Source organism: Rhinolophus sinicus, chromosome 3, assembly GCF_057876585.1.
Source record: "Rhinolophus sinicus isolate RSI-liver-muscle chromosome 3, RSI-T2T, whole genome shotgun sequence".
NCBI classification, from domain to species: domain Eukaryota; kingdom Metazoa; phylum Chordata; class Mammalia; order Chiroptera; family Rhinolophidae; genus Rhinolophus; species Rhinolophus sinicus.
The window spans coordinates 194,091,074-194,233,723 of NC_142503.1; the positions used below are offsets into that span (position 1 = coordinate 194,091,074).

Consider the following 142,650-nt stretch of genomic DNA (forward strand, 5'->3'; position numbering starts at 1 on the left):
ACAGGGCCTGCTCTGGAATGTCACCCTCAACCAGTTACCCAGCTGCTGTGGCCCGGAAGCAAAAAACAGCAGCTGAAGTTCCATGGAGAGGCCTGGATCCTATCATCCCTGGGTTCGAGTCCCAAACAGCACTCACCAACTAGCTGGTGGCTTTCAGGCCAGCTGTTAACCCTCCCTGTGCTCAGGTTTTAGCGTCTAAAAACAAGATCATGATTCCCTAGCATGGACCTTTGGAAGGGCCCAGGGACATGTTACAGGCCCTCAGTTTATGTTCCTTCTGTCCGTTTGTCATCAGAACTGGAAGGAGGGCTGTGGGCCCGTGTCCCGGTTGCTGAGCTGAGAAGTGAGCATTCCTGAAAGGAAGTCCAGGACCCTTTGAGGAAACTAAGTTCCCTCTGTGTGATTACTGTCCCCAGTCTGGACAAGGTGGTTGGGTACCAACCTGTGAGCAGCTGTGATGTTACCATGACAACCAAAAGGCCCAAGTGCTGGGGATGCTGAATCAGCTGACTATTCAGACGGCTCTGGGTACTTTGCCATAAGATCTGTTTTCAGACCTTGAGATGTTTTTTTTTGTTTGTTTCAATTGGCAATAATTGTGCCTCAGATAAACCTCATTGGCTATGATACTGCCACGGTGCAAAGCTGAGCTTTTGATTTTTAATTTTCTCTTAAAAACCAATTCCCCCTTCGTATTACTTTGACAGATAGAAGGCATTTCTCTTGTAATTGGAACCAAGGGAGGAACGATGGCTGGAGTAAGTCTTTGAAATCTGGCCCTCTGCTGGAGGCGCCATGGGTTCTCTCAACCAGAAGATGGGAGCCACCTGTGGCTATGTCCTCGAACTTTCCCTTTCAAGGCCTCAGTGGTCTGCTAGACAAAGTGGGGCCAACCTGGAAAAGCTCAGAGAGATTCTCTTTCCAGGATTTGTACCCAGGAGTTCCTCGTGTCCCAGAAGACATTTAAGCAAATATGAATTTCCTGGGCTGAATCCCAACACAAAGCAGGTGGGCCTACAAGTGTCTCAGGAATGGAAGGGACATCTGCAATTCCTTGGGAAGGGGGAGGGACTCGCAGGTCTCAGGGACCCTGTCAACTGGTGAGGCAGGTGGTGGGCAGAGGTGGAATGTCATGCTCACACTTCAGCGATGAACTCCTCCAAGTTCTGCTGACTGAGCATGAGACCAAGACATGGAGGGTCAAGATGACTGAGGCAGAGACATCTAAGGGCCACCACAATCCCCTCTACCCTTCTTTCTTACTAAAAGAACCCCATTTTGTTGGGGGGCATGTTCCCAGACTCCTTGCAGATGTAGGGGACCCATGGGACACAGTCATGGCCAATGAGATGACAACAGAAGTCCGGGTGGCACTTCTGGGAAAGCTCCTGAAAAGGAGGGCAGGCTCAGCTAGCTCATCCCCTTCTTCCTACCTGGGAATCCAGATGAAAAATCGGAGGTAGAGCTAGCATCTAGGGCCATGAGGTGACCACGAGGTAAAGGAGTGAGAGATGCAGAAATCTGGGCCCTGAGGAAACGACACCAACAACTACTAAGCTCTAGACGTCCCAGGAGAAGGGAAAACAAAGTCCCTCATTTGTTTAAGTCACAGTTGGTGGGATTCTGATATTTGTGGCTGAACCTAGGGATTTCCCCTCCAGACAGAAGCCCACCAGCATCTTCCTAGACAACCTAACATTTCAGGTCGCACAGGTGTTTCCAGGACTAATTTCTCCTTTTACCAATGGTTGGGGGGAGGGTGGCAGGGAACTCACCAAAGCTGTTAACAGCAGAGCTCCATCTCCACCCTGAGCACTGAGCAGTGTCACTCTGTCATCTGATGGGTACAGAGATCTATCCCCGCTTCTAGAACTAACTCGCTGAATCCACTGGGTGAATAGGTGCTGTTGGGACCTCAGTTTCCTCTCCTGTAAAATGGGCACAAGTTGGAACAAGGCAGTCTATAATAGCCATTTTTAACAGCCTGAAAACCCCAGTAATTTAGCATTTCCTACTCCATTTTACTTCCCCTAAAAGTCCTATCTGGTAATTCATTCCAGCGCCAGCTTTTGGGGTCAGCTTTTGGTCTCACCCAGGTACTAGACTAAGGAAAATGCTTTTGAGTTAAGAATATCATAATTTTAAAATTAAAAAAAGAACAGGCCAGAAATGAGTTTTCTGACAGTAGTAGTATCAGGTACAAGGATGTCACACAGGTTTTTCGCACATGACAAATGTGATTGATTGGCAATAACTGCCTGGAGTGGTTTTGAGAACTGTGAGGCCCATTCTGAATGGACAGAGGGAGGGGAAGAGCTCGGTGATCAGTTAGTGATGTCTGCCATGGATGCAGTCAGGTGAGTACATGTCCACATAGCTCACAGACTCACCGTCTCTCCTCTGTTGCTGACCCAGACTGGTGACAATCAGATTAGGATGAGGGGGCACGAGGAGCCCCCACTGGAGTAGCTGAGTTCCCATGAGAGAGGGAATTAGGGCATGATCCCGACTGTGCCAGGGACCCGAGAGCCGAGAGGCTAGCTCAAGGTTACTGTCCTGCAGCCAGTGAGACATTGCGATAACATACTTCAAAGTAAGCCACTGGTGTCTCAGGATTCACAGAGCAGGCAGGGACTTCAGGAACAGCCTCCCTCCAGCTCTGGGGGTCTGGGGGGGGGGGTAACAGTAGGCAGGAGATGGAGAGGGCCAAGAGGTTATGCTAATCCACGGCCAAACTAATCTCTCGAATGTACACTATCAAAGCAGAGACTCTCCAGTGGGGAAAAGTAGGTTCTCAGTTTGGTATTAAATTTCCAACCACAAATTTTTATCATGAACCATGACTGCAGACTAATAATTGTGCTAGTAATAGAAATAACAATAAACTTGTCGCATTTGAGGGCTGGCACCCAGTGTGCGGGGAGCAATACACCAGGGAGCCCTCTGTTGGCAAACACGGCTCACGTTCAGACTCTGACTGTCATTCTCCCTGTCCCCCCCCCCCCCCCAGCCGACTGCAAAGGGTCCCTAGCTTCCTTCTGCTGAAGCAGCTCAGGAATAAGCATCCTGATTCCTGCTCCCTGCTGGGAACTCTACCCAGCTGCCCCAGGCAGAGATTGCCAGGGGCGAGAGATGGAAGTGGGGTCACCCAGGACCAATTTTCTCTGTATCCAGGAGGGGAGCTAGATGTCAGCACACACACTCGCTGCATGCAATTCAACAAACCACAACTGAAGTTCCCGCCCTGTGCTAGGCACTGGGGTTACAATGCCAGCGGCGGTGACTTAGGACCTCACAGGACAGAGGGGTGCTCAACTCCCAGCTGAGCATGAGAAGTGACAGATGTGAAAATGACTGCAGCAACCCTTGGTGGTGACTCTCCAGAGCGGAGGGCCAGCCCCACGGGAAGCTGATGTGGAAGGCTTGCCGGCAGGCAGGGCTGCTTGCTCATGAAACCCATGCCCGGAGCCTGCAGCAGCTGCGCCCTGGTAGAACCCTCCTCCCAGCACGGGCTTCGGGAGGCAGACAAATGTGGGTCCAAATCCCACTTCTGCAGGGGCAAGTGTCTTTATCTTTAAGCCGCAGCTTTCTCATCTCAACAATGGAAGACAAGGAATACCAAACCATGAGAGTTGCTGTGGGCATTAAATCAAATACGACTCGCAAAGTGCCTTCCAAGGGGCCAGGCAGCCGCAGCGCCAAAGAGAAGGCATTCTTTGTTTCTGCTGTGCTCGCTCCCTCTGGCCAGGCCCTGGGAGCCTCCTGGTCTCCTCTGCCACCCACACTCGCCCATCCCACCCCTCCCATCTTTTCTTTATAAACACCCTCCGGGTCCCACGTGTGTCCTTCTGCACTCAGAGATCAGACTCAGAAAAATGGGCAGGGGAGTGGGAGACAGCTAAGCAGGGTAACCAGCCGCTTTAACCATGCTCACTTGCGTCTCTCCTCATCCTTCTCATCCTCCTGCCGCCTCCTCTTCCTACTTCCCTCCTCTCTCTGTCTCTCATGCTCTCTCAGTCTCTGTCTATGTCTGTCTCTCTGTCTTACACACACACACACACACACACACACACAGTGATATGCACATTTCTTACCACCTCTCTCACACTTGGGGACAGAGGACAAATAAACACACGCAGGTCCCACCACGGCACCTTTCTCAAATGGCACTTTAAAGCTCTTTGCGGCTCTTGTTCAGGAAGCTGGAAAGTCATGAAAATCATAATTGTCTGCACGCACTTTAAGCAAAAGAGATGACACTTGAAAAGCACCAGTAAATGGTTGTTATATCATATTACAACTGTATTTGTATGAAAGTAATGAAAATATCAGTTCTTTTTTTAAAAAAAGCTATGCAAACGGACTCTATGGCATCATTATCAAAGTTTAAAAATCTATTTAGACCTTGCCACCTGCCAGCCCACAGATTACAATTTCTCCCTTCCCACCACCTGACACAACTGCAGTCAAGGTGAACGGCTGTATCCTTTTGCAGTTACTGATGGGCTCCTGCTGTGTTCTCCAGTGAGCAGGGAAAGGTGATGACGGGATCGGCTGTGGCCTTGCCACGTCTTGCTGTGCGCTATGGGTAAGTTACTTGCCCTCTCTGGGCCTCAGCCTTCTCACCTATGAAGCGGAAGGGTAGGACAGAGACATTCGAAGGCCCCTGCCGCAGCTCTGGCTTTCTAGGGCTGGACCCACACAACCCAGTGAGCATCTCGGCCTCACTGCCTGGACCCGAGGTCTTGGTTCACGCAGTCCCTGATTTTCCAGTAATGTGGTCGCCAGCAGGGTATGGCCTTGTGGCTTGGTTTCTAAATGTCTGGGAAAAGGTGTGCTTTCTGAGTCAGTGCCAAGTGCTCTTCTCAGCAACACCATTTTCCTACCCTGTGAATGTCCAGTTCCCTTTGATTCCTGGGAGGCCTAGGTCCCCTCCTTGAGAGCTGTGCTGAGGCAGGGCCTGCACTAGAAAGGGAGGGGAGGGTGTGTGCGAGAAAAGGGGAGGGGCATGGTGCTGGGGTTAGGGTCCTCTGGGGTCAGGGCCTCTGGGGTCAGGGCCTTCCGGGGTCAGGGCCCTCTGGAGTCCTAGTTTTCTCCCTGCTTAAAGGGCCTTTCTGTGTCTATAACACTTTATGTTTCCAAAGGCCTGAGGAACGCCTCTTGGTCTTCTATTTGTAGCTGAAAAGACAAAAATCGATTTATAAAGAGTAGGCACTAAGCATTTTTTAAAAGGAAAACTTAGTGTTGATTTAGGGAAAACATGATCCAGTTATAAAGCACTATCCAGTTATCGGAACCACTCCAGAATTCCCTGGGGAGGCAGGGACGTGTTTCCAGCCTCCAGGCCCCAGCACGGAATCCGCCCGACCCTTCCAGCAGGTGCATAGAGGCCGACCGCCTATCCAGGCCGGACAGGGCCTGGCTCCCTTGTGGGGGCACGTGCAGGACATCCCTGGCCCAGAGGACCTGCCTCTGTCCAAAGTCCTCCTGGGAGGAGGAGGACGAGCCGTTTGGATGGTCCCAGCTCCAAGGCCGATCTCGTGTCTCTGTCTTGGACCCTCCCCCCTGGTCCTCGGTGTGGCAGGTGCTCCCCATCTGTCCCTTCACCTTGAGTTGAGGATGACAAACTCAGCCCAAGAGTGACAGAGGTGACGCATCTTCTCCGGCACTGTCAGGTGGGTGCTGCCCACAGAGTGTGCTCGCCACTCTGCACGGAGACCTTCACACTAAAGTCTCTCTCCTGCTTTCTCCCCGAGCAGAATGCACGGCGCTCAGTCTCACCACTTCCTGAGGACTCGGCACAGCCATGGTCACTCCTCATTGGTGTGTGCTATCGGGGGCTCCTGCACACAGTACCCCCATTCTGCTGTCCTTTTCAGTTCTTTCTGGGCCTGCTCTGTGTGGTTCTTTCCTTCCCCTGATGTCACTCTATCACTTGTCACTTTTCATTGCTGTCACTGGGCCTGCCTTTGATCATCACCATTTCTGCTTCTAACCCATAGCATCTAATCTGCTATTGTTTTAAAAACTAGACAAGCATGTTTGTTCCCACTATGCCTAAAACAAGAGTCACTAGACACTGAATGAGGACCTGGGGTGCTCTTCTGTGTTGACAACTCAAAGGCCTTTTCACTAACATCTGGGCTGGGTGTTGTCCTCTGGAGAAGAGGCTGCCGTACAAGTGACATGTTACTGTTCCCGCTTTCCAGGGCTGACTGCAGACCAAGGCCACAAAAATCCCCAACTACAAACAGACGCCATATATCAAACTTTCTATACACACTGAGCATTTTCATACAGAGCGCATAAAAATTCTATACATTACTCCCTGGTCACACATAGTACACATTTAGTATAAATAGACGAAGACAACACTGTATAAAAAGTAGTTTTGTGCTGGGAACATTGGTACAGTATTTATACTGGTGCAGCTGTGCCATCCAGCCAATCCCTGTTTCCCGTTTCCCGGGAGTCCTCAGGAGGAGCCCCGGGCTGATGGAAGGTCGGAGAAGAAAGTCACCTGTGACACCCGGTGGGCTAGGTGGGCGGGGGGCCATCGTAGCGGAGCATGAGCATGAAGGAACGGGCGAAGTTGTTGGCCAGGGTGCAGCTGCGATCTTCTTCCCCCACGGGGAGCAGGAAGAGCAGCAGCAGGAAGAGCAGCAGCAGCAGCTGCAGGGGGAGCGCCGCGCAGCACACCTTCTGGGAAAGGGAGCGAGGCCCTCGCCACCGCTGAGTCTGCGGAACCAAAGCAGAATATGAGTCGGAGGCGGGGGCGGGGCGAGTAGGGGCGGGGCGAGTAGAGTAGGGGCGGGGCGAGTAGAGTAGGGGCGGGGCGAGGAGGACGCCTGGAGCAGCCCAGGTTCTGGGCTGGTGATCTGACCTCCCAGATCTGTTTTCCCATCTGTGAAGTTTTGCCAAAAACACATATTTCTGTAGTTTACTCAAGCCATTCAAGGCATGAAAGGAAGGAAAAAATATAAAGTTCTGTACAGGCTCTGCTAGTTATTCCAGATATCTTTGCCTGGTTCTACCAGTCCTCAATGTAAATCTTGAGAAGGTCACTCAACTTCTCTACACTTGAAATTTCTCATCTGTAAATAGGGGTAGTGATGGTACTTGCCTGACAAAAGTTGTTGTGAGGAATAAATGAGACAGCGCCTGGTGCAGAGTAGGTACTCAAAACCGCTGTCATTATTATTGGGCACCATTAATACCGTCATCATCTAAATCACAGCCACCACCACCATCATCATCACCACCACCATGTTCTTCACCATCACTTTCCCCTCCTCCTGCTCCTTCATCACATTCTTCATCATGAACCCTGTCAATAATACCTGAAGGTCAGACTCACAAGTCCAAATGCCTAGTGGACTTCTTTGCTACAATGTCCATGAAACCTGAAAGTGGCAAAAGGCACTTTCTAAATTCTAGAGGGACTAACTGGGTTGCAGCTTCATGGGAGAGCAGGGCCAAGAGCTGGCTGCTCAGGAAAGTGGAGGCCCCCACAGTCACAATGCAGCATGGTGCCGGGCAGGGCCCAGCTCTTAGAAACCCGACTGACTATGCTCCAATGCAGATTCTCTCACACACTAGCTATGTGATCCTGGGCAAGTCCATAACCTCTCTGAGCCTCAGTTTCCTTCTCTGCAAAATGGGAATAAAACACCTACCTCCCATATGCCAGGTTGTGGTGAGGACTCAAACCAAAGTATATTCACACCAATTAAAAAGTAACTAAGGTCTTATTAATAGTACTATTATTGTAGAATGTTTCTGCTGGCTCCCCGCAGAACCAAAGGTTCCCCCTCCAGAGCACCAAAAGGAAGTCGTGATGATGATGATGATGATGGGAATAGGGATGATGGTGATGAGGCAACATTGCTAAATGCAGGTGTTCCTGGGAGGTTCTGACCTGGGTCCTTCAGTCTCTCTACTTCTCATTCCTGAGTCATCTCACCCATTCTCCCGCCCCAACTATCTCCTCTAGGTTGATAACACTTGCCTATGCCTCCAGCCTCAGATGTTCTCACTCAAAGTCCCTAGATATTGATTTTGTAAAAATAGACTTCTTAGAACCCACACAATGGAGAAACACCGCTGGCTACATTTATTTCAGCAGCGGCTTCAGGAGTAGGGGGGCTGAGCTGTCTGAGCATGAGTTCCCAGAGGAGGCGGCTCTTCCCACAGCCGCGAGCCTGGCGCAGACCCTCCCGCCCACCCACTCGGCTCACTAGGGCTGCCTCAGTCCATGGGGGTCTAACTTGACTCCTTGACATTTCATGTTGACTTTGTCTGATTCCAAGAGGCAGTGGGAAGAGGGTGAGACAACATGTTGCAGGCCCTCCCTCGCCTGGGTTTACACCACAAATAAAAGCCTGTAAGTAATGGTCTCCCAAGTGGAGAATCTATTTACAAGTGTTCTGTTTCTGTTTGCTCCTCCATTCTCAGAGCTAACACTCTGCTGATTGAAGTGAGGAGTTGTGTCTTGGCTATGATCCTCTGGAGAAAACAGTTTTGAAGGTCTAAAGTGTGTTTGCATTAAGAAGTGTTGACAAGGGGTGGTCTTTTTCAAAGGACTCCCCCTGCCTGCCCAGTGGCTATTTACTTAGAGGTCACATCCCCACATTGAGGGACATGAATTCTAAAATGTTCACATTTTAATATGAATCTCAAGTACTCAGAAAATACACACACACACACACACACACACACTCGCAAATAGGCATGAACTACCTTCTAAGAAGCCAACAAGGAAATTGGCACTCTCCACTCTTCCCAGATGGGGGAGAGGGGGGGGGCTTCTATGTGCCTCAGTTTCCCCACAGAAAGTACTACCTGTGTTGTACCTAGTTCGAACCACCCAAAATGAGAAGGGGCTTGCTCTAGAAGTGCTAAGCTCCCCATCCCCTAGAGTATGGAAGCAGAGGATTTATAGCACATGATGTTTGGGACAGAGCAGGAGACGCTGTGTAGGGTAAATTACAGGCTTGAAAGTCCTGCAAGCTCTCACACAAACCTGAGACGCTAGAGTTTTGAGTTCAGGAAGACGAGTGTGTATCACAGTAAATGTGACCTATCTTCTGCCACTGATGAGAGGGGATGTTGGGGGAAAGAAAAGGTTTGGAATCCTGGGTTCTAACCCTGGTTCTGTGTGACCTAGGACAGGCCTCTTAACTTCTCTGAGGCTCAGTTCCTTCCCCTGTTGGGGAGAGGGGAGAATGATGCCTGCCTACCAACGTTATAAGGACGATGAGGCAGTGCATGTGTGCTTCACATGCATAGTCAAGGCTAAATAAATGCTCAGTCCCTTCCTCCTCTAACTGATGGACACTGGGACAGACGGGCAGCTCCTATTAGCCCCACAAGCGTCCCCCTCCACCAGATGCCAGCGACCATGTACCATCAACCTCCCCGGCCTTATCAGAGAGAAAAGCTCCGCCCTCTTTAAATGCCATCGCTTGGCTTCTAAAGGACTTCCCATCCCCCAGCCACAGGACCTTTGCACAGGCGATCCCTTCTGTCTGAAATACTCACTTCCCTCCTTCTTCCAATGCACCTGCTTAGCTCCTACTGATCATTCTCATCTCAGCTGTGAGTGGCTTTCTCAGGGAGACGTCCCAGGCCTCTAGACCCAAACAAACCCCATCACACCTTCTCATGGCCCCCCAACCTTTCCTTTGGGTTCCTGATCCAAGTCTGCATCCCCCTTGACACGCTGGACGTAGGGTCCACATAAATATTCACGGAAGGACTGAAATAATGAATAAAAGCTCCTCCCCATCCTGTGCATCTGTCTGCTCCTCCTCCGGGGCCCGTGGAGTGACCATGCAGACTGACCACTGCCCGTCGACTGTTCTCAGTGCCCAGGTGGTGCCCAGGACATCTGGGCTCCACTCGTCAATGAACACACTGAACACGCCCCTCCCCCACCCAGGCCCTGCACTCAGGGCTCCTCCTCACTCATGGCTTCCTGACTCCTGCACAGCTCCATGACATGGGTCTCCCTGTCCCCATTTCACAGAGGAAGAAACTGAGCCTGCGGCAAAGCGACCAACCCAGGGGCGGCAGACAGGCTCAAATCACCAGTATCGCTCCACTGCCCAGGTTCTGTCCACCACCCCCCGCAGCGTTTCTCATAAGAAACAATTAAACAACAACAAAAGTCACCCTGGAGCTCTGCTGTCCGTCAGCCCGAACTGTTGAAGCTGGTCACATCCTGACCCGGGTCCCAGTGAGGACACGATGCTGCATCACTGCTGGGACTCTCAGGGGCTTTCCTGGGAACTGGTTGGGTATCATTCTCTACCACAAAGAAGCTTCCAGGCTGGCACCAAGAGCTCAAGGTGATGGGCAGGGACCAGCTTTTCTCTACCGATTCAAGACGGGCCAGCCCCAATGCCCCTCATTCAACTCTCACTTAGCAATTAGTTCAGTCCCTGGAGATCCCTCTGACAGACTGCTAAGCCAGGTGCTGGCCGGCTTCCTCTCCTTGGGTTTCCTCCAGACAATCTCCAGAATTGGGGCCCACTGCATTTGCCCGACTGCTCCATGGAGTCTTCTGGCATCCACAGTTGCCCAGGCCAGGCCCTGCCCACAATGCCTTTGATATCTTCTTCCTAAGTTCTCGGCGCTGAAGCTCTGAGTTACAGCCCAAGATGCACCTCCCATGAGAGCTCAGAGGCTCTGGAGAAGTCCCACCCAGGGACAGGGTGGCAGTGGCTGGGCTGGGGCCAGGTTCATTCTATCTCCTCACTGGGGTGGCTCTGCACACGATAGTCAGGCCACAGAACTGTATTTTTCCAGAGCCACAGAGATGAAACCATCTGAGCTGGCCTTTTGGAGATGGTTTAGTTAATTCGTGGGATGTACCTCTGGATGAAGGGATCGGAGTGAGGGGAGACTTTGTCATTACTCAAGGAGGAACGGAGCCTCACTGGATCAGATGTATGGGCAGAAGTTTGCCTTCCTTTCCCTTCCTCCCCTCCCCTTCCCTTCCCTCCCCTCCCCTTCCCTTCCCTTCCCTTCCCTTCCCTGTCCTTCCCTTCCCTTCCTTTCTTTTCTCTTCCTTCCTCTATCTTTCCTCATCTGAGACCATCCATGACCAGGCTCTGAGCCTGGGACCAGAACCAAGGTCAGTGAGGACCCAAGATGACCCAGAGGCATCCAGCTTGGGAAACTGGGTGGTCATGATGCTTTTCCCTGAGGTGGGGGCACTGAGGATTGACTGGGGAATGTAATGAGGTCAGCTGCTGAGTCTGAGGGGTCTGTGGGACTCCCAAGTAGACGTCCAGCAGGCTGTTGGACCTTTGGGACTGAAGTTAGAATGAGAGATGGACCAGAGACAGTGAGAGGCGTAGAGTCCGAGGACAAAGCCACGGTGGTGGAAAGAATTGCCAGGGAGAGAATGATTCGTGCGAGGACAAGAAGCCCTAGAGACCCTGAGGATACAACCATTTAAGAAAGAGGCACTGCATGTCCAGTGTCCCCGAGCAGAGCCACACAGAGCACTTATTAGTTACAAGAGAAATAAGAGCTTTACAGGGGAGAAATCTGGCAGCCACCACCTTAATCACGTGATCAGAGTAGCGTCACTCATGCTGGGGGGCATGTTGATATCGTGGGTCTCCCAATAAGATGCACTGAGAGGACACGGCATCACTTCTGGGACATTCCAGCCAGGAAGACTCAGCCCAATTCCAATCACTAGGAAACATCGGGAAAATCCAACTTGAGGAAAATCCAACTTTGGATGTTCTACAAAATGTTATGGCCTGTATTCAAGAAGGTCAAGTACAACTGGGGAATCATTTCAGCTTGGAGGAAACTAAAGAGAAGTCATAACTGAATACAATGTGTGATCCTGGACTAATGGAAAAAACAATCTATAAAAATGACTGTAGGGATCAAATATATGGTGATGGAAGGAGAACTGACTCTGGGTGATGAACACACAATGGGATTTATAGATGATGTAATACAGAATTGTACACCTGAAATCTATGTAATTTTACTAACAATTGTCACCCCAATAAATTTAATAAAAAAAAAAGGAAAAAAAAAACTATTACTGCTCTAGGAAAAAAAAAAACTGACTGTAAACGGTACATCCATACAATGGACTATTATTATTCAGTGATACAAAGAAATAAGATATCTAGCCACAAAAAGTCATGAAGGAAACTTAAACGCAAATTGCTAAGGGAAAGAAGTAACAAGACCATGGTTGCCAGGGGCTCTGGGGCAGGGGAGAGGGATGACAGGTGAAGCGCGGAGCATGCTGAGGGCAGTGAAATTCTCTGTATGATACTGTAATGGGAGACACATTATATTAGACCTTTGTCACTGCCCATAGAATGTGCACCAAGAGTGAACTCTAATGTAAACTATGGGCTCTCGTTGATAATGATGTGTCAATACTGGTTCATCAACTGTAACCCATGTACCATGCTAATGCAAGACTTTAGTAATAGGAGAACCATGGAAAAGAGGTGAGAAAAGGGGGCATGTGGGAACTTTCTGTATGACCTACTCAATTTTTTTCTAAACCTGAAACTGCTCAAAAAAATAAAGTGTATTAAAAAATAAAGTGTATTTTTTAAAAGACTACCGAGACAGTTTTAAAATTTGGAATATGGACTATGGATTAAGTAATAGTATTTTACCAACACTGAATCTTATCAACACTGATTCTGATAACTGAAAACAAAACAAAAACACACAAAAAAAAACAAAGAGATAGGCACCCATGATGGTGTCTGAGCAACCGGAGGGGCGGCCAGATGGCTCAGTTGGTTAGAGCGCGAGCTCTCAACAACAAGGTTGCTGGTTCAATTCCCACATGGGATGGTGGGCTGTGCCCCCTGCAACTAAAGATTGAAAACAGTGACTGGACTTGGAGCTGAGCTGCGCCCTCCACAACTAGATTGAAGGACAATGACTTGGAGCTGATGGGCCCTGGAGAAGCACACTGCTCCCCAATATTCCCCAATAAAAAAATAAAGATATTTTTAAAAAACAACAAAACTTGATGTCCAAGGTGTTAGCATTGACTCTTTCATAAATCGGTGATGGTCGGTGATGGCCAGTCACTTCTGGGCTTCTGGGTAGGGGGATAGACAGGGCTTCAGGGATGACGTAGCCCATGGTGGGAGGCCTGTTGCTGGCTCTCCCTTTTTGACAGTTAGAGACAGCACAGCTCCAGCAAGGCCCAGGACTTTGACCAAGGAAGAGCCAAATTGGACCAGTCCCTAAAGCTGGACCGTGACTCACAGGGGGATAAAGTCAAGTTACGTTCCTTCTGCCCCACTCTGATCTGGCCCATTGCCACATATGGAGAAAGTGCCAAGAGGCCCCTCTCCTCGCACTAAAAAGGAGAAGGTGGTTATGAGCATCAACGACCTGACACGTGAGCTTTCCAGCACTGTGCCTAGTACACAGCAGGGATTTTTTTTAAAAATCATAGTGAGTGGGAGAGAAAGTAAATATTTAACATGAAAAACTCACTAATGCTTTGAGATTTGGTATTAGAGTATTGCATCCACTCTAAGATGCTGGTTTGTAAGCTGCACCATTGTTTTACATATCACTAAGGAAGAAAAGAACCCAACAACCAAGACGGAGCGTCTGACTAGAGACCCCACATCAAGCTGAGGGCAGCAAGGGGTTGCACCTTTAGTGTCAAAGGAGAAAAGGACTAGTCCTGCCTCACAGAAAGGAGCGGCAAGGAAGTCTGACGTCCTGTCTTGGCATTGGGTGAAGGGCTGGCAACAGAACTCTTCCCTGAGAGTTTGAACCACAGGCTGGAGCTCTCAGAGGTTGGCCGTCTAAATTCCCACAATCAATGTGGTCCAAAGGAAAACAAAACAAAACATACCCCACAAGCAGAGATTTTAATGTACAGAAATCTCAGGTGGATGGTGTCCTGCGTGGTGGAAAGAAGCCAATCCATACCCTCACCGGAAGTACTCGGTTATAATAAGACACCCCAACTCCAGAGGTGTGAAAATGCGAAAAATGTGAGTCTTAAAACCTATGAAATACAGTCAAGTAAATCAAATGCCACTCTCGGCCATTCAGCATGAGAAGCTACATCCCAGAGGCCATAGTATGCAATGCATGGGACGTGTTTGCTCCCTACTCCTGCAAACCGGCACACAGGCCCTGCCCTAGCTCACCCAGGCAAACGAAAACGTTGGCAAATCTGTCTGTCAGCTGACGGTTTGTCTCAGGTAGGACGGCACCACTTCCGTGGGCCAGTGCCTGAATTTAGTTGACTCACGGCCCAACTGTAACTCTGCAAAGCAATTACAATTTCATGTGTCTGAGCACAGCAGGCAAACATATCTCGTGGTACTGAGCTGGCAAGTGTGTAGGCAGCTGCAAATTTAATAAATCTTAATTATTCCGTTTATACAAAACAAGCAGGCTGAAGCGCTTGACGTAGTTGGAGCCTTCAGTGACTTGCACGGAGAGAAAAAAAGCATGCAGAACCAACTGCTCATAAATAATTAGCTTTGAGGCAGGTTTTGTTTTGGTTTGTTTTTCCCTCTTCCCTTTGGAATAAAAATAATATATGAAATGTTTTTCAGTTGGCAAGATTACAACCTCTGAAGACGGCACCTATTTTCTACCTGTCAGGCCTGCGTGTGTGTGTGCACACACCCCTGCACACACATGTGTACACCCCAACCAGCACAAACACCAGCACCAAACCAAAGGGAGGACCCCCACAACACAAGTGTCACTGCTCCCTTTGTTCTCAGAAAGAGAAGCAGGGGCAGGGTCTGCAGAAGTCTCCAGGGTCCACATTTACATGGCAACGAAGAACCTATGGGCCGGTTGTTACCATAAGAGCTTGCCCACCAGTAGCTCGATAGACCCTCATTTATTCGTTGAAAAACTGTGCTATGTGACTCGCCCACGATCACACACACGAATGGTGGATGCCAGATTCGCACACAGAGCGTAAAGCAGTGGCTCCTCAAAGCAAGCAGCAGGAGCGTTACCTGGGAACTTGCTAGAAATGCAGATTCTTGGGCCACCCCAGACCTAAGGAATCAAAAACTCTGGGGGTGGGACACAGAAATCTGTGCTTAAACAGCTGTCATAAATGAGTCCTGTATATTGGCCCCCAGGTTGCTTCCTTCTTCACAGTGGGTTGAGACCCGTTAGCTCAAAAAGCCAGCCAGCCAGCACCAAACTCAAATTTTCACATATCCAATTGTTTTAAACATGGCCCAAATAAACAGCATTCTTAGCCATTTAGAGCCTGCCTGCATTGCATATCCCATGAAACTATGCCCACCATCTGCCAGCCACAGACAACATAAACCCTGCAACTATCAAGACCCCAAGTGGCTCTGCCTTCAGAGCTCCCTGACTCACAGCCTGGCCATCGTGCTCAGCACGACCGGCTACATGAGCGACCCTCTCTCTCACCTCCCCCACCCCCACAGCCAGGACGCAGGATCTACCAGCGCAGAACTTTGCTCCTCTGTTCACCGATGCAACCCAAGGGCCTGAAACAGAGCTTGGCACAGTCAGCGCTCATAAATATTTGTGGAATGAATGAGTGAGTGAATGAATGGGGAGACAGCAAGTAAATACAGGGCTGTGAACATTCCACATGCACCTGATCACAGGCTGATGGGCACCTGAGTCCGCCTTGCAGGGCTAGTGTCAGCCGGCCAAGTGTCCCTCTACAGAGAAATACTTCGTGAGCACTTACTACGTGCTAGGTGCCAGGAGACGCAGACGTGGCTCCCCATGGGCTCTGGCCTGGGAGCTGCACAGATGCGGCCTCCCAACCAATGAGGAGCTTAAAGTGTGGGAGCTAGAGCAGCCCAGACACCTGGCCCTGGGTCCCCCATGTCCCACTGGGTGCCACCAGACTACACTGTGTGGGCCACTCTGCCCTTCCCAATGCTTTTCCCTATTTCATGAGAAGACCCTTTATTATTTTATATTGACGGGGCAGGGGGAAAACCAGGGCTTTGAGCTCTCTGAAGAACTTCTTCTACAGAGGTTCACACGATCTTCAAAACTAGTTCATGAAGTAAATAAAGTCAGCATTAATAGCTCCATTTTATAAACGGGGAAAGTGAGCCCCAAGAGGCAAAGCAACTTGTCCCAGGCCACAAAGCTGGTTGGCAGGAGGCCCAGAGCACAGTGGTGGTCTCGTGACCGTTCCCCGCCCCCAGTCCAGGGGACACCCACTCTCCTGCATATATCAGACATGAGCACCAGCTGGAGACCAAGAAGAAACCCTGGTGTGCAAAGCAGCTGAAAACAGACTCCATGGCACGAGAGACCAGGAGGGACGCAGAGCGCTTGCAGCAGAGCACGCTGCAGGCCTGTATCACTATGGGCAATGCCTGGCGGGAAAACAAGCCCGTTCCCTTGGAAAAGGGGCCACTGGGGACATGAGTTTACATGGGGCTTTTCCAGAAGCAGGGAGACCTGCTGGGCCCTATGCGTGCTTTCTCCAAAGCTTGTGTGAAAGGTTAAGACGTGGGCTTTGGAGTCAAAGCCCGGAGACCACGCAAGAGCCTTCCCTGAACAAATCATTCCAACTTGCTACTTCTCGGTCTCCTCATTCCTAAAATGGGGGTGTCGATGGGACAGTTAAATGAAACACCCTAACCACAAATCAGCACAGTTTCTGGCACACAGTGATGGTCAGCATGTAGCATCTAATAATAGGTTTTCCTCCTTAGCATGCTGAGCAGTGCTGTGATTGCTCTGGCCTGCCACCCACGGGAGTGGCTCTGAGCGAGTCCCCGGGGCCTTCAGTGGAAACACCTGCCTGGTAGAACATGAAAGGCACAGCCGCCCCCTCCTCTTCTGCCCTCCGGAGCCCCGTGCTCCCACCGTCTACACTCGGTCTCCTGGGACTGTCCTGCTTTACTCCTGTTGTCCCAGCATAATTATTCAGAGCGTCCTTGTTCACTCTTCACCTTTCCAAATAAAAAATTCTTCCGTGTTTCCCCGAAAATAAAACCTAGCCAGGCAATCAGCTCTAATGCATCTTTTGGAGCAAAAATTATAAGACCCGGGCTTATTTTACTATAATATAAGACCGGATATAGTATAATATGATGTAATAGAATATAATACCGGGGTGTGTTTTCTTTTTATTAATTTTTGCTCCAAAAGACGCTTTAGAGCTGATGGTCCAGCTAGGTCTTATTTTCGGGGAATCACGGTAGGGTCTCCCCTCTGTCGTGGGCCTGTCACAGTCAGGTACGGTCTGCACACCCCTGGGGCTTCCTGAGAGCGAGGACCCGGGGCCCAGCACACTGCAGCCCAGAGCTGATCCCATACAACTGTTCCTCAAACCTCACAGAACCTTCCAGAACGTTCAGGAGTCCCACTCCACCGTCACAGGCCCAGCAACCCTCCAGACGCCCTGCCCTCTAGCCATGTGGAGCAGATGGCAGACACCATACCTTTTGGAATCCATTCGGCTCCCCTGGAGAATTCTGTGTCTGTTATTTTAGGGAAGGAGAGGAAAAGGGGAAAAAAAAGTTAAGTGAGTGAAACTTAAATCCCAACAGAGCCTGTAATGGAATATTCATTTTGTCAGGGGAGCGTTTCTTTAAAACTTCTGGTCATCTGGACAGGCTGAGCCAGCAGGTGATTCGATTTAATGAGCTTTTTAACGCACTTCAGGCCCAGGTGGGACTCTGTCTGGGAAAGCCTGAGCTCTGGCCGGCGGCGGGACACTTCCACCTGGCTGGGGCTGCGCTGACACCTAGTGGCCAGTATCGGTGTTGCGGGGCCTGCAAAGCGGTAGCACCAAAGCTTGGCGTCTGGGATCTGAGGGCTGCAAGGGCCCTGGAAGGCCATCTCAACCAGCCCTGTCCTCGGGCTAGCTTCTGTGCCTCAGTTTCTTCATAGGTCTTCAGGGGATAATGACAGTACCTCCTTTATAGGGTTGTTACGAAGACATAGCATTTAATAAAGGCCATTATTAGTTTAGCTATTATTGTTTGTAGGAGGAGACACGGGCCAAAGTCAGAAGACGCCTGCTCAAAAGCACCAAGTAAGTTAGTGGAGGAAGGGGACTAGATCCCAGGGCTCCCTCTAGTCTGCCTCCAACAACAGGGTGTGTTTTAGGGCTGGCTCTGCCTCTTCTTAGCTCTGGGACCTTGGGTGAGTTTCACTTCTGAGTCTCGGCCCCCCTCTGGGGACTGGAGGTACAATTACTCTGGCAGAGGCTTGCTGTAAGGACTGAATGGGGTGCCACACATAGGGTTTCAGCCTAGTAGGGAGCAAAGTGCTTCCCAAATGTTAACTAGGATAGTTCCCGTTGTCATTATTGGAGCTCTGGCCTAAGAAGGTGACAGGATGGCTGCATGACACCTTGCAAATCAAGCATCTGGGACCCAGGAGTCTCCCTCTCCTCTGTCTGAGTGGTCACTTCAGTCTGGTCAGTGCAGGCCCAGGGCAGATTGCATGCAGGCCCATCTATGTGTCCCAGGGGAGCTTGGGCTCAGCCATAATCCCATCCCCTGAGCCCGGGACCTGTGCGTCCTTATCACCTACCAGCAGCTGGCTGGAGTCCTTGAGTTTAGACTTGTATAGCATCCACCGGTAGCGCAAATCTTCCATCTCATCCGAGGTCCCACTTGCTGGCTTGAGATGAAGGAGGTTCTCGAAGAGATGCTGACCTTCTGGTACCCGAGCCTCCAGCTCCTGTGGGGAAAACGCATTGTCAAGTGCACCTTCCAAATGGCCCAGATGGCCCCACCTGCTGGTAAGGGGAAGCCAATCAAATTCCACTTGAGAGAAACTGACAGAACCTATAAAGGGAGAATCCCATCTGTGCAAATTCAAGCCAAGGCTAGGCAATTGCTCTCCGATATGTTACAGAATGGACTCCTGCAAGACTCAGCAGTGCAGCTGCTCCGTCGTCACTTCCCACTCTGGCGTTCTAGAACCAAGCCCTCCAGAGGACTTGACGTAGCGTGCTCGTCATTATAAAAGCTACCATTGTGGAACATCTTCCTGTTGGCATAAATGCAGTGAGGTTGGGACTACACAGATTTTTCTATCGAAATACAGTACTGTGTTCCCCCAGGGTGGCAGCTTTTATCCTCAGGACTCCTGAGAAGCAGGAGTCCTAAATCCTAAGCAGGGCTCTAAATCCAAGAGCCTGGGTTTAAATTCTGGCTTTGGATCCTGGCTCTGCACCATTCTACTAGCTGTGTGATAAGGCGGATGTTACTCAGCTTCTCAGAGCCCCCTAAATGTGAGATCAAGGCCAGGAGGGTTCATCTGGGGGACTGCACGTCATCTCTAATATGGCTGGAGTTGGGTGGTGGTGGCAGGAAACAGGAGGCGTGGCCGAGTATAAGGTAGGAGGTAGGCAGGAAGGACTTCCTGGTCAGGGTCAACTAGGTAACTGGACCAAACCTCTCATTGAGGACAAAATATTAAAAACATTTAAAAGGCATCAAAAAGGTAACAAGAGAGTGAGGCACATTAGGGCTAAAACCAGGGCAAGGATGAAACGCAGAGAAGTAAGCCCAGCGCTCAGGCTTGCTTTGTCTGTAGGACATTGGCCAATCTGGAAGAAACAGTTGTAAAACAGACCATGCGTTTGGCAGCCTCACAGGGCTATAGAGACAAAGGTCAAAATCTGGCCCTGCAGAGGTAGAGATTCTGAAAACCATTCCCCCTTTAGCTGAGACTCCTACGTCTCCATCATCAAGGTCAAAAATGGTAAGTGCCTAGATGAAGACAATGGTAAACAGAAACAAAATATTTTCAAGAGGTGGAATTGAGGAGGGCTCGGTGACTATTTAGATGTGGGAGTGAGGGAGAAAGATTTGTGGTCGATAGATTGTCCAGCTGAGCTCAGCCAGAATTGCCAACCTTCAGAATCATGAATTAAATAAACAGGGCAAGTTTATTTGCTGTTTGAAGCCACAAACTGTTGGGATTATTTGTTACATAGCAAGGGCTCATTGATATAACTGTCAAGATTAGTGGTGAGATTTTCTATGTTGGGGAATATAGAAGTAGGCTGAATGAATGAATGAATGATTTTTCTAAAGTTCTTCTAAAATATTTGAACCAAAAAGGTTTAAAAACCATTGTTTATACGCAAGCAAGAACAATTCACGAGCTATGTCTGTGCTCCTTTTTGAAGAACTCCCTGGTGGCAAACATCTCTGAGGCAAACCCTGTGGAAAGGGGCCTTTCCTTGGGAACAAACCTGCAGCTTCGTTTCTCTGGTCCTGAAGTCCTGGGCTGTGGCAGTTCTCATTGCGATGACTCTAACCAGCTTAGAATTTTCCACCTGCAGCCACTGCTCAAAGTCCCTCAGGAGCTGGGAGAAATCTTCATGGCTGCCTTCTGCTTCCTGGGGCAGATTTGCCTGCAGGAAAGCACAACATGACCAAAGCATCAGCAGTGATAAGAGCCTACTGGCCATGTGTCCTGGGGATTCCATCTGAGGCAGAGGGGCCGGGATGAGGTTGCCCAACAGGGGATGAGAGAGGCCTGGGGGGACGAGGAATGTCTCTACTCAAATCCTCACTGTCACATCCCGGGTCTCCAAGTGGCAGCCACCATCATCCATTAGCAAGACGGTTATGGTCATGGTTATCCTTCTGCCACTCCTGTCCCTCTCCAGCTCTGCAGCCAAAGTGATCGTTGTAGCATGCAAGTCCATTCAGCTGAGCCCTCACTTATACACGATGGTGGCTTGGTGGCTTCTCACACTCCTTGCTGTGGCCTGAGAGCCTCAGGTTCCAGCTCTGCCTGACCCCGCAGCTCATGCCATCTTCCTCCTTCTCTGAGCCCACAGACACATCTCAGGCCCTGGCACTTGTGCTCTCTCCCTCGGGTCTTTGCACACATTGTCTCCTCTGCATGGGATGTACCCATCTCCACTCCTCTCCTCACCTCCCAGCCAGCTGTGAGGCTTCCCTTGACATTTCTTTTCTCCTGGGAGGTTTTCCCTACCCCAGGAGGGACGTGACGGGGTCACGGTCACTCTGCCACAGGCTCCCCTGCCATCACATAACATGCTTTCTGTAAACCCTTATTTATTATAATTGCCTGTGTTTCCCACTTCTTTGTCCCTCAAAATGTGCTCCGAGGCCCAGCAGCAGGGGCTTGTAGAAATGCAGACTCATGGGCCCCCACCCCAGACCTACTGAATCAGAATCTGCAGTTTCAAATGATTGCTTGGCAACATGAAAGTTTCTGCACTGGATTCTAGATTCTCTGCCGGTCGGAAGTGTTTCTGTTTTCTTCACAGCTGCACCCCACCTCCAGGCTCAGTCCTCAAAACACTCCCTAAGTGCCTTTCAGATGAGGAAACGAAAGACTCAACGGGAGCATGAATGGAGTGACACGCTGTCTTTTAAGAACAAGGAAGGAATTTCTTTTCGATGTGCTTCCTTTTTTTTAAGGCAATCAGGGGACAGGATGGATGATACAATGTATTCAGGTGAGTTCTTTTTAACAAATACAACTTTTGGCGCACACACACACAAAAGAATACCCATCTCGTGTGATTTCAGTTTGCAATCTGGGGCCAGCAGGACGATTTCAACCCTGACCCTCTCCTCCCTGCTGGTGCCCAGTTTTTTGAGGGGTAAGTGCCTGTCTGCCCAGGGAATGCCCAGGACCTTCTCCGGGGATCTGGGCCTGAGGTCTCTGAGTCCCTCTGTCCAGTGGCACAAGGAATGCGTGTGCTACAGCAAGGCAGGCTCACCTGATACGGGATGTGTCCAAGCCCTGAGCTGAGCATGTGGCCTTGGGCAGGGTGGAGGGGGGCTTTGCTGGAGATTTCCCCTCCCCCAATCACTGGCCTCAGGATCTGACCCCTTCTGGAAGGCCCACGAGACAGACTCACCCTGCGGTGACGCCTGGAAACAGAATCCGTGGGGCTGATGAGGAACCCAGACTTTGGGATGTTGTTGGTGAAAATCATTCTCTTCCCTGAATCCACTTCTGTCCTCTGCAGCTGCCGGTTTCTGATGAGGCTACGAAGACAAACAGCCAGTCAATGTGGGGACATGATGGGGACTCAGCAGGTCACGAGAAGTGATGGAATTGGGGCATCTTGTGGTGGGAGGCTACTTCTGGTCTTCCCAAGTCAGTGTCTATCCTTCAGGTTTGTCAGAACGGCTCCAAGGCACATGCATTTCCGGTTTCCTACATGAGACCCACATGACTGTCGTCAAGGTACATGTCCCGACTGATGCAGGTGCGGCCCAAGCCCGAATGGACGAGAGGCTGAGCCCCAAGCTAGGACATTTCTCTGCTCCTACTGCTTCTGCCACAATGCCCCCTGAGCCAGGATGGAGATGCCCACAGGCCTCTGGTGCCAGGTCTGGCACACAGCAGAACCCCAGCCATCTGGTCCATGGCACCACTGAGCTCTCCCCTGGATGGGAAGGCATATTGTCTGAGGCGAGGCTCAGAGCCAGGAGGCCCTCTCACCTCAGCAGGCTTTCCTCCAGCAGCCGCAGGGCCCGCCACGACTCCACCAGCTTGCTCAGCTCGTCCTGGACCACAGCGGCCCCTTCCAGAGAGGACTTCTCCATCACCAACCGGCCGTGTGCTTTGATCAGGGGCAGCTGGGCCTCCTTCTCCGGGAATTCAGCCAGTAGCCTCTGAAGGACGGACACACACACACACACACACACACACACACACACACACACACACACAGTGAGGCCTGGGGAAGCGGTCTCTGCTCCCCTATGTCGATACTTCGGCCTCTCAAGCCTGCTTTGGGGGGATGCCACATCTCTGCTGGGAGAGCCATCTTACCTCGATTTCGGCCTCTCGGGACTGGGCATCCCACGGGCCTGTGTCCCTCTGGTATGACTCCAGGTTCTGAGTGACCATGGCGATCCACTGTCGCAGCTCCAGCAGCTCGTGGCTGAAGGTGCAATGTTCCCGCACGCTTCGCTCGCACCGGTCCATGAGGTCCTGCAGCACAGCCCGGGGGGCCCAGGGCACCCTGAGTGCTAGCCCAGGCTGAGACCCTGGCCACCCCACCCTGCAAGACCCCCAGACCTGCACAGGCCCCAGGGCGAGATGGCACCCAGGGCTCCCCAACAAGCGAGAACAAGAGACGCTGGTCCTCCCTTCTGCACAGTGCAAGGATTTACCCCGGAAAGACCGACTCTGGTATAAAGAGCCTCTAAGGCTATCTCACTTTTATGGAAAGTACCAAATCTGGAAGAGGGTGTGGGCAGCCAGAGCTCTCGCCCACCACGGGTGTGGGGGTCAACTGGCACAACCACGTGAGAAAACCTCAGGTCAATATGTACTAAAACTGAACACAGGCCTCCCTATGACCCAACCATTTCACCCCTGGGTATATGCCCATCAGATGCAAGCACATCTGCACCGAAAGGCAAGCGTGAGGTGTCACCTGCCATAGCCCCAAACTGGAAACTACCCAAGAGCCCATCAACTGTAGGATGGATGAATACACTGAACTATAGTCATCCAGGGGAATATTTTACAGCAGTGAGAATGAACAACCCATACCACAATTTAATACATTATGGATGGATTTATACCCATCATGAGGACCACACACAAAAACATTCTGTCTGGTTCAGCTTCAAGAACACAGAGAACCAGGCAGACCCAACTATATGCTGTTCCAAGTCAGGGTTACTTTCAGGTGTCAGGAGTGGTAGGCGGTGACTGCAGGGGATTGAGGGGCTTGGCGGGGGCAGTGCTGGTGTTCTGTGTCACGATCTGGGTGCCGCTAACATGATGTGCTCAGTTTTTTTTATTATATCAAGCTGCACACTTAGCCGGTCACTTTTCTGTATGTGATTACACTTCAGTAAAAAGGATTTTTAAATCGTCTTGCTCTTATTCCCCTCCCCTGGGTCAGTCGTTACTCAGCTCTCTGAAGCTAGGGCCTTGCTCTTCTCTGTCCCCATAAAAGGTGGGCTCGGTACCCAACAAAGTAGACATTCTCCACCCTGCTGGTCACCCTGCCTGGGACCCGCCCTCTCAGCCACCACAGGCCAGTCAGACCCTAGGGCCTGTCATCCCCTCTCATGCTCCGATCACTGGTTTAAGTCTTCGTGACTCTGCTGGGTCACCACAGGCCCTGCCTTCCTGATCCCACTGGCTGACACCGGCTGACACCACTGGATGTCAGGACCACCAGGAGCGGGACACATGAGAGGGTACACCGCATCTGTCCTCAACAAACCATTGGCGAGGGCCTGAAAAACGCTCTACTCCTCCTCTTCCCTGTGCTCTCCCTCCCACCGTCCCCTCCTGTCCCTGTACACCAGCATCAGACCCAATGGCCTGCAGTGGCCCCCATTGCTAAGTGGGGCACACGCCTGCCCCTGGGACGGGGGCGGAAGCTCACCTGGGCTGTGGGAGACGGACTTATTAGAACGCATTAGACTTAAAGAGCACTGAGTACCAAAATAATAAAAGAGGGGCAATACTTCTTCAAAGAAGTATTTAAATAATACAGAAGTATGATAGTCTTAGAATATCACCTAATGATGGTCAGTTAACGCTTCTAATTATTCTAATGATCAACTCATCATTGGATGCAGACATTGACGCTGACGTTTGCTGCTGGTACTACGGGCTCCTGAAAGGCGGGACCGTGATTCCAATTTCTCTGCTCCCCCCCCCCCCCCGCCCGCCTCACCCTTGGGACCACTAGCTGCTGATTTAGTCAATGGAAGTAAATGAATCCATCTAGACCTTATGCGTCACTCAGACCACTGGGTCTCTCTGGGTAGAGCTGTGTTTCTTGGAAACTCATGGGGGGGTTCGATTACTGCAACAATGACGGGGTGGGGGTGATGCCAGCAGACAGCGTGAGAGCCATGGGTGCTCCCATCCACTCTGGGGAAGACAGTCCACGACACAGAACTGCCCCACCCCCACACGATTTTCTCATGCCCTACCAACACCCACGCGGTGAAAAACCTGTGTATCGGGGCCTGAGCTTAGAACCTTACTCTGGTTAACATACCAACACAAAGAGGTTTTTGCAGTTTTAATAAACACGCTGCCTTTCCAGGAACACACCTATTTTGTAAACTGACAGCAGAATGCACTCTGGTTTCACTGAAACTTTACCAAGCGCTGTTAACATTGCAGGAAATCTCATCCCTAGAGGCATTTGAGGCTGTTGGGTCACATAGACGGGTGTGTTGTGACCACCTCCTTCTATCCTTAGTGCGGCCATCTCGGAGTACTTAAGTATGGGCAGACATTATTTTTCATAAATATTTTCCTTTTATTTCTCTGTTCTACTATAGAAAGGGAATTGCACTAAATTTTCAAACGGTGTGGGTACTTATACTATCTATGAACTTCAGAACTGCAAAGAGGGTGGTAGGAGTATTTGTTATTAAATAGGGCACGCAGGGTCCGGTTGGGTGGAGAACCCGGCCTTAGACTGAGTTTTCTTGAAGTATGGCTGCCTAAGAGCAGGCTTTGTGCTCCTGGGGCATTGTCACACACGCAGACCCAAGCCCCCATCTGCAGCAGGATGGGGCCTGGGGCCTGCATTTCAACTGGTCCTCAGGGGACGTTTGAAAGACCCTCAATTCCCATTCCCCCCACTCAAAAGGGAACCAATCCTTTGAGGACACCCGAAAGATCCAGGTGGCCACTAGAGGGCACTGCAGATGAGGGTCCCGGCCACCAGGACAGGCTTTTCAACCTCACATTCAAGCTGCAAACATGATGAGGCCTCCTGCCCGCTGGGCCTTTGTTAGGATCTGAGCAGTCTGTGCTGTTCTTGGGCCCCTGGCACGTGTGGAATTGTATATTTACTTGTTGGCTGCTGACTCATTGTTCATCTACCCACTAGAATGGAAGCCCAGGGAGAACAGGGATCTTGGCTGTCTTGTTCATGCCGCCTCCATCCTTAGGGCCCAGGACACTGCCTGGCACACAGGAAGCGCTCAATAATTGCCTGCTGAATGAATGAGGAAGGGAAGGAAGCAAGGGAGAAAGAAAAAGAAGAGTTGGAAGGAACAAAGTAAGAAAAGAGGGGAAAGGCTCCGGGAGTGTTCGATTCCAGGGCCTGGTATCTGTCACAGCAGACGCCCTCGGTCGGTCCCTTACCTCCAGAGATCTCTGTAACGCCTGGTAGTCGGCAGAAAGCTGGTCCATTTTATGCTGGTGGTTGGGGTTCCCCTGGACGAGCGGCCTCACGGCCTCCATCTGCACCCCCAGGTCCAACCCCTCTTCCTGCAGCCCCTGCAGCAGAGGAAGGAATGAGTGGGGGGGTCCTTTCTGCCTCTCGTCATGGACGCTGATCAGATGAGAGCTCTAAGTGGGAGAGATCGGGAGGGTCCCAGGACATGGGGCTCCCCAAATCCAGAGGCCGCACTACATGACTGTCTGATGGCCCCCTGCTCAGGGCTGGTGAGAATTCTTTAAATGAGACAAAAATATTCTGAGAAATCATGAAAATAAACTGGGGGGATAAACACATGTGGACTCTGCCTTGATGACCATCTCTCATTACGAAGAATCACATCCCAGCTTTAGTATTAAAGCCCCCAAAGCACCATTTTTAATGTCTTCTAAACAATACTCCACTGATGTAGGAGCGAGGCTGGGTTTTTAAAGAGATCAGTGTTGCATCATATGGATTTTAAAACCCAGCAAACTCCTCACCCAGCCAATAGTCACCCATGAGCTGCCTATGTCCAGTCCATCCACATGTGTTTTAAAGCATTTATTCTGGATCCCCAAATTGGTTTATTTAAGTGAAGGCCTCTGGATTCATTAGAATCACTTAGCAAAGCAACTTTAAAACAAATACCAATGTCAGACTTTGGAATCACAGGGTAAGTAAAACGACAGCTTATCATTTTATTTGGCTTGAGAATCAGCTGTTGGGAGGTGTGCCAGGAACCATCAGGTAAATCAGCAGAAATCCAGTCAAGACGAAACGTCAGTCACGGGCCAGCTGCTGCTGGGGAGGGGCGCTGCTTCCAGGTACAGCTGAGCACCAGAGCAGAAGTGACACGGACCCCACCGACTCCTTACCTGCAACCTTGAAAGCTGGGCCTGTTTCCCAGGAAGGTCCGGCTGAAGTCCGTTCTCGGCTTGGACCCTGACTTGAAGATCTGAGAGCTTCCTCTGCAGGGGCTCAAAAGCAGCCCCAAAATCTTTGTGCTGAGCAAGCAAGCTCTGTAGAGACACAGAAGAGGCAGCAGACAGATTAAGAGCTTTGCTCACAACACAGCTGCTCTTTCTCCAGCCTCTGTCTCCTCCTCCAGGAAGCCTTCCACCCCTCCTCAGTTACCATAGTGTCCCCACATAATAGTTATTCTGCCGTCTAGAACAGGGGCTGGCAAACTCCATCCTGTATGACACACCCCAAATCCCACTAGAGCTCTGTTTTTGCAAATAAAGTTTTATTGGAACGCAACCACACCCATTCATTTACAGCCGCTTTCATGCTACAGTGGCAGAGTTGAGCTACAACAGACCGTCTGTCCTGCAAACCCTAGACTGTTTCCTACTTGGATTAGTGAGATTATGGATGCGAAGCTCTCAGCAGGTGCCTGGCCCCTCCTCAGTACCCCATGGACCACAACTCTCACCATCCTCATTAGATGCTCAGCCAACATTTGTTACATAGAGATTAAATTGTCTGCAACAGGTCATGTTACATCTACGGTTTAATGTAGTCCTTTAGGAATGGGTCCCTGATATAACGGCTTCCAGCTCTCGGGTGATTAACAGCTTACATATTTTCTGTGTTTTCTCATTTGACACTCCTGCAGCTTTCCGCAGGAGACAGTTCAGTGACTACAATGTAGAGAGGGGACTTGGGGTGGACTCGGGGCAGACAGGTGGTCAGGAGACCACTTAGAAGGATACAGACGAAGAGCCAGAGATTGTGGGTGCAAATAGATGTGCTCAGGGCCACAGAGTGGCCGTGGCACGTGGCGGAGCTGAGATCAGAATGCAAGGCTGCCTGCACCCCCCTCCCGCCCCTCACCCCCAAGGGTGGCCCCCTCCTCGGCTGGGCCCCAGTGCTGGGCAGACAGCCAGTGGGGCTCACCTGTAGTTTGCTTTTCCTCTGCAGAAGGCTGTTGTGTAGCAGGTCTCTGTCCCTCACGGAACTCGCCACCTGGTCCAGGAGGGCCGTGGCTCTCTCCTGGCCAAAGATGCCACTCAACAGATCTTTCTTCAGCTGCAGCATGGTCAGCTGCTGCTTCAGGCGGGAGCTTTCTGCCAGGGCCGCCTGTGGGAGACAAGGCCTCCATTAACCGTGGAGCACGATGGGGCAAGGAGAAGCTGGGAACCAGTGCCTGGAGCACACCTGTTCTGTTGCAATTCTAGGAGGCTGAGCCTTTGTGCTGGGGTCTAAGGAAGCGACAAACATAAGAAGAAACGGGGTGGCAGGAATGTGGTGGGGAGGCCCTGAATTTCAGGGTTAACTTGATTCCTATCTCACCCCCACATCCATCTTATTAGCAAAGCCTGAGCAAGAATTCTACCATCGACGTGTCTCGGAAGTCCGTCTTCTCCCCATTTCCTCTGCCACTGACTGTCACACAGCCTCAGCCTCGCTCGCCTGGACCGCAGCAGCTCCTGACCGCCTGCTGCCCCTCAACTGCACCCCACAATCAACCATCCCCACCGCAGCTGAACCCAAACAAATAAATTTGACCTTCTACTCAACGATCTCCTTTCGCCAACAGCAGTGGGCCACCCACCAGGTGGTGTTTGGGATGTTTTGAAGGGGCTAAAAGCTTATGGAAGCACAATCAGCAGGAATTCAGGAAGGTTCCCCAGAGGAGGTGGCCCCAGAGTGGAGTCGTGATGTGTATGAGTTCACCAGGTAAAGAGGGAACCTAAAGGGCACTCAAAAGCCCCCTTGCAATGGGCAGCTGCTCCCACACAGCTAGAACTCTGCACAGCCCAGGCCCCACCTCCTCCAGGAAGCCTTCCCTGACCACAGGTCCAACCTACACTCACCCTTCCTGCCACAAAGCCCTGTGCCAAGCCTCAGGCTCCTGCTAATTAACCAGTTGTTTTGGCTAAGTACCTCTTGTTTCTCTAACAGAGGGCCCCAGGTCCTGGAGGCCAGAGGTTTTATTGTCAGCTGGCCAGAGTCCTTCCATTTCTACTTGATGATGTTACTGAGATACTGAGCTCATCACAAGACGGGGAGAGGAAGAACAAAGACCCCAACCCAGGTAACTGCAGTCCAAGGCAGAACGTGATTGTTTTCCTAAGCAAAGTTTCAATTGAGTGCTGTGGGTGTTCAAGGCAGAGGTGGACACTCCTGGCTGGGAAAATCCGAGAAGGCTCCTCAGAAGAAGCCATATTGGAAGGGCAGAGGGAGTCCCTGGAAGAAGGGCGGTATTAACATGGCTGACACAGATAGACTGGTATAACGTGTGGACGAGGGCGTGTGGTTGGTGACTGGCTACATGGAGGTCAAGCCTCTTTAGGTAGGGGGTCACCTTCACCCACTTTCTCCAAACCCAGATGCAGTATCATGGGGGTTAAGAATTCCGGCTGAGGAGCTGTGATCATGGGTTGGATTATATACTAGCTGGGAGGCCTTGGGCAGTTCTGAGCCTCAGTTTCCCCATCTGTAAAATAGGAGTACTCACACCCCAGCTCATGGTTTGTCATGAGGCTTAAGTAAGATGATACTTACGAAGCATTTAACATAGTGTGAGACTCATAGGGAACACACAACAAAAGAGCTATTCTCATTTATTTCCATTTAACCAGCTGTTACGGGTTGACCTGTGTCCTCCCCAAAAAAAGGGGTGGCAAAAATCTCTCCCCTACTACCTCAGAATGTAACGTTCTTTGGAGATTGGGTCTTTACAGAGATAATCAGTCAAAGTGAGGTCATTAGGGTGGGACCCTAATCCAGTAGGAGTAGTGACCTAGTTAAAAAGGGAAATTTGGACCATGCACAGAGGGAAGATGATGTGACGACGCCTGGAGAGAACGTGTCCATGTGATGACAGAGGCAGAGACTGGAGTGATGGGTCTATTAAGTCCAGGAACACCAACAACTGCGGCAAATACCAGAAGCTAAAAGAGGGCAGGGAGGATTCTCCCCTAGAGCCATCGGGGAGAGCAAGTCCCTCCCGACACCAGCCTCCAGAACTGTGAGAAAATGAACTTCTTTTGCTTCCGGCCACCCAGTTTTTGGTACTTTGTTTCGGTCGCCCTAGGACACTAATGTATCAGCCATGCCCAACTTTGGGGGCTCAATGTTTCAGTTCTTGAGGAAGCCTGCAGGTTCACAGACCTGAGGCTACAAGCAGGAGCTGAGTCAAGAACAGATGGGGCTGGCGGCTTGAGGTCTGGTCTGTGACATCCAACCACCCCCTTCCCCGGGCAGGCTGGTGAGAGTGATACAAGACGCTCCCAATCAGCAAATGACATCCAAACATGAACAAACCAAAGTTCTGGCCCTACTTGTTCCCCCGCTGTTCCATGAAATTCCTGCTCCGGGAGTCCAGGGTCACTCTCTGGAAAGACAGGTCCTCTCCCTCCTACATCAAAAAGGTCCCGGCTTACTTTCTGCCCCCAAGGGAAGGACAGGACAGAAAAGCAATCATGACACAGTCAAGGACAGCACTTGCTGTGGAGTCAGACAGACAAGGCTGGGTCAAAGCCAGCCTTCCCACTTAATGAGTGGGTGACCTTGAACAGGTGGCTTTTCCTCTCTGAGACTTGGTTTCTTTCCTCCACAATCAAATCAGGATAATAATAAAACTGCTCTGTTTGCCTCACAAAGCTGTGTCTAGAAACCAATGTGAAAACAGGGACAAGAACATTAGATGAAAGTCTAGAACCCACCATTCTGGCCCCAGCTCTGCCTCTCTTGAGTGGCCTGACCTTGAACAAGCACCCTAACTTCTTCCTGGCCCCAGTCCCTCAGCAAAATGAGGAGGAGAAAGGCAGAAATGGAGACAAAACTCTGTGTACATAGATATTCAACACATATTAACTATGACAAGGAACATAGGAAACAACCTAAATATCTAACTGTGGGTACATTAAATAAATTATGGCACACCCAAATGGAATACTATGCAGCCATTAAAAATTATGGCTTTTAGAACAATTTTAAATGATGGTGAGGAAAAGCGCATATATGTAGAGTGGAAATATCAGTGGATATAACAATAAATAAAATAAATAAATAAAAATTGTAATTAACTAAAGCTTCTGTCGACTGGTGACCAGATCTCACGGAAATAGCCAGACGGAGTTTCATCAGATACAAACGGTATATCTGGGATCGTCTCGCATAAAATTGAGATTTCTGGCACATGAAATTCACTTTAGGGATCCCTGAGGAGTACCTCAAAAAGATGAGCCATCAGGGCAACCGGATGGCTCAGTTGGTTAGATCCCGAGCTCTGAACAACAGGGCTGCCGGTTCGATTCCCATATGGGCCAGTGAGCTGCACCCTCCACAACTAGACTGAAGACAATGAGCTGCCGCTGAGCTTCCGGACTGGTGGTCGGATGGCTCAGTTGATTAAAGCGCAAGCTCTCAACAAGGTTGCCAGTTCAATCCCCACATGGGATGGTGGGCTGCGCCCCTGCAACTAAAGATTGAAAACGGCGACTGGACTTGGAGCTGAGCTGTGCCCTCCACAACTAGATTGAAGGACGACTTGGAGCTGATGGGCCCTCGAGAAACATGCTGTTCCCCAATATTCCCCAATAAAAAAATAAATAAAAAAGGATGAACCATCATCCTTCGGAGCATGGGGGGAAGGGAGCCCACAGGCCCTCCGGAAGGAAAGGCCATGCACTGCAGCTTAATATGGAGAGAAAACACTTGCTCCAACCTGAGCCCCAAGAGCCCCAAGTGGAGAATCACGAGGCAGACAGTCCAAAATGCAGGTGCTGGTCTATGGTCCAGGACGGTTCAGGAGTGTGCTGAAGGGTGAGTAGGGCCCAACCCTGGTTATCACCAACTCGGACAGAAAAAGTGATGGAGAAAGTGCTCCAACATGTTATCAGCGGTTCTGTGGCTTGTGGGAATGTGAGTGTTTTTTGTTTTCTTCTTCACAAATCTTTACTTTCTCCAAGTAAGCATGACTTTCATAATCAGAATGAAAATTAATATAAAACGGGGCTTACACCTGATACTCTGGTGTGTCTCTTTCACACTCTATGTGTCTAAGAATCTCTAGAACTGAAAGCACTGTATGGACTTCGGAGCTCCAAGATACCCTAAGGCAGTGTTGACAGGCAAACAGAGCTACCATGTTGACAGGCATTTGCGGCAGACACTGTTGGCTGCTCACCCAACAGCCATTCCTCCTTCTTCCTCATCAAACAACCAGGATTTTGTTTGGGTAGCAAAGATCCCAGCTCCAGGTTCCAGGGTTATGGCTATAATTGGTACAAGCCGGTCATAGCAATCCCATCACCCTCAGTCAGTGATTGGTCCGAGGATGGTCAGATGACCTGGTGTGGCCAATGAGGTGTAAGGGGAGTCTGCCAGGGCTTCTGAGAGGAGGCTTTGCCTCTCTGTTGGAAATGGCAGATGGAGAGTGCCCTTTCGCCCCCATGCTGTTCCTTCCTGCACAAGATGCTGTTCCTGTGAGGAGGCATGCTTCCAGCGGTGGCAACCATCTTGGGGCAATGAAGGGAGACACAGCTTAGAGCTGGAAAGAACCTAGGTCCTGGATGATACTGTTGAGCTATCAAGCCAGCCATGGACCTAAAGGTCTCTGTGTTTTAAGCCATCACTGGTCAGGTTTTCTGTCACTGGTCACATGCACCCTAACTAATAGATGGTAAAGGTAATGTCCTGACAGCTCTCTCAGAATTCCTCATGCATTCCCCCCACAGGAATGTCTGCAGTAGGGTCCTGAAGGGAAAGGGTATGGGAGGGTCAGAGTCCTGGGGTCACCGCAGGCACCAGGCTTTGCCTTCTACCCAAGAACTGACCATGACCTTTGTATCTGATGTGTTCACATTTCCTGGACACATAGGACTCCTAAGCCAGACACGATGCAATGAGCTCTACCCAGATATCCAGAGAAGCCAGGACCACACCTCCCCCAGCTGCATCAGCCAGCCCTCCTGGCAGGACCATGGTTACCTCCATCTGGGGCAGGAAGGTGTGAATGGAGGGCAGGTCTGGCAGGCTGGCCGTGACATCCAGGAGCCTCTGGGCCAGGGCCTTCCACAGCTGCAGATCCTGCAGAGGCCGCTGGAAACGCTGCCACAGCTCCACCCCCGTGGTGTTGCGTAGCCTGGTGCTCCTCCCCTTCATGCTGCAAGGGCCACGGGCGGGAGAAACCAAGAGAGGAGGGAGTGGGGTCAGTTCTGCAGTGAGGCCTCTGCCCAGACTCCCAGGCAGCCTGGCCTGTGTTGCCCCCTGGGTGGTCCCGCTCCCGTCCCCCAGGCTGTTGGAAGTGTCTGTGGGACCTCAGAGCGCTATGCCCTCTGGATAAAAGGGCACTGGAGGGACACCAGCCCTCACACAGACTGGCAGCCCAGCTTCATGAGCAGGGAAGTATAGAAGTATGGAGACCCTAGACAGGTACCGCCTGCCCTTAAGCACCTTGCAGAAGCAAACAAAATCCTTTTTTGAGTAAGATATCATCCTCCCAGGTCCAAATAATTTCTACAGATGATTTTTCAAAAACAATATCCAGCACCCAGCCACAGATAACCAGCGCCTGACACCTCAACAAGAGAAACTGGAGGGAAAGGAAAACGCTCGGCCACCCTGGCCCACTGCCTGCTTTGTGCACAGGTAAGGCAAGCCCACCCCAACCCGCACCTTAGCATCCCCGGGGGATCCAGGCAGCTGCTCTGAACAGGCAAAGGTGGGGCCTGAGCACACTGCGGGGTGAGAGACACACAGCAAGGAGAGAGCGCCCCGAGTTCATTCTGGAGGAACCCCCTGGATCAGGCAGAGGAAATGGGAGGTGGAAGATTGTGCTGTGTTCTGAACACCTCTGAGGCTCACGTGGTGAAAACAGGGTGGATATTTGACCTATTGGTCTTTGCTGAGCTAGGCAACTGGAGACCCGCTGTGTCTGAGCCTGTGGGCTGAGGGGGAGTAGAGGCTGGCCCCAGAGACAGGCTCAGATGCTTCTGTCAGCACCCCCAGCAGGCAGGGACATGACGGCCGTCTACTGAAAAGCCCTCCCTTTGGGTCATTACATGATGGACCGGTCCCCAGTGCTAAGCTGCCTAAAGAGACTTGATGGAAATGAGTGCATGAGCCACTAAGCATGGAGAAAAGCATTGTTCAGTCCTCTTTCTGGGAGCAAAACACAAAATACTGTCAAAAGGGACAGCACCCGAGCCGAGTGAGACCTTGCAACAGCCAGTTGTTGAGAAGTGTAAGAACTATTTACGAGTTACCAGGTTCCTAGAGAAAGCTAACCCTCCTCCTGGAGATGGCATTAGGTGGGGAAAGAAGGCGCCGAGTCCCGCCACCGTCGGCCCCCAGGTACCTCTGGTACTCCTGGATGGCAGCCACAACGCTCTCGGGGAGCAGCTGGAGGTCGTGGGGTAAGAAGATCAGCTCCTTCAGCTGGGCCTGCAGCCGGTCCACCCGTGGTTCCTCTGCAGCCAGTGCGGCCCGAGTTGCCTGCAATACACAGATGACCCCGAGGGGGCACGTGAGGTTCTGTGACAGGACAGGGGGTGTGTGCGCAGGGGGATGAGTGTGGCTGGTGGGAGGAGGCCAGCCAGGGAGAAAACTGTCACCAAGGGCAGGCGCTGGGGCCCCGTGAGCTCAGCCCCTGCTCCCCAAGCTCCTGTTCGTGCTGTGGCTCTCACCAAGCTGTTTTTTCTCTTTATATCACCTGCCTCACGGCGTCTCATGAGTACTCGCATCTAACAACACAGATAAGTACTATCTAGGGGACATGGCCACCACACTGAATGTTCTGGGTGTCCCGTTCTTTTAAGCCCCTCAACAATTCTGGAAAGCAAGTCTCTGTGTCCCCGTTTCATACACAAGGCAACTCTAGCTAAGTGTTTTCTGACGGATGCAGGGCCGGTGAACAGTAGACCTTACCTGGGAGCCCAGCCCTCTGGCTCTGGCTCTTTACCTGCCTCTTCAGCACCAATGGGAACAATGGCCCACAGGTGCTTTGCGATCCACCTATTGTTGTGGGCAGGCTGTAAAGACAGCCCCCCCTCCCCACCAGCGCTCCAAGCGGCTGCTGCCTGCATTGTGACACTTCAGATGGCCCCTTCCGGCTGTCCTGGGCAAGCTGTGGGGCCTCTCAGCGCTCAGTCCCCTCGTCTATAAAAAGGGCTTGGGGCAGTGCCCCCCGCACAGGGCTGTGCAGCACTCAGAAGGGCGTGCTGGGTAAATAACAGCCTCAGGTGACGATTCTGAAGATGAACGCACCCCTCACTCACACAGGCTTTCTTTACAAGTTGTTCTTTCAAGCGAGGCCCTGACACACCTGCTTCCCTGAAGTTTGCCTGTTTCTCAAAGATGGAAAACAGCCCACATTTCCTTGGTACAGGGTAGGCTTACGGCACTCTTCCTCCCCCCCCACCCTGCTCTGCTGGGCCAAGGGTGCTCCCAGCCCACAGCAGATCGGCCACCTTGCAGCCACACACCTGGCCTGGTCCCCAGGCACCCAGAGGGCTGGGTTGAGCATTGAGCAGGTTAGGTGTGTCTGCTCCTATAGACCTCGTCACAAGAAGTGCAAACAGTATCTGTGCAAGCACTAGTTGAAGAACAGAAGTCTGTAATAAGAAATTCTGAAATTCCCTTTCCTTGGTTTCGGGTGAGTCATGGCTTGATCAGAGTTGAGGTGACACCTGAATGGGGCGGGACAGACAGCCTCCGTAGGGATGTGGCTCGGCCCCAGGAAAGGCTTCCTGAAACACAGCCAGAACGGGCAAGTGGCTGTGGTGACAGCGGGATAGTGGCAGGGCTTTCCAAGCGTTCCCCCACTGAGAGCTGACTTTCTGGCCAGTGCTGTACTAAGCACTTTTTGTTTTCACACGATCATAAGGAATGTGGGAAGTGGGTCCTATTCGCACCACGGAGCATCTAACTGAGATGAAAGTAATTCTCCCAAAGTCATCCACTTGGGAAGAAGAGGACCCAGGCCTTGAACACAGCAGTCTGATCCAACAGCCCCTGCTCTTACCCACTGCCCACACCACCTCCGCCCCGTGCAGGCGGACAGTCCTGAAGGGAAAACGATTCCCTTTTTACGAACTTGATCATGGCAGCGGAATCAGGTCTCTTACGACGCCGCTGAGTAAGCCCTAAGGAGTCCATGTGCTTTGCTCCTACCTACACCAAAATGTCGGCATATGGGCAAAATCAGAAGGAAGAGAAAAAATAGGACAACAATACAGAGTGGAGGCAGGGTCTGGGTGGCTTGCCTTTTTCTTTTCTTTTTTTTTTTAAGGAGGGCGCAGCTCACAGTGGCCCATACGGGGATTGAAGCGGCAACCTTGGTGCTACTAGCACCACGCTCCAACCGACTGACCAACCAGCCACCCCTGGGTGGCTTTTCTTTTCACCATCTCCCCAATGGAACCGACACTGAGCTAACCCATGGAGTTAATAAATAAACATAGGAGTGGGGGGAGGGTGTTTATCCTATTTTTAAATCTCTCTGTCCACAAATCAAATGTCCTGTGAATATGCACGTGGGGAGGGTGCTGTGATTGGACATGTCTGGTAGGAACCCACCCCTTCCTCCCCAGGAGAGGCATTGTCTGCTTGGCCTCCTGAGGCCCCCACTGTGTTTTTCATCACCATCTCTACACTAAGAGCTTTCCCTCCGACCTAACACCCCCTGCTCTGTGCCTGGGAAGCCCACCCCACATCCCATCATCGGTCAAGAGAGTGGCAAACCTGTAGCCAATCTAGCTCTGGTCTTATTTACCCACCAACTCATCATGTGATCCTAGGGATGCTGAGGGAAGAAAAAAAAAAAATCTCTCTAGGCCTCAGTTTCCTCATCCATAAAATGGGTGCAAACACCCAACCTTAGTAATATCCAAAGATCCAGGAAAACCAGAGTGAGCGCGCTTAAGACTTAGCATGATTCTCCCACCATGCAGAGGAGCTCCAAGTGGCGACACTCCAGGGCACACTTGCCACCTGGACTGACGTGGCTTGGCCAAACATTGCTTACCGAGTAGAGTCTCCAGCGGGCCACCAGCTCGTCCTCAGTCCCCACTTTCGCCGTGGGTTCCAGGCCCTCCTCAGCCAGCCTCTGAAGGCCCTTCTTGAACTCTCCCACCTCGGCCTCCAGCTGCCTCTTCTGCCGCTCAAAGGCTCCCTTGGACTTGAGCAGGTCCCGCAGCCGCCCCTCCTCCTCCTCCCAGAGGACCCGCAACTTCTCCAGAACTTTCCGCATCTCCTCCAGTTCTTCAGTGATCTTCTCTGCACCCCAGGGAGAGGTATTCTGGATGACCCCCACAGCCTGTTCCTCCAGCCTCTTCAAAGACTCCTCACCCCTGGGAAAATCTTTGGCGATGTCCTAAAGAGGGCAGGGGTGATAAAAAGCATGAGGGGAAAGCGACAACACTGGCTGTGTTTTCCAGAGCCCCTGGGAACCTCATGCGAAGCACTGACTGATTCCTAGATTCCTGGGTTAGAGCCACAGGCACCTTTCCAAGGGGTGGCTTGTCTGCCTTCATAACATTGACTCACCGCAAAAGGATGCAATTCCCTGCCCACATCGCTTACTAGCCATTTCATTAAGTCAAGGAGAAAGTCGCTGCCGGGTGCTTCTCTGTCTTTCACACTCCCTGACATTTGTTCATCTTTTTTAACAAAGACAGAGGCAGCCTCGGGCATGGAGCCTTCAGCTGACAACAGCATGGAGCCCGACAGAACCTGATGACCCCATTTGGGTTCATTATATTAATTTGTATGGTTACCTACTAATTATGAATAAGTACTGATTATCCATTTCCTTCAATGATATCAAGTTTCTTCATCGGCTTTTAATTTTTAAAAACGTTTAGATAAACACCTTTAAATCTCTTTTATTTGAAAATGCCTTCAAAACATATTTTTTAATTTTTTTTATTGAAGGATCATTTACATGGAGTAAAATATGCAGATCTTAAATGTTACTGTTCAAAGACTTTCCAGAAATATGCCTGTCCATGTAGTCGACATTGTTATCAAAATACATCCCGGAAGATTCTAGAACTTATCTGAAATCATAGAACTTGTTATTTTTTGAAACTGGCTTCTTTCACTCAGCATAACGTTTTTCAGATTCTTCCATGCTGCCGTGTATATCAGTACTTCATTCCTTTTTATTGTGAGTAGTGTTCCTTTGTGTACATATTCTATTCTGCTTACCCAATAGATAAACATTCTATTGGATGTTTATCTATTTATCCAATACTCTGCTGATAACAACGTGAGTTGTTTTCGGTATGGGCCTCTCGTGAATAAGGTTGCTGTGAACATTCTTATATAAGGCATATAAGATATTGTTTGGTCATTGGTTTTTTTCAGAACGTGAGTCCATTTAAACACCAATATTAATGGCACAGGTCCTAGGTAGCTGTGGCAAAAGTGACACAGTGGTTCTTGAATTATTGAAGATAAGCTACCTACTCACTTTGCAGAGGGAGTCAGCAGCTCATTTGAGGTCACAGCACGTCAGGAAGGTGAGGTGGACCTAGCTTCTCCCCACTGCAGGCCTGACGCCCACCCGAGGGCTCCTTACCCTTGGCCCTGCTGACATTTGCAGCCGGACAGTTCTCTGTCATGAGAGCTGTCACAGGCATTGTAGGATATTTAGCAGCATCTCTGGTCCCCACCCACTAGATGCCAGTAGCACCCTCACCTCCAGTTGTGACAACCAGTAATGTCTCCAGACATTGCCAAATGTCCCCCATTTGAGACCCAGTGGTGCAGACCATGCTGCTCTGGTCTTGGGTTTCCAAATGCCCTGCTGGGAGCTCCATGAGGCAGTCGAGGCCCCAAACATTTTTCACTACATTCCATGCTTCTCCTTCCATGGGGTCTGCAGGCTGTGGATGTTTGTATCTCCTGTGGCCCCCCAGCCCCACCCTGTTAAGTAAACTCTAACACAGAACCCGCTGCATGTGAGCACTCCCTCGGCCGGCCCTGGGTGGACGCACAGAGGGGTTACCTGCAGTGCAGAGAGACGCTGCTTGGGGGGCAGCTTGCAGTTCCGCCCCACACAGCTGTCCGCCTTCTCCACCATCGCCTTCAGCCACAGCTGGAACTCATCCACATCTGCCTGGAAATGCTCATGCTCCCGGGTCACCCGCTCCAGCAGGTCCACTCTGTCCTGTGGAGGGGAGGAGGAGAGTCACGGGCCATGAGGGTCCCCAGGCCAGGCTGACCTGGCCTTTGAGGCCTGCCTCTGTGTGGGGTGTGTGTGTGTAAGGGGTGTGGGATGCAACCCTCAACCCTTTTGCTGCAGATAAGTGATCCCAGACGCTCCTCTCTAACTTATTAGTAATAAGCCAAGAGGCTCTTGGCTTTGGAGACCAAAGCATGTCAGTGCTGGGCCTATCAACTACACAGCTGGGTTTCTTTCCTGCCATGTCCTGGGACTGGCACTCAAGACAGGGGCCTGGTAAAAAACAACTGCTGCTACCTAATCTACCGTTTGAGCGCTCACCAAGTTGCCAGGACTACTCCAAGAACTTTACAAACATTATCGTCTCATTGCTCTCTCCTGGCCACCCCATCCTGCGGCACCATTGTTACCTAGTCTGACAGGCAAGGAAAGTGAGGCACAGAGGGGGTGAAATGACTTGCCCAAGGTCACCTGGGTAGGAAAACACCGAGATTCAAACCCAGGAGGTAAGACTGGACCTACGGGCTTTCTGCCTCATAACAACAGTGTCCACAAGGCATGCAAAGAAATGGCAGGCTGCCCCATCTCCTCCTCAGGGCAGCAATGCCACCTGAAGGGGTTCAAATCTTCTCTGTCTTCAGACAATCCCACTGAAGTTCTAACCACACGGGGACAAGATGGTGTCCTGAGAGAGGCTGACATTTGGGAACTAGTATCCCTGTTATGACACCTACTGTGTGCCTCAGGACTGTTTTTCAAAACACACCTCTGATCACAGCACCATCTCTTTAAACCCCTCGATGGCTCCCCACTGCCCCCAGGCTTAGGTCCAATGGCGTGCAGCCCAGAGGTCAAAGGCAGGATGCCATGATAAGCACCATGGTCCAATGGTCAAGCTGGGCTTGGGAGCCCACTGCCTGTGACTCGAACCCCGGCTTGCCTCGGGCACATAATTCAGTCCTCTTGCCCAAGTCTCCCCATCTGTATGGTGTGATTAATAACTGTACACACCTCGTTGGGCTGTAGTGGGAGTAAATGAGTCAGAGCTCGCGTCACCCAAGAACAGCGCCAGGCATGTAGTACGCGCTTACCAACTATGAGCCATGGTTTACTGGCCCCTGCTCTCCCCTGTGCTCCTGTCACACCCAACTGAGCAAGCGGGGGCGGGGGGCGCAGGTGCCCACCTGGCTGTGCTAACCTGTGCTCTCCTCCTCTGAAGCCTTGCCCACTGCTCCACGGCTGAATGAGCAACCTTCTCTCTGTGTTGTGGCTCCTGCTCGGGGAACCAAGAGCTCCCGACAGACAGGCTGCCCCTTGTTGATTTCGTCTCCCAGGTCCAGCTGGGACAGAGGGGCTTCCATTTACTCAGCATGGACATTGTGCCTGGAACTTGCCACACAACTGTTTCATCTTCACCACAATCACAAAACCCTCCCATTAGACAAATGTCCAAATCGATGTTGGGAGGTCACAAAACTCTCACAGGGCCTGAGAGACCAGATTTAAATGACAAGTGCCGAGCTCCAAAACCACCGCTCGAGACCAGAGTTTGGGGAATAGTAGATATTCCGGCTTTACCTGCTATGTGCTTTGGGTTGCAGGCCCTCAGCCTCCTCTGTGCCCCATATGTTGCAGCAGCTCAGACAAGCAGCCACAGGTAAACACACACAGAGAACAGCTATAGTCCAATAAAACTGAAATGCGGACACTGAAATTTGAATTTCCTATCATTTTCACACGTCATGAAAGACTCTGCTTTTTACTTCCCCCCAATCATTTAAAACTGTAAGAACCATATTTTAGCTCAGAGGCCATGCAAAATCAGGAAGTGGGCTGGATGGAGCCCGTGGGCCACAATGTGTCGGCCTCAGCTCTCAGCCATGGAGCCAGGCCACGTCCAGGAGGGTCTCTGAAGCTAAGTCAAAAGTTCTCAGCTGGGAAGGGTGGGTAGACACACAGATGCAAAAAGTGCTCTGCTATCTGTATGTGTCTGCCCCTCTCTTTGAGAAGCTCCTCACCAAGTCTAGGAATAGTAATTCATTTAAACCTTTGCAACGACCATTGCAAAGAGGAGAAAATATCCCCATTTTAGAGATGGGGACTCCAAGGCACAGGACCAAGTCCGTCAGTGAAGAGCTGAGAACCCCTCACTAAATGGAGTGAGGCTCAGCGCTTCACCAGCAGCGCACAGCGGATGGGAAAACACGGTGCTGTGTGAATTCTGAAAGTGGACCAAGGGCCAGTGACCCGGCTCCTTCTTCTTGTCTTTGCTGGCTCCCCCTTTCTGTGGGGTCATCTGTATCCTTCCAGAGCTTCTTCCAACCACAGGAAAGGCTCATTTATGAAACAAAGTGGGTCAGAAATAACGAGCAGAGAATAAATGCTGGCCCCCGTTGACGCTGATGGTTATAAATGTTGTAATGAAGTGAATTTGCCAAAGAAAGTGCCGGCTGGCGGCTCTGTGTGTGTGAGCGATGAGGTGCTGGCACCCGGGGCAATCCAGAGTAAATACAAGCCTCCGTGATAGGGAGCAGGCCGGCCTGAGCAGGGCAGCCGTCCAGACAAGCTCTGTGCCAGGCGTAGCGATCACAGAGCACAATTCAGCCTCTGCCGGGCTGGCCACGGCCGAGGATGACAGGGGTGATGAATGGGACAGTGCTCAGCCTTCTCCAGTTAGACCAAACAATTAAAGCATCTGTAGCCGGCAGAGCTGTCAGAAATGTCAAAACCCAACCAATTAACAAAAGCAGCGTGGATCTATTCCTCTGCAAAGGCTGCACAGACAGCTTTGATTCATGGCTCAGATGCCAGACAAACACGCCTTCTTTAAGGGCAGGAAGCAGAGAGAAAGAGGACGCTACCATTTGCCTGGCCCTTCAGAAAATGGAACGGGTGGATTAAAAACACTCAGACAAAATAAACAAGCAAGACCCTACTGGCCACCAGCCTGCTGTCTCTTCTTGACTTGCAGATGCTTTGGGCTGACACAGTGTTATTGCTCACACCCCCACCCCCAGCTGGGCTACTTGTCCTGGTCAAGAATCTCCCTGCAGGGGTGGTCAGAAGGCCCCAGTCCGGAGCTGGCCCCCGCAGTGCTTCTGTGGTCCTGTCCCCATCCACAGGATGGGGCTTTGCTCCTTAATATATTGGAAATCAAAAATGGATTTTCAGAGGTGGAAATGGCCTCTTAACCAGCATGAGACAAGTTGAAATGGGCTCTTATTGGTGAAGGATGAAGTATTAACACGTACAGTATCAGCAACAGACTGAGTTGTGTCCTCCCCAAATTCCTATGTGGAAGCCTTAACCCCCAATGTGATGGTACTTAGCGACAGGGCCTTTGGGGGGTACCTGGGATTAGATGCTGTCCTGAGGGTGGGGTGGGGTCCCCAGGATAGGATTGGTGCCCTTATACGAGGAGACACCAGACAGCTTTCTGTCCCTCTCTTGGCCATGAAGACACAGTGAGAAGGCAGCTGTCTACAAGCCCAGAAGAAGCCCCTCACCAGACATGGAATCTGCGGGCAGCTAGATCTTAGACTCCCAGTCACCAGAAGTGTGAGGAATCAATTCCTGTTGTTTAAGCTCCCCAGTGTGTGGGTCTCTGTTACGGCAGCCCAAGCAGACTAAGACAACCTCCCGGGGACCCCCTGGGAACAGGCCTGGACCTCCAGGGAGCCTTCCACGGCCCTGGTAGGAGTTTGCCTGCCTGCCCAGAGATGGCTTGCTCATGTGCTTTGACAGAGACTTTTATGCCAGGTTAGACCTTCATCACAGGTAAAGCAGGTGACCAGGAGGCATCTGGGCCACCAAGTATCTTTGGGGGCTACTGGACACATGGTGTTCCCACCCTGCTCAGGATGGAGCCAGAGTGTTTTGCTTCTGTCCAGGGCGGGGAGGCTGGGGTCTGCCCACGAGGTTGATCCCGTTTTACTGATGAGGACCTTTGGGTTGGGACCTAACTGTCTTGCCAAGGGCAATGGAAAAGCGTGCACCTCTCAGTAGCTTCTCAGTCTCCTGAGGGTCATAGCACCCTCTGGAATCTGATAGAAGCTACGACTCTTCTGCCAGCAACATGCCCACTCACACACCAGCTGGAATCTGACTTTCCCTCCTGCCACCTCTCAGTCTCCTACAGCCATCGCTGGGGGAGACAAGAAACAGCTCCACGGGTCCCCACCCTTCTCCCCATCCAGGGCCTAACAGGCTCGCAGGGAGTAAGAATGGAGCTCCCAAACCCCTGGCAGCAGGAAAAAGAGGGAACTCAAGTGTCCGTGAGCTGCAGCCAACCTGGAAAAGCCAAACTGCATTGACTCGCTACATAGGATCCAGTCACCCTGAAGATGCCAGTGCCCCATTTCCAAGTTGGGGCTCAGACTTGACCAGTTCATCTGGCAACTCCGAGGGCTTCCAGCAGGGCTGCCTGCCCCCCCCCCCCCATCCTCACTCGGCCAAGGCCCCCACCCTCCAGCCCTCAGGACCCTGCCAGCCAGGCTCTGCTTCCTGAAAACCTTCAAACCCTCCGAAGCAACTTTCTCCTGCCTCCAGAGGCTCCAAACATCCCACTTACTGTGTTCCCCCCACCACTGACCCACAGAAATTGCTCGCTCTCCCCTGACGGGCACAGGTGCAGTGACTACCCCAGGACCTGAGGCACGAGTGAAGGTAGAGTCCTGTAGAGCTTCTAGCTCTTTCTACTGGGCCAGTCATGTCTGACACCTGGATTTTGTTTTGTTTTTTAAGTAAAAAAATGGGCCCAGTCACACCTTCTCTATCCTATACCTAAGAAGACATGAAGAGACAGAAAAGATAGCAGCTGCCAATAAAAGTTGTGATTTCTTTGATTTTTTTGGGTCCAGTGAAGGGAGAGTCCCCTGGGTGACCATGAAACTCTCTGGGATGATAATTTTTGCATCTGGGCCAGAATTGGTGCTCACCCGGTACCCCCGACATGCCCCCTACACACACACACACGCACACTCGCACACTCGCACACACCCAACCACTTTCTGTTTCCTCTCCTCCACTTGCTGCATGAAAGATTCTCCACTGATTGTCGCCTGAGTCCTGTAAAGTCATAACAAGGAGGCCATGGAGCAGACACCTTCCCTACCTGGGCCCGAGGGACACACCTGGACAGAGAATTGCTATTAAGCTTGCCTTTGCCACTCAGGGCTTGGTGAGGGCCAACTGGCTACACCTTCCAGAGCCAAACTCCATCCCCACCTTCCCCGTCCATTCACCAGACCCTCCTGTCACTCCCCCTGCCTTTGTGTGCCTTCAAGCTACAAGGGCAGGTTCTCATTCATTCAATCAGCAGCTCTGAGCACCTGCTGTATATTAAAACCATTGTTGTTGCTGCTATTTATTCCCACTGCTACTGAGAGTACAGGTGTCCTCTGTGTTGGGAAAATGCTTGCCAGTTTTCAAAGAGCTACAGGTGAGCTCATTCCGTCTTCACACTCCGGTTACAGGTAGGGCGAGCTGCCCCGAGGCCACACCCTGGCTTGAACCCAAGTCCCTTTCCGAGCCCCTTTCAGGGGCCAGAGTCCTGTGCCTGCTGGTGGGTTCCGAGACCTCTGTTTATTACAGAACTATTTCCCTTAACTTGTAAACATGAAGGACCCAGGAGACTTCCCGTTCCAGCATACGGGAGACTAGGCAACCTGACTCCTCTCCCATTACAGGCGGCCAGAAATGCTGGATAAAATATCACGAGCATTGTTTAAATGCACACACCACGGTGAGCCTTCGCATGCACCAGAAGCAAAGATGTTACAGAAACCAGATTGCTAAACTCACAGGTGTGCATGACGTTTTCTTCTCAGATGGAGGAGGAGGTGAGACTATGGGCCCAGAGGGGTCAAGGACAACTGCAAAAAGGCAGGACCCTCAAGGCGCTGCCCCCTCAGTCAAAGGATGAACTAAAAAAAAAAAATCTCCCCATCAGCACAATACAAGAGGAAGTTTGTGTTTCAGCCTGGGCTCTGGCTAAAACCGAATGAAAAAAAAGTCACCTTTCAGAGCATGGAGCCAGGGGCCTCTTGTATAATTTTGGCTTGGGGTTCAAGTTTAGAGTACCCACTTGATTCAGGAACCCCCAAGCCAATACAGTGACATAAAAATAGGAATCATGAGGGTGAATTCCCAGAGGAGCCTGGCTGAAGCAAACACAAGCTACTCAGAGGGCCAGGCCCAGCCACGGGGCTCTGCAGACAAAGCCCTGCTTCAGGGGAGCTCACAGATCAGAATTACGAAGCCCCCAAGGAAATGATCCACTAGGTCAGGAGGCCCAACCAGTGTCAGCCGTAGGCTCTGGAACTTCAGTTACTTAAACAATCTGATGAAGATTGTAAAACATTACATGCATGCTTAGAACTATTACAGATATAATCCATGCCTGGAAGGTGTGCAAAATGTAAGGGACAAGAAGATACAATAACAAAAAGAACGGCGGACACAAAAAAGAACCAAAAAGAATTTCTTTAAAAAATAATTGAACTTAATAATTCAATGGACTGTTTAAAAATCAAGGCAAGAATGAGGTGAGGGAATGGGGACAAAGGATGAGCACGGGGATGGGTGAAGGGCAAGCGAGAGCAGAGGAGAAGCTAAAGGGCCGGAGGAGGGGGAGAAGGAGAGAGCAGGGGCGGAAGGGAGCCAGCTGCAAGTGAACCCGAGTCCGTCAGTTAGTCGGTCAACACACACGTACTAAACGCCGCATGTGTACCAAGCACTGAGAGACACTGGCTGAACGGAGGGAGATACGGCTGGACAGGTGGGAGGACGGTGGAGGGGTGTGTGGAGGGGTAGATGGAAGATTGGTGGGTAGGTAGTTAGGTGATGGGTGCATGGGTGGATGGACCGGTGGGTGACAGGTAGGTGGGTGCAGGGGTAGACAGTGGGTGGGTAGTTGATAGTAAAGAGATAAATGAGTGAATGGATGGGTGAAGAGGTGGGTGGGTTGATAGTAGGCAGATGAGTAGATAGATCAACGGGTGGGTGATTAAGTGACTGTCTGCATGAACGGGCAGTTGTTAGGCTGGTGGGGAGGTAGATGGTGAGTGGAGAGGAGGGTGGATAGATGGATGGATGGTGGTGTGTGGGTGGAGAGTAGATGGATGGATAGATGGTTCATTAGCACACGGGTGGCCGATGAGCAGATAGGGGGGATCGATGGAGGCACAGAGGGAGACACAGCCCATCCCGCCTCACCCACCTGGGCTTTGGCCTTCACAGCATCGTAGTCGGCCCTCATCTTCTTCTGGGCCTCTTCGTCCACGCTGGGGTCCCCAATCCTGTTGAACAGGGAGGCTGCCTCCTCCAGCAGTCGGTCCAGGAGCACGGCCTGGCTGTCCGCATTGTGCAGCAGCACCTGGGCATGGCTCAGCTGCCACTGCTTCTCCTTCAGGCCCAGCTGCAGCTCCACGGGGCACTCCAGCACCACCGTCATCTTCTGGAACCAGCGGTAGAACTCGTCTCGGGCCAGAAGGTATTCACTCCAGTGCAGCCACACCCACTCGATGCGGCTGTGGGCGGAGACCACCGGGCAGTGAACAGCCCGCCCATCCTGCTCCTGGGCAGGGAGGCTGGGCCACTGCCCACTCCCCAGAGCCAGGGGGCTGTGGGAGGGGGCTGCAATGACACCCCCGCTGGGCCTCCGCATCATCTGGGCAGCTTGTTGACACTCCAGATTCGGGGCCCTATCTCGGTCCTACTGGACAAGAGCCTCCATCTGGTAAATAAGCCCCATGGGGGAGGCTAAGGATTAGGGGCTCAGATTCTAGACCTAATCTGACATCACCAGCCTTGTAAATGCAGCTTTTCGAGCCTTAGCCACCAGCACCCCAAATACGAGCCCTCAACTTCCACTGTCGTGCACAGAAACCCAGTCATTTCTCTCTGGTGTCAGGACTCACCACACAGACCCCCTCAGGCTCTTACCACCTGCGTGCCCACTGACAGTCACAAGAAGATGCCACTCAGAGTGTGTCTAACAATTTGCAGAATAGAAGAGTATCTGTGTGCTTGTCACCCCTCAGTGGGGACAGAAGGCTGAGGGCCTGTGTGTGCGTTTCAGGGGTGCCATAAACTCACTCACTGCATAACCCTGCCTCCTCATCGCCTCAGTTTCCCCATCTGTAACATGATGATGGGCTTGTGTCCAGTGAACATCAAGCCTCTTTCGACTTCCAAGTAGAAGGGTTTGAAAAGCAGAAAGCACTGTGCAAAGTCCCCTCACTCCACTCAACATGCTGGTTTTATCAAGATGGAGAGGATGCTGGCAGCTCCTGTTTACGGAGGGCCTACTGTGTGCCAAGTACTGTGCTTTGCTCCTGACATTTGCTATCCCTTCCTTCTGTCCTCCTCACAACCTTCAAGGAACATTTGAGTCTACCCATTGTCTAGATGAGCAGACTGAGGCCCAGAGAGGTCAAGTAACTTTCCCAAGGCCACATGGCAAGTAGCCAATAGAGCCAGAGGCAATCCCAGGTCTTTCCAACACCCCTCCCAATCCTCCCTAGCTCCCTGATACAGGCAGAGAATCTGGCCTAAAGGTAACAGGCCTCCATATTCCAGGGCCTTTCTCCCATTCTGCTGGAGGATGCATCCTTGGCAAGTCTACCAAGAATTAATTGTTGGCAAAACAAGATGGGCTCCCACAGTCAACTACCATCATTAAACCTGATTAGGATTAAAAAGAGGCAGGCAGGGCTGGCCAAAATCCCAAGAGGACATCCTGTTCCCAGGAATCCCAGCACTGGAGAAGAGGCTACAGGCCAGTGTGGTGGTGGGCAAGCAGGGTCAGCAGCCAACTACAGACAAAGCCCTGGCAAGGTCCCCAGCGGCCCTACCTGTGACAGTGAGTCATATAGGTGACTGTCTCCTCCCATAGGGCCTTGATGTCCCTCAGCCGGGCCAGGATCTCAGGCTTCTGGTCCTCATGGCAGCAGGCCAGGAGCACTTCAGCCGCCCGGAGCACCAGGTCCACCTTCACACGTCCCTCTGGCTCCAGCTGGCATATTTTCTGTGTGGACACAAAAGCCAGTTTCCAGGGGTTAGACAGAATGCAAACAGGCAGAGCCACAGACAGTGGCATGATGGAAAGAGCCAGGACTTTAAGCCCAGAGATGCTAGGGTTCAAATAGCGCCCCCTGCACCCTTTTCCTGTGACCTTGGCAGCCTGCTAATGGCTCTGAGGCCGGGAGCAAGGAGCTATGGATTAGCACAGAAGGATGGGAGCTGTCTGATGATACGAGCTCCCTCCCTTCTCCACTTAGCCTGTTTCTGGCTGGGTGAACTCAAGTTTCAATATATCCCTGGACTTGGTTTTATCATCTGTGAAATGGGGGTGTTAACAGTACTTAGCTCGCAGATTATTTTTTCAGAATTAAATGAGAAAGCACACATAGAGTGCATGTCACGGTGTGGGGCCTGCTTCTCAGGTCTATGCAGGGAGCGAGTTTGAACCAGGGCCCAGCTGAGGCCCCAGAATTCCCTCTGAGTTTGCAGTTTGCACCAAGGCCTTGCCCCCTCATCTACTCCCACCAGTGATGGAGCAGGAACACTAAGGCAGGCCGGTTCCTGGGGGACATCTGGCTCCAATGAGGGGGACTGGTCCAGGTTGCCCCACAGCCTTGCCAAACTCCCTTAGAACCACAGGGCTCTCCAAGACCCTCCCCACTCACCTGGACTCAGGGGCAGACCTACATCGGGGGGACCTCCTCCCTCCCAGTCTCCCCGGGCTCCGGCCCCATTTTCTCTCATAGGTATTTCCCTAATAAACGTCTTGCACATTTAATCTCATTTTATAATTGGCTTCTTGGAGGACAAGACTAGTACACAACGTCTAACAAATAGCAGGTCTCTGATTAACATTGGCTATTGTCAATATTAACTGTGATTATTCCAGTTCTTTGGCAACTGAAGTCGGTCTCTGTAGTAAAAACATGACTGGATTTCAAGCCCAGGGCTCCTCCCTGCTACCTGTCGTGGTATTTAAATTCTCCAGGCCTAGGAAATAGGGAAGATAACAGTTATGCCCCCAGGGTTATAGTGAGCATTGTGAAATACAGAGAGGGTCATCAGACTGTCACCTGGCCCACACTACACCCAAGCACTAACGGTTCACAGTTACCATTGTTTACTTAGCATCTGATCTGTATTTACTGACAGCACAGTGTTTGCCTAAAGCTCAAGCTCCCTCCTCAGCTTGTGCGTGGGGAAGGGCAGGGTACCGGGAGGTTGAGAGGCTGGCAGTCAGTTTCATAGACTGAAGTCCCAGTGGGCTGGCTGTTTCTGACCCTTCCCTGTGGGTGGGGGAGGGGCCCTGCCATGTCAAAAAAAGGTCCCACTGATAGCTGTGTGACTCTGAGCAGGTCATTTCACCACTCTGGGCCTTCCTATCTTACCCTGAGATGGTGATAACAATCTTTGCTTTCTCTACCTCATAGGGTCATGATATTAATTTTTATAAATACTATTAATTAAAACATCAACATAAGTTATTGTCACTTATAAACTATCTTGCAATTATGTAGACTCTCCCCCAACAAATGCAAATGGGCAACGGCCCCAAGCCTTTTTGTCACTTCATGTGGGGATGGTTAATGGTGACAACCACAGATTACAATGGTACAAAGGGACTTCCCCTCTTACTCGGCTTATTAAAGAGTGAAACTGAACAAGCTCCTCCCACAGACTGTCTCTGTGTACGTGAGGGGGTGGGGGGAGCAGGCAGAGTGAAGAGCGGGGAGATTCCCCTAGACAGGAGAAGAGGTTTTGTTTGGATTTCGGAGCCAGACCCAGCAGCGGGATGTGGCAGGGCCCCCAAGGGTCACAGCTGCAGCACGGACCCCAAGTCCCCCTCAGCAGCCAGTATCCAGCAGCAATGTGAACAACGAAAGTACCATAGTGACTTTCGTGACTACAGACTACAGAGCTGAGGGCAATGGAATGCTCTGGACCGAGACAGGTGACCCACCCCCTGCCCAGAACATTTCACACCACTCAGGAGCAGAGAGCACCCTTTCTGCTGCCCACTTTGAGCTTGGGCAGAGTCCAGCTCTAGAAGCCAAGGGAGCCAACAGCTTCCACAAAGTTCGATCTCAAAGCCTGGTGTCCCAGTTGTGTGACCTCCTCCAGGCTTCTGGACTTGGTCTCCTGATTCCCGGTCAGGGAGGCACAGACTGGATGGACTAAGAGACACGAGAGACCTGAGACCACTGGCCTTGGCAGGAGAGTGAGTGTTGCCAAAGAGAGAAGAGCTGGCCAGGCCCGCAGGCAGGCAGAACCCCTGGCCAGAAGCAGGAGCATGTGCAGCAATGCCAGCCAGTGAGAGGTCTGCTGTGGACCTGGGCCCAGGGTGCTAGAGGCTGCGGCGGGGCTGGCAGTCAACGTTTGAGAAACAGATTCCACCCTTCCTTGCTGCTCTGAGGGCTGCGCCCTTTGGCTGGTGTGAGGCTCTTTTATAGCCTGTCACCTGCCAGGACGCATGCCAGGAGTGCTTGCCAAGGGACACTAGCCAGCTGGGAGGGTACTTGAACTGCAGCTACAACAGGATTCTGACGTGAAGGAGCCAGGAAGGCCAACCATCAGGTGGGGCTGGATGGAGGGAGAACCTCAGGGGGAGGAAGCAGGAAACTCAGGGGGAAGAAGAAGCAGAAGGCCAGGAAAGCCGGAGGAATGGGGTTAGTCAGGGCGTTCCCTCAACACAGCGCAGACCAGGTGGGCACTGTGCTGAGTACTATGCTAGGTACTATGCTGGGTACGGTTCTGGGCACTGTGCTGGGTACTATGCTAGATACTATGTTGGGTACTGACCAGAGGGGCCTGGAAGCTAGTTAGGAGGCAGCCTAGCTGAGGCCAGACTCCAAGTACAGGAGGCTGGGAACAGGAGGACGCAGAGGCAGGACGCTAGGACCCAGGAGACGAGCGCTGGAGGATCGGGCATGGGCAGGCACAGCTGGCATGCCTGTATCCCTGTATATCCAAACCACAAGAAACAACCTCCTCCCCTGGGCTGGCTCTGCCAGCATGTGTGCCCTGCGCTGTGCCAAGCACACCAGTAAATTCTTTGCCTCAATTCTCCCTCCTTCCCTCCCTCCCTCCTGCAAGGTGGCAACCTTCACCTCCCCCCAGAGCAAGCTGAAGCTATGGGGGCTTGGGAAACTCCTAAGTTGTTACAACCATAACAGGGATTCGAACCCAGGCCTATGGCCCCAGACCCAAGCTCTCATCCTCTGTGAGTGCTGCTTCCCAGGAGCACACTCTCTCCAGTGTCCCTTCACAGGTGACTTCCACCTTCCTGAGGGTCCTTGAGCCTCAACATACAAGGGGCGAGGGGCTTCTTCCCCCATTTTACCGTGGGACCCGCTCCCGGCCACAAAGCTACGAAGCATCAATGCTGGCTCAGAACTCACTTTCTGGTCACTCTAGCAAACAGGCACTCGGGACATGTCTCTGAGCTGGTGGAAGGACCACAAGGGAGACCCCAGACCCTAAGGGGAGGTCCCCCGACTGGGAAGGTGGAGAGGCTTTAGCTGCTCCCTTTTACCAGATGGGAGAAGTGAAATGTTTTCTCATTGCAAAGTTGGTTTTGAAATGTCAAAGCACGTGGAAAATGAGCGGCCTGAGCCCCGTGGGAGAGCACAGTGGTGGGGCAGCCAGGACACGGCTCCCCTCTCTGAGGCTCCAGGTCCAGTTCCTGGGGGCTCACCTGATGGAAGCGCTCCCTGGGTTTCCAGGGCCCGCTTACCCTGGCCTCGCCAACAGCTCTTCCTAAGGACCCCCCTTGCCTTGCTTAAGCCAGACCCACCACCAGGAGTAAGGACCCGCCAGCAAAGGGTGCAAGGTCCAAAGGGATTAATGCCCTAAGACAGAGAGTACACATGCGGGACAGTGGTTTTCCCAGACAGAGAACAACATGAGCTGGGGCTGGGGTGGGTGGTGGGGGTCAGGAGAGACTCATGGACAAGGGAGCGCTTCATTTCTCAGGAACACTCAGACCCAAACGAAAGTGCATTCCAAGGAGAGGCAACAGCATGGGAAAGGCTTAGTGACAGGAAACCGAGGTTTTCTGCCAACAGGAGGAAGTGTGTGCTTGGGCGGTGGGGGAGTGGGGGGGTGAGCCTGGAAAACGGCTGTGTGGATGGATAGTGGAGGACTTTTGATGCCAAATGAAGTTTGGTATTTCTTTGGTGGGGCCATGGAAGGTTTTAGAGGAAAATAAGACCATGAGACCCATATTAGGGTTGTTCCTCACACATGCTTGCGTGGCCACCTGGGCTGTGGGCATACCTGTCCCCTATTACGCCATGAACCCGAGAGCAGGCTGTGTCTCACCCGCCTCCATGGCCCAGGACCCCACACGAGGATGGCCAGGGAGGCTCTGAACTCAGCTCAGAATTCAATTCAAATTGTCCTGATTCTTTGAATTTTGGCCAGCCATGTTTAGGAATCCATTTCAGTATTGAAAAGTGGGAACTATAAAACCACGTTCACACAGCTTTTGTGAAATGAAACATGAAAGCATCCTGCAGCCTTGAGCACATGATGAGTGTTGAATGCATGTCAGTTTCCCTCTTCCGGTGACCTGGGCGGAGTTATCACTCGACAAATGCCCACTGGTGATAAAACAATGACAAAGACCAAGTGTGACGAGGCGGGAAGGGACTTTGGGCTGCCAACTGCTCTCTCCCCTCTAGGCCTGTCCTGTCCTGTCCATCCGCACCTTCCAAATGTCCAGTCCCACATCTGCTGTTACAGAGAAGGGGTCCAAGCTCCACGGCTCGGTGTCCCAGCCTGTCGCCCTCCGACCCCTGCCCGCCTCTCTGGTCTTGTCCCCTGCTTCTGCCTGACAGCTGGTGCTGCCCTAACACCAACCCTGTTGGGGCGCCCAGCATGTGCCCCAAGCAGTTCCCACCTCTGCTGTCTTTCTTACACCGTTCCCTCTGCCTGGAGCCGCCTCCTCCCACCCTCACCCCTGCGTCCCCCTACCTGGCTAACTCCTCTTCATTTAAGCCTCAGCAGCAAAGTCACTTGTCCCCAGAGGCCTCTCTTGACCCCCTAGGACTAGACTGGGGGATGTGACCTCCTTGGGCTCCTCTACGTCCTGGGTTCCCCACTCACTTCATTATCCAATAGGGAAGCCTCTGACCAGATCACTCAAGAGCGGTCACCTCCTCTTTCCTGCTGTGATGGCCACTTGGGCAGGGCTCTAACCAGCACACCAGGTGTTGTTCACAGTTGTTATAAAAGGCCGAGCAGGGATGGGGTGACCTTCCGTGCTGGGCAATGTAGGCCTCTCTGCACCTACCGTGGAGGAGCAGGGCTGTATGTGATTGTGTGGCAGGGGGCTGGGCGGGAGCAACCTGAGAGCAGGCACCAGGGCCCGACCACCTGGGGGTCCTGAGGCCCTGGTTCAAGGCCTGGCACAGGGGAGGCTGGTGGGAACCTGACTCAGAGTGGAGGGTTTCAGGTCCATCAGGGTCGAGCCAATGAAAGACTGAGAAGGATGATTCTAAGGGCAAGTAGGGAGGTAGGAAACACCCAAAACACTGGCGGTCGATTGGGGAAGGGATGAAGGGAGGGGACTAGAAAGGGTGTCACTGTCACTGCCAACTCAGGTCACTTACATCCAGCTTTACAGGTTGCACAGGGCTTTCTCCTATACTAACATTCATTCAGCAACAATGCGAACCATTACTGAGTGCCCAGTGTCCCTGGCCCTCCTCATGTCAACATTCTGTAATAATCAGCATCACCCCATTCTAGGAGGGGAGTAAACTGAGGCCCAGCAGAGTCAGGTGACTTGCAGGGAGTCACACAACCAGAGCTGGGATTTGAACCTAGGACATCCGGACTCCAAAGCCTGGTCTCTCTCCAGTCCAGTGAGCTGTTCAATTAAACTGAATGTCTGAGAAAGCAGACACCCACCACTCCCTGACCCTGCCCAGGCAGAGTGTCTCCTGGGAAGCACACGACCTTGTAGAAAAGCAGAAAGCTCATAAGATGAGGAGTCAGAGACCTCAGTTCTAGGAGGGAATGGCCACCCTGAGACCTTTCAACTTAGACAAGCCACATGACCCCTCCAAGACTCAGTTTCCCCAATTGTTAAATGCACACAATGGCTTCCACCTCATAATGTTTTGATGAAGCTTAAACCATGGACCATGAAAGGGTGATGCAAATTCTTAATTTTGAATGTCCACTTCCAAAAAGAACATTGCATATTTTCAATAAAATGCACAAAATCAGTAAGACAGCACAAAAAAAAACACGGAACAGGGTGTAGGGTCACCTTCTATCCTTGCCGGGGATCAGCTTGTGCAGGAGAAGGTAAGCCTCCCTTTAAAGCAACCATAGTTAGGTGACAAATTAGAATTGTGGAATAGCCCAATGGACGTGACCTAAGAGATGTGGACTGTGTTTCCCCGAAAATAAGACCTAGCCGGACAATCAGCTCTAGTCCATCTTGTGGAGTGAAAATTAATATAAGACCCGGTTTTCTTTTACTATAATAATAATAGTAATATATTATATTATAGTCTATAATATAATATAATATAATACCAGGTATAATATAATATAATATGATATAATGATATAATAATATAATAACAGGTCTTATATTAATTTTTGGTCCAAAAGACACATTAGAGCTGATTATCCAGCTGGGTCTTATTTTCAGGGAAACACGGTATGTCAACTTTTGCTTACAGATGGGAAACTGAGGCCCAGAGAGGGACAGAGACTTGGTTGAAGTCACACAGCACTAGCATCACATGGAGAATATAACTCGCGTTTCTGACTTTTAGTCTAGTGCTCTTTCCCCTTGCCTCAGGCCTGGAGCAGATGCCCTCAGACGGGGGCACCATGATGCAGCACCAGGCACTGGGCACCAGCACTTCCGGTCAGTGTAGCTTCATGTGCACTGAGCCCTGCTTTGTGCCAGGTCGGGGGTAAAGCTGGACCCTGCCCTACAGAAGCCAAAGGGGTCACTCCTTACCGGACGTAATCCCCTGTCCATCCTCCTGAAGGCCAACCTGGGCCGACCCAGACCTGGCAGGGACCTGAGCCCCGGGAAAGCAAGGAAGGGGGGTGGGAAGCCAGGCCTGGGCCAGCTGGGCTGAGAACTCACCTGGCTACACAGTGCCCCTGCCAGAACAGAAGGGCCAGAGGGCAGGCTCTAGAACCTTACTATGAAAGGGTGGTCCAAGGGCCAGGAGCAATGGTGTCACCTGGAGTGTGTCAGAAATGCCACATCTGGGGACCAGCTCAACCTCCTGGATCAGAATCTGCACTTCAACCAAAATCCCCAGGAGATTCGAACACATCAGAGCCTGAGAAATAGGCCATTTCACAGTTGGGAAGTCTGAGGCCTGAGAGAGAGGCACGGCGAAGGCCACAGGGCTGTCCAGGCGGTGGTCTCTGCATACCTCGGTCTCCCGCAGCCTGGCCTCCAGGGCGGCGCGGGGCCCCTGGGTGTTGTCGTTGATCTGCAGGCGCTGCTGCACGGCCTTCATCCACGCCAGGGCGTCCTCCATGCTCCTGTCGAAGGCCTCCTGGGGCTGCTGAGTCATGGCACCTGCAGGGGCTGAAGGCAGGAGCACGTGAGATCAGGCAGATGGGCAAGAATGCAGGGGGCTGCGGAGAGGCCGTGGGCAGGCTGACGGGCGGCGAGGGCGAGAGCACTGACACTGGGGACAGGCCCACAGCCCACCAGCATCACCCCTCCTGGTGCTCTGACTTGGGCGACACAGCGAGGGGCGACGGCGTCTGTCCAAGTGCCAGAGGACTGGAAACAGGCAAGGAAGGGGACAGGTCTGGTCTCTCCTGTGGCAGAGCAGGGCGAGCGGGCCCGGGCCAGGGCCAGGGTGGCGAAGATTTTCCTTGGCTTCTCAGCTTCCTTGCTCCCCTTTCACCCCACCTTGGGACCCAGGGGCACCTCCCTTCTGTCTCTTTGGGTTGAAGCCCCCAGTAAAGAGGACCCTACAACACATACAGTCTGAGATGGCGGCGACAGGTAATGCGTCTTGATCTGAATGAATCAAAAGCCTCAACCTAAGAAACAAAATTGTTGGCACCAGCCCCTGAAACTCGCCTGAAATTAACATCCCACGTTGGGGACAGCCACGTGCGCCAGGTGTCTTGTCACTACTGCTCCACCAGCTAGGGTCCACGACAGATACTGCTTCCACTGAGTCACGCACCACCCACTCCTGGCAGCCACAGATCACCCGCTGTCTCAGCACTTGAGATGAGACTCATTTGTATGCCTGCCTCAGGCGATGCCTGCCTGCTGACATAGGCTCCCAGCGGAGCCAAGCCCTCTGCTGTACTGCCCACTGCTCCTTCACCCTTACCTTCCAGCTGTGGATGCAAAGTCTCGGCTTTTCTCATGTAACTTCCTCAACGTCCCACTAAGCTCAGGCAAAACCCTTCTGTTTGCCAGTTCTTGCTGTCTGCTTCTGGCAACTCTAACCTACTTTGGATTAAAGTTATTTATATCTGCATCTTCTGTGAAGGATTGTGTCTAGCTTATCCTCCAATCTCCCTGAATGCCTTGTACAGAGTACGCCCTTCGCAAATGTCATTGAAATAGCCCAGAATTGGTATCAAGTTCAATACATCCCAAACCGACAACAGAGTTAGCTAAAATGGCAAAACAAAACAAAACTAGAAACAACCCAAATACCCAATAATAGGGAGTTATTTAAGTAACGCACGGAACCCTTACACTTCAGAATATTATGCAGCCAACAAAAAGTATGCTTCCAATGAATTTGTGAGGGAGAATTCTTCAGATATAATAATGACAAAAAACGAGACAGTTGTATATTTAGTAGTCATAACTCCACAACTAATAAAAGCAAAGCAAAACAACCACAAAAACCTGGGCTCGTAGAAAAAGGTTGGGAAGTCTTGCCATTACAGTGTCCATGTAAGCGAGTTGGAGTGAGGGGCTGTGGGCAGAATGATGAATGCCACATCCCATGTGACCTCAGCATGGTGGCCTGGGAGGCCACTTGGTTAAGAATGATTGTCCGTGGCTGGTGGAACCACGGCTGGAGGTTTTTCTGTTTCCTTATTTTTCTTCTTAAGTATTTTGTGAATTTTCCAGAAAGGAAAATAATTACTTTAAAAAAAAGACAAGGGACGACTGGTTGGCTCAGTTGGTTAGAGATCAGTGCTCATAATACCAAGGTCGCCGGTTCGATTCCCACATGGGCCAGTGAGCGCACCCTCCACAACTAGATTGAAAATGACTTGACTTGGAGCTGATGGGTCCTGGAGAAACACACTGTTCCCCAAAATAAAAATTTTAAAAAACAAAAAACACTTTCTTAACATTGGCTGAATTGTTTGTTGGCCCTCTCTTCTCAGTCATCCATTGCTTATTCCACAAGGGTCTACTGGGAATCTGGGCATCCTCCCCAGGCCTGCACTGGGCAGGTTCTGCCATCAGACTGCGCAAGACAGGCCATCAGCCCCGCGTGGAAGAACACCGGCAGTGAGCGGGAGAAGCTGACCCAGAGTGGGCTTCACTCTGGGCTCTGGGCCCTGGGCCCACGGGCCGTTCAGAGCTCAGTCTCCAAACTGTTGTTTTCCTTTCAGAACTATTTTGATTTTTTCTAACTATTTAATATGTTCCCCACAACCACTCCCAGTCTTTGAATGCTTCGTTTGAAAAGCACATTAGAATGTGCAGGCATTTAAATTGGTTCATTGTGGCTTTAATCTCTTGTCTAGTGTGTGACTTGATTGGCTTCCAAAAGCTCAGCTTTTATTTTTATAAAGCAAGAAGCAAAACTAGGCTCCCAGAGTTTCAGATGACACAAAGGGGGGGCGCTCTAATTACCAAAAGGCAGCTCGGTTTTGGACAATCCCGGCAGTTGGAAATATCCAGGGCCTGTGAGGTAGGTGTCTTGGAGACCTCGAGGTACATCAGATGGAGCACATGGGGTTCATGGGGGAGCAGGGCTCGGGGGTCCTCAGACCCACGGCTCAGCCTCAGCTGAGGGACCTAACTAATCGCGTGGTCTTGGAAAGATGCAGGCAGAATTCAAGAGACCAGGGCCTCTTGTCCTGTTCTGCCAAAACATTTCCTTCCTATTCAACAAAACACACAGGATGTAGGCACACACTCTTAGCCAGGCCTGATGTGAGGAGCACACAGGCAGTGCGCAGGCACCCCCCTGCCTGAAAAGGCTCCCAGGGTGGGAAAAACACCTTGAATATGAGTGTGGATGAGCTACAAGCCGAGGGCAAGGGTCTGAGCTGAGTGGAATGGGACCCCTTCTCAGAATAAAGACTTGAACTGTCTAGAATAAAATGCAAAGAATTACAGAGGACACCAACCATATTAAAACAGAGTTATCAAAATACTGAAAACTGAATTCATGAGACACACACACACACACACACACACACACACACACACTTCTTTAGGAACACATTAAAGCACAAGATCTAAGAAGGGGTCTAATAATACCGTAAGTTTGAAACAGCGATGGGCGTAATTGGCATGTCAAGATATCTACGTCTGCAGTGCAACATAAAAATAAGGGACACAGCACTGCTAGCGAGGGCTTGGTTTTGGTTTTGTCTCGTGCAGAATGGAAGGAATTGATAGCAGCTAAAGGTGAGGAGCAGTAAGGATGTAGTTAGTTTCCTGTCCAAGTTCATGGGCCCCTAAATTTTATCTGTAGTTCTCTGTCAGTCCACTCACCGAGGAAGAATCAAGCTCTACGCCTCCTAACAGCCAGTGGAAAGGAGCCGTTTCATTATCCACCTTTAAAAGCTGGAGTTAAAACCAAATGAGCAGCTCATGAAACATCCATCCACAGTTGATTTAAGGCCCAGGAAGGCGGGCCTCCCAAGCGTTCCTCCCTGAAACTCACCAGGGCGCCTCATACACTTCCCTTTGCGGGAACCCTGGGTGGAGGTGGAGGCCTGAGGGAGACAGATGATCACGGCCAGGTGAGCCAGGCAGTGCCAGACCCTCCCTCAAAGGGAGGACAGCCAGCACCTTCTCTGATGAAAGGAGCTTGGTCTTCAATGAAGTCAAATCAGCTTCTGGCCCTGTTCCCAGCCCTCCTCCAGGCGGCAGCCAGGCGGGGCTTTCTAAAAGACCGATCCAGCTGGCCACTGCCCTACTTAAAAGATCTGTTGCAGCACGGCCAGCCGACTGGCCCCCAGCCCCCAGTGTGACCCTGTTTCCAGCCTGGCTTCTCCTTGTGCCCCTCACAACCAAGCCCACAGCACACGTGCAGTTCTTGGCATGCAGCCTCCTCGCTGGCATAGCCAAGACCGTGCATGACCTCTGTCCCCTCTGCAAACACGTGCTCCATCCAACAAGGACCCCCAGAGCACCTGTGATCACCAAGCACACTTTTCTGCACCCTGAAGATGCGTCTCCTCTCTTGCCTGGGAGCAGGGCAGTCAGTGCCTTCCTCCCTCTGCCCCCAGGGCTCTCAAGCCAAGTAATCGGCCCTGGCCCTTCATTAATGTTGACGAAAGAGACAAAGGAGCAAAGGAAACAATGCACAGTACTGGGCTGAGCAGGACAGAGGACCTTCCAAAAGGAGACAGGGAAAGTTTGGAGTCCGTTTTTTACGCTGAGCAAGTGCCTTTGCCTTTCCGGGCCTCAGTTTCCCCACCTGTACACTGTAAGTGTTGAGCAGAGGGTCTCTGAGAATCTCCAAGGTTATGGGTTGAGAGGGTCCATATTTCCCAGGACCTGTGAGCCAGGCCAAGGCCGGCCCTCAGCTGGGCCTGGGGACTTACCTCCAACCTCAGCCTGTCAGCCTGGTCTTGGCTCTGGGCCCCTTTTCTCCCCAGAGAGCCCCTCCTCAGCCAGCTCAGAGCACCACTTCCAGCATCATGGCCCCCTCTACCGAGGTGTCTTCCAGGGGAGATGGCCCAGGGAAACTTTTATATCAGTGGGAGCTGGGGGGGACGGGCATACGTTTTTTGTAAAGACGCAGATAATAAATATATTTAGATATTGCAGGCCACTTACAGTCTGTTGTGTATTCTTCCTTGAGCTTACAACCCTTTACAGATGTAAGAACCATTCTCTATTCACTGGCTGTACCAAAACAGACTGCTAGCTGAATATGGCCTATGGGCTAGTTTGCTACCCCAGCTTCCTAGACAGTCTCCAGCCAGCAGGTGCAGGAAGCCATAGCGGCCAGCAGGCAAAGCTAGCTGGCCGAGTGACCCACAGGCATGTGTCCTGGGAAAGGGCCGGTGTTGAGGCCAGAAGACCTAGAATTGGTCCTGGTGTGGTCTTGGCCCCACCATTTACCAGCTGTGTACCCTCTGGCCAGTCACTGAACCTCTGGATCTCCATCTCCTCATCTGGAAATTGGGTGTCATATTCTGCTCAGGCTTCTATAACAAAGTACCGCAAACAGCAGCTGATAAACAGCAGAATTTACTTCTCACAGTCCTGGAGACTGGAGGTCGAGATCAGGGTGTCCGTGTGGTCGGGTGAGAACCCTCTTCCAGGTCGCAGACTTTTCATTGTGGGAAGGGGCTAGGAAGCCCTGTGGGATCTTTCTTAGGAGGGCACCAATCCTATCCGTGAGGGCACCACCCTCATGACCTAACCACCTCCCACAGGCTCCGCCTCCTAACACCATCCGGGGTGGGGGTGGGGGGCTAAGATTCCAACATGTGAATTTTGAGCAGACCCCAACATTCAGACCCTAGCATGGGGATGACGCTTCTATTTGATGGATGAAACACACCTCCCACCCCGTGCCTGAAACACACTCCATAGTCGGAAACGGCTCCTTTTTACCCCCAATGTCTCAGGTGCCAGGGGTCAGGTTTTCTTTCCTTAGGAAACTGCATCCAGACTAAGGCATTTGTGCATCTCAACCGTCACCGAGTGCCGGGTGCTGAGAATGAGAGGAACCAGGTAGGGCTCTGATCATGTCTCATGAGGCGTCAACGGAAGCTCTGAAACAGGGGAGCAGTGGCCACAGTGCCACGGAGGAGGCACTGGGAACTGAGGGCAGAGGAGAAGCGCGTGGTACAGTGGGAGATGGTGAGGCTGGAGCATGGGAAGGGGGAGGGGCGGGGCAGCGGAGGAAACTGGGATGGGGGGCAAGGGCCAGATCAGAGCCTTAGGAGCTGTGTCCAGAAGGCTGGGCTGGTCCCTGGGGGCAACTGGGAGCCAGCAAGGGTTCCAGTGCGGGTGACAGGACTATTTCTGAAGTTCAGGCCGGTCACTCTGGCCAGGGTAGGTAGCGAGCACTCCCAAGGGGGTGGGCGGAGGCTGGGAGGTCAGTGCAGAGACAGGCAGCTGCAGAGACCAAGGAGCACAGGACAGGCGTGAGAGGCAGCAGGGCCAGCACCGCTCTCTGGGAGGGAGGGGAGAATTCTCATCTTTGGCGAGTTTGTCCCTCTTGTACTGGTTGAATGGACATAGTAAAAAGAATGGAACTATGTATTTTCCAAACACTTTGGCAAAAAGAAAACAATGTGCTCAGGGGGTAAAAAAAAGCTGTTTCTATTTCTAAGTCCTTGAAGCAGCCCTGGGTGGGACTACGGGTGGCAGGAGACTGGGGCTGCAGGTGTGTCTCTGGGCTGTCCCCGAGGAATCAGCCAGGGCTGGGCAAGAGGATGCAGCCCTTTCTGGTTCCGGCTGGCGTTAGTCTGATGACGAGACAGTTAGAAAGGAAAGAGCCTTGGTTTTCAGTGTTTGTGTGGTTATCACAAATGACAGGCGGAAGAGAAATGATTTTTTTTCCCTTGACAACAGACGAGTTTGGGTCAGGGCAGACAACGGAGCAGAGTCAAAACAGAGCATATGCTCAGATGAAACCGGGGTCAAAAGCCAGTGGCCTGTGAGAGTGACACATCCACAGGAGGCAGGCAAGACCCATGGGCATGGCTGGGGACACAGCTTCCCTGGGAATGGACTGTGAGGCTGTACTTTGGGGGAGCCTGAGAAGCTTCTAGAACCTGAGCTCCAAGCCTCAGTCATCACCTCAAAAGGGTGGAGCTTAATTAGAGTCACAGGGAAGGCTGAGGGTGAGCCGAGGAGGCAGAAATGTCATTAAAAGTGTGTGGTGGACAGAAAGGTGCTGGAAAACGTGACACAGACAAACAAAAAGCCAGCCAGGGATTAGAAGCTGCTAACGTTGCTGTGCTGACGGACACCCACATTGTGTGGGCACTTGTCTACGAGTCACCCCTTCAGTTCTGGGCACCCCTGGTCTGAGAGGTAGGTCATGGTCCCACAGGAGGCAGCCGAGAGAGGCAGTGGGGCCTCCTCTCGGGTGGAACAGGGGTGGGGGAGCCTCCACAGAGCCTCCTCTTCCCTCCAGGATGCCGTAGAGACTAACTGGCCCCCTGCTCAGAAACAGGTGCTCAGAGGGCAGGGCTGCCATCACCTTCTCCGATTGCAGACAAGAACACTGAGGCTGGACACAGAGCCCTCATGGTGGCACTCAGATTTGAACCTGGTTCTGTCGGTACCAAAGACTGTGTTTGTCTCACGGACCACACTGGCTCCAAAACCAAGTCCCACTCTGCTGCCCAATGGGGCGCTGGGCAGACGTGCCCCTGGGAGGACAGTGACCCTGTATCGATCAGGGTCCAACCTGGGTGAGTGAATCCACTGTGAGTCCAGCTGTGACCCAAACGGATCTGGCTACATGGAGGTGAAGGCTGAGAAGCTGCCAGGAGACAAAAGGGAACCCAGAGACCCGCCACTTTCCCCACTAGGCTGGAGGGACGTAGGGAGGAGGTGATAGTGTCAGACCCAGGCTGGGAGCCACTGGGCAGCAGGACCTGGGGTCCCAAAGGAGACGTAACCCCAGCCAGGACGGAGAGGCTGTTGGCTGTCGGAGAAACCTCTACTGCCCGCAAGAACTGGGCCTGCTGTGACCCAGAGCAGAGCAGAGGACGGGAGGAATGGAGGTGACAGCCCCCGAGCCAGGACGCACAGGCTGTCTGTCCATTTGGAGACTGCCAAGGGAACAGCTCCTTTTGCCCTGATTCTAGGTCCCCTGAGCAACTGGCCAAACTGCAATTTGGTCTCTGGGGAACCAGCCTTGCAGGAAAAACGACAGGGAACTGGCACCGACAGTCTCCTGACACTGATTGCCTGCCAGTTCAGCCTCAGTCCACGGATTGCCAGCGGGGGTTCAGAACCCTGTGTCCTAGGGGTCGGCTGGCAGGGACCCCTCTTCATCCCTACCCCCATCCTCTCCTTCCTGGGCCTGCAAAGCTGAGGCTATAAGGTGGAGGTCCCTACTGGCTGTGGTGCCACCAGTGAGGGGCAGTCACCACACAAGGGCCAGGTTGGAATAGCCCCCCGCCCCCCTCAATCCCTCTTACACATTTTCTGGCAATGTGCAAATGTTGTAATACTGCTTGCCATTCCGTGATCCAAAAGCTCCAAGAATCCTGCTTAGGACCTAACCAACTCCCATGAGGTAACACCCCTAAAACATGACACCAAACCCCTCCCAAGAAAGAAGGGCAAAGTTAGCCTCACAGAGTGGCTGTTATGTGGCTGGTATTATCAGTATCATTTTATGAAGATGAAAATTAGACTCAGCGAAGCCGAGAGCCTGCCAAAAGCGGTGTATCCAGGATTAAGCATAATAATTTAACAGCCAACATGTATCTGGCATTCCGTACGTGCCTGACTCTATGATAAAGGCTTAAAACTATTAACTTATTTATCCTGCACAGACCCAGTGAGACACTTATTGTTATCCCTACTTTATAGCTGAGAAAGCTGAACACCAACAATATAAGAACAGTGCCCAGCGTCAGAGGGATATTAATTAGCAGGGGCAGGACTTGAACTCAGGGCGATCTGAGTCCAGAGCCTTTGCTTTTAAACACCATGGTGCTACTGGGCTTCCATGTCCCTGCTCGTGCCCCCCAGAACCCAATGAGAGCTGCTCATGCAGCGCCGGGAGCCTGGGGCAGCCAGCCCTCCATGGGTCATTTTCCATCCATGAGTATCTAAGTTCCAGGAAGACGACTCCAGGGCATAAATCTGGGCCTCAGCCTCAAGAATCTAGAGCTGGAGACAATAAACTGAGGCCCCAGCTGCCAGGCAGCCTCAGCCATGTGGTGCCTGGCCACCCCGGCCCTGTGCCAACCCCGCTCGCTGCCCACCGGCGTTTCGTTCTGGAACTCAGACGTGTTCATGGTTCAGACTCGAGGACACCACAGCTCCCGTGGCGGGCCCTGCAGGCCGTGACAGCCTGGTGTGCCTGCTCACCAACCTGGCCAGGGGCCCCCACCACACTGACCCAGAGCCCTGGCACGGAGCAGGCGCCCCATCCCGTGACTCGCTCAGCTTTCCCGTGACTCATTCCTGCCCTGCCACACACAGTTTCCACCCTTACTCGTTCCCATTGCTCTTATATTCGCAGATGGAATTTCAGGAACTGAGCGGGCAGCTGGTTTTAATCCCAATGCTTATTCCAAGTGGATTCTGGGAATGCTCGCTTTTGTTTGCTCACTGCAGACAATGCTCTGGAGAGGCCATCGCTCAGGGCTCCCCTAGAGTACAGGACGTTCCTGGCAATTCTCCCTTATGTGGCATTGGCAGAAGGGGATTCTCAGAGGAAAGCGTGTAAAAGGCAGGGAGGGACAGGAACTCGGAGCAGCATCTAAACTTGTCGTTGGACCAGGAGCTCTCACACCATCTTTTTTAATCTTACAAAAAGCCTCCAAGATAGCTGAATCCAGAGATGGCAACCACTGGGCTCCCGCCCATCTTAGAGGTAACCACAGGGACTGCCCCAAAGCCACACACACTGCAGGGTGCCACAACCCACCCTCTGCCTGCAGCTTGTAAGTGGTTAGACCAGAGACTCTGCTCAGTAACAGGGCTGAAAGGGCAATTTTACAATTCTACAGAAGGGACAGGCCTGAGACTATTTTCACGACAAATGCTCTGAGAGCAATTTTCAGTCAACTCTCCATCACTGATAAAACCTGTGAAAACGGCTGTTGTTGGCAGTGGAAACAGCTGTTCTCTGGCCCAGCTCCTTCCCCAGATACCTTGCCTATAAAACAGCATCTCCAGTCACTCTGAAATTAACCAACCCCAAGCTCTCCATCAAAAGGTCAAGTATGGAGGATGGGATTTCTATGTGGGAAACACTGACCTTGGCAATGCACAATCTAAGTGTCTGGGACGGGAGAGAAGGCACAGGAGCTAAGAGAAGGGGGGTGGGGGGGCAGGGAGGGGAGCAGAGGCTGGACTGTCCAGAAAGGAGAAGCAACACCTGAAGGGGCAGGATGCGTGGCTCCAAGGAGAGGGGCCTTAGCTCCAGGACTCCCTGCCATGGTCCTGAGGGGTACCCTGGCCACGGGGTCACAGCTGGCTGCTGGCAGTGTGGGTGGGAGGTGGGCAGAAGGTGGGGAGGCAGAAACTAGCCATCAGCTGCAGGTCACAGAGCGGTGGACCGGACATCAGAGAATTGGTCTGGGCCTGAAGGGACACTGAGTGCCTAGGACCGGAGGCATGAGGTTAAACAGGTCAAGACACCCCACCAGCCTCTGGTTCAGAAAAGCTGACATTAGGTCGGTGCTGCTTTTTCTCACTGTGGGTCGTGGCCTTACCCCACACCTCAGTAGTGACGGTACCTTCAGGACTCCTAGGTACCCTGTGGGTGGAATCTCCAAGGCCCTGGGCCCAGAGGAGAGTGCCCCATCGGGCAAGGCCAAGCCCAGGTTCTGTTCCAGCCCCCAAGGCCCCTCCCTGAGAAGACCTGGCCAGATGTGGTGGAGCCTCCAGGATGTCAGCCCCCTGTCCTTGTACCTGCCCTCACACCTTCCTTCCCGTGACCCACACCAGAGTCTGTGACAGCATGGCAGTGACAGATGTCCCATGCCTCCCCCTCCAGGCTCCTCTCCCAAGGTCTTATTGGTCCTGGGAGTCAGAGGCACATGCCAGGCCTCCAGCCCATCACCCCTTCTCCCAGGTAGGAATCTTCCCCACAGAGGGGAACCCTGAACCCACCAGACCTAACTGGCCGCCCGGCCCAACCTTCCTCAGCATCATCTCCCATGGAACCAGTGTCCCCTCCCTCCCCAGACTGTCTGGGCTGCAGCCTAAGGGAGCAGGTTTGACCATAGCGACCCTGCACACCTGGCCACACCTCCTGTGGCCCTCAAACCCCAATAATGTGTGAACAGACCTTTTTAAAAGAAAATTACGGCTGTACAATAACATATTCTCAGAACCCACACTTATCAAGGAGGACCAGAGACATGAGAGCATTCTACTGGATGAAACGTCTTACCATTCAAAAGCACTGCACCAAAATACCGGGCTTTTATCGCTGTGTTTGTTTTTATCAGATGAAAATTTCAGCACTTATAGAACTTGTGGTGTCCGGAGAATTCCTCAGGCCCCAATTTGAGAGACCCTGGCCTGGAGGATGAAGCCAGCACTCGCCGGGACCCTCAAGGTGGAGTGCTCAATTAATCCTACAGCCCTACGTCGCCAGTCCCTGCATGCCAGCCAGCTACACCACACTGCCGATGTTTCTAGAAGCTTGAAATCTGGGTGCTGCCTCGCCAGTGTAGTTCTTCCTCTCCCACTCCACCCCTCCACACCTCTTTCTGGGAGTCTCTTCCCGGTTCCCCTTTTAAGATTCAGCCTCAGCCACTCAGAGGGGGGCACCCTTCCAGCCCCCCAACACGACCACCACCCTTAGAGACAACCCTTCCCTTCCTGGGTCCCTCGCCACGGGGCCTTGTGCAGCTGCCATTTATTGCATGTTTACTATGCACTTTATGTGGATTTCCCCACGTTCTTCTCCCAACAACCGTAGGAGGTAGGTACCAATATCGGACCTGTCTCACAGTGAGCAAACCGGCGCAGGGAGGGACGACGGACGAGATGCAGACGCGTGGGCCCAGGACGGGGCCAGCAGTCTGCCTGCACTGTCTGTCCTTCATTCTCCCCATGGGTCGGCACACACAAGAGGAGATGTCTACAGGAGGGCACGGTCGGGTTTATCTTAGTGACTGATGGGGACGTGGGGGTGCCCTTATTAACAGGGGAATAACCGATGAACAATAAACACATTTGCACCGCCCAGTGTGACAGGTTTTGATATATGTGTCCCTAACACCATCACCCCAATCAAGATAAAGAACTTACTCATCACCCCCAAAAGTTTCCTGATCCCATTTCTAATCCCTCTCTCCTGCCCCCACCCTGTTCCAGGCACCTGATGATGTGTTTCCTGTCACTAGAGATTGGTTTGCATTTCTGGAGGTTTTCACACTAATGGGATGAAACGGTGTGTACTTTTTTTTTTTTTTTTTTTTTTTGGCCTGGCTTCTTTCGTTCAGCGTAAGTACTCTGAGACTCACCCATGCTGTTGCTCATAGCAGTGGCTCATGTCTTTCTGTGCTGAGTAATACTCCACAGTATGTATGCACAGACCACATGTTGTTTATTCACTCACCCACTGAGGAAGAGTCTGGGGCTGTGACAAGCAAAGCTGCTCTGAACACTTGTTTGTAGACATGTGCTTTCATTTCTCTTGCAGAAATACCCAGGCGTGGAGTGGCTGGATCATTTGTAGGTGTATGTTTACATTTTTAAGACACTGTCAACTGTTTTCCATTCCCGCCAGCTGTGTGCGTGAGTTCCGGTTCCCGCACATCCTCCTGTGGTCTATCTTTTTCACTGTAACCCTTCTAACTGGTGGGCAATGAAATCTCATTGTGGTTTTAATCCGCAGTCCCCAAGGGTGAACCATCTGGTCGACTTTGCACAGGTACTTCACGACCCCCTTCCTTATGTCCCGGATGCTGGCTGAGCACTTCCCAGCCACCTCCCACTAAGGCTGTTGCTGTGCTCTGCCCTGGGCCTGTTGGCTGGAGGCTAAGGGAGTCAGGAGCTGAGTGACAGGGAGACACACAGCTCACGGGAAGCTGCCCCAATTCCAAGGGCGCTGGACTGCCAGGGGACTCCTTGAACAGGCGGTTCTCTGAGGACAAAACCAGGCACTCTGCACCAACAGCCGAGAGCCTGTAAACGCAGATGAGTGAGTGGAGTCCTTTGTGTGTATGAGGGGTCCTCTGAGCCCCCAAAGAACGCTTACCATGAGTAAGGGAAACACACTGCCAAGAAGCCCTGCTCCATCAAACGTGCAGGACTGTAACAAACATGTTCTGTTCTGGCAACCTGAAGGTAATTGTGCCGCGTTACCATGTGACAACATGTACTAGCCATGGGCTATGGTAATTGACGGGGCCGGCATAGCATGCTGGAGTAAAGGCCACATTGTTCCAAGCTACAGTTCCAACTTTCAGTGCGTTGGAAACAAACATCCTACAAGGTAGGTGCTATTATTAGCCCCATATTGTAGATAAGGAGGCAAAGCACAGAGATGTGAAATAACTTGCCCCAAAGCATGAAAGCTGGAATTGAAACTGGCAGACTCATGCCCGAGGCTTCTCATTGACCACAGCACCGTACCTGCAGACAAGTGGTCAGCACTCACCTGGTCAGCGTGTTAGGTCTGGTTGGGGAGCTAAAGGAGCAAGGAAAGCAATGGCCACTGCTAGATGGCAGATGAAAGAGCTGTGACGAGTCCTCCATGGTGGTTTACCCCACAGTTCAACCTGTCTCTCTTCAGATGCCACCCAGAGCAAGTGTTCCCATTCAGATCAAGCCTGCGGCCCCATCTGCACAGCAGTGTTTTGTCATCCATCCCTTTGCACCTGCAGCCCGTGACTGTTGTTGATGTGTCTGTCTTCCCATCAGGCTGTCACCTGGAGGGCGGAGGCTGGGTCACCCCTACTCGGTACACCCAGGCAGGCCTGGAGCACAGCTGGTGTGGAGGAGGACAACAGTGGTGCTTTCTAAATGGCACAACAGCTACGTTCTCAGAGAGGCAAGGCGGGTTCTCATGGGGCCATGCCAGGATGGGGAGTTCCTGGAACTGCCCCCAGCTTTGAGACTGGCTTCAGATCTCAGGCTGCAGGGCTAGGCCTGATGGCATGATGGGGCACCCCAGGGAGCCAGCGAAGGGTTCTGCAGAAACCTCCCTGGGTCAAGCCTCAGCATGTCCCAATTGGAGTACTTCTTAAGAATTTTCTTATCTAGCTGTGCTGTTTTATAGATAGGGTGACAGACTGAGAGAAGTTAAGAGACTCACCCAAGAGTTTGCAGCAGCTCTTGTGGCCAGGACTCATCCTGGTATAAAAACATTCTATTCCTCTGACGGGAGCACCGTATTTCTTCAAAATGATCCACAGATAAAGAAACAATAAGCTCTCTTCTTTACGGACAATTAGTTTTCAACAGGGGTGCGGAGACAATTTAATGGGAAAAGAATAGTCTTTTTAACAAATGGTGCTGGGACAACTGGATATCTACATGAAAAAGAATGAAGCTGGACCCCTACCTCACGCCAAATACAAAAATTCACTCAAAATAGATCAAAGACCAAATTGTAAGAGCCAAAACCATAAAAGTCTTCGAAGAAAACATAGGCGTAAATCTTCCTGACCTTGGGTTAGACCATGGTTCCTTAGATGTGATACCAAAAGCACAAGCAAAAAAAAAAATAGATAAACTGGACTTCATCAAAACTGAAAACTTTTGGGGCCGGCCCGGTGGCTCAGGTGGTTGGAGCTCCATGCTCCTAACTCCGAAGGCTACCAGTTCGATTCCCACATGGGCCAGTGGGCTCTTAACCACAAGGTGCCAGTTCAACTCCTCGAGTCCCGCAAGGGATGGTGGGCAGCGCCCCCTGCAACTAAGATTGAACACGGCACCTTGAGCTGAGTTGCCACTGAGCTCCTGGATGCCTCAGTTGGATGGAATGCGTCCTCTCAACCACAAGGTTGCCAGTTCGACTCCCGCAAGGGATGGTGGGCTGTGCCCCCTGCAACTAGCAACGGCAACTGGACCTGGAGCTGAGCTGCACCCTCCACAACTAAGATTGAAAGGACAACAACTTGACTTGGAAATAAAAAGTCCTGGAAGTACACACTATCCCCCAATAAAGTCCTGTTCCCCTTCCCCAATAAAATCTTTAAAAAAAAAAACACAAAAAAACCAAAACTGAAAACTTTTGTGTTTCAAAGGACACCATCAATAAAGTGAAAAGACAACTCACAGAATGGGAGAAAATTTTTGCAAATCATGGAAGTGATAAAGGACTTGTCTCTAGAATGACAAATAACCCAATTATAAAATGAGCAAAGGATCTGAATAGACATTTCTTCAGAGTACATACAAATAGCCAATAAACATGTGAAAAGATGCTCAACGTCACCAGCCATCAGGGAAATGCAAATTAAAACAAAAATGAGGGGTACCTTTACACCCATTAGGGTGGCTATAATAAAAAAGAGAGACAATAGCAAAGTTAGAAACTGGAACCCTCATACGCCGCTGATAAGAATATAAAATGGTGCCGCCACTTTGGAAAACAGCCTGGTAGCTCCTCAAACGATTGAACACAGAGTTACCATATGATCCAGCAATTCCACTCCTAGGTAGACATATGTCCACACAAAAATTTGTACATAAGTATTCATGATAGTTTAAAAAAAATGGAAAAAACCCAAATGTCCATCAACTAATGGACAAATAACATGTGTTCTATCCATACCATGGAGTATTTTTCAGCAATAAGAAGGAAGGAAGTAATGGTGACGCTACAACATGGATGAACTTTGATAACTTTGTTAAAAGAAAAAAGCCAGCCATAAAGGACTAAATATTTTATGATTCCAATTACATGAAATGAGTACAAGAGGCAAATCAATAGAAACAGAAAGTGGATTAGTGGTTGCCTAGGGTTTGGGGGATGAGGGGGGGGGGGTGCAGAATTTCTTTTTGGGGTAATAAAAATGTTCTAAAAATGGTTGTCGTGATGGTTGTACAACTCTGTGAATATACTAAAAGGCATAGGATTGTACACTTTAAATGGGTGAATTGCATGCTATATGAATTATATCTCAGTAAAGCTGTTTAAAACAAAAAGAAACAGACTCCCAAAACTGAAGGCCATTCCAACTGATCTAGTTTAACCAACCATCTTTGCTTGAATTTCCTTAAAAATGTACCTACCAAAAGGCTTCTAAGACTCTTGCATACTTCCCGTGATGAGTGGCTCACTACCTACCACAGGCAGGCTATTCTGTTATCACATAGCTCAGGCAAGAAGGAAGTTCTTCCTTCAGGGGAGCCAAAGCGCATACCTTATCACGGTGTGCAGATATATGGGAAGCTAAGTGACTGCGTGTTCTTTTTCAAAATAAAGACCAATACCTTCCACTCACTGAGCATGTATTAGGGGCCAATGAATAGGCTCCTTCCTCTCTAGGCATTCATTACGTCACTTGATCCTAAGGCAACTTTGAAGGTTGTTAGCACTGTCCCCCATTGCAGAGATAAGAAAACCTGAGGCTCAGAGAGGTGAAATAACTTGACTTTAAAGTTTCAGAGCTTGGAAATGTAATGACTCTGTGCGATGTCAGAGGGATAGTGGATGGGGGGACGGGGGTTCACACAGTGTGAGGGATATAAATAATAAACGTCTAAGTATTATTCTGTCTTGTGCCCCTGAAACTAATAGAAAGAAAGAAAGAAAGAAAGAAAGAGAGAGAGAGAGAGAGAGAGAGAGAGAGAGAGAGAGAGAGAAAGAAAGAAAGAAAGAAAGAAAGAAAGAAAGAAAGAAAGAAAGAAAAATAAATAAAATTTAAAAAAAATAAAAGTTTCAGAGCTGTTCACTGTTACTGCCCAAGAGGCAGAGCTGGGATTGAACTTGGGACTATTGGATTCCGGAGCTGCAGCTGACCCAGCCACTTTTGCCAGACTGCTTCAGAGAGCCTGACACCATCCCAGCATCCAAATTGGTCTTGCAGGCATTATATGAATGGCATGAAATTTTCAAATCAAGCAATGGAACAAACAGAGCGCAAACGGCCCCCCAAAAGAAAGGCTGAATGCAGCCCAGTGAGATGGGTCCAGGGCTGGCCTGGGAGCAGGAGGCGTGGCCTCCAGTGAGGGCAGCACCACGGGAAGCCCGCTGACCCTGGCAGTCTCAGAGGAAATTAAGCTCAAGGAGGCCCTCAGAAGCACCCAAATAGCCTTGGGAGCCAAGGAGGCTGCATCTGGTATTCGGAATTCCTGTGAGATGCTCCTCAATTCAATTCAACAGCATTTTGCTGAATTAATAACAAAGGCATTTTTCACACTTGAGAGACGGGTATTAACATTCACGTCCATTTTACAGATGAAGGCACTGAGACTGAGAGGAGTTTCATGACCTGCCCAAGGTCTCAGCGCTCATGGCTAAGAGACAAGGAGTCAAATCTAAGACCATTTGACTTCAACATCCAGACGTAGCCGGTGCTGAGCCAGGCGTGGGCCTGCGGATGGCAAAGCTCCTGGTCTGCAGGACTCTAAACGTGGCTGCTACAGCTGTCCCAATGGAGAGACACGCCGGAAGCTCTTGGAGCCCAGAGAATGGAGCAACGATGCTGATCAGGGAACCCGGGGAGGGGGGGGCTCATAGAGGACGGGACACCCTGGCTGAGACGGAAGGATGAGCAGGGCCTGAAGAAGAGAGGTGGGAAAGTGCAAGGCCAAGTTCAGAGAACTATCAAAGGGAGACAGAAGGAAGCAGTGTTGGCGAAGCAGGCTCAGGGGCCTGAACAGTACCGATTCACAGGGGTACGCCGACTTTAATTTGTGGGCAATAGGGGGCCCGTGAGGGTCTGTGGCAGGCTCTAGTCAGTGACAGACCCACAAGCAGCCGGGGAAGCATCTGGTCAACCTTCTAGAAACAACGCTGGACCGGACCAGACCGAGCAGGCTCCTTACCACGTGACACTTAGGTCACATGCTAGGAAATGCCTTGTAAAGTGCCATTTAACCCCAAGGCATCCTTCTTATTGGAAACCGCTCTTCAAAAAAAAAGGACCAAGAGGTCAAGTCAAAGGATCTTTTCTCAACAACTAGTTGAACTTGCAAACTGCTGTAGAGAGCAGCGTCCATCCTCACAAGTGTGTGTTGGAAGCTTGTCCTCTCGGGCCCTCTCTCAGCAAACACCCAGCCAGCACCAGAGCCAGTGCTGTGTGGTAGCTAACAAGTGTCCTGACTGCTTGAATCCTGTCCCCACCCCAGGCCCATCTGACCCTATGATCGTCCTGGACAGGTGTCAAGGTCACTATGGGTCTGACCCGCAAATGTTAAAGGCGACTCCTGTGGGTTGGGGAAAAGGTCACCAAAAGCTATTACATGTGAGTGCCTGCTATATGCCAGGCACTGGGCAGACGCTGTGCATCTCTCACCCACCAACCACCAAAGCAGAGGTGACGGCACCCACTTACAGGTGGGGAAACCAAGGCTCAGAGGGACCACCTCTCCTGCCCAGCTCAGGCAGCCACTGAGGTGCAGCACTGGGAATAAGCCCAGGCCCAGTCTGGCTCCAGCTCTGTGCCATGCTGCAAAATGGCCCGCAAAATGAGGAAGTGAGTCAGGAAGGCGAAAGAAGGGGGGTTCCTTTTTGAGTCAGAACAGGATTTCCCATCACACACCCGAGTAACTGCAGAGACAGGCAATGTGGGGGGTGAACCCCAGTGGCTCAGACTGACAAGGTGGCCTGGCTCTCTACAGTGAGCGTGCCTGAGATGGGGACAATCCTGAGAGGCATGCATGGCTTGGGGTTACTGCTGATGGGCCTAGCGACATCTCCCCAGTACGTTTCTAGGGTACATGGCTGAAACTGAATCAGGACAGACAGGGACACAAATCTCAGCTGTGTGGGCCCTGGGCCTGGGGTTCCAGGAACTGACAGATGAGAAAAACCCAGCTCACTCTGACTTCTCCCCCTCGTACCTTCCTCCCACCCCGATGAAGGTTGAGCCTGCAGGGACCTTGAGCGCACAGGCAGAGAGCAGGGCTGGGTTCATCTCATCTTCTCACCGAGAACCACACCAGGCCCCACTTCCCTCCATCCCAAAGCTTGGGAGACACTTAATTCCTTTTAATGACAAATTTGGTTTCAACACCTGCACTGTACCAGTCCCTGTCTGTGCTCTTGGGTGACCTGAAAGCTCACTCTCCCTTTTCTCTTCTAGAAGATGGGCACAGCATTCAATCTTCTCAACAGGAGTGGTCTCCCTGGCATGCCGAAGTCTCTAAACACGGCCTTTCTCAACCTGAGACCTGCCGGAATCCACCAGCTCACAAAGGTCCCGTGGGCAGTACTCCCTAAGCTCGCTTTTCAAAATGTTTCTGTGGACCAGGGATTTAAACCTGCTTCCTCTGACAATGTGTGCGCGGTCCTGAATGGGTGATGAGGGCGCCACGAGCCCCTGAAACCTTATACATTGTGTGTGTGTGTGTGTGTGTGTGTGTGTGTGTGTGTGTGCACGCTCCTGGGGAGGCCTACAGGTCTCATCAGCTTCCCGAAGGCCCGCTGACTCAGGGAAGACTAAAAACAAGCTGGCCACAGGGGACCCATGGTGTTAATCATTGACATTTCTCATTGTAAATGACCCAGACTATTCCATGGGGTAGATGTCACAAACTTTCCTAGCCACTTCCATTTTGCTGGACAGTTACGTTGCATGTCTCGTTGTTGTTGTTTTTCTCAGTCTAACTACAACATTTGCAAGTGTATCATCTCTTCAAAACAATTGAGCGAGCCCTGGGTCCCTCTGGCCACAAAGCAGAGCCCCTGATCTACGCTAGGATTATTATGCCCAAATGGTATTTCTGTGACCAGGCCCTGTGCCTTCTCTTCAGGGCTGTTTTCCACGAAGTTAGTGGTCACATGGCCCTCGCTAGCTGGCTTGTACCAAGGAAGACAGAAGGATTAACCAGATCTGGGTGATGGGGGCGGCTGGGCTGGGCCAGGCCGGGTGGGGCTCCCTCCTGGTGACTCACTGCCTACCCTCACACAGTCACAAAGGCCTGCCTCTTCTGGGACTCCACAGCCAGCCTTAGCTAAGTGGAGTTAACTCCTCTGCCTCCACTTTCTCATCTGTAAAACGGGGGTAATAACAACAACATGAACGTCTTATTGTTGATCTGAGGATTAAGTGAGTTACACTGGTAAAGTGCTTAGAGTAGACATGACATAAGGGTTTTAAATAATAAACTCACACATGTGACAGTTCTACTGAGAGAAAAACAAAGACGCGGTACAATAGTCCAGCAAAAAGGAAACGGTTAAGAAAAGTTTGTGATATCCATTCCATGGAATATTCTGGGCCATTGACAATGAGAAATGTGACAATTAACACCATGGACTAACAAGGAAAAAAAAAACATGTTGCAAAATTCCATTCACTAGACTTGGGATGGGCGAACTTTTTCTGGAGAGGATGAGAGAGAGAGAGGAGTTTAGGTTTGGCGTGCCATATGGTCTCTGTCACAACTACTCCAACCTGCAGTTGTATGAAAACAGTCACAGACGATATGTAAATGATGAGCTTGCCTGTGGGCCAAAAAGTTTGTTTATAAAAATATGCGGCATTTGGCCAGTGGGCTGTAGTTTGCCAACCTTTGCGGTGCAAATTATGCAAAAACTGTGTCAGAAAAAATAAGGATCTAAAGGAATATGGAAAAAAGTAAAGAGTCCTCTTAGAGCAGTGGAATCAGAGATACATTTTTTTAAGTTCAATTTCCTTAAGGTGGTAGTAACAGTTTGTGGGGACAGAGCCAGGAGTGCAGTTTCCAGGCCCTCGGCCTCACGTGGAAAGGTGCTGGCTCAGGTAGTAAATGGCCATCAGCTGTGATTGGATGGCCATCAGCTGTGGCTAATTGGTCGTCAGCTGTAACCAGTGAGCCATTGGCCACTGATATAACTGCTGTGGCTACACTAGCAGCAAGTGGGGGCTAGCAAGAAGATGGTGGCTGAGCCAGCAAGAGCGGATTGCAGTTAGCACGGCGGAGTGCGGGTTGCAGATTGCAGAGAAGTGGTCGGCAGGTTGCGGATCGTGTGGCTCCTGCTTCCGGTGTCTCCAACCCAGCCTCCAGCAAGAATATAGTGGTGTGACTCCCCTATCTATGGCTCCGCGGGTGTTCCTTTTTGGCCTCACCCTATCCTGCGTTCTTATGTGGGAAGCAGGAGCTGAGACCCCCGCAGGCCGCCCTGCATGACAAATGGCACAGCGAGCAGGGTCCCCCGCATGACACAGTATTTTAAAAATTAAAGGACTTGGGGTGGCCGGTCAGCTCCATTGGTTAGAGCGTAGTGCTAATAACACCAAGGTTGCGGGTTCAATCCCCACATGGGCCACTGTGAGCTGAGCCCTCCTTAAAAAAAAAAAAAAAAAGTAAAAATAAAATAAAATAAATAAAAATGAAAGGACTTTAAAGTTACATACATTGTAATAACAAGAGGTTTCCCTGTTCTACTAGACTTCCAAAATAAGTTCAAATGAGTGTAATTCATATTAATAAAGCCCAGGTGTTCACATTATGCTCTACAGAAAAAGCTGAGACTTTGAAGTACGGACAGTCTGGGACTGAATCTGGCTTCTCCATCTACTAGCTGTGTGACCTTGGGCAGGTTCATTAACGTCTCTGTTCCTTAGTTTCCTTGTTTGAAAAATGAGGGTAAAATGGCACCAACAAGCACATAAAGGCCTGGCACTGAGTCTGGGGCACAGTGAGCCCATGATGTGAAGCAGCACCCCTCGGACCTACACAGACCCACCGTGGTCGGATCCTGCTGACGCTGGGCCGATAACATCACCAGGAAGGAGGCAGACTAGAAAACCCAGCACTCTGCTTCCAGCTGAGCAAAATGCCTTCCCATGGTGTTCAGGTTTGGTTTATAAAACGACAGAACGATTTGAACCTCGCTCTTTAATGACTAAAAGGCACTCCAGCTGTGGGAAGAATAGCCAAAGGAAGGCCAGGTTCATTCCACAAGGGAGTTCTCGCTCGAAGGGAGGGAGTTCTCGCTCGAAGGGAGGGAGCTCTCGGGGCTGGACTCCCTGAACCCCAGGAGAGACCTGCAGAGCCAAATCGATGCCCAGCTCCGGAGACCTGGGAACCAGGGTGCTTCGACTCCTTCCTGAAATCTGCCAGTTTTGCAGGAGGCGGAAGGAAGAATCAGAGTCCTTTCAGAAAGGGGCATTTAAGGGCTGAGTCAAGGTCCTTTCTGACTTAAACCCTCCAGTGTTCCACACCCCCCACCCGAGAAAGGGAACGATGCTTAGAAGGTGTGGGGACAGAGCCCCAGAAAGTAGTTTACAGGCTCTCGGCCTCACGTGGAGGAGTGCTGGCTCGGGTAGTAGATGGCCGTCAGCTGTGGCTGATTGGCCGTCAGCTGTAGCCAGTTAGCCAATTAGCCGCTAATATAACTGCTGTGGCTATGCTAGCAGAGAAAGAAGAAGAGAGAAAGAATGGGGGCTAGCAAGAAGATGGTGGCTGGGCTGGCAAGTGTGGATGGCGGTTTGCGGACAGTGTGAATCCAGCCTCCATTGAGAGTATAGTGCTGCCAGAGAGAATATAGTGGTATGACTCCCCTACCTATGGCTCCGTGGGTGTTCCTTTTTGGCCTCACCATGTCCTGCGTTCTTGTGTGGGGAGCGGGAGCAGAGACCCCGCAGGCCTCCCTGCATGACAGAAGGACAGTGGAAGTCCTTTATCCATCTCTGCAGCCTTCCCTCCTACCATTTCCAACCTCCTTTCCCTGCATCAGGGGCTCCCTGGGCCTTTTCCATCCATGCTGTTCTTTGCCTGGCTACATTTACCCATCAGCGCTGGCGCCACTGGCTCCAGGAAGCTCTTCAGGATTTTTCAGGGGATAGATGGCTGGGAACTAACATTGCTAAGTACCTACACTGTGCTAGGTGTTTATACACATCAGCTGATTGAGGTCTCCCATCCACTGTTAAGTAAGAATGATTGTCTTTTTTTTTTTTTAATCAAGGTTCAGAGTGGTTAAGTAACCTGCCCAGGGTCACACTGCAAGCAATCCTGCTACCCCATTCTCCCCAAGAGGTTTAAAATCCTCCCTGTTTGGCTGGAGTGCAAGGTCCACTGAGCTATCGAGAAGAGTCCATTCTCCGTGTCACGAACCCCTACTTTATACCTGATAGCCAAAGAGCACCCGAGTCCTTCCCTCCAGGAACCTTCACCTTCTTGGAGTCCACGGTCGCTTGTTAACAGGCTGTGCAGATTATAATTAGCACATGTCAGTTCCTGCCAGGGCTTGGAGACGCCAGATTTACGATGTGTCCGTGTGAAGACAAGGGCACCTGGCCTTGGGACTGACTTTTGTTCCTCTGCTCACTGGGGTAGCAACATGAGGGTGTTACCAGCAGGAGTGAGCGAAATCCCTGTAGACTCAGAAGTGCCGCCCTAATCTCCCAACCTCAGCACCAGAGGCAGGCGGCAGCAGGCAGCAGGGAGAAGCCGACCCCTGGGGCTCTGGGGAGTGACATGCCCCAAGCACAAGCTGGCCCTTGCAGATGAGGCTGCGTCCTCCCTGCAAGGACAATACTCCATTGTCGTGTGTAGAGCGTGGAAGCTGCCCAAGCACTGTGCCCTCGCTATTCCCCTTTGACCCCTCTCCTTGACAGACCCACTGCAGGGATAATCGGGAGCTTAATCCCTTTCCCACTGGAGAAGCCAGCATTCCCAGTTCCCTCTAACAGTCCCTTAGGGGAGCCCATGTCCCTTCCTGCTTCTGCCCCAGAAAGGTCATGTACCCAGGTGGGGGAGAGGGGTGGTCAGCAGATACATAAGCCCGTTCTTTGTACTCCCAGCCCAGGGGCTCGTGAGGGGCAGACACACGCAGCTTCCCACGTCACGCACAATCACACTGGACTTTCTAAAATGTGTTTTCTCCTCCTCACACACAATGCTGGCTTTGATGGATTTCTTTGAAGGGACTGATGGCTCACGTGCTGTGCATGACAGGCAAAAGCCCCGTCCCCGAGCTGACCACACTCCAGTAAGGCTGCCACCAGCCAGGGGAAGGTGCATTCTTTCTGCCTCCTTAGGAAGCATGCCCATGTGCTGGGCCTGAGCCATTTCCCCTCCAGGGAGGGGCAGCCGCCACCCTCAGCCAGCAAGCAGGAGAGCCCTTGCCTTCACCTTTGCATTTGCTTCAAGCACACGTGACCTTCTCATATAGGCTTCTTTGCTTTTCGCTTGCTAGAATCATTTAGATGATTCTAGATCCTTTAGAATGTAAGTTCCCTCAGAGCAAAGGCTGCCAATCGTATCCACTACTCCCATCCCACTGCCTAGGATAATGCCTGGCACACAGTAGGCGCTCGGCAAGGAGTTGTTGGGTGAATGAGTGAGTGCCTGTCTGCTCTATATGTTCATTCCTTCAAGAATCTTCATGGGGACTCGAGATGTTAAGTGCAACAGATAAAAAACTAAACCTGGGACCTTCCCCTGAGGAGCGCACAGTGTATGGGGGAGAAAGACACATAAAAAAAGAAGTCCAGTTAGGGAGCTGAGCACGGTTTGGTTCAGAGGGACACAGTGGCAACAGGAGACACTGCTCGTGGTGAGGGACAGTCAAGAGAGGAGGCACACTGGACGGGGCCACGAGAAGGAAGGGCATGCAAGAGAAGGAACAGCACGTGCAACGTGGCACAGCATGAACTAGCATCTGAGTAATTTGCCCCGGCAGGGAGGAGATAAATGTGGAAACCCTCAACCTGTCATCCATCCATCCAACTGCATTTATTAAACACTCTGTGCTCCGGGGCAGGCAGGGCTTGGCCCGAGGCCACGCATGGTTGCTGCCTTCAGGGGGCCATCAGACTTGGGGGACATCAGAGCCACTGAGTCTTCGTGCTCACGGGCTCTGGGAGCACAGAGGAGGGGCAGTCAGGTCTGAGGCAGCACTGAGACTCAGGGGAGAGCTGACCCGTTCCACTGCCCACCTGTGACCCAGCCTGCCCAAAGCCATGGTCGGAGCGGCACGACTGACCTAGGGTGACCAACTCATCATGGTTTGCCCAGGACTTTCCCAGTCTTAGCCCTGAAAGTCCCATGTCCCAGAAAACCCCTCAGTTTAGGGCAAACTGGGAGCAGTTGGTCACACCTATTTCCACCTTCACGTCCTCTCTCAAACCCGCCCCCTATCCTTGACACCCACTTCCCACCCCAACCTCTTAGCCACTCACAGGTGGGGGCTGGGTGTCCAGTGGTCTGTGTCAAGAGCAGCTTTTCCTCAGGTGACCAAGAGGGAGGCGCTGCAGGTTACAGACAGGACAGCAGCCGGTGAGTCTAATGTCTGCGTGTCCTGCCTGCTCCGGTTAAGTCTTCACACGGGCAAGGGGTGTGGAAACACTGGCTCGGCCCCCCTTCCTGACTCGGCCCCTCACCACAGGGCTGCAGGCTCTGATCCCTGCACCATGGCCCTTGTCTGAGCTTTATCTCCTGCGGCATCCACAATCCAAGGTCAGGCTTCCTCCCCAGCCTTCCTTTGTTAATTCAGAGCAAAGTCCATTGTAGGCACCCAATTAGCATGGACTGGGCTCAAGCAACAGGCAGCTAATTATGACATTTCATCCCCACTATACAGACGTGGAAAACAAGGCAAAAACTAGTCAGGAATTCGCCTCCAATATTTGTTTCCCAAGAACCTGATGATTCCATTCTTCAAAAGCAGCTACCTTGAATACTGTTTTCTAGAACCTTCTAGAGCCTTCTCCAGTAGCCCAGAGACTCAGATACCATAGATGTTCTCTCCAAAGGGGACTGAGAAAGACAGTCTTCCCAGGCGGCTGTTTCCGGGCTGGGGCTTCTAAACCAGAGCTCCGTTCAGAGCAGCCGAGTCCCCACTAAAATATTCAGACAGCCATCAGCCTGGCACCTCCCCAGCTGCTGGAGGTCTGGGAGGTGCCTCAAGAATTTGACGCATGGCATGGAGAGTTACAAGAGCCTGGCTCCAACGGGAAAGATGCTAATGATTAAATCAACCCTCCCTCAGGTAAGCACCTAGATGAACTTGTTTAAATCTCCCCTCTGATCCCTTGCAAGGGTACCACCTGGGAAGAATTAGGTCTTTCATGTCACACAGTCTTCTAGTTCTACCATTTATTATTAACGCGTGACCTTGGATAAGTTCCGTAACTTCTCTGGGTTTCCTTCTCTATGAAATATCTGTGCAGGGTCACTGGACAAAGGATAAAGCAGTGCCACCCACCTGTACTCTTGCACTATTTATCGCGCTGAGAGGACATAGCGACCTGCACGGGTTGCTGCTGTGTGCCATGTATGTGCTAAGCCTTGCACTGATTATTTCACGGATGTGGTAGGTCCCACTATCACGGTTTCTACAGATGAAAGAACTGAGGCTCAGAAGGGCTGAGCCACCTGCCCGTGGTTCCACAGCCAGCACAGGACAAGTCTTCTCCCTTCAGGTTCCTCGCCTCGTTGCCTCTAGACTATTCACATTTGTGAAGGAACGAACTGACTGACTAACACTAGGTTCTGCTTTAATCAGCAGACACACGAGTGAGACCTGTTTCAGAGCCACATTCTGAAGAACTGACATGATTTGAACAGTCACTTGCTCAAATCTGCAAGGCCCACCTTCCACCGCAGAGAGGGCTTCTAGAACACGGGGACGCGAACCACAGCCCACTGCCTGTGTCTGCACAGCAATCCAGTGATGTTAACAATTTTAAACAGTTAGAAAAAAAATTAACAGTAATATTTTGTGCCGGGTGATACGTGAAATTCAAATTCCAGTATCCATAGTAAAGTTTTATTGGAACACAGCCACACGCATTCATTTAGTGTCTATGGCTGCTTTCTAGATACAATGGAAGAATTGAATAATTGCCACAGAGACTGTATAACCCATAACACCAAAAATATTCGTTATCTGCCCCTTTACAGAAAGAATTTGCCGACCTCTGTACTAGAAGCTCCAGGGACCAACATTATTTATTGGCTCAAGGGACATACCCCACCCCAACCCTGCCTGTCAGCACAGCATCCCTCCAGGTCTGGGAATCCAGAAGATTCCATAGTATTCCTTTCAGCAAATAACACTCTGTCCCTGATATCCAAAATGGGCTGAGCAGGCAGTGTTTTCCAAATACTGAGCTGTGTCCTCAGCAGATTCGCCCTCTGAAGTTTTCCTGACTTACAAGCATTTGGGTGTCATTGGTCATTAAGATGAGGTTTTCTCTGCGCTGTCAGGGACATGCTGTTAGAGCCACCCACCATGGCCTCCAAGACAGTGCCTGAATCACGGCTGGATCCCAGATTGGGTTCCACCCTCCCCCAGGGGCCATGGTGTGAAGCCTGAGTTAAAAGTCATGTCCAGTTAAAAGACAACAGGAACTTCACACAGTCACTCAAACTCAGAAAGCAGGCACACGGACAGCTGTCCAGTAGTAACAGGTGGGTGCCACCGGACACAAGCAGAAAAAGCCTGCTGGGACCAGGCAGAGTCTGTTCACCTAAAATTCTGTTTGCTGCCCTTCTGGAGAGTTTCAGATGTGGGGGCCCTTGTGGATCTGAGACAGCGAGGCCCAGGGCCAGCACTGCTGGGAGCTGCCCTGGGATGGCAGGATCCCCACTTCCCTCCGTGGCCCATGGCGGGGGGTGTGCCCATGTGCCAGTGGGGGTGCTGGGGCCCTATGGATGCTGAGATTGTGGGAGCTGCATTCGCCAAGTTTATGCAGCAATGTCGCCAGGAAAATAGCCCTGAATCCTGGAGCGGGAGCCTCCCAGGCTGCGGCTATGATCTGACCAGGCGAGGCGGAGACGGGCAAATGCACTGCAACAGAGAGAACCAGCTGGACTGGGGGGTGGGAGGATGCAGAGTGTGGATGAATAAAGCAAGACTAAGGTCATCTAGTTCCATGTTTTCACACACTTTGGCCATTTGTACATCACATCTGGGGACACCCGGACTATTATTTTTTCTCATTAGTTTTATCTTTAAAATTTAAACCTATGTGCTTTAAAAGGAGACTCTATCTTTCCTTGAACTAGAAAACCAGGGTGAGGCTCACTTGTCATGTTTAGAACATCGTAAGGAATAAATGCCGTTTATTTAACTCTACCTGGTGCCCTTGCTAGCTTGCACCTGAGGCTTGCTCGTACAGAGAGACGAGCAAGAGGTAGAGAGGAAGCTGTTGGAACCAGATCAGCACCACACGGAAACGTCATCTATCCTGACAAAATCCAGTGTTTCTCAACAGTCCCTGGGCGTCAGTCCCCTGGGGAGCTTTCAAAATATATAGGTAAGTGGCCTCAGGTGCGGCAACTCACCCACTGGCCTAAGGTGGAGCCCAGGTGATTGGGAGAATATCACATAATCAGAAGGGTCATAAGGATGCTGGGAGGACGATGGAGAAGGAAGTTGCTGTTCCTCTAGACCCTGCGCTGTGGCACCACATTCATCCTGCCAGTTACCAGGGGCCCTGGTCCAAACTGAGGTCTGACCTGGGTTAAGCCCCCACACTGTGTGGCGGAAGACCCCCAGGCTCAGCCTTAGCAGTAAGACTGAGGGGACTCATGTGGTGATGTGACTTTCGTTCCACAGTCATCTATAAACGAAGAAAGTCGCATTGGCCCTTAGGGATGGCTGGGACCCTGGGAGGGAAGTGAGTGACCAATGTGTGTGGTCTGCGCTCTACACCCCAACGGAAGAGTCCTCCAAAGGGGACAGGCTCGGCTGGTCGGCTCCGGTCCATCACAGCCCTTGGATCTGCTGGACCACAGGCCTCGGCCAAGAACACCTGAGCCAAGAGCTGACTCACCCGCAGCTGTGCCAGATTCAAACACTTCAAATCCTGGGGGCAGAGGCGGGCGGAAGGACTCAAGTGTCACCCGGTCACTAGCTAGCGAGTGCCTTGGGAAAGTGGGGGGTGCGTGAAGCTGGGAATGGAAGAGCCAGGAATGCTGGGACCAAGCCCCCACTTGGAGCTGGGAACTCCTTATACATCTGAGACCACATCTGCTCCTCACAGCAACCCTGCAGGGAAGGCCAGTCCCATGGTGGTTATGTGACTTACTAAGGTCACAGCACAGGTGGCAGAACCAGGGTCCTAGCCTACACCTGTATGATTCCAGCATTCGAGGCTGCCAACCCTACACTTCAGGCCCAGAAGCAAAGAGGAAGTCCGCCAAACTATATGGTGTAAGTGTCCTTTGCCCAGGAAGACAGGTGACACCTTGCTCTGTGTGCTAAATTAATAATCCTAACGACCCCTTAGCTCCAGGTGGGGGGGTTGCAGTTTGTATGGTCTCACAGCACGGTGAGGAGTATAGCATGGGCCCCCCCCACCCCCACCTAACAGAGAAGGGAGGTGATGCCCAGAAAGACTGTGTCCTCCAACGAAATTAAAGGGTCCTTCCTGGCGCCCCACCCCAGCCCTCTGAGCTTCCCTCTTTCTGAGCCATCGTCCCCCAGGATGAGTCAGTCTGTGTAAAGCACTCACCTCCCCCCCCAGACTCCTCCCACCACCAGGCGCCCTCCTCCCTGTCCACCTCAGTCCAGGTCAGCACTGGGAAGGAATGCGGGTGCCCAAGGCAGGAAGCTTCTAGGGCGGAAGGGCCCAGGGCCCAGCCGCAAACATGTGCCTCTCTGGCTCCCAAACCAAAGTCTGCTCCAACTAGGAACTATGTGACTAACCCCGCTACTTCCTGTAGGGGACAAATATAGGAACTTATGGGGCCACCCCCTCACCTTCCCTAAGGAGCACATCAGCAAGCAGAGACTGCCGGGGGTACCTGTCATGCCACCCCTCCCTCCCAAACATTCAGGTGGTTTTACCCAGAAGGAAGTGGGGCCAAGAGACACCACAGGATGGAATTTTTTTTAAATGGGTTTTCTAAAATCATTTTTGAGCAAAGTTGAGTTTGAAATCAGCAAACAGATAAATAGGTAAGTTAGGGAAACCAGGCTTGATTGCTGCCTGGTGCTGAATAAAGAAACTGAACCTGGCAACTCCAACTGGCTCATATCCAACCTCCAACCACCGGCTTGTGGTCACCAAGTTCTCAACAGCTAGTGAGCAAGCCGCAGATGGAGTTCCTTGGAACCGAGTGAGAAAAGGGTGTGGATGGGGTGCTCCAGGATGGGCCTGGCTCTGGAAAACCTGTGGCATCCCTGGACCCATGTGACACGGGCCATACAGAAAGGCTTTCCTTCGAGGAATGGCCTGGCAGTGTGAGAGCCATTGGGGGTGGCAGAGAAAGAAGTCGATGCCTGGGGAGGGGGCTGAGTTCTGGGTCTGCCTGTGCACGCCCAGCATGGGAAGGCCAGTGTAGGCTGGTGTCACCGGCATGAGCTCTGGGGTCAGACGAACTCACTGCTAAGTAGTTGAGGGCAGGTTATTTAACCTCTCTGTGAAATGGGAATATCAGTGTACCTCACTGAGTGTGTGGGGATAAAGAGAAAAAATGCAGGGAGCACTTCCAGCAATGCCAACATTCAGTAAGCACTGAACAGACGCTCGCCGTTACGATGAACCAGTCGAGGAATGTCACCCCATCTGCTTATACATTCATTCATTCATCTGTTCATTCATTCATTCGTTCATTCCATACTATGCATTGAGCACTTACTGTGGCTAGGCTCTGGGGACAGAAAAACAATCTCTGCCCTCGTGGAGTTCACGTTCTAGTTGAGGAGACAGGCGATAGGCTCAATTGCAAATAAATAATTTCACGTAGTGATAAATGCTAGAGACATGGAACCTGGTGACAGGACAGGACAGAGTGGCAGGGGTGGGATGGGGCTACTGTCTGGGCAGGAAGGTCCCCTGGAGGCTGTGAGTCTGAGCTGAGATCAGGCTGAAGAGAAGGAGCAGCCACAGAAGGTCTGGGGGAGGCCCTCTTTAGGCAGAGGGAAGAGCAAGCAGGACGACCTGAGTGGGAAAAGCACGGTGTGCTCGGGAGAGAACAAGCCCGAGGCGTGAGTCCCAGGGCGGCCAAGCGTGTGCTCCAAGCTCCAGGGCTGGGCCCCGGAGGGCCCAGGAAAGGGACAGTCCCCCGAAGAGGCCACAAAGGGAGATGACATGTGTCACACCTTGTCTCCCCAGCATCAGGTCAGGACCGGAGGCCACCTCGCTTCTCTGTGTCCTGGGATCTGCCCTGTCCACTCCCTTCAGGGTGTCGTAAGACCCTATGTGAACGTGTAAAGCCTTTTAATTAAACAATAATAGTGATAATAAAACCAACTCTCTCTGGCTGGGATGTGAGAATGAATAATCCTATATCTCCACCCTCAAGGTCACAGGCATGCCAACAGAAAATTCAATATCATGTGTCAAGTTCAAAGGGAACATGGAAATGCAAATCACTAACCCTGGAGAGGGTGGCTGAGGAAGGCTTCTAGAAGGAGGTGCTGTCCAGCAAGGTGTTGGTGGGGAGGAGCAGGGAGGCCAGTGGGCAGAGGTAACAGCTGGAGCACAGGTCCGGGGGTGGGAAAAATCAAGCTGAATTTGGGACCCCAGGGTGGTGGTGGGGAAACAGAGAGACAGATAGCCCAGGTGGTGGAAAGCATGAAATGCCAGTCAGACAGGGGGTTTGGGACTTAAACCTCAGAGCAAGAGGGAGCCATTGCAGGCAGGTAGACAGGGAGTCACCTGCTTAAGTGACCAGGCCCTCCTGGGGGGAGGGGCAGATTGCACCTACTGCAGGGGTGTGGTTCTGGAACTAGAGAACAACCAGACTTCAAGGCACCTTAGAGCTCTCCTAATTTCAACCTCCCATTTTAAAGGGCAGGAAACAGAGACTGGCCCAGGTGAAGGTCAAAGGCAGCTATGAAACTGCGAGCTCCTCCCATTGCCACAACAGGCCAAGGTCTCTGAAACAAGGAAAGAGGCTGCTACCCAGTGAGTCAGCCTGCAGTATTATTTCAGCAAATGTCACTTGGGAGGGGCTCGGCCCTTTTCAGATCTCAGATAGAACTCTTGGCTTCATTAGAGGTTAACCAGCGACCATGGCCCACCCTATTCCTTGGTGGTGACCAGGTGGGCCTGACTCTGAGAGTCAGCCCCGCCACCCCTTTTCATCAAGGTGTACTACAGCACGAATGCTGATGACAGACTTTTAGGGAGATGGCTGGAAGGGAAAAGAGTACTCACCCAGGGACAAGAAGATACTGTCTCAAATCCCAAGGCACCTGAGAGACAGTCCAGTCATTTCTGCTTGTGGAGCCTCAGTTTCCCCACAGGTGAAATTATAGGCTCAGATGAGATCATCTCTAGGGCACCAGCTGGTTCTCACATTCTTATTTTCCACGGCAGCTGTCACTTCTAAATACTTCCTGAACATTGCACACACCGCCTGTCCAGGCACATGCAGTAAGGGTTTGTTTCCTGTCTCTGAAAGCTCCCTTACCTGTGTCAAGTTCTATACCCTCAGGTTCTCATGTAAGCCCAGCCCTGAGTGGAGGTATCACCAGCCCCGTCAGACAGATGGGAAATCATTCCCTGTGATGCGACTGTCCCCAGGACACAGAGCAGGGCTGGCACCTGGCCCCAGGTCTCCACTGCCCAGGTGAGCACGTGTGCCATGCCCACCATGCATCAGGAAAACCACCCCCTGAAATGTCAGTCTGGGACGCCGCCCACCCTTTGAGCTCCACACCAGGCACGTCTGTAGAGGGAGCGCCTGAAGAACACCTCTACTTTGGGCAAAGTGAAAGTGGCCAGGAATCAAGTGAACCCTGAAAGCACCAGAACCCAAAAATAGGATGAATGCCCCCTGATCACAGGGCAAGCGCCATCGTAAGGAGGGAAGAATGGTAGTTGGAGCCATCAGCCTTAAGGGTCTTCCTGCAATCTGACAGCTGGGAGGATACCACCCTATTACCCTCGACAGTGGCATGTCCCTATGGCCCACCAGGTGGGGCTGGGCTGCCAGGAGTTGCAGCTTCTGTGGAGTGAAGGACGTGTTCACAATACAGCTCACTTGAAAAGCAGCTTCTGGTCTTTTCAGTTCCCCCTCTGGGTGAAAGTCCTGCTCTATCACTCACCTGCTGTGTGATTTGGGGCCAGACATTGAACCTCTCTGAACCTGATTCCCCAACTGAAAAACGGTGTAACCATCCCATGACACTAAGCCATTCTGATAACTTAGAAATCTGTCAAGCCTGTACAGTGGCTCTCTGAAGGGGCTTTGAGTAGGAAAGGAGATCCTAGGCACTGCCTGTATATTTCCTTTCACAATGTTTCTGTTCATGAACATTCTGGAAGTGTGCAGCCATCTCATGTATTAGCTCTCTTCTGCCTTTTTTAAATAAAATGATGACATCAGTTCAATCTCAAGTAGACCACCGGAGGACTCGGTGGCCCCCGTCACAGCGGTAGCATGGGTGTGGCAGGTGGTGTCCTGACGAGGGTTGTGCAGGTGTGGCAGCCCAGAAGCACCTGTCTTCCCTACCTACCGTGTTTCCCCAAAAATAAGACCGGGTCTTATATTAATTTTTGCTCCAAAAGACGCATTAGGGCTTACGTTCAGGGGATGTCATCCTGAAAAATCATGCCAGGGCTTCTTTTCCGGTTAGGTCTTATTTTCGGGGAAACACGGGAGGTGCCCTAATGTTGTCCTTGCCCAGGTCACCTCCCTTGCCATAAAACCACCAGATTGGTCCAGGTGACCCGAGGTTCCTCCCAACTCAAACAAGCCAGGATTTTCTGATTCGGAAGCAGAAATCATTAGGCCAGGACTTAAAAAACTCCTGTTGAGAATCTAGCTCCAGAGTGTTAATATCTTCTTGTATGACTTTGGAAGAGGGAGATTACTTCATCTGAATGAAAAATCGTGTCTGTTATACCACAGGATTTGTCTGTTGGATTTTTTAAATCCGTCCAGATTAACTTTTGATCTGTGGGTAGAGTCTGAGAGCTTTGTGGAAAATGTTCCGTATGATCTTTTAATTTTATTTGTAGGTAAGATCTGATATATATATATATATATATATATATATATATATATATATATATATGAATGTATATGAAACATATGCAATGTTTATATACACTATATATAATATATATATATATATATACATATTTCTATTTGTAAATGATGAAGCATAAAAATATTGAAACATCCACAAGCCCATCACTCAAAGAAACAGCGTAACGGATCCCACTGAGAGTGGAGTAGTCTCCTGCCTGATCCTGTACCCTCTCACCCACCAAAGATAACCACCTGAGTTTGCACTTACAGATCATTACTAGGTGAATTCCTTACTCACCGCCCCTCCCCCCATGACCCTCTCAATCTCAATCTCCTCATGCCCCCACCTATGGTGATATTTGACTTCCATTTAAGGTAACCACCCCCTTGCCTCTTACCATCATTTTACTTCTCATGTGTGTATCGCTAAACAACTCACTGTTAATGTTTTGAGCTTCACCATTCCCTTAGCAGCTCTCTGCTGAGTCTTTCTATGCATTTCGGAGATGTTGGGACTCCCTCCACCGAATCTGCAGCCTAGAAACCCAGGCGAGAGGTGCAAGCCACACCACATGGTCACAATTACACTGGGAGGATTCGTGATAATAAAAACCACGATAACGCCTCTCTACGCTGTGTCCCCTCTCTGTGCTGTGTCCCCTCTCTGTGCTGTGTCCCGCCATGGTGGGCATTCTCCTGAGCGTTGTCCTCAGTTGTCTCATTTATCCTCTGGACAACTTCACAGGGAGGAGTTGGGCGTCTTATCTCGAGTTTGGAGATGACAGGCTTCAGTTGCCAGGACTGTCCCCTGGCTGCTCCCTAGCGGCTTCATCCCCAGGAACAGCATCCCTAGGTCCTGAAGCAAAGGTCCTCAGGTGGTGAGGGGCGAGGGGAGTGTCAGCAGACACTTCCCTAACTTCTATCTGCTCCCCACAGGCTCCTCTCTTGGAGACCCAGTTGGGCTACTTTTATATGTTACAGGGGAAAAAAATGTCTGGAATCCAGGAAATGCCAGTGTCTTAATGATGACCAGCATCCTGTCAGGACTGTTCTCCTGACGATTAATGTATAATGTTTAATGATGATTAATGTACAGTGTTGTCTTTGTGTTGTCTGGGCAGGCTGTGTGGTGTAATGGAGAGCCCTGAGTTCAAATCCTGCCCCTACCACTGTGGCCTCACCTGTAAATTAACCCACAATGGCAGCCTTGCCTGCTGTCAGAATCATAGGAGGTGAGAGACAGGAAATGCTTCATAAGCGCCCACAGACATATCGAGTGCTCTGCCTGGGTCCAGGACCAGCTTTCAGTGCTGAAAGGGCTCTGAGGGAGGTAGAGGACCCAAGGCTACCCACCATTTAACAGACATGGGGACATCAAGGTTGAGAGGGAAAGAGCAGAGCTGAGGGGGAGGGAACTCAGGTGTCCCAGCCAGGCTATGTCACCCCAAACGGTGACAACTGCTCGCATGTGCTGTGTTCACACTGTACAAAATGATGTTCATGGAATGTCTCATTTAACACACATGCCATGGTTCTCTCCCTCTCATGGGGAAGGAAATTGAAGCTCTGAAAGGTGAAGCGATGTCCCCACCGTCACACAGCTGGGAAAAGGCTACGGCAGGACTGAACCCAGGCAGCCTGACTTGGCTACCCCCATCTAACAGCTGGCAACACAGGTGGCCCCCCTGCCCACTGGGGGCCCAGGGGCTCCACAGAGTTTTGGAGGTTGTGCTGACCTGCCCACCTGTGTTTTCCTCCTCAGAGTGGAGGTCACCATGCAGCCAAGCCAGGACCCCCAACAGCCCCGCCCCAGATTTCTGCATCAAGAGGCGGAGGGGCAGCCCAGGTACCAACAAGTCCACAGCTGCTGGAGAACATGCAAAGCACCTGGGCTAGAGGGTTGTTCCCATAGAGACAGAAGGAGCTCACACTCACCCAGATGGGTGCCTGCAGGGAGCCAAGGCCAGCCTGCACCCTGAGGCAGAAACCTGAGCCTGGATTCTCACCACTCCCCTTCGTGCCACCAGCACATCCTCTGGCTCTCTCCTCAAGACCCCCAGCAAAACATGAATTCCAAAAATAAGCCTTCCCGGCCCACTCCCCACTCCAGCTGCCCTCAGAGGGGCCTCTGGCTGAAAACCATGCCCGGGGGCCAGCAGGCTTGGCACAGCTGTGGCTGTTGGCCTGCGAAGTGCAGTCCTGACTGAGGAATGTGCAGACCCACACACACGTGTCAGAGAGCCCCGCTGCGGCACTGTTACAGGAAACAACAAAACAGCCTGTTGGCACTGGCGGCTCTCGCCCCTCCCTCCTTCCAGTTCCTGACCCCTGGTGCCGGTTGGCTGCCTCAGCGGCGCAGGAGGTAGGGCAGGCCCTTCAAGGGAGTCAGGCTCTGCTCTTGACTGTGTGGCTCTGGGTAAATCACTCCCCTTCTCTGGGCCTGTTTCCGCTCCTCCCCGGTGGTGGAAGGAGGCTTTTGCGCCAAACTCAGAAGGGCAGAAGTTGCTGGGAGGACGGTCTTGCCTCCTCTTGCCTTCACTCCTGTAGGATGGGGCATACCCCCTGGGCACGTAGGGCTCCCCCACTGGCAGCACACGGCTGTAGAAGGCCCTAACTAGTGCTGGAGGAAGTGAATCAACCTTCAGAAGTGAAAGAGATCCGGAATCTGGGACAGGGTCCCAGGGCAGCCATGGGCCAGCGGCGCTCCAGGGCCAAAGTGACAACCTAGTGCTATTCATTGTCACCCCACCCCAGCTGGGGTTCCTTGACTTAGAGTTTTGAAGCAGAGGTCAGGTGGGCTGCGCAGGGCACTCACTCACTGCTGCTGGGTTGACCACTGGGTCACATCCACCAGGTCCACTGTTTGGCGTCAAGATCTGAAGACCCTAAGGGGAGTCAGCACCCCCTGGGGCTCCCTCAGGCCTTGCTGGAGATCTTTGGCCTCACTACCCCCTCCTTTAGAACTGTGGGATACGACTCAGAGAAGGTGAAAGGCTTGCCCAAAGCTGCACAGCCAGGAGGTGTGTGACTGGAAGCCAAGCCTGCCAGGTGACTCTTCCCCTCCCTACCGCCAGCTCTGGGCTGTCTCCGTCACTACGGCGCGAGCTCGTGGTCGCCAGAAGCGGGTATTCCTGCCTGCGTTTACTATCCAGGCCTGGGACACGAGGCGGCGGGAGCCCGCGGTGACAGGTCAGCTCGCCCCAAGCGAAGTCAGAACGAAGATTGGAGGCGGCGCCCGGCCCGCCAGGGACGCGCTGCCCAGGGGTTAGAGGCTTTTTCTTACGGGACAAACCGCCAGGGTTGGGGAGCGGAAGGACTCGGGGATTTCGCAGGCGGCAGGGAACCGCTGGGTTTAAACTAAAAATACCCGCCCGTTCGCAGCTGTCACGCCAGGGCCCCCGCCCCCGCGCCAGGCGTGCTTCCCCAGGTCCCCTCGACTTTCGGCGACCCTGATCCCTAGGGGACGCGTCAGGGCTGGGCCGGGGGCTGAGGTCCCGACCGCCCCGGCCCCCCGCCCGGCCTCCTGGCCGCGAGCCACTTACCCTAACCCGAGCGTGCAGGAGCGGGGCGCCGCCGGCAGTTCGCGCGGAGCAGCCCTCCTCCTCCCTGCGTCCCGGGCGGCTCCAGATGGGGCGGGGCCGGGGCGGGGCCCGGACACACTCGCCCCTGCCCCGCCCAGTCCCCTCCAGGAGCTGATGTGGGAGCCGCCCCAGGGCCCAGCGGGCGAGAACGCTGCCGGCTGCGTGCGCTCGGCAGAGGCCCAGGTGCCTGGGCTCAGCTCCGAGGGTGTCCTATCGCAGAGTCCCCGCGCGGAGGGAGCACGGGGGCCTCTTCCCATCCTCACCCTCCGCCCCGCGCCCAGGGCTTCCCTTTCCCGCCCGGAGCCCCGACTCCCTGCCTGCCTCCGCCCGGGTCTCATCCTCCCGCTAGGCAGGGAGCTGCTCCTCCCCTGGGGAAAGTTGGCTCTGGGGAGAGGGTGCCTCTGGGCGTCCGACTTGGGTAGAGGGCTCAGGGGCTGGCAGGATTGCTCTCTCAGAGCCGAGGTGGGGGTAGAGGCAACGGCACTCCTCCCGAGGCGCGAAATCCAAGAAGGAAGTGATACCTATCACCCAGCCTGACAGTCGGGGCGCCCCATCCGGCCCCTCCCACCGCACGGTCCCTGGAGCCGCCACGCGCGGGAATCTCTGGGCTCCAGGCTCGCATGGGAATCCCCAGGATGCCAAAGAGCGGAGGCGATGGGGGGTGAGCCACAAGGAATGTGAACCCTACGCCTAATCGGAACCTCCCTCAAACCGAAGGCCCAAGAATGTGCACCCTCCCTCTCCCGGCACCTCCCCCCCCAGCAGACACGTCTCCCACCCGGCCGTCCTCTAGCTCGATCCACCGACTCCTTAACCTTGAAGCAGAAGGTCTACATCTTATCTGCTTCTGTGCCTTGGCGTTCCCAGCGCATTCAGGCCCTTTGAACTGTGCTCGCCCCAACCCTGATTTTTTTTTTGTTCGAGTAATTACACCTTTGCATGATTGGTTCCACCTCGTTTGGATGGGGATGCGAGCCGCTAAGGAAGGGCACAACTTGTAAAGCTGCATGCCATGTGGACTTCTCTTCACAATTTACGTGTGGCCACGCCCATTTTACGCAGGAGAAAAAGGAGTCTGGGCTTGAGAAGTCAAGTAACTGGCCCAGATCTAAAGCTTCCCAGAAGGTGTTTTCCTCTATCAGTGTGTGTTGAATAAATCAGGGTAGAAATCAGTGTCCTGAGAGAAAGATTAAATTGTAAAACCACCAGCTAGTGATGGTGTGTGTGTGTGTGTGTGTGTGTGTGTGTGTGTGTCTTTTTCACACGGAGGACGAGGTAGGAAGGTGCCAAAGCCCAGAGTTAGCACTGGGTCGATGCAGCTTGAGTTAGAATGCCAGTGTCAGCCAGCTGTCCTAACTTAGAACCCGTTTATTAAGTTATAATTACAGCGTTACAGGAACTACACACAAACGGCCTTCTCCCATCCTTGCCCTTGACTGGTCCTAGGTATCCTATTATGTTTCCTTATCGTCTTGACTCCATCTGAGGCACTGCTGCACCTCAGGGTTACAACAGTCAGGCTGAAGGCTCGGTGATGAACAATTATTATACTTGGCACTTGGGTAACACTCTTTGCTTTTCCACACGCTTTCTCACGTGTATCTCCTCATTAAAGCTCGGCAGAGTTTAATTAGTTCTGTCTTATGATGGACGCTAATGCACAAACAGGTCAGGTGATTTGCAGGATGGCCCCACCAATGCCGCTGGGGTTGGCAAGCCCTGGGAAGTCAATTTCCTGCAGTAAAAGGTGATTGGATGGGAGTAGAGAGCTCAAGCTCTGGTGCCAAATCGCTGGAGTTTGCAACTTTCAAGGACACGTTTGCAACTCATCCGTGGTTTCCTTTTCTGTTAAAGGGGTCTAATAATCGGAGCCTACCTGGGATGGTTTTGTGCCTGGTATTATGAGCTGTTCTGGGTATAGTGTAATCACTACAGTTTCTGGCATACAACTAGTCAGACTTTCACCATACATTTCCTGTGCACCTACTATGTGCTAGTCCCCGGGAATATGGAAAAGAATGAGGCATAGACTGTCACGCCCAGGGAGGTCACAGTACAGTGACTCTGTGTCCAAGGGGCTGTAGCCTGAACAGGGTAATGCTGCTGCATAGGTTATGTCACTCAGTGTTCAGGCAGCACAGAGCACTGTTTCCAGAGCTGAAAGACCCAAATTCCAGTTCCAGCTCTGCTACTTAACTGAGTGAATCTTAGCAAGTCATGTAACCTCTTAGAACCTCGGTCTCATCTGTTAAATGGGCACAGCCATAATATTCCATAAGCGAGAATATATGATAAAAATATTGTATAAACTGCAAAACACCACGCAGATATTAGTAGCTTTATTATTGCTATTATTATCTTTAGCATTATAAGGTTTGTTGCTTTTCAGAACACTGTCCCGTTGCTTTTCTTAAGCCTGACATAAAAACAGGACGTTATTTTTGGTTAATTACATGGCAGTCTTTTGCCACACCAAAATAGTCCCTACAGAAAGAAAAAAAAAGTTGAGTAAGCAATGCAGGAGAATGGGGGAGTTTACAACATGGGAGACCATAAAAACTTCAATTCAACTCCAGCATTACCCACTGCGACAGGAAGAAGTAGAAGCGAAAACTTAGCTGAAAGAAAGTTCTGGCAAAGCATGGGGGGAGAGCCCCTCGGTCATCTCTGGAATTGAGCACAGGAAACCCCGCCCCAAAGCCTCCCTTTCAGAAGTGGCCCTGAGAGGGAACCACAGAAGGCCCTAAAATTATGCCATTCGGAAATTCTGACTCATCTGGCAGTGGGAGCTGTTTGTGCAACACACAAAACGTCTCCCGAAAAGCAGAATTTTTACTGCGCTTTCCCCAAGTCTCTTCTCTGCAGCCAGCATCACCACCACTCATGAGGAAGCAGGGGCCAATTTAATAAGCCTGGGGAAATGATTCAGGTCTGTTTTGCATTTGTAGTTGGTTAGCTGGCTTCAACAGCGATCCTGTAGAAATCTTACTTTGTAAGCATGATTTTTAGTTATTTGTGTGTTCAGTCTCCACAGAAAGCTTCAAACAAAACCTGGATTGGCTCTTCTGGAATCCAATCCCTTGTTGTACAAGTATGAATGGGTAAACTGAGGCGGAAGGGCCCTGCCCAGGTCACAAGGTGGTAATTGGGGTTCTGGAAATGTATGTTCCCATTCTTCTGTCCTTGGTCTGGCTTCCCCCTTAGTAATGAAATAAATAAATGCTACTGGCTAACCAGAAATGAAAATGTCACCCTGGGGGAGCCATTTCTGGGGCGCCCCGTCACAGAAATCCTGATGTGGGCTGGAGAGCTGGTTCTCATCCTGGCTCTGCTCTCAGCTTTTCCTTTTTTTGCCAGTTCCCCAAGTTGTAGTCTGTCCTTCCCCACCGGGGTGCTATGATGTGCTTGGAGGGTGAGCCAGTCCACCAGCCTGGTTCATTAACTTCTCTGGGTAGGTGGGCTTTTCCACCGGCAGGTGCCACCTAGTAATGGAGCAGGGGCACACCTGCTGGATGGCAGTTGAGTCATGTCAAGCACTAAGCCCGGCAACTGGAGTAATTCCAGATATTCCTCTAAATACACTAATTGTGCTGCTTTTATAAAATAAAAATATAAAGTGTGTCAGAAGCACAGCACCGGATCCTGAGACGACTGGATTCTAGCTCTTGTTAGTGCTGCTCATTGGTTGTGTACCTTTGGGTCACTTCTGAGCTCCTGAATCTGTGAAACGAGACGACTGGAAAAGATCATTTCTAAGTTACTTGTCTGGATTTAAAAACAATGTGAATCTTGATTGCATTAGACAATAACATCACTGAGTATGACTAAGCACCGCTATTACTATACTGCAAGGACTAAGTACTAACAGACACAAAATTGTTAACGTACAATTGACAAACTTTATTCCTGAAAAAGAAAATCCCTCTAAAGAGGTTTGTCATATTTCTCCCATCAGTGGGCAACCTAGTCTGCTTTTTCTGCTTCTGTCGGGAACACCTTAAGTGGTTCTTTTTTTTCATTGAACATTTGATTTTGAGATCATTGTAGATTATGCAGTTGTAATAAATTACAAAGACATCCCCTGTACTTGTTACCCGGTTTCCTCCAACAGCAACATCTTGCAAAATGATACAGCCCAGTATCACCACGGGGACACTGACACCGATACAATCAGGATACAGTGTGTCCATCACCTCGGCTCCTCCCTCCTGCCCGCATCGCCTCCTTAGTCCCATCCATCAGTCTGTTCTCAGGTCTATAATTTTGCCATTTCAAGAAAGCTATATAAATGGAATCATAAGGTATGTAACCTTTTGGGACTGGCTGTTTTCACCCGGAATAAGTCACCGGAGATTCCTCCAGGTTGTTTTGTGCTGAGTAGTATTCCACGGTATGGGTGGACCAGTTTGTCTAGTCATTCTGTTGAAGGACGTCTGAGTTGTTTCCAGTTTGGGGCTCTAATGAATAAAGCTGCTATAAACATTTGGCACAGGTTTTTGTGTCAACGTAAGTCTTCACACTTCCAGTGCTAACTGTTATGGAACCTCTGTATAATCGCATACCACCAGATTTTTCCCACTTGCTCATAGTGGTAAACACACCGCCAGGAGGTCTGAGTGTTCAGTAATTGCCCAGGACCAGGCCATGGCTTTTGAAAGCCCAACGAAAGCATGCTGTACGGTTCCCAGCATCAGGAATTTACTATCTATGCGGGACTATCGATTAGGATTGAAACATTAAAGTAACAGTGAAATAACAAGACAACTGTGTGTGTCATCAAATGTTAGACTGCATGGTACAGACGTGACTTTTAGAGGAGTCCAGAAACTGGAAGGAGTGAAGGCTCAAGTGTTTGGGGAAAGGCATTCTGGGTAAGGCCAGATGAGAGCTGCATTTTGAATGATGGAGAAAAATAAATATATTTAATATTTATTAAGGACTTATTATGTGCCAAGTACTTTCTCAGCCTTTACTTATATTAACTCATTTAATCCTCATCACCAACCTTCTGGGTAGCTACTGTTGTCATCTAATTTTACAAATAAGGGAACAGAGAGAGTAATAACTTGTCCATTATCACACAGCTATCACGTGACTGACCTAGGGTACAAACCAAGGCACTCTGGCCTCAGCCCACACTCTAAATCACTACGTATTCTGCCTGTCTGTTAGCAATAGTGGAGAACCATTTTCTGGTCATGATTAAATTCCAGTTTATTTCTTAGGTGCCAAAAAATGTATACACATTTTAAGAAAGGAAAAAGCTATTAAAATTGTAATACTCAATATTTTAATACTATTAAAATATATACCGATAACAAAAGATGAATACAAGTCACGTTTGACTTGTGCAATTACAAGAGGTGCTCAAAGTGGTTACCATCAGTGTACTTTTAAACAGTTTTTACCTTTCTTAAAATGTGCATACATTTTTTGGTACCCTCGGTATTTTTACAGTTACACGGAACCTAAATGTTAAGCTCTGGCTTCATTAACGTACTGAGTTCCTACAGGTCAAGGTTATTGATGAGAAATTAAAGCACTTTGTGAAGGACAGCACCAGCTCTGGTAACAGGTGAGACATACGCTGAGAGCGTGAGAGCAGCAGCCGGAAGGGTGTGTGTGTGTGTGTGCGCACGCGCGCGCACGCGAGTTTGTGTGTGTGTGTGTGTGTGCGTGCGAGTTTGTGTGTGTGTGTGTGTGTGTGTGTGTGTGTGTGTAAACAGCAGGGCTGAACCTTCCAGTGATGTTGATGACCTGCGCATGCCTCAAGAAACACGACAGAGTTGCAGCTTTATCCATCCCGTACCGCAGAAGGGCCGGCAGAGCACTTCAGATAAGGAATGTGGTTTTGTATTCTCTGAATCGCTGTATACCATACCAGGGAAGTCACTTCCACCCCCAGCTATTTCCTTGGTAACTAAACACAAGAGATGTGCGATTGCTCTCTAGTCACAGCCTTGACTGCTGCTTGCCCTTCCAGCTACACCATTTTGGCTTGAACAGCAACATTTCAGGAACCTGGCTTATTTGTTTTTGTTTTGAAACCTGAATGCAGCCTTGATAATGGCAGTGCTGCCAACCCTGGCGTGGGCGGGCAGAGTGAAGAGCTCATTGGATGGAAATCTGCCAAGGTCTCTGTCCAGGTGCCTTGTTGCCCAGCTGACTGAGCCAGGGAGCCACGTCCCCTCCCAAGTTCCACCTGCAGAAAATGGGGCCAGTTCTTGCCTTTGCTTCCTGGAGGAGCTGTCATGAGATCTCAGAGAACAAGGAGGACGTGCCACAATCTTGAAGTCTGTGCAAATGCATGCTCTTGTGGGGAAAGAAATCCTCCAATGACTATGCTGTCGAGCAAAACTTCACAACAGAAACCAACTCAGGAAGAGGCTGTGAGTGAGCAAGACTTCGCCACTGAGGAGGAAAGAAATCTTGTATTGTTTTGCTCCCTGGAGACGTATTTTTGAAATGCACCGAAGTGTTCCCGCCTTGTTTTGGGCAGGCTTGGCTGTCCTGCACATGTGATAATATTAGAAACGCTGTGTGATAGGCAGCTTGCCCAGGAAGCGGGGGGAGGCCTCTGAGCCCGCCTGGCAGACTTGCGGAGGCCGGGCCTTGGCAGCCGGGGTAGAGCATCAGAACCCACACAGGCGCTTGTGCCACCCCCACCATCACCATGCAAGCAGGCAGGCTGTGCTCTTTGGGGAAGCCCACACATGGGGCACAGCTGACCCCTTTACTGGAGTGACAGGGGCTTGTGTGCATGCGTTTGTATGCAACCTGTTGCTCTGGATGGCAATTCTTGATGGCCCAAGACGCTTCTAGAGCAGTGGAGACCATTTCACTGCAGAAGCCTCCTTCCACAAAACCTTAGAACCTTGCTGTAAACAGCTGGCCCGACACACGCCACATGCAGTACAAATGCTTTCCAAACTGACAGCTGCAAGTCCTTGCAAGAGCTGCAGCTCCTAGACTCAGATTTTAAAGAACTTGAATCCTGAGTGTCTTCTTGTTGTAGAGTTGGTATGCAGAGAACAATGGCAGGTGCCACTCAAGGCACCTCCTAGCTAATTAAAAAGCCAGATTCTACAGACAGAAGCAACTGCATGTTAAATAGGCAGGAGAGAAGGCAGCGCACACAACAGTGTCCTTGGGTATGTAAAAGGTCCTTGCTGGCACTACGCCCATGGGATCAGTTCACGCGCTTCAGCAATCTGGGCTGTTTCATCATCCAAACTGAAACGTTTGTTTGTGTCACTGGTGAGTCTGGGCAAAAGGCCTGAGCTCTGTCTGCTCAGTTACAAACGTTAAGGTGGCCTAGAACAAAGGCGCACACACACACACACACACACACACACGCACACACACACACGCACACACACACACACACACACACACACACAGCCACAAGACACCACAAATCACTGGCCTGGCGCTGTCACGTTCCAGAGACCCTGAGGGGCTCAGGGAATACTCTGTCAGCCCACAGCCATGTTTACCTGCACTGCCGAATCCAGGAGACACTTGGTCCTCACCTGGCCTCTCTGTGGCTCTGACATCTGTGATTGGCCCTCAGCTAGAAGCCCTTGCTCCTGTTTCCCCCCTACCCGCCACCCCTTTGGGTCTTCTTCATGGCCTGTCCATCCCCAGCTGCATCATCGCCCAGGTTCCTTCCCGTGTCTTCTTGTTCTTGCTCTTCCTGCCTAAACCTTTTATCATGAGGTGCAGACCTGGAGAGGCAATAATCTGAATACTCACCCGTACCAGATATAACCTGATTTAGATGCTTCAAATTCCTCGAACCTCAGAATGTCCAAAAGAAATTCATGACTCACCCTTTTAACCCTCCTTCCTCTCCCCATCGGCCCTGCCTCAGCAGGTTGGAGTCCCCAGCTCTAAGCCAGAAACCTGGGGAGAAGCCTCAATCCCTCCCTCTTCTTCTCAGCCCCGGCCCCACATCCAGCCAGTCGGCAAATGCTGTCAATCCGACCTTCGAAGTACGCACACCACATACCACGCCAGTCAGAGCCCCAGAATGGTTCCATCCTACAGGCGTCTTCCGCCTGGCCTGTCGGTCTCCACCACCTCCAACTCATCCTCAGCCCTACCAGGCTCACCTTTCATGGTCTCTGCAGCTTCCACTGGTTCAGTGACCTCCCCTCATCCCAAGGACAAAATCCTAAGGCCCTCAGCCCTGTCCACGTGACTGCATCATGTGTCTCTGTGCCTCTGCCTCAGTTGTTCCTCTTCCTGGAATGTCCTTTCCTTCTGAATAGCAGCTCTTTTCCCTTCTTTCAACACCCAGTTAAAGCCCCACCCCACCTATGCTTTCCCTGACCCCCCCCCCCATGCTGATTGCTGTTCTCAGAGCCCTCAACCCATCCTTCTCCAGTACTTAGTGACATTCTTGCATCTGTCCCCACCCTAAGACCAGGAGGCCCGTGGGAGTGTCTTACTCAGCACAGAGCTGGTGGGTGCCACATGGCTAATGTTTCTTGCCCTCCTACGGCATGGGCAGTTTTGTGAGTTTCTCGCCATTTGGGATTTCTGAGATACTGTCCTGTATTGTCACCATGTTATGTGTTCTTCATTCAAGATATGTGTATTGAGCACATACGAGGTCAATTAAGTTCGCGAACTCCTCCTAGAAAAAGTACTACATACCTCATTGCTGAATATCACTATGGTCACCTTTGAAGTACTCCCCTTGGGAAGCTATGCACCAACACCAGTGCCTAGTCTACACTTCAAAGCAATTTGGAACTCTTTCTGGAATGGCCATGAGAGCTGTCATCGTATTACCCTTGATGTCCTGAATGTCATCAAAATATCTTCCTTTCAATATTTCCTTTATCTTCAGGTAAAGAAAGAAGTCACTGGGGGCCAGATCAGGTGAGTAGGGAGGGTGTTCCAATACAGTTATTTGTTTACTGGCTAAAAACTCCCTCACAGACAGTGCTGTGTGAGCTGGTGCATTGTCGTGATGCAAGAGCCACGAATTGTTGGCAAAAAGTTCACATCGTCTAACTTTTTCACGCAGCCTTTTCAGCAGTTTCAAATAGTAAACTTGGTTAACTGTCCAGCTGGTACAAATTCATGATGAATAATCCCTCTGATATCAAAAAAGATTAGCGACATCCTTGCAACAAGTTCGCGAACTTAATTGTCAGGACTTGTACTACGTGCGCGGAATAGCGCCAAGGACGGGGGTGGGGGGTGGAGTAAACGATGAACTCAGTGGGGCTACAAGCTGCGGGTCTGGGGGGGGCAGCGGCACAAAAAATAAGACAATGTTCCGTGCAAAGCCGCTGCAGGGTCGTGGTCCCCAACGGCAGTGAAATCGGGCTGGTTATACCGTTTAATGCCTACAATTGTTCCCCCAGGTCCAACAGCACGCACAGAACTGCTGTGCGGACGGCCATCTCCAGGCCTCACGTCAGCCCAGCTCCCTCCAGCCCAACATTTGGTTCAGTTTAGAAAAACCCAACTTTATGCCAACATCATTCAATCCCTCACCACCTAATTAAATTGAGTAAGTATTTCTAAGGTGCTTACCATGGGCTAACACGAAGTACGTAACAGAAGCAGACTAAAATCTGTTTGCCTGGCATAAAGAAGGAAGCAAGTATCCCTCTGTTTCGCTTTTCACATAACCTCTTGAAGCCCTGCGTGTGTGTAATTTTTGTTGACACTCTAACATATACTGCATTTCCTTGACTTCTGATCCAGAGCACGTGGAATAGAATTTCCTTTTCTTGGTGACTTGGAATTACTATACATGGCTCTCAGGCTAAACAAGTGTCGTGTGAGGATCGTTGGCCCCGACGTCCACCAAATGCGCCCAGAATGTCTGCTTCTTAATTTTTAAAATCTCCTGTTAGCCTATTAGTCATTGCTTCTTCCTGCTTTTAGTGTGAAGCTTTTTAAATTTACTGCTTCTGCTCTGTTGCGGCTGTAATATTAGAAAACTAAGCAAGTTAGCCATTCCCTGAAGTAAGAACAGGCCTTGGGTGAGAAATGACTCTTGCTAGGATCAGGCAAACTGGTTAATTCCCAGACACTATGTAATGACAGGAACAGCCAGCCCTCTTTGGCTCTTGCTGCCCTGCTCCCTAAGTAAAATAGACTAGTGCCCCCTACCTGCCTTGCAGGGTAAGGCAAAGGCTCATTATGAAATAAATACTCCAGGTTTCTCAAGAGACAGAACGATTTTGAAATATGTGTTAATTTTTAACATAAGCAAAAATCCCTTCAAGTAAGAGGATACTACTGGCTCTGCCCCCAGCACGTGTGAACTGGCAGAGCTGTCACCGTGTGGTATGGGGAGAGATGAACCAATGGGACTATCTCGCCAACTGACTGGCCGCCTTCGAGCTGCTCTGATAAGAGCTACTACAGGGAAATGCCCCATCACTGTGCATCTGAGGCCAGAAGCCCTGCCAATAGGGCACCTTCTCCCCAAGGCTTTTCATACAAAATTCTCCTGGTCACCCAACTAGCAAGTGAGGCTAATGCAAAGTGCTCTCTCCCCTTTTCTTTTTTTAAACAGAATAGTTTATAACATAGTCTTTCATTAAAACTCTTTGAAACCCTGGGTCACTGAAATTTGATAACAATTAACTATATCTCAGTACGCTACACTTTCAAAAAGGATAAAGTTTAGAATTAACAAACGGAATTTTTCTGGCCATAAAAGCAGAAAAAAGTATTTAAAATCCTCCAATTTTTTCCTGTAAAGGAAAATGAAAAGCTAATGTCTCATCCTATTTCCATCCCCCACCACCCCATGAAACTGGGGTGAATCTCTCTTCCTTTGAAGGCTGGAGCAATGGATCCCCATGACAGCAAGATTTAATTTTGAAGGCATACAATTATAATATTCAGGCTCAAAGGTGGAAGTACGAAATGGAATTCTGCCTCATCATAAAGAGAATTTAAGGCCTTGGCAATACATCTTAGCAATCATCCAGAGGAAAATAATAAAAATTTCTAACTGTTCGTCCGGCTGCAACTCAGTGATTATCAGAGGGAGATACAAACTTCTGCTAACAGATAACTCTTCCTAACAGCTTTGACCCCTAACAGCACTGGCTCCTTGCTTTTTATATTCTGTGGTCTAGGTGTTTTCTCAGAAGTCGTTGGAATGTAGTAATAGTTTAGAGTTATGGAAACTATCTGCTGGTAAACAAAACCAAAAACACCATAATGCAAAACACTAAAATCTTTCATTAGACAGTTGAGGAAAAGTCAACAATTCCTTTATAATCTTTAATCAAGTCTGAACATGTTTTGATTACCACTTAATATTACCTTATAGGAGATATGACTTGGGTTATTTTCCTCAGAATAAAACAAGGTTCTCAACAAAACAAAAGCCAGCAGAGGTCTCATTTTAAAGCCTACAGCCAGGAGTTCGGTCCTCAATGTGAAAAAGCCATGAGGATGAAAGAAAACATAACTTTCAGAAATGAAAAGCTATGGTTTACATTTTTTCATTGGATTTGTGGATTGAAATTATTGTCATTTTAGTTCTATAGAGCATAAAAATCGCATCTGTATCTAATATATTCACATGCAAAGCCAGACAAGATAATTCAAGAATGTTTAATTTTGGTGATGCTGATTCAGCAGTAAAATTTAAAAAGTGCTTGTGAAGGCAACACAACTTCTAGAAGAACCCAAAGTGTTCAAACCTGTCGAAAAGGTGGTATAAACAAATACTGTAAGGAGAACATAATTTGGGGGCCAAAATGTCCGAGAACCATTATCCTAGAGTTAAGGTAAGCTCCAAATGAAAGCGTGTACACAAAACCTATTTGAAGAACAAACTGCATGTTATACATGCAAGACAGTATTATTTGGTGGGTAAACATTTAGGAGCAGAGGAATGGAGTAAAAATAGATTCCTTAAAACTGCAGCATGCATATATATATATATAACATCTGGAAATAGGCATACCTTTTTGCAGATATTGCAAATACATTTTTCACAAATCCAGGAAGGGGAAGATAGGAGGGGTGGAAAATTCCAAGGAGAATAAGAAAAACCTCCTAAGTATTTAGGGATGCTTAGGACTGGAACCCAGGCCTCACACGCAGACAATTCAACACCCAGAACAGGATGTTTCTGCTGTGATACCCAGGTTCTTCATAAAGCTGCCTCGGAGAATCCGTTTTCACCTGCGGCTCCCATGGTCGGTTCAGGCTGCGCTAAGCCCATTTACAACCCACCATTTCTCTTCATTTTACCCAGAGGACGCAGGGCCTATGATACAGTGGGAGGGGCCCCGATGAGGCCTTCCTTCCTGTCTCCAGGCTGAGCTCACTTGGTGTGGGAAACAGCGATTAGCACAACTCAGGCCACTCCCATGGCCAGAGGAGTTATTTATAAAACCAGCTGTCTTTGTCAGATAGAGGTAGTAAAAATCCAAAAGGCATTTCTATCTTTGCATTAGGGATTAGCAAAGATTCTCTCCCAGGGCTAGGCACTGCCTTGGTTTCTCACACATTACATTATTTTTAGGGTAGTTGAGGAGTCAAGTTAATCCCAGGGTTGCAGTAATGCTCTAAAATTACTGGATAATGGCTAGGTGCACCAGAGAAGGGTTTCGGATTCCAGCTCAGGTCTCCGGAACTCTGGGTCACACATACTTTATATTTTAGCTCAGGAGTGTTTGGTGGCTCAACCCCTTGTTGAACAAACCAAAGTGGCAAACCAAGCAGCCACTTTTCTCTTAAAATGACACAGAATACTCAGGCCAGCGTGGACCTTGCCATTTCTCTATGGAATGTCCTGTGCATAGAAACACACCCTATTTGTCAGAATACAGCAGTGACTTCTAGACTGAAGTCAGAAACACTGACGTGCTGAGTGTTCAAATACAGCATCGTCTCAGGCTCAATAATCCTGACTCCACATTTAGGGCTGATACACAGGAAGATACTATTTCAAATTTGTCAGGTTCTTAACCATGGTGAATTTACTTTTGGAGAAGTGGGTGGAAAGGAGAAATTTTACCAAATATAGGAAAGCCTTATCTATAAATAAGCGCAGGGAAGAAAAACATTCTTAGGATGCCCGAGTCAGCATGTTTGTATATCTTGATTACTTAGTTTGGGTCTAATAATATCTCACGACCAAAATTCCAGAATTCTCCTAAATTTCTATGTATTTCCCACCCGCATTTCCCCATTAATGTCCACAGGTAAGAGATCACAAAATGATAAAGATAACTGACTTATGTGTTCAAAACATTTGACATAAGTGCAGATTCCTGACATCTGTATTTTTATGAAATATATTTTTGTCATGCATGTTTTCATTATAGAATTCCTTAACTAAAGTGCCACATCATATATAACATTTTGATGCTTTGGAAGAAACATTTTGAATACTATTTTCTTTGCTTCTTTAATTGAATCACTGATGTTTGGTGCCAATACTCCAAGAGTGGTTTTAAATCAAAGACAGAAATGAGTATGTTCAACATACACATTTTATATTTTTGGTTCCTTTATTAAAAACTTAAACTTAGGTGCGTTGTTCCAATATCTTTGGTTTACATACATGATTTGTTTTCTTGCCCTCAATCATGCTATGAAAGCCATCCTACTTAGTTCCCTGACAACTGCACAAACGTGCTTTCCCATATCCTTACATTTCACATATGTTCTTATCACGTTCTACTGAACACAGCAAGTCTACTTAGTGAGTTTGAAAAACACAGGCTTTGTGTTCTGCCGGCTCAAGGATTACTCTTAATCTATAATGACAGATGTGTTCTCAACTTAATGAAACATCTGACATCTGAAAAACACAATGACACTTCCGAAGCCAAGATTACACACTAGGTAAGAGATACGCTACTCCCCTCACTACTCTGCACCTCTGGATCCTCGGAACACAAGTCTGCAAATTCTCCTCCCTCTTCCAGGCAACACAAAAGCCGCATTAGTTTAGAGTAGGCAATAAACAAGTTAGGTTTTCAGGAACAAATCGCTGACATTTAATTTTAAAAAAAGAACAAAACCAACTTACTATAATAAGAGCATGAGTAAAAGTTAGGTGATTTTGGAAATAATTTATTCTCTCGTATTATGTGGACCAGATGCTGGACTTCTGAAACAGCAGCTCTGCTTCAGTGTACGTACAGCGTTTCCTGTGTATTTCTGTTCCTGATGCCTGTTCCTCTGATTTACCTGGAATCAATGAATCTGGGGGGAAAAAAGATCCTTTAAGAAAGCTGATCAATTTTGTGTCCCACATTGGAAAACCCCCAAATGTTAGTATGTACTTCTGAATAATGTCTTTGGTTTATTTCCGTTTACTCAGCTCAGGTTTCATGCTGGAGGATTATTTGGAAGATTCACCTGCTGACAGCACATGTACTAATTTTCTGATTTCAAATTTGGGCACCTCTAAAGCATAAACAGTTCAGCTCCAGCAATAACTTTAAAAATACTTAAGGGTTTTAAAAAAGTAATTTGTAGCAGTACTTAGTGTTCAACAGAAACCACTCCATCTGTCAAACAATATCTCGACTGCAAAGCTTCTCTTACTGTTGGTCGATAGATAATGACATGGGACAGTCATGATCACCGTGGCAACAGTACCCAGGAACTGTCAGAGGAAAATTGCACATGCAACGGCTGGCTCTTGAGCAGTCATGCCTCAGCTTCCTCTGGAGTACGCTTTTTCTGCAAGTCTGGTGTGCCCTAGGGTACCACCAACCCAGGGCCGCTCCAAGACTACAGATCATGTAGCGGTTTCACTGAGTCCTGCTCTTTCGAAGTCATTCGTTCCACGAACACGAGCATTTGCCACATTCCAGGCACTGTTCTAGGTACTGAGGATAGAGCAGTGAATTAAGTCGAGTGACTGGGAACGAAATCAATTAACAAGCTAGTAAATACTAGAATGTGAAGGTGTAAAAACTACAACAGAAAAGAGAGAAAACAATGGGCTTAGGGAGGCGTCCTCTCTCCTTTGCACCTCCTCCCCCATTACTGTGTATCCGTTTCTCGTTTCTCACCGCCGACTACAAGCTTTGGGCACAAGGTCCCCCTGGAGACCCCGTTCCGGCACCTTGGGGAGCACGCAGCAGCTGCTGGAAAACGTGTCTCAAACGAACCAATTCCCGTCTTCATTCCCCGTTCAACAAACCGTTCCCGGGGCCAGGCCCATAGTGGGCTGGAGAGTCAGCGAAACGCCAAACCCAGGTGGGCTCACACAGATGAGAGCGCTTTACACACTTTTAAAATGAAAGTTGTTCTAGAGAGAAACAATCACGCACCACACGCGGAGCCATGGGGCCGAAGCCTGGCCCCTGCTTCCACGTGGGAGGCGGGGCCAGCGGGGGGCCGGGCCACGTGGCCCCGGCGCGGACGCGGCAGCCACAAGCCGGCCTGTAGCCAGTGTTCCGCCCGGTCTCCCCTCCCGCCACTAACGGTTGCATTTGGCCGTGGCCTTACGGAGGCACCGAAGTCGCTCACCTAAGCTGGGAAAGACGGCCCACGCCCGCTGCAGAACGGCTGCCGCCCCAAACGCAGGAACGCGGCGCCCCAAAAGGGCGTATCCATGGCAACTCAACTACCGCCTACACCGGAACCGGAACCGGAACCGTCACCTGGAAGTGACTTCTTCCCGGCGTTCCGTGGAACGCGGAAACCCCGCCCAGCGCCTTTCCAAGTCTTCCCAGGCTATCCCAGCAGGCCCGTCTAACCTACGGAGGGAAGTCCTCTTTCCCTCCTTTCTCCTCTCCTTGCCTAGGAGCGTGACCCTGATGGACATCCACTCTCTCCAATCAACTGACAAAGCGGTTACTGACGGCCAATGGTAATGCTGTAGGATGCGGCTCAAGCGTAAGCACCACCTTCAACCAGTAGGGATGGGACAAGTAACATGATTGGTAGACTCGAGTAATTGCGGGCCAGCATCCTCCAATCACGGAGAGCAATTCGGAGCTGACCCAATGAGAACTCCCGGGGGGCAGGCCGACTCGCTGAGGGGCGGGGAAAAGCGCCCGGTGGTAAGCTGAAGTCCCCCGCTGTCGAGGGTTCCGGCGAGCGTGCGGGATGAGCGGGTCCCTGGGCCGGGCGGCGGCAGTTCTGCTCCGCTGGGGGCGCGGCGCGAGCGGCGGTGGCCTGCGGGGCCCGGGCGTGCGAGCGGTGGGCTCGGGCGGCGGCAGCGGCTCGGCGGAGCAGCTGGACGCGCTCGTGAAGAAGGACAAGGTGGTGGTCTTCCTGAAGGGCACGCCGGAGCAGCCCCAGTGCGGCTTCAGCAACGCGGTGGTGCAGATCCTGCGGCTGCACGGCGTCAGCGACTACGCGGCCTACAACGTGTTGGACGACCCCCAGCTCCGGCAAGGTCAGGGCCTGCGGGGGCGGGGCCGGGGGCGACCGGCCGAGGCCGCTCTGAGGCGCCGGGGGTCTGTCTTGGGGTTCGAGCTCGGGCACGGGGTACCTGCTTGAGGGTCAGGGGTGGGGCGTGATTGACTTGAACTGGTCCTGGTGCCAAACTGGGCAGTGGGGTAAGTCCTAGCGGCTCTGCGGTCTGCACTCTGAGCTGAGATAGGCGTTTCGGCGAGTGCTCTCCGGCTGAATCCGAGGAGAGTGGTCAGCAGCCTGACTGTCCGCTCTGCAGGGCTGGGGAAGTGGGACGAGGGATACAGTAAGAAAACCTAGGAGGTGGCACTTTGGGGAACACTTTGAGGGGGTTGGCCTGTCTCCTGGATAAGGACCTGGTGCTGTGAACGGTCAGGCCGAGGTCGCCGTTGTCTGAGGCTGGTGAGGTCAGAGGCTGCGCTCGTGCTTCAAGGCCCACGGGGTGCGGGGCCGCCCTGTGTTGTTGCTATAAGGAGGAGGTTGGCACAGCATTTAGACTAGTCTGAGTTGGGCTCTGGTGGTGCGGGAGGAAAAGGCATGACATCCAGGGCAGGGGAGAAGTTGTGGTGGCCAGGGTTCCGAGAGGCTCGTGGGGGGAGGGACAAGGAATGATCCCCGGGCCTTAGCTAACTCCTAACCCAGGCTCGGAGCTCAACGGACCAGGGGCCACTCACCACCTGGGCTTTTCACTGGCCCAGGGGAGTGGAGGGAGGCTGTCTGCTAATTAGCATCATTTCTGCCGAGGGCAGGGCTGGGAACCTTCTGTGCACGTCTTGGGTCTGCTCCTTGGCTAGGGTGGGTCCGGGTTGGTGGAGAAATGGGGAAGCTGGGCCTGTACCTCCTGGAGGGTGGCTCAGGTACCCTGTGTTCCCATTAGAGATGTATAATGGCTGAGTCCTGGCCTCTTCCTGAGCCCAGGGCTGTTAGTTACAGGGTTCTAAAAGGAGGCTTAAAGCACTGTGTTCTGTGTTATCCTCCATGTAGAATCCACGTTTTCTTAGTCTACATTTCGGACTGTTATTCTGCTTTTGAAATTATCAATCCTAGTCATTCCTACATGGGTGACACAGGCTGGTGTCGAGGAAAGGCTTTGGGTTGGCGTCCTTCTGCAGCCAGTCAGCTGTGCACGTTAAGATTGTCACATGACTGCATTTAACTTTTCGGTAATGGGAGGATAATAAAACCAAACTTGGCAAAGTTTTTGTGAGGAAAAAAAGAAAGTAAAACTTTCAGGACGTTCCTGTCATCTCATCTGGCACACAAAAGGCACTACTAACTGGTAGCTGTTTTATTTTTAGCATTACTGGTTTTCAAAGTATTTTCCCCTATATTATCTAATCCTTACAAAACTCTTGGTTTTGGTGGGTAGATACAAGGCAGGGTAGAGCAGGCAGGCCAACGTTGCCAGGTATATGTAATATTACCTTGTGTTATGCTCGTGTTCCTTTTGTCTTCCTGGTCTAGAATGCCACCAGTGGCTAGGCGCTGGGTTTTTCAGTTGCTAAGGCTCTGGGTTTTTCACGTACAGTTTTCATCCAGCAACAGCTTCTCTGACTAAAAGATAAGGTAGGAAATCTTATCTTTCATCTGGGAACTTACCACAGGTCCCCTGCAAATTGCCAATGTGGCCATTGGTAAAAAGTTGTGTCATTGATAACTTGCTTAGTATAAAGTTTTGAGGGTCTTTGGTTTGTAAATTTATGTTCTCCTGTTTAGTATAACTGGCAATAGGATATCCTGGAATAGGGTTAATAAAGTAGGAGCAGAAGTAAGAATGTTTACTGAAAGCACTATGTGTCTGTCTTCTATCTTGTATGTATGTCTGGCTTCTGATCTTATGTTCTTAACTGTTTAAACAACAACAACAACAAGAATTTAATCCTTAAATTTCTTGACCATTGAGTTTTACCAGATTGTTATTTCTGTTAATAAATGTGTTGCATAAATATGTACATATTGGGGGCCGGCCCCAGTGGCTCAGGAGGTTAGAGCTCCCCGCTCCTAACTCCGAAGGCTGCCGGTTCGATTCCCACATGGGCCAGGGGGCTCTCAACCACAAGGTTGTCAGTTCAACTCCTCGAATCCCGCAAGGGATGGTGGGCTGTGCCCCCTGCAACTAAGATTGAACATGGCACCTTGAGCTGAGCTCCCGGATGGCTCAGTTGGTTGGAGTGCGTCCTCTCAACCACAAGTTTGCCGGTTTGACTCCCGCAAGGGATGGTGGGCTGTGCCCCCTGCAACTAAGATTGAACATGGCACCTTGAGCTGAGCTCCCGGATGGCTCAGTTGGTTGGAGTGCGTCCTCTCAACCACAAGTTTGCCGGTTTGACTCCCGCAAGGGATGGTGGGCTGTGCCCCCTGCAACTAGAAAACGGCAACTGGACCTGGAGCTGAGCTGTGCCCTCCACAACTAAGACTGAAGGGATAACAACTTGAAGCTGAACGGCACCCTCCACAACTAAGATTGAAAGGACAACAACGACTTGGAAAAAAGGCCTGGAAGTACACACTGTTCCCCAATAAAGTCCTGTTCCCCTGCCCCAATAAAATAATAATAATAATAATAATAAAAAGGCAATTTAAAATATATATATATATATATATATATATGTACATATTGCACAGAACCTCCAGATGGGCGGGCAGGGTGGCGTCAGCATGTTCCCACAGTGGGGATTAGTTTAGCCAGGGTAAGGCTTTAAAACATTAAGATTTGTCATCTCTTTGCTCTCTACACCCCTCAGTTTACCAAGAGAGACTGACGGGCTGTGTGATGCTCACTCATCAGCCAAAAGAGATGTCTGTGCACCTTTCCCAGACCCAGCGTCACTGGTAATGGAGAGGGGATCCTACGAAATGGGCTTCTCCTGTTTTCTTGTGCCAGAGAAGGCTGAGCTCTACAAAGGGCCCAAGCTCGAGGAGGACCCTGGATCGCCGTGTCCTTGTTCTGGGCGCGGGGCCCAGGGAGGGTGATGAAGAGAGGCCTCCACCTGCGAGCCAAGGCACACAGGTGACTGAGGCCGCACTGTGTGGGTGATGGGCGTGCACAGAAGAGGCAGGTCCCAGCAGACAGGTGTCCCCGTGTCCTAATCCTGGTCTTAACAAAGACGGGCCTTTATTTTCAGTTGTAAAAATAATGTGCTTATGGAAGAAACTTGGAAACACTAAAATATGCAGAAACTGAAAATCACCTGTAATTCCCTATAAACCATTATTAACACTTGGGTGTAGTTTCTAACATATGTTGTTGCTGTTGTTAACACAGTGGAAATCATGCGTGTCTGTACATAGCATTTTGCCCTCCTGAGAACAGGGAGCGTGTCTGGTGCCACTGTCTGGGCACTGTGTATGTTGCTTAGGAGAGCAAGCTTTCAGTGTTTTAACAAATAAGCAAATGCTTCTTTTATTTACTGTAAACTCTCTTCCATGCTCTTAAAACTCTTAAATTTCTGCCTATTCAGATCACCCTTGTATTTCTTGCATCTGGAGCAGTGTCTGTTGATTGAATAATCACTATCTTATTTTTGAGTGTTTATCAAGCATTTGAAAATATGTTCAGCCTTTTCAGGGAATTTAAGGGGATTGTAAAAAACCTGACACTGGCAAGCTCTAAAAGTCAGATAACAAGTTGGCTGTGTGTGTTTGTGTGGTGGATGTGTGGTATGCTGCACATGAGAGTACAAAATGGTACCAGCGCTTTGGAGGAATAACTGCCAGGACCTAGTCAAGTTGAAGACTCAGCTGCTTCACTCCTGGGTATATAGTCTAGAGTGGGATTGACAAACATCCCTTGTAAAGGGCCAGAAACTAAATAGTCTTTGTGGACCATGCAGTCTCTGTTGCAACTATTCAACTGGCGTGAAAGCAGTCAGGGATAATGCAAAATGAATGAGTGTGGCTAAGTTCCAATAAAACTTTATTTACAAAAACAGAAAGTGGACCCGAAGGCCCTCGTTAGCCATCCCTTGGTTTAGAGAGACCGAGTCCTCCCTGCATGTGAGTTAGGAGACATGTAAGGATGTTCACGGCAGCATTGCTTGTAATAATGAAAAATTGGCAAGAAGGGATGTTGGTCTATTAGTAGCAGACTGGATAAGCGAACTGTAATTTAGTGATATGATGAAAAACTAAATTGTGGTTAAGATGAACTAGATCTAGATGTATTTATGATAAGTAAATTTCAAAAAAAATGCAACGTTCAGTCAGAAAGTAAGTTACAAAAAGGTAATTATGGCGTAATGCCATTCATGTGTCTAACTGTTAGCACTGTGGAACCGTCCCCTGTGTTGCAGGTACGTGTGTGCAGGTAGCTCACAGGCAGGAGTGACAGGCCAGCCACAGGCCAGGGGCTACCTCGGGGGGTCAGGAGCCTGGTTTTCAGACTCCTAAAGCCTGGATGTGAGTCCTGGCTCCAGCACATGCAAGCACTGTGACTGGTTACTTTATTTAGCCTCCCCAAGCTTTAATTTCCTTACTGTAAAAAGGATAGCTATGCTTACCTAGTAGGATTTTTGTAAAGGTTAAATGAGATTATGTAAAACACTTAAAGAGTCTGAAACTCAGTAACCTTTAGCTCAGTAGATTGGCATGTTTATACTGCATGGCATACTTAATTAGTATTGTTCCTGCATTCTTTCCCATTGCATATAATATTTCTCAGAAAAGCATTACTGCAAAGGGTGGGGTAGAGCACATCGTCGTGGTGAGAATTCAGTGTCACATTGTACCTGCCACTGTGGGAGTTTAATTCATTTCACCTGTTTAATCTCATTTTCTCTTCATCATAAATCTGTGAGGCCTGGGGGTTATTCCCATTTTACAGATGAGGAAACCGAGGCAAGAGATCAGCAGATTGAGCTGAGGCTACGTGTACAAGCTCGCAAGCCAAGCCAGTGCCTTGTTCACTCTGCCTCCCCGCCTTGCTTTCCTTCTGTTGAGGGCCTCCTGTTTTCCTGTAGTGCTAGGGTCATGCTCTCGGTCAGGGAAGAAGAAGAAGAAACATGTGACTCCAGGAGGAGGTGGTGTGACGTGCCCAGGGTCACAGAGCCCAGTCAGACTGTAATCAGGACGCTCTTACAATGTGTCGTCCAAACCCGAGTGACATCTAATGTTCTGAAATGTGTTGGATTCTGAAAAGTACTCCCGGAAAGTTCTGGAAAGGAATTTTGCAGCACATGGTCTGCACTCTGGCTTGGCAGTTGGAATATTAATTACAGTTTTTGGTGCGGCAGGAGGTATGTGTGGAGCTGGTTTTGTAAGACAGCCTCCGAGCCCCCAAGTCCTGGTGTTTCCTGTTACATAACTTTGCAGTTACCATTTTCACTCCCAAATCGAATCACTACCATCTTATAAAATACGATTATCATTAAAATTCATTCTTGGGTATGATTTCTAATTTTCAAGAGTTTCTCTCTGATTCTGGGTAATTCCAAGTGATGTTTGTAAGAACTATCACTGTATATTGCAGTTTTTGAAAATTAGAATGTGAGAGAACTAAGCCATGTTTAAACAATTAATTGTGAATCGATGAAATTCATTTAAATTTTCAGCTTACAAACAGTGGTTTTTTTTTTTATTACTGGAAGTTGCTCACTTCACTCCATAGGAATCAGTTAGTGGTTTCCTGAAATATTTAACCCGATACTCCGACTCTTTACAAATGAAAACAGCATACTTTTTAAGAAAGACGCCAAAGCTTTGCCTGACGTCAGCGCCTACAATACTCGTTAATGTAAAAATTAAAGAAGCAGGTAAGAATCTTGGTAAACCTGGGCTGTTGTCGTAATGCCAGTGTGTGCTCTGAGGTCGGGTTCTTCTGAGTTGTTGGAATGGAAGTTACTAGGCAAGACGGCCGCAGGCGGAGGGCTGTGGAGGGGTGAGCCTCCCTCAAACGTGACTGTGTGGGGTGCTCGGGGTGCTGCAAAGCCCACTCGTGGTAGTGTTGAGGACTGACTCTGGTGTTCCATCCGACTCCCCTGCTGGTCAGGACATCCGTGGTCTCTAACGTCATCAAGTTAGACAAGCCTAGTGAAAAGACAAGCCTAGTGCTTTGATTGAGTGTGGTGCTTCAAAAATGATGGATGAAAGCAAATCATTCTTTACTCAGCAAAGATTTTACTTTCAAAAAGTGTACTCTTTAAGATTAAACGTGTGGTTTTGGGTGGCCCTCAGATGGCAAATTTATTTTCATTTTTGGTGTGTTTCAAAAATTGTAGGCATTCGCTAAATGCTCAGTAGATATTTATTGTCATGGAAAGCTAAACAGTATATTATTAATTGAAAAAAACATAATATGTACATAAATGTCAAAGATATTTAAGAAAGCTTAGAAGAATTAAGAGAAGTCCACATTTATTTTAAACATTTCTTAATTCCCACACCCACCCTCAGCCATCTTAAAAACAAAATAAGATTTGTGACTGGCGATAAAAGTAAAATAAGATGTGTGACTGGCATCGCTGTAAAATAAGTTCTGATAGACCATATTTGAGGATAGAGTTCACAAAAAACAGTAACACAACAACTTACATGCTGTCATTAACTGTAGCACCAAACATCAAAGGGACGAGAAAGTTGGGTTCCTCAGGGTATGCTAGTATACCTAGATATCGGTACTGTAAAGACATTCTGATCGTCAATGCAATTTGCCCTTTATTCGTAACCACCACATACATCTAGCTGATTTTTTTAAGACCCCCCTCCCCACAGTGACTTAGAAGTGTGCTTCTCTGGGGGTGCAATGTACAGCATGGTGACTGTAGTTAACAATACTGCATATTTGAAAGTTGCTAAAAGAGTAGATCTTAAAAGGTCTCATCACAAGAAAAAAATTTCCTAACTCTGTGGTTGATGGATGTTAGATTGACTGTGGTGACCATTTTGCAATATATACAAACATCGAATAATTGTGTACCTGAAACTAATATAACAGCATATGCCAATTACACCTTAATAAAAAAGTGGTGTGTTTTTTTTTTTTTAAGTGTGTTTTTTGGGGCTTATAAGATTGTAACCATTTCTACATATGTGAAGTCTGGAGAAGAAAGATAAAGCCTGAGGGTGGGGGCTTCTCCAGTGCTGTCATTTAGAGAAAAGTTGCTATTTTTTTAGAAGGCAGCGACTTTTAAAAGAGACAAAAGTATTGTATCTTGGGACTGTTATTTATGATACAATTCAAATACGTAATTTTATTTGGAAAATAAATGTATGATAATAAATAATAGGGTATCAAGAACCAGTTCTTGTATTTTTCATTTGTTTACATAAAACTACCCCTTGCCTATTTTTTTGGGGGGCGGGGGGTGGCCCAGGTTTTTTTTGTTTGTGTAATATTGTATTTTGTTTGAAGAATCTGTTGGCCTCTCTGTTTATTCTGTGCTCATTTTGGCCACTTAAAAATGTCTATATAGGTATAAAAATATCACGTAATATATAGTGATTATTGTAAGTCATGCTTTTGACCATCCTCTCTTTGAATATAACCAACAGACATTTTTTGGCTGGATATGTTTTAAAAAGTATATTTCATCTCAGCATACGAGTTAGAATGGTGAGGAGGAACGTTAGAAAAGAGTGATCTTTTCTATCTGAAGATTGAGACCGCGTTTCTTTCTTACTGTTCTGTTGCAACCACTGTCCTCATGGCTCAGATGGAACAGAATAATCACATGGCTGCCCTGTCACCTCCTCTGGTGTCCTCAAAGCCATCTGCACGGAGGACCGATCCCGTGCATGCTCGGTGGTTTCTGGTTTGCGGTGAGCTCTTGAGAGCAGGTCGTGGGTGCCACTCCCCCCGTGGCTCTCCGCCTGGCCTACGACACTCCCTTCATTTAACAGTCACTGGGAGCTCTGTGCTGGGCCCGATTCCCTGCCCTGCCTCGTGGAGCGCCCAGCAGGGGCTGAATGGCTCGAAGGCTGCAGCCTGTAGCCATAGGGAAGGGACTTTTCTCTGGGCTAAAGAATCATTCAGGATAAAACCAATGACCCACCATCTCGAGCATAAGTAACTGGTGGCAGGCATTCTCTAACCCACACAGGCACTGGGGGGACAGTCTCGTGGTCAGTGAGCCACCGTTATGGATCCATGTTAAGTATCCACTTGGAAATGAAGCTGTGGCGTTTCTTTCAGGTTTTGTTGCACTGAAAACATGACTGGTAGATGCGTGGGAATGTGGCCTTGTACATCCTGCGTGAATTACATCCACCAGTCAAGTTCTCTGCGCTTAATCCAGTGTGGATTGATTGTGTGTTAGGTGTTTTACGAGAGCATTCTTACCTGAGTCTCACAAAACCCTTGTGAGGATGAAGGGTTAAGCAATAACTGCCTTCGGTCTCAGTGTGTAATTGGAGGAGTCAGGGTCTAACCCGCGGTCCACTTGGCTCTAATGCTTATGCTCCTCAGGCGTGGGGGAAGCAGGGAAGGAACACGGGTGTTCAGCTGGGAGTGGGTAAAGCTCCAACCATTTAAACAACACTCACGTGTCTTGTCTTTCCCTCTAGGCATTAAGGACTATTCCAACTGGCCCACCATCCCGCAGGTGTACCTCAACGGCGAGTTCGTGGGGGGCTGTGACATCCTTCTGCAGATGCACCAAAACGGGGACCTCGTGGAAGAGCTGAAAAAGCTGGGGATCCGTTCCGCCCTTGTGGACGAAACGAAAGACCAGGACTCCAAGTGAGGGCGGCCGGGTCCTCCCTGAGCCGAGGCCGCACCAGCCGGCGGGAGAGGGAGCCACTGGGCCGAGACTCACTGCCAGAGAAGCCTTACCGATTTGGGTTTTCGCTGTTCAGCAACTGCTTACACTGATTCTCCAGTTTGTACGCAGTTGGGTGATTTTTGTGTGTGGTGTTTGGGCTAAGAATATTCTGTTGTGAACTTAATGATAACCACTGCACTGTAATAATTCAATATTGTATGATGAGATTGATGTAAACAAAATTTGTTCTCACATTGTGATTTGCTCTTTGCCTGATTCAGGGGTAAAAGCAGGAGCTTTTGAACCATTATTATTCATGAGTCCTCTGCCAATATGTCAGTCTGCAAAGATAATATATCTACCCCCCCAATTTTTTGTAACTTGTGCTGTTAAGAAAAATGATGGACAAGGAAGAAAACATGATAATTGAGATGTTGTTTTTAAAATAAACAGCCAGGGATACTGTGTGTGTGAACTGTCAGTTCTGAATAGCAGCACTTCTGTGTCTTCGTCTGTTCCTGCTGCTGTAACTACACACCATAGACTGGGTGGCTTATGAGCGACAGAAATGTACGTCTCTCAGCTCTGGAGGCTGGACGTCCAAGGTCAAGGCTTCAGCAGATTCGGTGTCCGGTGAGGACCCGCTCCTGGTTCCCTGACGGCGTCTTCTCCCTGTGTCCTCACTAGGAAGCTCTCTGCGGCCCCTTTTATTAGGGCGCTACTCCCCGTCATGGAGGCTCCACCCTCATGACCTAACCACTTCCCAAAGGCCTCACCTCCTAACATGATCACTTTGGGTGTCAACATAAGACCCAGGGGGAACACAGACATTCAGTCTAGAGCCGTCTATTAGGACTTTTTGTTCCTGTGACCTTTTGTTTTTCGGAATTAAGAGTGATTCTCACACTCTGTTAAATGTGCCACAAAAATTGCTCTCACGCCTGCTTTAATTTCTCGAGGGGAAGTGTTAATGCTGAGTGGGGTTGAAGGTCCAGTTGGAGGCTTCGGTGGCCTGGCCAGAAGTGAGGTGGGTGAGGCTGGAGGAGGCAGCCCCGCCTGCCTGCCTCTGAACATCTGTGCTTGGCAAGCCCTACGGCCATTAAATAGGGAGACGACACTCGCAGTCTTCCAAAGAATAGGGTCTAATGAGTATTTTATTTCTTAGAAACGAGGGCCTTTACAGGAAGGGAAATGGAGTATAGCAGCGGTTCTGCCCTGTCTTTTCACAAGGCTCACAGTTCCTCTCCACGCGGGGACTGGAGTGGAGCTGCTTTCCCGTGGGTCCTGGGAAGAAAGCCCATCCAGTCCCGGCATGCCCTTGGACTCCCAGGTGCCTTCATTCATCTCCAGGGGCTCAAGCGGGCATCGAGAATTCCATCTCTACAGTGGCAGAGGTGGGAAGGAGGATGCCTTTTTTTAATGAAAAGGCCCACATGAGAAGGCAAGGATGGCTCCTATCCAGCGCTGTCCTAGAGGCCTGCTCTGAGTTGGTTGTTGCGTCTACTTGAGTGCTTCTGGAAAAAACCCTTGACAACGGGCTTAGGTAAGGACTGACCTGTGGGATCCTCTCATAGCTTGCTCTTCCTGCCACCTCCCTCCCCCAGAGGTTTCCGGATTCCCAAAGGAAAGGAATGGAAAATGGTAGCCCCACCCCCACTTCACTGGGAACTCCTGTCAGGTTAGAGGACGGCCCCTGGCTGATCACGGAGCTCAGGGCTTCAGAGACTAGAAAAGCAGGGTAGTGTCAGAAAAGGGTTTTTTCTTACATTCTTACACACTACATTCTATCAATACCTTTGTCTGCTATGAGCCAAGAGCTCACACAGACTCAGCGGAGGTTGGAACTCAGCTATTCGAACCATGTTTGACAAGTGAAAGTGAGGGCCCTAGAAGGAAGGCCATGTCCTAGCAATCGTGCCTGTGCTGGGTGCCACACAGTGGCCGAGCCAAGGTTGAGACCTTGTCCTTTGCAAAGAAACCGTTAACAAATCAGCTACTACTGTCCCTTCATGAATGCCAGGCCGTGGGGCACACACACGCATCTGCAGAATTGTCCCTCGCGGTCTTCACATCTGGTGTGTGGTATGGTACTTTTCCATAATGTTGCTTCTTTTGGCTTTTCCTCAGCTCTGCCTGTACACCCTTAGGGCTCATCCAGAAAGTGAAATGATGACAAACTTACCAGCCGGGAGACATCTGTGTAAGAAACCTCCCTAGAATATTAGGACCAGGGCAGTGCTGCCAAGTGAATCATTTTGACCCAGATGCTGGTGAATTCTATCAGTCACCAGCGAGCTTCAAAGTTCAAGGAGTCCCTGAGCTCTACAGGGAGTAGAAATGTTCTTTCCAGAAGTTAATTAATACTGTTTTCCCATATGCTTCACAAGTCTTCACCAAGTGGAAAATTGAAGATGTTATCTCATGTCAGTCTGAATACTTTTACTGATCTGCATAATTAGAATTCACGGTGATAACGAGAGCAGCGACACCACAGTTCCTTGTACAAACAGCAGTGCCACACGTCAGCTCTTTAAAAATGCAAGGTCCGTTTCCCATTGCGATTTATTGGATCTTTGTCACAATTCCAAAGTGCTGTGTTATTGGACCCTGTAGAAAGAGATGAAGTTATTTCGGGCAATTAAACATTTGTATGATGTCAAGTGGTTTTTGTTTCATAAGTGGTAGTTACTTACATCAATGTCACTACATATAAGCTGTGAGTTTGGGAGATGTTTTAGGACAAAAGAGAACTTGTAAGAAGTCTCTTGGGTTTATCGTTCTAAGCCCTATCACATTTACTTGAGTTAAATCTGAGACATCAAGCTTTCCTGTAACTATTAAAAGCACACAGGTAGCGTGAGAGGGAACTCTTGTAAATAAATTAAATAGCTTCTTGAGATATTTAGAGATAAAGGGTTATCTTGAAAGATCTCGTCCCTTGGTATTTGTGACAGGAGAGGTTGTGCTGATGGCTCCGAGGAATGGCTTTTGTGTTGACAAGCTTTTGTTGAAGTACATTGAAGCCAGAGGTGAGCAATCTTCTCAGTGTTCCTGGGAGTTACTGACAGGAAAACATGGATGTTAGTAGATGGTCACAAAACATAGCTGATTTGATAGATCAGAAAAAAAAAAAAGATTTCACATTCTTCTTAAGAGTTGTTTAGTGAATCTCAAAAAGTATGTTATACCTAAGAACGCTCTGCTCTGGTAGCTAATCGGAAGGAGAGTGGAGGGATGGGTGAAAGGGAAAAGCTGGTTTCGAGCCCAGACACAAGGACACACGGTGGCCGAGGGGGATTTGTGGGAAGTCGCTTCCCCACCATTTCCTCAGAGTAGCATCACTGCAGGTCTTAGAGCCCTGTGGGCTTTTGTGGTCACAATTGTGGGCCGGTGCAGCTGATCTGGGAGCAGACCTGGCCCCAGGCCAAGGCCACCGATACTGCAGAATGGGCGCCTGGCTTCAGAGGTCTTTTTCCAGCCTCAGCCAGAAGAACCTTCCACAAACACCCCACTGTCCATTATGTCCCTGACCTCCCACAGCCCCTTTCTTTGTCCCTCACACCAGGTTGCAATTGCCTTTTTCTTGGCTTCACTCAGACGCCCTATGGCTAGATACGTAGTGCTCAAAACAACAAGTGAAAAGTGAGTAAAGACAATAAAGTCTCTTCTGAAAAAAAAAAAAAAAAAAGTGAGTCAAGAATTCCCCTTCTTCATTCCTTTTCGATTTAGTCACAAGAAGTACCAGGTTATAACAGTTGACCAGACCAGCAGTCCACGGCCATAGCAGAGCTCGGACTTGGGTCACGTTTCCTGGAGTCCCATCCCAAGTCTCCCCGGGACTGGGGCTGACCTCAGACAAGTGCATGACCTTTCCCTCCTTGACAACAAGAAAGTAGCCAATGTCACCTGTGTCAGGCTTGTTCCGAGACTTAAATGTGAGAATCCCCATCAGTAGCCTGGCCCCCGATGAACTCTCAGGATAAGTAACCTCCACAGTTCCGTCGGATGTCATCTGGACTCTTGTCACACGTTACAGGAGTAGAAGTGAGTCCACAGTTAGAGACAGACCGCCGTTAGTGCTTTGTGGCCCCCCGAGCGTGGCTGCTCCTCTTTGAGGGTAAATGACAAGATTTAATACTTGTGATGACCTCTGGAGTGTACCACTACCCAGCCGTGCTTGGGGGCCAGACGGCCTCAGACAGAAGTCCCTGGACATTACTTCCCTAAGATTACAATTGGGCCTACTGCCCCTGAGCTTTGTTTTTTAAAAATACTACTACTGTTTTGTCCAGTGGGAAGTCTGTACTGAACTGGTAGGCGAGGCTCTTACTGTGCTTGAAAGAACACGGTTTAACCTTGAGTTAATCTCATGTATCAGTAGCAAGGGTTCTACTGTACCGAAATGAACAATTCCACAGGGATACATTTTGCCAGAAAAGAACTAGAAGTGTCCCCTGCTTGACAGGTTAGGTGACGAAGTGTGGAAAGAATTTCCCGATCACCGGTGTGTCTGTCACCAGTCCTGAGCAGCCCATGAGTCCGTCTGCCCCTTTGTTTCAGATCCGACCTTGGGATTCCTGCTGTCTCTAGGGAGAGGAGTTGGCTCCTTTTGGAGGCATGTCACCGGCTGAAAGGAACTACGCGGGGGAATTGCTGGCTTGGAGCGCTCTGGGTTAAACTGCACGGTTCGTCTTTGCTCTTTGTCTCTGGAGTGAATTCTTCTGGTGCTTCTGAGTCAAGAACAAGCCTCTACTAATGACAGCTCCCTGGGAGCTCCAGGAGGGGCATGGGTGGCACAGGACTGGCCCCTGGTCCCATGTGCAGAAGGCTCCAGCTTCAGCCTGTGCATCTGCAGGGCTCTCTGCAGGCTGACCTTGGGGCTGGGACCCCCCTTTGGTGTCGACCACACAAACCAGTCTCTTCTTCTCCTGCCCCCCGCAAAACAGCACACTGGGCCTGTGTGCAGTAATCAGCCATCTTCCCTCATGAAGCAAGAAGGGGGACCTTTGAACTTGGCACATGGGAGGGGGCAGTGAAGGCTTGAGTGCTCAAAACATGACACATTTCACAGAAAGTTCTGGCCTTTCACTGGCTCCCGGGAGAGAACCCCTGTGCCCCTGGAACGCCCGTCCGCCTGACAGGAATGTTTCTGTGCCTGAGACCCTGGGTCACGCTGTGTCACTTTGACTTCTGGGGGCTGGAGACTGAGTAGCTAAATAATAAGCCTGGCCCCCAATAAAAACCCTGGACACAAGGTGCCCCTGCTGTGACACTTGGCACACGTCACATTGTTGCTGGGAGAATTAAATGCCCCCTTGGGGCTCCATTGGGGGCGCCCCTGGGAGCTCCTGCTGGTCTCTGGGCTCCACCCTGTGCATCTTTTACCTTAAAAAAAGTCTGTATCCTTCACTGATAAACCATGTACCAGCTTTTCCCTCTGAGGTGGTCTTGGGGACCCCGACACAGGGAGGATCTCCAGGTAGCTGGGCTTGGAGCCCCAACAATTTCCTCTAAGAGTGACTGTGTTTTGTTAACTTTTTTGCAAACCCACCAGTACCAGGCCGACCTCCCAACCCAGGGGCCAGCCATGGCCCTTCGCCCGCTAGTATAGCTGGGTCAAAATTGGAACATTTAGGCAAAGACTTCTCAGGACTCAGCAATGACCATGGCAAACTCAGTGGAGAAACTGACTGACGGATGCAGCCTACACACCTGGGCTTGTCCACGGCAGAGCCTTCTCGCAGCTCACACCCCACCACCCCCGCCCCAAAAACCTATACCTGGGTCTACCCTTTCCAGAGAGAAGCAGGTCTAAGCCCCCTTTTTCATCTACCTGGAGTGAATTTCCTGTCTCCTGGGTTCCAGCCTCCTTCTGGCACTAATGTCCCCGGGATAGACCTCTGAGCCCTGTGTCCCAAGGTCACCTCATCTGTTACCCACACACTGTAAAGGGCACTGCAGGGGACTGGGTTGTGGAGTGACGTTGGGCAAGCTGCTTCTCTTCTGGATGTCTATATTCATTGAGTCAGTTGTTTACACTTGAAGTCTACTCAAGTGTTTACTTTTACTAAGGTGAGCAGGGTTGGTCAATAGAAATACTGCTTTAAAGAGACACAGGCTGAACACAGCTGAGAACTAAGAAACGAAATGAACTCATGCACTAGTACAATTCCAACTCAAATGGAATCACTTTGTGTTTCCAAACATCAGGTGAGACATCTTGTTCCATGTTTCCCAAAGAAAGGACTTCTTAAAAAGTTTTGGTAATTAAATATAAAAGCTTTTGTGAGTGTAGACAGAACTCCCTCAAATATATTAACTATACAGGACAGCTATCTTCAATATATTTGAACATTAAAGTTTTACCAGTGAGAGCATTGAGGCACAGAGAAGTTGAGTGAGTTGCCCAGGGACACGCAGCTAAGAAAAAGTGAAAGAATTGGAACACAAGCCCAGACAAATGGTCCTAACCACTACCCTATTAATTTAGTTACACTTACATATTATCAAACACATCTATTTAGGAGTACCTAAAATGGTATGTATGTACATATGCACGTGTGTAGAGGTCTGTAGGTAGCTATGTATGTAGCGTGTGTGTGTGTGTGTGTGTGATGGTACAGGTTCCCTTTGCCAAATGTAACTTCAAAAAAGGCAGAAACCACATCTCTCTTATTAGGTGCTCAAGCCATATTTGTTGCATAATTAACAAACAATTATTTTGGTTTTGTTTCAACTGCTAATTGAATAAAAAACCTTTGCATAGTCTCAAATTCAACCCCAAGAAGTAAAACATCAATAGGTTTTTATGTGTCTTTGAAAGGGTCTTTTCCAACCGCTTTTGTCACAGAGTGCGTCACACCACTCATATCCAGCAGATGGTGCTGTTTCTCTGGGACTTGCCCTCTACTTGAGGGTGGACTCAACCACACTGAGGAGTATTCTCATGCTCCCTGACGTATCCTCTATGTAAAAAAGCAAGTTAGGCAGATTTATATATGTCCCCAGATAGAGGCTTGCTTCCCCCACGTCCCACATTTCCTCCCACCCAAGTGGGTCTCGCATCCTTCCTTGGCACGTGAGGGGGTCGAGAGAGTGTAGTTTGTCACCAGGCAGCACAATCAGATCAGAAATGCTTAGTGTGCTTTCAGTCCATTTCTTCCCCGCAACACCTCCTTTATCAGGCCAGTATTGGATGGTTCCATGTTTTCAGGCTGAGAGCTGTCCAGGGGATGGGATGGAGAGGAGGGAATTGGGAGACGGAAGACCAGGATGAAACTCCTGGCTCCCACTTAACGTGGATAAGCCTCTTCAGCTCTCTGAGCCTCAGTGTTCTCATCTGTAACATGGAGATAATCATAGTGCCTCCTGTCAAAGAATAAAGCAGACACAGGTAATAGCATGTTAATTTGCTTCTCTACAAGGGAAACTAACAATGGCAAAGACAGGATCATATATGTGACAGCAGAGTGGGGAAAGGCAGAAGCCCTGGGCCTTGAGGACAGTAACTTTTTCTCCCTTCCTCAGGTGAGATGCTGAGCGGCTGGCACTGCAAAGGGGCCAGGCAGGGTTATCTGCCCTGGGCCTGCAGATGGGTGGTCAGAGAAAGCAGTTGTTCATGGGTCTCCCAAACAGTCGGAGGTTAACTCTGCCACGTTCACGACAGGCTGTCCCTGTGTCTGTCTGTCCGGGTCCCTGGATCGCCCCTCTGTCTCCCATGCCCCAGGTTGGCACCACTTCCCATAGCAGGAGTCCCCATTCCTTCCTCCCAGGATGGTCATGAGGTTTGAAGAATAGGTGTGATGGAGCGCTGGAAAGTGGCACGTGTCACACATGTATTCCATGCTATGACGAGTTGTCTTGTTTAAATCCACCTCCAGCCAGTTGCTCAAACCAGACACCCTCCTTCCAATCCAAACAGGCCCTGTTGACATCTGTCCCAGATATCTCTTGATTTGGTTCTCTTCTCTGCACCCCATTACTATGTCCCCCGTTGCCTACCTCACCTGCCTGTCCACTCCCCACGCTTACAAAACTATACACCTGTAACTCACCTGGATTAAACTCTTCAATGATTCCCAGAACGCCCCTTGCAGTGACTTCTGAGGCCTCAGGTTTTTTTCCCTGAAACCTGGGATAAAACTAATACCTAAGAGGGGGTTCGTGAATTTTAAGTAAAATAATGTGCTTCTATGGTTTGAAGGTTTTTGTTCCCCTAAATTCACATGTAACGCCCAGCCCTTCTCATTCTTAACTCCCAGCAACAGAGCGGAGTGTTTGTTCAACAGCTAGGAATTGCTTTTGTTTAATCCAGGCCTTTCATCAGTGTTGCTGTGTCAGCAAATGGGGGAGAAGGGATCCGACACCTTTGCTCCACAACCCCACCTATCTGGGATTGGTGTCGGAGTTTTCAGTGATTCATTCATCCATCAAAACCTTTTTGACTATATATTCCATGCCAGGTGCTCGGGATACGGCAAAGAGCTAAACCTGGTCTGGCTCCTGCCCTCAACAGCTGGTGGGAGAAAGATTTTAATCAGATCATCCCACTTACTTTAAAAGGAAAGGAGGCTGTTTTATGAAAGGAGCCTAGGGTGTGGGGGGTCAGGCAAGACTTCCTGATGCTTTAACTGAGCTCTGAAGAACACATAGTGTGGGGACAGAGTCCCAGAGAGCAGTTTCCAGGCTCTCGGCCTCACGTGGAAAGGTGCTGGCTCGGGTATCAGATGGCCATCAGCTGTGACTAGTTGGCCATCAGTTGTTACCGGTTAGCCATTAGCCACTAATATAACTGCCTTGGCTACGCTAGGGGGTTGGTTGGTTGGCAGAGAAGCAGGTGGCAGATTGCGGCTCCTGCTTCCTGTGTCTCCAGCCCAGCCGCTAGAGAGAATATAGTGGTATGACTCCCCTATCTATGGCTCTGTGGGTGTTCCCTTTTGGCCTCACCATATCCTGCCTTCTTGTGCAGGGAGCGGGAGCTGAGACCCTGCATGACACATAGAATGAATGGAAGGGACTTTGGCTCAAGGAGAAAGAGGAGGGCCGGACCCCGCAAGACCTTGCAAGAGTGGGAACCACCTGGGTTGGGGTGGGTGGGGTGCGCCCTCCGACTCGGGGCGCCCTGTGAGCAGGACTTGTTTCACACCAGGGACAGCAGCCCAGCTCTGCCTTGACCCCAAGAGCTGAGGGGAGACCCTGTCCCTTGCAGAGAGGGAATGGGGACTGCATTCCCAGCAACAAAACTGGAGGGAGGTGCCTTCTGGCCAAACACTCCTCTGGCCCATGTTGCCCCAAGGCTGTGGCAGTCCAAGAAGTAAGGGTCACATAATGGAAGACCTTGTTTTTCTCAGTTCCGACCTGGACCCGCTGAGGTTTCCCCAGCGTGTTTTAACACAGATTCGTGTTCCCAGGAAAGGCACTGGATTGCAGGTCAGCCACCTGGCCGTCCCGGCCTGTCTCTGTTTAGCCTACGGCCATTCCCTAGGAGCTCGGTACCTGCCAGGGGGTCTGATTTGCTGTTCCCCATACCCAGCACAGTGCCAAGCATGTGAGGAGCTGGATGGTGTTTTTTGAAAGATTAAAGACAGTGCTGGCAGAGCCCACTAGAAAACGTGTCACCCGAGAAAGGATAGGTACATGGTCAGCCTTTCACCAGGGACCTGAGCTTCCACTGCCTCCTTCAGTGTTACTCGCAATTCCCAGCGAGGCTCACGCCAAACACGCCGTGTAAAGGAGCCACCTCCCATCACTCTCGAGCCCCTCACCCGAATTCATTTTTCTGCAGGGCGTTTATTACCACTTGAAAGAGGTATCTATGTATTTTCTATGGACCTACTTTCAAGTTCACTACTTTTGTGTTCTGCTGAGTCCAGACTGCTACCGTGTTTCCCTGAAAATAAGACCTCGCCGGACAATCAGCTCTAATGCGTTTTTTGACGCAAAAATTAATATAAGACCCAGTCTTATTTTACTATAATATAAGACTGTGTATATATAATATATGTAATATATGTGTATATATATAATATAATATAATATAATATAATATAATATAATATAATATAATATAATATAGTACCGGGTCTTATATTAATTTTTGCTCCAAAAGACACATTAGAGCTGTTTGTCCAGCTAGGTCTTATTTTCGGGGAAACACGGTATTAAACCCATCCAATGACTTCTCAATTTCAGACAACGTGTTTTTCAGTTTTAGAATGCTGTTTAATTTTTTTCATAGATTCAAAATTCTTGATTAAAACGTTCCATTTCATCTTTTGTGCATCATTTCGTCTATATTTAACATACTAATTATAATTATTTTTATATCCATGTTGGCTAACTCCAAAATTTGTATCATCTATGGGTAAGCTTCTATGGTCTTTGTTTTTGCTTTGTTTTGTTTTTCTGGTTATGAGTGATGATTTCTTCTTCTTTGAATAGCATGTTATTTTTGTTTTTTATTATATGATATTCATTTTATATAAAAGTTCCGTAGAGGCTGTGGATGATATTATTTTCCACCGGAGTCCTCGTTCCTCAGCAACTGAGCGGAATTGTGGCTGGTGCGCAGGGGAGGGAGGCTCAGTCCCCTCTGGTTTACACCTGGCTTCCAGCACGGCTCTCCTGGACTTGGAGAACCTGAGCTTCTCTGTTCCCTCAGCTCTCTGAACGGCTCCACCCTCTCTGGAACTTTCGCTCATCTTGTACTTTGTTGATTCTACAGTTTTCCAGCACCATTAAAGTAGAATTGCTGTGATTTTCCCTTTTTTTTCTTTCCAGCTGTTGCAGCAGGATCCCAGGTTTCCATGACCTACTGTCGTGCGGGAGACCCGGCGGGGTCTCTGCTCCCACTCCCCATACAAGAACGCAGGATATGGTGAGGCCAAAAAGGAACATCCACGGAGCCATAGGTAGGGGAGTCATACCACTATATTCTCTCTGGCGGCACTGTACTCTCACTGGAGGCTGGATTCACACTGTCCGCAAACCACCATCCACACTTGCCAGCCCAGCCACCATCTCCTTGCTAGCCCCCATTCTTTTTCTCTCCTCTCTCTAGCGTAGCCACAGCAGTTATATTAGTGGCCAATGGCTCACTGGTTACAGCTGACGGCCAACTAGCCACAGCTGATGGCCATGCAATCACAGTTGATGGCCATTTACTACCTGAGCCAGCACCTGTCTATGTGAGGCCAAGAGCCTGGAAACTACTTTCTGGGGCTCTGCCCCCACACCTACTTCATTCTATATGGAAGCGGGAGTTGGGGGGACCATTTTTGTTGTGCATTGTTGTGGTGAAGCACTTAGGAGAACATTTGACACATTGTAGGTACTCAAAAAATACTTGCTGAATTGAACTGAATTTTGTCTAAGTTTTAGGGCATATGAAGTTTCTTCATTTAGCCTTAAACAACAGAGAATTTCTTTTTATTTTCCCCAGATATTTGGGGCCACAATTGACAAATAAAATTGTATATATTTAAAGTGTTGTTGTGCAGGGCGGCCTGCGGGGTCCCTGCTCCCGCTCCCCACATAAGAATGCAGGATAGAGTGAGGCCAAAAAGGAACACCCACAGAGCCATAAGTGGGGGAGTCATACCACTATATTCTCTCTGGCGGCATCCGCCTCTCTGCAATCCGCTCTTGTTAGCTCAGCCACCATCTTCTTGCTAGCCCCCATTTTTTCTGCTAGCGTAGCCACAGCAGCTATATTAGTGGCCAATGGCTCACTGGTTACAGCTGACGGCCAACTAGCCACAGCTGATGGCCATGCAATCACAGCTGATGGCCGTTTATTACCTGAGCCAGCACCTTTCCACGTGAGGCCGAGAGCCTGGAAACTGCTTTCTGGGGCTCTGTCCCCACAAGCGTACAATGTGAGTATTTGATATACACTGTGAAATGACGACCACAGTTAAGTTCATTAACACACCCATCATCTCACATAGTTACTTTTCTCAGAAATGTGTGGTGAGGATGCTTAAGTCCCACTCTTACCAAATATCAAGTGTCTAACGCAGTATTAACTTCAGTCACCACGCTATGCGTTAGCTCCCCAGAACTTACTCATCTAATAACTGAATTTATTTAACACCCCTGAGATGTAGTTCTCTCATCTGTAATATGCGGATAATAATATCCACCTAAAGGGTTGTGGCCAGAATTTAAAGAGAGTGTGTGTATAATGTACTTAGCACGGTGCTTTGCACATAGGTGGTTCCAAGTCAACTGAATACCCAGAATGTCCCGTATGCTACTCTGCCGTATAGTCAAGTCATTTGAGTGTCTTTGATGACCTTTAGTGGTGGCAGTGGTGGTAGAGAACAGTGAAGGCTTTGAGAGATACTTGGAAGGTAGAATTGGAGACGCTGGGATAAGGGAGAAGCGGGAATCGAGTACAGAGCTCAAGTTTTTGCACCGTGGCCTGAAAGCTGGCATTTCCTGGGCCAGTCAGGCCCGTCATGGGGGTCCAGATTTTTCTTCTGTCTAGGGTTTCCTTCACCTGATGACAGACACCACCAATAGTATAAAAATGTACAAGCAATGGGTCATTTCCCATTTGCGTGGGTGTGGCAGGGAGTTGGGGGAGACGTAGAGAAGAGATAAACCCTGGCACCTTTTTAAACTTGACGTGGGACCCATGGAGTGTGTGGATGTGAGAGTCAAGTGCCATCAGAGGCCACCAGGAATGATCCATCCACTCTAGTCATGTGAAGGGAGCTCAGAAGCCCACGCAGCCTGGTTGCCAGGTTCCTAATGGCCACTGGTGTGTGGAGTAGATTTGCATTAGCGCAGATGTTGTTGAGGTCTTTGATCAATCCTGCCATTTGGATCCAATACCTGACCCAACACCTGAGATGCTCCAAACCCTAGTAATAAACGGCAGGGAGGAGGGGAGGCTTAGAACTAAGTGTTCGTGGTTCCGTCTCAGGTTTGGGATAATACAGCTTCTTGCTGAATGCAGGCAAGTCTTCTTGTGTACTGAACAGCCTGTGTGAGAGAGAGAGAGAGAAATCATTTTCAGTTGCGAGTGACTTATTAAACAGCATTTCCCAATTAAGAGATGTCTTCCAATCAACCATTTTTGATAGAGAGATCACACTTATACCAGCATTAAGACAGGGTTTCTTAGCGATCTGGGATAGTTACTAATCATTCCCACAGTATTTCCCAGGGACTGGGGTTTCTGCGACCGCTTTGGAGGCGTGGAGGATCTCATCCCCAAAACCCTTCATTTAAATGCCTTCTCAAAGCACTTCTGGGCATAGGTGTAGGTATGTGTATAGCTATAGATGCAACTGAATCTGTCGTCCTTGGAGGGCCTTTGTCATCTCTGGACTCAGCTTTCTCAGCTCCAAAATGGGGTTAATAACAGTCGGTCTCTACCGTAGGCATCTCCTGGGAAAATGACATGAGATATTATAATTTCACATTCCTGGCGGAGTATCTGTCATTGCTCATGTCTTTCTTTGTTTCTTTTCCAAACTTCTCTTGGCTATTCTTTGCAGCATTCTTTTCCGAATGAGCTTTCTAATCATTTTGTCAACAGATTCTCTTTTTAACTTTTGCTCACCTACACAGATTCCAGACACTGAAAAATAGCTGCAATTTCAGCCTGTCCCCAGCTCTGCAAAACACAAACTCTATTTAGCAGATGTTTCCTTTTCCACCTCTGAGAGCCAGGGGTCACTGACCTCGCCTCTGCTGGCCCCTGCAGAGCAGGTGCAGGAGCACTTCCTGGGGCCTGGGGAGGATTTGCTCACCTCTCCACCAGCCTCACCTCGCCACCCGGGTTTCTGCTTCTCCTCTGGAAGTGCAGGGGCTGTAACCTTTTCTGTAAAGGGTAAATATTTTTAGCTTTGGCCACATGGTCTCTATTGTATCTCCTCAACCCTGCTGCTGTGTGAAAGCAGCCACTGACAATATATAAACACACAGGCGAGGCTGTATATGATTAAACTTTGTTTACAAAAACACCTGGAGGGCTAGATTTGGCCAGACTGCTTGGAGTTTAATTCTGGCTCTGCCACTTTTTATCTCCGTAGCCTGAGGTCAATTATTTAACCTCTTTGTGGTTCAGTTCCTGTGATGGTTCATTTTATGTGTCGCTTTCTCCAGGCTAAGGGATGCTCAGATAGCTGGTAAAGCATTAACTCTGGGTGTGTCTGTGAGGGTATTTCTGGAAGAGGTTAGCCTTTGAATTGGACTGAGTAGAGATCACCCTCACCAGTGGAGGTGGGCACCATCCAATCCTTTGAGGGCCTGAGGAGAACAAAAAGTCAGAGGAAGGGCAAAGTAACTCTGCTGGTGAATGGGGACGTCTTCTGCTTCAGCCTTATGACATCACAGTTCCTTGTTTTCGGTTTTTAGAATCAGACTGGGTCTTACTCCATCGGCCCCCTGGTTCTCAGGTCTTCAGACTCAGAATGAAATACATCACTGGCTTTCCTGGATTTCTAGCTTGCAGACGGTGATCAGATTATGGGACTTCTCAGCCTCCATAACCCATAAGCCAGTTCCTGTAACAAATCTATCTATCTATCTATCTATCTATCTATCTATCTATCTATCTATCTATCATCCTCCATCCATTCATTCTATTGGTTCTCTTTCTCTGGAGAATCCTAATACAGTCCCCCAGTATCCATCCTCCCCCTTTTTATAGTAGGTGAGTTTTTAGCTGGGCACATGCCATTCCAGAATAAAGACTATTTCCGGATCTCTTGCAGCTATGTATAGCCATATGTCTACATTCTGGCCAATGGGATCTAAGCCAAAATGTCATGTGATCGTTTCAGGGGAGGCTTCTGTCAGAGACAGCCCCTCTCTCTTGTTTTTAAAATCCCTTCTGCATTGTGGTGCTGCCAGTGGGGACCCAGTGGGGACCAGGCCCACAGTGGGTGCTCAAAAAGGAGTGGACAGAGGGCAGTCCCCCAAGTCTAGGCTCCTGATACTTACCAGCTCATGTAACCCTACAACAGCCCACGGGGAAGGTGAGGGCCATCCCCCAGGGACAACAGCGAGGTGATCTATGAGAACGTCATGAAGCAGAGCCTCCGTAGGTGTCCAGGTGACTGCTGGCCTGTTACATGAGAGAAACACAATTGCCACTGTTAACGTGGCATTTGTGTCACTCACAGACCAACCTAAATTAACTAATGTGCTCACTGAACCTCAGTATTCTCTCTGCAAATGATAATAACAATAGCACCTCCACTGGGGTTTGTTTTGAAGATTTAATGTGTCAGCACATGTCAAGTGCGTAGAAAAGTGGTTGGTAAACAGTAGGTGTTCAGGAAGTGTTAGCTGTTGTGCAACCACATAATGACTCCATAATGACTGGATTAGGAGGTGGGGTTCAGGGATATAAAGTTACGATTATATTCATCTGATTTAAAAAGAAACACACATAATTAGTAGCTTAAACAAAATAGAAGGTTATTTTTCCTTATGTAAAAAAAGTCCAGGGTTTGTGTGGCAGGCCCCCAAATTCTCTGATCCCCAATCTTTTGGGTGTCACCCTGCGCCTCATGGTTCAAAGTGGCTGCCAAAGCTCCCATCATTACATCCACTTTCCAAGCAGAGGATGGAGGAAGGTGCACAGAAGGGTGCCCCTGCTTGTCTTGAAAGACGTGATGGAGGTCACACTCAACACTCTGCCTACCTCTCATTAGCCACCTTGTACGTACATTTAGAGGCTAGGAAGCTGGGGATGTGGTCTTTTAGACCAAGTATCAGCTTTGCCTGCAATGAATTGCAGTCAGGATTTGACTCCTGGACCCACTAATTCTAAAGCCCGTGTTCTAATCCACTACCTCCCATTGCTTCTCACCTTGATTTGTCCTGTAAGTTTGTTGTGGAAAGACCATGGGGCTGAGACTCAAACCTAAGCTTTGTCACTTATCAGCTGCGTGATCACCGACAATCACTGGAGTTCTCTGTGCCTCATTGAAAGGCAGAGGTCATACATACCTACCTGTGGGCTGCTGTAGAGTTACGTGAGGTGGTCAATATCAGGAGCCTCTACTTGGGGGACTGCCCTTTGTCCGCTCCTTTTTGAGCACCCACTGTGGGCCTGGTATCCACTGGGTCCCCAGAGATAGAGAGACAAACAATGGAACACCAATGTGAGATACTAGGGGACATGCACAGAGGAGTGATTACTTGGACACGATTACACGTGATTTTCCGCTCCTCTTCCTTTGCTACAGGTGGGCAACAAGCCCACTTGGCTTCCCCAGAGAGCTGACCTGTGCAGGCTTCTCTGTGGACGAGTCCCCGAAACGGGCTGGGAGTCGATGCAGGAGGGTCGGGCTGAGGTGAAGGGATGAGTCTCTTGGTAACGCCAGCTGGCACCCCCATGCACACTGGTGAAGCCTGGGGCCCCCTGAGCCTTGCACTGGCAATGACAGGTGGGTGCCAGCATCCTGAGCAGGAGCCCAGCCCACTGCGTTCCAGTGGTTCCTGGAAGTGACCTTAATGAGCTGGCAGGGAGAACTCCTGACACACAGTGACATCCGTCCAGGCAGATGCAAAGGCAGGGAGGGGCTTTGGTCTTTGCTCAGGGCTTAGTGTTTCTTTACTGTACTGAGTGCAGGATCCAAACCCTGGAGACAGAAAAGCACAGGTCCCCGGTGCCCTGGTATCTGGACTGATTCGGATCGCAAGGAGTCATATTCTTCCATTCGTTTTCAACATTTCACAATAAACACAGACACGGTTTGTTCTCCAAACGTACTCCCCCCCGCCCCCGCACTGTTCAGAACAGGGGCAGCAAACCTTTAACTCAAAGGGCCAGAGAGAGTCACCACTTCAGGAGTGTGGGTCGGACGGCCTCTGTCGCCATGGCCAACTCTGAACGAGTGAGTGGGTGTGGCTGTGTTCCTGTAAGACTTTGCTTTTGGACCCAGGGATTGGAATTGTAGAAATTTTTCATTTGTCACGAAGTACTATCCTTTAACATTATTTTTTTCAACATTAAAAATGTGAACACATTCTTAGCCCGTGAACCGAACAAATGCAGGCCGTGAGCCGCGTTTGGTGCTCAGGCCGTTGTTTGCACTGGTTTACAGCCGTGAAGATGACGGCTTCCGTTTGCACAGGATCCCAAAGCACTTGGAGGCCTTGGCTACCTGGCCGAGTCTCCCCTGGCAGCCGTCCCTGCCACTGGCACGCCAGCTTCTTAGCCTCCTTCCTCTGGAATGTTCCATGTCCTCTGTCCCCCTCCTCCCTGACTCTCCTTCTCAGACTCCATCGGGCAGTTCTTTTCCTCCACCCATGATACTCCACTGCCTGCTACTCCCCAGAGGTCACCAACTGCCACCAGGATGGAGGATGGAGTGACAACCCCTTCCCTCATAGCCCTGCAGCCTGGCCCTGCAGCCTCCTCACCTCCCCGTCCAGTTCTCTGCTCTGCCTCACTGGCCTCCTTCAGTTCCTGTCTGGGACGGTCCCTCTCCCTCCTCTACGCCTTCCTGTGGGCTGGACCCTCAGCCTGGGCACGCTGACCCCCACCTTCCCTGGGGGCTCACTCCCATTCCCCCCAGATTTCAGCTGCAAGTTACTTTCTCAAAGCAGGCCTCCCCACTCTCCATTGGGCCAGGCCCCGCTGCACCTCCTGCAGCTCCCTGCACCTCCTGCCTGCAGGTGATGTCCTTGGGATTGTTTACCACCTGACACACCTCAGGACACAGGGACACACCTGTCTTGCTCACTGCTACACTGCGGGGCACACAGTAGGGGCCGACCATTGACTGCTAGAAAGGCTGCTTTCCCGGTGTTTTGGTGTTTCCCCCTCAGCCCTTTCTTCCCGCCACCCCCACTCTTGCCCCCCTCCCCACTCCCACTCCCGTCTGGCCAGCTTGCCCACTCCCAGACCTCAGTGTCGTCCACTGCAGAGCTTCTCACACTTCCATGTGCATCAGGATCACCTGGGGAACTGGTTCCAACGCTGCTTCCTGAGGCCCATTCTCATCAATCAGCCCTGTCAGGGCTGGTGTGGGCCCCAGGCATCTGCTTTGCTCACCAGCCACCCTGACACTCCCGTCTCCAGCATACATTCAAGACCAAGGAACGCTCATGGTCAGCGTATGTGGAGCATGCTTCCTGTTGGTCCCTGTCGGTCCCTGAGGCTGAGCTCTGCACGCCTGCCCACTTGCCCCACAACAGCGTCTCCTGCCCCCATTTTAAAATGGCTTGGGTTTTTATTGTATTTGGCAGCTTCAGTCAGAAATGTGAAGTTCATGGATTTAGGACCTTTGGCCAGGAAACCTCAGAGTTTAAAGCCCTGTGCGATGGCCTCTTCCAAACCCTGAATTTCATAATCAGAGGAGATGCTTGGGTTCCTGAGAGTTCAAGACCTGACCCAGCTGTGGCTCTCCTTTCCATCTCACCGTCCTAGTGATTCAAGACCATGGATTTGCAAACATCCTGCCTGGAGTTTATTCTCAAGTTCTGGATACCTCACCCCTACTCAAGGGCCATAATTGTCATAATAATGTCTCAAGGATAATCTCGCTGTAAATTTAAACCAATCTATTTTCACTTCCCTCTTTCAATCCACTTTCCTTGCAGCTGCTCCCTCCAGGGGAGCCAGAAGGCTTTTTGCTCCAAGGCAAGACAGGCTTTGCAAGACCTAGTTGTGAAAGCTCCGAGGAGAGATGTGCTAGGATTCCTTCTTCTTCCTCATTAGCATATCAAGGGCAAAACCAGAGGCTTCCAGAGACCCCGTGGTCTGTGTAGGAAGGGCCGAGCCACCTTTGAGCGTGGACTCAGGGAGAATGAGATCCTGAAAAAGTAAAAACAAAAGAATCAGCTGCTGTTTGCGGGGCTGGAGGGTTGTGGGAGAGCGAAAGAAGGAGGCGTGACAGGTTGGAAGCCAAAGGAGTCAGAAGTCTGTTTTCTGGCTTTTGTTCCTGGGTCCAAGAGGTAGGGGAGGGTGTTACCCTGTTTCCCTGAGAATAAGACCTAGCCGGACAATCAGCTCTAATGTGTCTTTTAGAGCAAAAATTCATACAAGACCCGGTATTATATTATACTATGTAAGACCTGGTCTTAAATTATACTATATAAGACATATAAGACCCGGTCTTATAGTAAAATAAGACCGGGTCTTATTTTTGCATTAGAGCTGATTGTCCGGCTAGGTCTTATTTTCGGGGAAACGGTAGATTTGGGAGGGTGTCAGAAGGGCAGACAGGGGACTAGTCACTGCTTCCCTGGTGCCCACCTTCAAAAAGCTGCCACAAGGATCAGCCAATGGGCAACCTGAGTTTGTGCTTTCTCCTGAGTGGCACTGAAGCTAAATGGACCACTACAGGGCTGGCCCTGGGCAAGGGAAAGTGACACTCAGGGGTGACACTCAGGTGACATTCAAGCCAGTAGGCTGGCTGGAGGATGGCAGCCATGGGCAATGCAGGAGCAATCCTGGAGCTTGGACAAGACCCCCCCCCCCCCCCAAAACCAGACGTGAGTTACTCTGCCCACCGGAAGCTTTAATCTTAGAGGTGACCTTGGAGACCCATAAACTCCGGGGCACATCCATAGGCCTAAGACAGGTTAGGGTCTCTACACCCCCCCCCCCCCCCCCCCCCCCCCGTCTCAGCCCACTCAGGTTGCTGTAACAGAACACCACAGACTGGGTGGCTTATAAACAATGGGAGTTTATTTCTCAGCTTCTGGAGGCTGGGAGTCTAAAATCAAGGTACCAGCAGATTCAGTGTCTGGGGAGAGCCCACTTCCTGGTTCATAGACAGCTGTCCTTTCACTGTGTCCTCACACAGTGGAAGGGACCAGAGATCTCTCAGCGGTTCCTTTTATAAGGGCACTAATCCTATTCATGGGGGTTCTACTCTCACGACCTAATCACCTTCCTCCCACCTCCAAAAACCATCACATTGGGGATTAAGTTTTAACATACATTTTGGGGGCACACAAAAGTGCAAGGAGGGAAAACCATGCAGGCACCACGATAGTCTCTTTATAAGAATGATCGGATTCGGTCCTCAGGACAGTGCTATGAGGTTAGATATCATCACCCCGATTTCAAGGACGGGGAAGCTGACGCTCATGGGGAACGTGGTGGAGGCAGAGTTTGAAGCTGAGAACGGAGACGCATTTACTAGCCTGACACTGCGTCTTGTCCCCAGCCCCTGTCACTATACCAGGCACAAAGCAGGACTTGGTGAATGACTGCTAACTTAAGCCTCATGTATAAACACACGTACACACAAAGTACATGAAACACACAAATACACAAAACACACGGCTCAGGAGATGCCCGGGGTTAGTGGACTGGTTGCAGCCAGCGGATTGGTTGATGTGGGGTTACCATACCAGGATACTACTGTTATCATTTAACAGGAATTAACTTTTTAAAAAGGTTTTATTGGGGACGGGGAACAAGACTTTATTGGGGAACAGTGTGTATTTCCAGGACTTTTTTTTCTATTGGGGAACAGTAGTGTGTTTTTCCCAGGATTCATCAGCTCCATCCAAGTCAAGTTGTTGTCCTTTCAATCTTAGTTGTGGAGGGCGCAGCTCAGCTCCAGGTCCAGTCGCTGTGTGAGTTGCAGGGGGCGCAGCCCACCATCCCTTGGGGAGTTGAACTGGCAACCTTGTGGTTGAGAGGACGCGCTCCAACCAACTGAGCCATCTGGGAGCTCAGCGGCAGCTCATTGACTTCATTCTAGTTGCAGAGGGCGCAGCTCGCTGACCCATGTGGGAATTGAACCGGCAGCCCTGTTGCCCAGAGCTCGCACTCTAACCAACTGAGCCACCCGTCCGCCCCTAATAGTAATTAATTTGAACTGTTTTTAGCAAGAGGAGATAGAATCGCGGAACATTCTGAGGGTCAGATGGAACCATAGAGGTCACTTTATATTATTGACAAGAACCCTTTCCACATGTCCTTGCACCTTTGGTGTCCCCCTCACTCCCACCCAGCTGCCGTTTCCTGTAGCGTGACAGGACCTTCCCAACACCTGGCCTGACATTGGCCTTCTTCAGCCTGGGCCCCACTGCCTTGTTCCTCATCAGACATTTAGGAACCCAACTCTCACGTTAACTCCTGTTTTTAATGGTCTCCTCCTGAGACTTCTTCCCAGCACATCGCACACCCCTTTTCCCAACAAAACCAAGCAGGCAGATCCTGGGAAGCTGCAAGGATCAGTGTCTCTCTTATATAAAACATTCACTCAATCAACCCGGAAAACCCACACGACAGAAATGGACAGCGCCGACCTCCTGTACCTCACCAACCCGGAACTGCAAAATAAGGCCAGGCCCCGCTTCCCACCCACTTGTGGGAAAAATCCACCCCTGAATTTCCAGGGCCTGCTGTGTGCCAGACTCCAGGCAACACATTTAGGATATCAGAGTAAACAAAACAAAGTATGTCCTTCTCTTGCTGAACTGAAGTCAGACAGTGAGGCAGCAAAGACAATAAGTAGAGTGAGGGGAGGGCCAGCAGGTGGGGTGGAGGTCAGCCAGGTGGCAAGTCTTAACGAAAACACAGGGACCAAGTTCATAAAAAAAGGCACAAACCAAGGGCAGAGGGTCCAGGCCTTTTTCTCAGACTTGAAGTTCAGCAGCTGAAATTTCACCTGTGTGTTTTTGCCAGAATCCGCTTTCGTGAGCGACATCTCACACGAACCAGGAAATAACGGTGGCGTGCAGCGTGCTGCTCACAGAGGCCAGGACCCACTGTCCAAACGATGTCATCACAGACCCTGGTGAATGAGTTCAACAGAGAGTGAGTGAATCTGCCTCCCAAACTCCAGCAGGCATCAGGCTTCTCCAGGAGAGATGCAGAGCCTGGCTTCCCTAGGCCCACAGCTAATGTCATTGGGATTAGAGGCTAATCCAGCTGCCATTCTGCCTGGAGCACACTGTACATGCTGGCTGGAGGCATTTAAACTCTGTGGGTGTAAGAAGAGCTGGCGGGGCTCCCAAGGCAATCTAAATGCTGGTGGATTGAAACCTTCAACTATTCTACTCGGCTAACAAGAGGACTAAGTGACCTCTGAGAAACCAATTACAGATCCGTACTAGCATCCTGAATACTGAACCCCAAGTCAGATAAACCCAGGCAGGCAGTCTAACAGACTGTGACACCCGATCCATTCCCCTTGGCTGATTAAAGAAACATTGATGGAGCGCCCCCCACAGGCTGAGTGGGTGCAGGACCGGTTGCTGAATAAGATGAAAGGAGGCGGGTTTGTTGAACCTTTGAAGCCAGCGGGGTAAGAACGTGAAATGGCTTTGTTTTCTTCCAATATTTCCCTCAACCACACTCACTCACTCCCAATGACCTCTTAGCAAATCCCCCGGCTTTCCAGTCACTTCTTGTTATTAGTAAGTCTAGCCCAGTGCAATTTAAAATTTCACCCTTGTATTTACCTTCCTGCTTTCTTATGCCCAAGATACTTTGAGTGGAACTCGGTTTCATCTGCCCCATAAACAAAGAGTAGATCGGGGCTGTCCTGGCACTCCAGAATGACTACTAGTCCTCGAATTGGAAGCTCAGCCCTGGAACTTATCAGCTGTGTTACTTTGTGGAAGTAACGCAGCCTCTCTGATCCTCAAACCTCTCTTCTGTAAGACAGGGGAGGTATTATTGGCTCTGTCCACAACCCAAAGTTGTGGGGAGACTGAGGTTGGTAACAGGTTTTACATGTCTGTAAATTTCACATGTCAGTTACCATCCCTGTCTCTCATTTTGTCTCCTCATCAGAGACCTGTCTCCTTAGCTGACAGCACCCCAAGCTTTGTGCTTTTCCCACTTACCCCACAGGCTGGGCGGCACAGAAATCATGGTCATGAACACTGGGGTCAGGCTGCTTTGATTCACATCCCAGCTGTGTCGCTTCCAGCCCTGTGATCTTGGGTAAATCCCTTAACCTCTCTGTGCCTCAGTCTTCTCATCCGTGAAGTGGGGAGAAGAGCAGTGCCTCTCTCCTGGTCTATTGTGAGAACTAAATGGGTTATTGTGCCTGGAGCAGTGCCCTGGGTGTAGTGAAGTTTCTACTTCTTACTGTCACTGAAACATGGACTTCTATCAACAAGAACTTAATGAGCACCTAATAACTGCCAGGCGCTGTGTAAGGCACTCGGGATTCCCTAGGAATATAGCAAAGTCCCTGGCCTGGCAGAGCTAACAGTCAGGGGAGGATACAAACAAAATGACGGAGCAATTACGAGACAGTGTTGCAAGTACTGCCCACGGTAGGTGATATGGAAGCAGGTAGAAAGGGCCTCTAACCCAGATTGAGGGATCACAGAAGGCTGCCTGGAGGAGGTGACACTTCATTGCAGCTGTAAATGATGAGTATGAGTTACCCAGGAGACTGGAGGCAAAGCAGGAGAGTGTGGGGAGAAAGAGGCTCCAGGAGACGGAATGAGCCCATGGGCAGGGAGGGGAGGGATGAAGGTGGAGATGTGAGAAGGAGCAGCACGGATGATGGGGTGGAGGGGATAGATGAGGTAGGAGGGTACCCTCGTGGTGCAGACCAGGGAGATGGTGTGGTGCTGGGGACCAATGTGACAGGTCCGTGAGGGAGCCGTGTCAGCCATGGTGGGTGAGTGACATGGCACTGGGGGGTGAGTCAGGGAGAAGGAGGCGACAACAACGTGGGTGGAGAGGGGGCCAAGGTTGAGGGTGGGGTGACAATGAGGGGCGAGAATGGGAGGGTGGCTCTGGCTCACCCTTGGGGCAGCTGATGTCCCAGAGGACATGGAGAAAGGCAGTGAGTCAGTGTGGAACATGCTCGAGGTGCCTGTGGGGCACTCAAGTAGCTCTGTCCTGTGGGCGGGGGCATCAGGGAGTCCAGGAGATGTGGATTTGGCATCAGCGCATTGAGGGTGGCTGAGGTCGCAGGGAGAGTGTGGGAAGTGAAAGCAGAAGCCTCCAGGGCAGAGTCAAGAGGACCACAGACATCCAAGGAAATGGACAAAGAGTAACCGTATCCCCTCCTTGCTGGCATTTGAAATTTAACAGAGGGCAAAGCTTTAAGCAGAAGGAGGAAGTCCCTCACAAGGGACACATGATCAGGTAAAACAGGTGAGCGGTGTGGTAGGAAGGGGGGGCAGGGAAGCGGCCCTTCACGCCCCCTTAGCGTCCCACCAAAGTGGCCACGTGTTCAAAAGCCCCGTCCCAAGGACAGGCACCGGAATGTGATTTCAGTGAAGCTGGACCCCAGCGTCCTCGATGAATTACGGAAGGACGCCAGTAACAGAAACCCCAGAAGACAGCTGTGGCATCTGCGTTCTCCTCATTCACACTCTGCTCTGTTCATTTAGCAGCCGGCCAGGAGCGCAGCTTGTCAGCTTCCATTCGTCTCATAGCTAAATCAACGCTGCATCTTTCCGTGCTGCGGTGGTTCTGAGCCGAGCACCTGGAAAGGGTCATGAGCATACCATGGGCCGGCCAGCCAGCTTGCGGGAGCTAGACGTTGAATTTTGGGGAATTTTGCGAACTGGCTGTTAAAACAGCCAGTATTAAAAATTAAATTACATACACTTACAATTAAGTAAAATATTTTAAAAGCAAAGTAATATTTATATTCAAAACTCATCACTCCCTAATTATTTCACATCATTTTACTATATTACTTATGTATGCTCTTGAGGCGATGTCCATGGATTGTACCATGTGGCAGAAATACTACCTAGCAGTATGTTACTGTGCCTATTGTTCCCTGTTCTGCAGCTTGAAATCAGCTGTGATAGGAATATTTACACCACAAATACTAGTAAACACTACAAACCAGGGCTTGATTCTCCTCCCCTAA

General features: G+C 50.3%; 2 protein-coding genes, 1 long non-coding RNA gene, 1 other non-coding gene and 1 pseudogene across 6 annotated transcripts; 1 reads left to right on the forward strand and 4 right to left on the reverse strand.

Annotated features, from left to right (window-relative positions):
* Positions 1-515: 515 nt before the first annotated feature.
* On the reverse strand, positions 516-647 carry LOC141570965 (U4 spliceosomal RNA; annotated as a pseudogene).
* Positions 648-4,153: 3,506 nt separating this feature from the next.
* On the reverse strand, positions 4,154-93,044 carry SYNE3 (spectrin repeat containing nuclear envelope family member 3). 2 transcript variants are annotated; one of them, XM_019746262.3, is made up of 18 exons: positions 92,748-93,044; positions 55,745-55,902; positions 48,161-48,333; positions 46,525-46,834; positions 39,129-39,290; positions 37,143-37,490; positions 34,476-34,612; positions 33,107-33,281; positions 28,064-28,246; positions 27,040-27,183; positions 26,107-26,241; positions 22,801-22,962; positions 22,468-22,640; positions 21,878-22,007; positions 20,228-20,389; positions 18,553-18,702; positions 17,454-17,492; positions 4,154-6,738 (listed from the first exon to the last, which is right to left on the reverse strand). In XM_019746262.3, the coding sequence occupies exons 2-18, from the start codon at positions 55,886-55,888 to the stop codon at positions 6,538-6,540; spliced, it is 2,928 nt and encodes a 975-aa protein (XP_019601821.3). In that variant the 5' UTR covers positions 55,889-55,902; positions 92,748-93,044; the 3' UTR covers positions 4,154-6,537. The 2 variants fall into 2 exon arrangements, with proteins under 2 accessions (XP_019601821.3, XP_074183076.2); XM_074326975.2 differs by lacking the exon at positions 92,748-93,044 and adding an exon at positions 59,038-59,135.
* Positions 93,045-106,762: 13,718 nt separating this feature from the next.
* Positions 106,763-108,472, reverse strand: LOC141570505 (uncharacterized). 2 transcript variants are annotated; one of them, XR_012494538.2, is made up of 2 exons: positions 108,077-108,472; positions 106,763-106,997 (listed from the first exon to the last, which is right to left on the reverse strand). It is a non-coding gene; the product is annotated as an uncharacterized LOC141570505 (long non-coding RNA). The 2 variants fall into 2 exon arrangements; XR_012494539.2 differs by having other exon boundaries at positions 107,816-108,472.
* On the reverse strand, positions 107,266-107,540 carry LOC141570911 (small Cajal body-specific RNA 13). The gene has a single exon (XR_012495353.2).
* Positions 108,473-108,787: 315 nt separating the features above from the next.
* On the forward strand, positions 108,788-118,327 carry GLRX5 (glutaredoxin 5). The gene is made up of 2 exons (XM_019746277.3): positions 108,788-109,149; positions 117,666-118,327. Exons 1-2 carry the CDS (start codon positions 108,858-108,860, stop codon positions 117,842-117,844), a joined length of 471 nt encoding a protein of 156 aa, XP_019601836.3. The 5' UTR covers positions 108,788-108,857; the 3' UTR covers positions 117,845-118,327.
* The last annotated feature ends 24,323 nt before the right edge of the window (positions 118,328-142,650 follow it).

Excerpts from the sequence above, each read along its gene's own strand:
- SYNE3 (XM_019746262.3), bottom strand. The coding sequence starts at position 55,888 with ATGACTCAGCAGCCCCAGGAGGCCTTCGACAGGAGCATGGAGGACGCC. Across the intron at positions 22,641-22,800 it reads CCCGAGAGGCCGAAATCGAG|AGGCTACTGGCTGAATTCCC; the intron begins GTAAGATGGCTC and ends TCCGTCCTTCAG. Across the intron at positions 22,008-22,467 it reads CTGGAGGAAAGCCTGCTGAG|CCTCATCAGAAACCGGCAGC; the intron begins GTGAGAGGGCCT and ends TTGTCTTCGTAG.
- GLRX5 (XM_019746277.3), top strand. The coding sequence starts at position 108,858 with ATGAGCGGGTCCCTGGGCCGGGCGGCGGCAGTTCTGCTCCGCTGGGGG. Across the intron at positions 109,150-117,665 it reads CGACCCCCAGCTCCGGCAAG|GCATTAAGGACTATTCCAAC; the intron begins GTCAGGGCCTGC and ends CTTTCCCTCTAG.